Source organism: Sander vitreus, chromosome 23, assembly GCF_031162955.1.
Source record: "Sander vitreus isolate 19-12246 chromosome 23, sanVit1, whole genome shotgun sequence".
NCBI lineage: Eukaryota > Metazoa > Chordata > Actinopteri > Perciformes > Percidae > Sander > Sander vitreus.
In genome coordinates, this window is record NC_135877.1 from 1,794,131 (window position 1) to 1,938,309 (window position 144,179).

Genomic DNA, 144,179 nt, shown 5'->3' on the forward strand with positions numbered 1-144,179 from the left:
CCGAAATACGATAAAAAAAAAATGAACGCATTATGCTCGGCCCTTAATCGCATCGCGATTAACGCGTTAATGCTGACAGCCCTAACATATATATATATATATATATATATATATATATATATATATATATATATATTTATATAGTAGGGATGGTACGGTTCACAAAACCCACGGTTGGGTTCGTATCACGGTTTTCGGTTTCTTATTTTTTCTTTTAATCTTTAACACTCCAGAAATGTACTTCAGCATATGATATATAGCTTAATTATCCACAATGTAGGATACAGTATTAAATAATTATATAGTTATATCATGTAATCATGCACAAACTGAATCTGACTTGACTTTAAGCCCATTATTGGGACCATCTCTGAGGAAAGCTAGCTGAGATGTTGATGATTTCAACATGCTTTTCATTTATTTGGCAAAAAAAGGAGAATGTGTATTGCCATCTACAGGAACGTATGTGTCTTTTTTAGCACATGAAGATTGAAATATTACAGAATATCAATTGAAATAACTTATCAAACTGCCAACTTCAGTGTAGCTCTTACAAAAATGTATCCTTTAAAAGAAAAAGAGAGGAACTCTTAAAGCTCCGTCTTTTGAATAAGTCAGAATACGTTAAACATAAAAACAGTTAACATTGTTAGTTAATGTCCTATCCTGGCCTGGGACACAGTCATACGCTTTGATAAAGTACTTATTGGACTTATCATTGCACTTACAATAACCAGCGTAGCTGTCAGGTCCTCCTGTATACGTCTCATCTCCGTTTTCTCCCCGCACGTCAGTCGCGGGGAGAACTGAGCAGCAGCCCCGTCCGCTGCAGAGACCCGACAGGATCTAAACTGCAGCAGCTTCAGCGACTTTAGAGTGAAAAAACGTTCCAGTACATTGATGTTAAAATGTTTACAGGTTGGCAGGACGGTCTGAAATGTTTTGCACGGTCTTTAGCTGTACGTTTGTTGGTAACTTCTTTGTTGGTCCACACCTCTTCTTTCGCGCGAAAGGGAAACGCACTGTCTGAGGTCACATACGGGCACCTGACGGGCACAAGGCTACATTGCGCATGCGTCGAACCGTGCAGCACACACACGCTCCGAACCGAGACAAGCGGACCGAGCGGTTCGGATGTTTTTTCATGAACCGTACCACCCCTAATATATATATATATACCTTCACTCTCTTCCTGTTTTGTGCCACAAAACCAATGGCACACAGTCATCAGTGATCTTGAGAGTTTAATGTAGTCATAGTCACACTTTGAGAAACAGCTGGCCCAACAAACCCAATACTTAATCATTTACATGTTGTATCTTGTTTGTTCAACACGTTTAGGAACTGTGACTGAGATATTTTTGGTTAAGGTTGGAACAGGAGCTAGTCCCACGTTTGTGTTTCTGACATGCCACCTCTTCATTGTCCTCTTCAGGAAGGAGAGGCAGAAGTAAAGCTGCATGCTATTGCCATTGCGCTACTAAACTGTTTTGGGTGTCCAAAGTGTGGGACTTTGATTCTGGAGATTGCCAACAGTCAATGCTTGTACTTAATCCAAATCGTTACCGCGGAGGTGGCAGGTCAGAGAAAATGTCATATTTTTTCCCCCCGATTTTTGTACTGGTCTTATGCGTTGTTGAAGGCACTGACAAACGGATCGTCTAACGCTCATTTGGGTCGTATTGGAAGGCAATGAGTCGGAGGACTTGTTGAGTTTTTGGTGCACAAACTGCATGCAGCAGCTCAAAGGTTCTGTCCTGTCATGATAGAGCTCTGTTGGAACTCCAGTCTTTATGCTAAGCTAGGCTGAACAGGTCCCAGACCTGGATGCACAGAGATGACACCAACATCAACACATTCGTCTGACTTTGGGTAAGAACAAATAATCAGACAAAAAAAGTTGGACTGTGCTATTACAAGTAAGCATTGGATTTAAAAAAAAAATGAAAGCGCCACACATGCTGAATCCAACAGGTTGCGTTTCAAATCCTCCTTTTTTGAGAGTGTGTGTAGACGTTTACATAGTGATGAGTTGAAATGTGCATCCAGGTGCTGCTGGGAAACAACACAGGTGATTCCAGACTCAGTGCGGAATTAACAGCATTCTGAAGAACAGCATATCGTGGCATGACCACTGTCCTCCATAAGCTTTTCAGTAACGTTGTGTCTAGTAAACATGGCTGGTCAAAGTATATTAGATGAGTATATGAAGAAGATGTATAGTGAAGACATTGTGCAATATGGGTCAGAGGGGTCTGAACTTATTTTAGTGCCTATTATTTTAGAGCTGAATGAACTTGGTGCATTGCGGTGTATCTGTATATGAGTGCATGCAGGTCAGAGGTTGTGCCTTTATGAGCAGTGGAGGAGGACTGCTGAGGCTCAGACTGGCGAGGAGCATAAAGGACCGTACCAGAGTTAAGATTAAGGATTAATAGCTCAGTTTAAAATGTCCTGGATCTATTGTAGAGGTCAGAACTGTATAGCTCCCATTAGAGAAACATGGGTCCATTATTGTACATTTTGCTAACATCCTTTAAAGTGCTCATATTCTGCTCATTTTCAGGTTCATAATTGTATTTAGTGGTTGTACCAGAATAGGTTTACATGGTTTAATTTTCAAAAAAACACCATATTTTTGTTGTACTGCACATTGCTGCAGCGCCTCTTTTCACCCTGTGTGTTGAGCTCTCTGTTTTAGCTACAGAGTGAGACATCTCACTTCTGTTCCATCTTTGTTGGGAGTCGCACATGCTCAGTAGCTAGGTAAGGACTACTAGCCAGTCAGAAGCAGAGTATGAGGGCGTGCCCTGACAGTACCTAGGTAAGGACTACTAGCCAGTCAGAAGCAGAGTATGAGGGCGTGCCCTGACAGTACCTAGGTAAGGACTACTAGCCAGTCAGAAGCAGAGTATGAGGGCGTGCCCTGACAGTACCTAGGTAAGGACTACTAGCCAGTCAGAAGCAGAGTATGAGGGCGTGCCCTGACAGTACCTAGGTAAGGACTACTAGCCAGTCAGAAGCAGAGTATGAGGGCGTGCCCTGACAGTACCTAGGTAAGGACTACTAGCCAGTCAGAAGCAGAGTATGAGGGCGTGCCCTGACAGTACCTAGGTAAGGACTACTAGCCAGTCAGAAGCAGAGTATGAGGGCGTGTCCTGACAGTACCTAGGTAAGGACTACTAGCCAGTCAGAAGCAGAGTATGAGGGCGTGCCCTGACAGTACCTAGGTAAGGACTACTAGCCAGTCAGAAGCAGAGTATGAGGGCGTGCCATGCTAGCAGCTAGGCAAGCATTATAACGTGTGTTCCAAAGTGACCACGTTTGTCTCTGAAGTAAAGGCTGGACTACAATAGAGCTGTTTGGAGCAGTTTGTGAACAGTGTTTTCTGTTGGAGATGGTAAGTCCCTTTGGGGGGGGACTTTGGGCTTTTTCACTTTGTAAACCTATAACATGGCACAAAAAAAATATATAACACGATAAAGGAAAGGGAAAAGCCAAAAAGCATAATATGAGCACTTTAAGGGTCCTGACACAACAAATTGCTAACAAACAATCCAATGTGGGAAAAAAAAGGTTCAGTCAATTCGGCCGGATTGTTGATTCTTAATAATTGATAGGAATGATCATTATTGAGAAAATGAAATAGTTTGACTCTGAATCACATCAACGTAGCTTTTTCCAGAGCTTTCAATCAAATCTCGCAGCCTTCCTCAAGAACTTTGTTCACATTATAACAGGTGGTTGTACTGAACACTTTATGCGGGGGGGGGGTTCATTCACTGTCTTGTCCATGGTCCCCACAGCTGTGACATGTGATGTCATGATGATGTCATACACACAGCAGTTGTTGTTTTTACATGAATGAGAAGGTTCCATCCTCATGTCACATGTATCTGCTGATGGAGACCATGACGTGGTTGAAAGTGAGTAAGTGGTTCTTTAGAGATTATTTTTGTCAAAAAAAATATTCACCAGGGGTCCGTTTCAGGAAGGAGGTTTAACAAACTCTGAGTCTAACCCTGAACTCTGAGTTGATTTACTCTGAGATGGAAACTCAGAGTTTTTGGTTCCAGAACAGCTGATTTGAGTTGGTTCAATCAACTCAGAGTAGGTTCACTCAGAGTTAAGATCGTGAACCACCACTATAAAAAGGCAGCATGAATGGAGCCAGGATACTACGATTCACCATGGCAACAACCACAAACAAACGGGTCGGCGGAAATACTCATGCGCACATACAGCGAGTTTGAACATGTATTTAGTTAAAAAAGAGCAACACAGAGGCTGCTGTAAAACAGAGAGAATTGGTGTGGGAGAAAATTGGTGTGGGAGAAAATTGCTGCTCGAGTCAAGGCGTAAGCTCTAATATAGGCTAGTGTATTATCATATATTTAATCATAAGTAGAATATTACTGGTGAAATGGTATTGAACCTATAATCTATAAACGTCCTAGGCTAGTACTAATCCCATTCTGAGGCTGCAGCACCATCATTAACAGAATTATAATTCATTATCTTTTATTTCAGAGGGTTTACAGAACACCATGCACCTGCAAGACTGTGGAACTCCTTTTTAATGGCTCTTACTGGTTTTTGTCCTGGGAACACTACAAAAACGTTTAAAAAATGTTTCAGAGCGAGTCACACTCTGACGGCTCTGTATACAGCGGCTTTACTAAAATGCTCCGCATCAACAATGTTGTAAAGAAAACTGCCGTTTGCAAAAAAACATAATGCGACAAAAATAATCTGCTGGAATGTAGCATGTCCACGATGGGTGACGTTAGTGATATGAGGATGGATAAGGTGATGTAGGATACATAACTGATAGACTGGGAAGAAAAACATACCGCTCAAATAGGTAGTTCTAGTTATCTGGAGATGAAAATGCGTCTGTAGTCGGGGCCTCAATATCATCTCCCGATGTAAGTTTAACTCCCTGCCAAGTAGTACAGCTTCTTCATCAACGTTGTCGACACAAGTTAATGCCATGTTTTTATAGTCTGCCTAACAGTTAATAAACCAACATGTTATTTTATTCATGCAGATAAACCGGTCCAAAATGAGCCTGATACAGACTGAATGACTGAAATGAAATGAAAGCGCCCTGTGTCAGAGGGAGGAGACAGAAGAAAACCTGCTCCCGACCAGGTTAGGTTCACAGGCTCAGTTACCATAGTAACTGACGCAGAGGTTAAGTTCCCTCTCTTTCTGAAACAGAAAACCCAGAGTTTCTCTCATCTCAGGGTTAACAAACTCCCTGCTTTCTGAAACAGAGCCCTGGTCCAGAAAGAACCTTCACTCTCACAACTCCAACCGAACGTTCTGTGGATTGTTGTTCCACAGGCTCTGTTACGGAGCTGACCTTTGACCTCTCTGTGGACAGATATCATACTACACACACAGTGATGACATGTGGACTGCTTCAGTGGTTCTCTGAGCTTTCTCAGTTTCTCATGTTGCGCTGAGAACAGCTTCTGTTTGTTTATTGCTCATCATAAATTGCCAAAGTATTTCAAATGTTATATTTGATACTATTTTGTATTATTTCCTTGTGTCAGTGGTCTGCTCAACCTTTGCGTATGTATCCTACGCTGTTGGAAAGGCTCTCGGAACAATCTTTATTTGGATTTGCACATGAAGCTTAACCACACAGTTAAATCCAAGGCAGGACCATTCATTCACTTTAAACCGAAGTACAGTTGGCCTTTAAAAGGGTCATTTTGGTATTTTTTAACCTGGACTCTATTTTCTCATGCACAGGTGTCTAGTTGACTAAAAAAAATTCAAACTGGTCCAGTATTAAGTGTGAACGCTGTAACCAGCAGTGGTGAACCAAGCTTTAATGTAACCCTACAAGACAAATGTTCAGCATCAGTCAGCATCCACTAAAAGTTCTGTTTCTGCCGCTGACAGACTCAGATTATTATTCAAAGTGTCTGACAACATTATGAAAGGATCCCTACAGAGATAGACCTTTTAGTTAAAGAGGAAGATCCTTTCAGTTTAACATGAAACAGCCCCGAAACCACCATCACCAAACTACACCAGACTCCATGTAAATAATCAGGACTTTTAGCGTGTATAGAGCCAGCATATTGTCACATGTAAATGGGTGAATTAAGGGTTTATTTCAACCAAACCAGAGTGGTGATTGTTGGAACAGTGGAAAGATGAACCAAGACGGCTTTTGATAGTTTTATTTAGTTTCTGTCCACTTTGAATGAAGTGTGTCTTACGATGATAAAAGTGCTGATTATTTACATGGAGTCTGGTGTAGTTTGGTGATGGTGATTTCGGGGCTGTTTCATGTTAAACTAAAAGGATCTTACTCTTTAACTAAAAGGTCTATCTCTGTAGGGATCCTTTCATAATGTTGTCAGACACTTAGAATAATAATCTGAGTCTGTCAGCGGCAAAAACAGAACTGTTAGTGGACGCTGACTGATGCTGAACATTGGTCCTATACGGTTACATTGTAGCTTGTTTCACCGCTGCCGACTGTAGCCGTCTTGCTTAATACTGGACCAATTTTGAAAAGTGTTGTTCCTAGACACAAAAACATAGGAAAATAGGGTCTAGGTTTTACCAAAGTTGACCTGTGTGAAAAGCACAGTGCATAGCTACACTGGAACTACCAAAGGCTTTCATGGACATGGATGTTTGAAGCAGCCAATCATGCTACACATATTCCAGTTTTTCTTCCTTAGCCTACGTCCAATAAAAACCACAATGTGTGCAATTTGAACCCTCTGCTGTCTTATATTTCTGTATATGGGCTTTCTTGAACGTGTTTACGGTGAAAGAAGATTGCTGTTGTTTACAGAGAGGACTCGACCTGTACTGTAAAGTTGTGTGCTGTATATCTGTACTGACATAATCCTATCTATGTACTGTAGATGTAAGAGTATTATGTGGTTGAAACCTGAAATAAATCTGAGGAAAGTACTGTTCAAAAGTGATTTGTTGATATTTATTATGGATTACTCCATAACAGAGGACAATGATTGGCCCTGAAACAAAGATAAGTGCTGTGAGAGATATTATCTCTATTAATTATCAAAGAAAATGTATCCTCACACAAACACACAATGATACAAATGTTATTTGCAATAAACCTCATTCCCTGGAATGCTTTTACTGTTTGGTGGAGCTTTCTTTTGCTAAATACAGCATCTCTTATTTATGAAAGTGCAAATTACATAGAATAATAACAAAGCAAAATTCTACTTAGGCGAGACCTTCCCCCACAAAAGATAAAAGAAAGTATTCGTGCTATACAGATGAGGTGTCCCTAAAGAAACATGTATCTAACAGTAGAGGTGTTGAAATTAATCAAATAATGGATGCATGGAATCGTGGACATGGACGACGCTGCATCGATAATCGGCCGGGTCATAATCAATTATTTCTGTTTACAATTTAATGTATGCCTGACAACCTTTCTGTTGACATATTCTGGTATGTTTTGCACATTCAGGACGTGCCATGGGCTCAGTGCTGTAGTTTTATGTATCCAATTGATTTAGTATTAGAGCACTGCAGAATGTTTTGTTTTTGAAGCTTGAAAAGCTATGAATTAAATATCCTATATGGCTTTAATAGAAAAATGTATGTGACTCATCGTGATGCATCGAGATATCGAATCGCTGACATGATGATCGTAATGGAATCAGGAGATCAGTGGAGATTAACACCTCTATCTAACAGTAGTTCGGCATTACATTAATGAATTTGAACGCAAGCTTTATTTATTTTTATATTGTGTATTCTCCGTGTAAATTCATGTACCGAACCGAGACGCCCGTACCGTTTCGGTTCAATACGAATACGTGCACCGTTCCACCCCTCCTTTCTAGATTTGATATCATGGAACAATGTTCAACAATCATATCAATCTGGGCTGGCCATCTTCATTTCTGTCCACATGGAGCAACAACTCCCCAGGGCCAGATGAAGCCAGTAGAGGGCCCCGGAGGGAAGCATTAGCTGTGGCTCCCATTCTATGTATTAGTCAGTAGTAGTTGACTTGATGTAAAGTGTGCCATGCAGGGTTCCCCCGACGTTCTTAAACGTTGGAAACTTAGACACAGAGATGGGGACTTGAGTCGCACTTAAGTCGCACAAACAGCTGACTTCAGACTTGACTTGCAACTCGACCCAAAAGACTTCAGACTTGACTCGGACTCCAGCTTCGAGACTCGTCAACAACCTGTTTTCATGCAATTATTGCTTTTTAAATCAAAATGTATTCATGTATTTCTATTTTCTTTTATTGCCGCATATACGTTGGGGAAACGTATGACGAGCTGCATGCCTGGCCTTTGCCATAATGTGCAACGTAACACATGCGCCTATGTGCCCGCACTCACATATCAAAATGCATTGCCGATGGCGACACCACGTCCTCCTGGAGTTGTGCCTTTTCTCAATAGTTTTGCTTTCAATAACTTGGTAAACAGTGGCAGTAAGAGAACAGCTACATGCAAGGTGTGTGGCACCAAGATAAATGATGCCGGATCAACAACGTCGGACTTCATCAGGCATCTCAAAACACACCCAGATAGGTCAGTCACTCACACGCTAATGTGAAAAGAGACGTTACATTTAGCATATATCGTCACAGGTAACAAGCTAACCATCGCAAAGTGTTGTGCTAATGCTGGGAACAGGCACATTCTATCTTTATAGTTAGTAGTTGCTGAGGCTCAGACATCCATGGTGCACAGGAGGCGGGACGCACGGATCCATCTCCCCAGGAACAAACGCTGTGTCGGGTGGGCTAACTCATGTGATGCGTAACTGATCCCGTGGATGATTTGTAGGCTATTAAGTGAACAAGGTGTACCCGGTCCACCAAACACTGGGCCGTCTTCACTGTCTTAATTCTGCACATATTTCTGTTACTGTAGTCCTATTTACTATTTCATTATTTCATCCATGCGTGGCGCAGCGGATCCGTGCGTCACCTGCCGTGGAGACGCTGGCCTCACTAACCTCTCCTCCTCTGAGTTGGGTCTCCCTCGCGCTGGACTCAGTTTCACTGAGCGTACTAACACTTAGAAAATAAATAAATGGCATTACATCAGTGAGTTCATAATGCTTATTGTACGTAATTTGGACTGACACTGAGATGCATGTTGTTCTGTAACTGGTGTGGCGCTGCCACTATTCTCTTGATTTCCACTTCAACATTAGACATTTTTTTGAGTGAAAGAGACAGAGTTACATTTAGCATATATAATCACAGGTAACAAGCTAACCATCGCAAAGAGTTGTGCTAATGCTGGGAACATGCACATTCTATCTTTATAGTTGTATCCATATGATGTGACATACTTAGGTTAATATTTCACCAGGTCCGAGGTCTAGAGGGACGTGTTAGACCCCATAAAGTTATCCTACAACTGATGTTGATACTGGACTGTCTGGATGGAGCTACAGGACATGTTTTCAATTCATAAGATTTAACAATACAGTGTTAGGGACAGATCAGATGACCAGAGACTGGAGACTTGACTTGCCCCTCAAAGACTTGAGACTTGACTTGGACTCGAGCTCAAAGACTTGAGACTTGACTTGGACTTGCAACAAATGACTTGTGAACATCTCTGCTTAGACATAGTCATATTTTGGCTGACTTAATTAATGTAGGGCCCTGTGGAATCAGTCTTATAACTTTTTTAAATTCTCAATTTTGCGGTTCCGTCCATGATTCTGTTGTCACAGAAGCTACTGGGCTCTACATGAATGCTGCCATCGGTCTGGGACTGGCCCCGGCCGGGACACTTGCCACCGGGCTAAACAACCTTTCTGGGGGAAACACTGCCATGTAAGCACAATATAAACTGACATTTACAAAGCCTTAATACTAGACCTCGGCTAAATGTAATTGGGCCTCAGGATTGTGTAGGAAAAACCTTAAAGGCTCAGTAGGTCACTTTTATAAAAATAACTTTTTTGTCATATTTGCTCAAACTGACACTATATCCTGACAGCAGGATACGCTCATATGTCAGAGTATTCGAGATTGTTCTGAAACAGCTCCTCCTGCAGTCTTCTCAGAGCCTCCAGCGGATCCTCTTTGAAAGGGAGTTCATGCTGGGAGGACATTTTGGAGATGTAGCCCTGATCAGAGCCACTGCTTGGGCCCTTTCCACTGGGCTCCAGAACCTCGTTCTCCTCCATCTCCACTGGCTGAGAGGGGGCCATTGTGGATGGAGGGAGATATTCCCTCTGCATGCTGGCGCACGAAGATTCTGGAGGCTTTGAGTCCATGGAGTTGTGCAGGGCCGAGCTTCTCTGGTCCGAATGAGCGGAGGGTTGGCTCAAAGGTAGCAGGGAGTCCTCTTCCTCATCCCCAGTGGGGATTTGGCCGAAGGGTTCTTCCTCGGGGGAGAGCCAGCTCTGTGTCGGTGGCCGCACGTTTCTCAAAACAGGCTCCACTACGTAGACAGACGGGGGCCTGGGGCTGTGAGGATACACGTGATCGCTCAACACTTCATCCAGGCTGGACAGACACCGAGGGTTCACTACTGGTGTAAGCTCTGCCAATGAGGACTGCTCGCGCTCCGCGTTCACTTCAGGTGTGAGGACGTGAACACTGTCACCATTTTCCTTGATTTCAACCTCACGGACATAGACAGGAAGCCCATCTCTGATGAGAGGAAGACACTGGAGGACTGGAGGGATGTGCATCTGCTCAATGAGCAGGTTCGCCTCGGTCAGGACCTCCTCGTTATTGTCCACACACTCCTGCTCAAACCAATCAGGATGTTCCAGCTGGTAGGCCTGGAAGGTTTCAATGGCACTCCTCAGGGCTCTACCTGAGGGACACTGGAAATATTCGTCCCCACCAATGCCCTGGATGTGGTTGACCTGACCCGGCTGATACTTCTCCATGTCCAGGATGCGGAAGTACAGCTCTTCGAAATGCTTCATCAGCTTGTATTTGACTGCAATGTCAAAGACCGACGGCACGTCTTCTTTCCTGCTGATGTCATCGAAGTAAGCCACCATGTACTTACCCAGCATGCCTGCCTGGTGCATGTCAGGTAGGAAGAGGTTGAGAAAGGGAGTGAGCATGTCGTCCGTCGGGGAGAAAAGGTCTTCCCTCAGCGTCACCCGCCCTTGGCCGCACATGGCCCTCCACTTTGCCTGGACGCCCTGCGAGCACAGCACCAGGATTTTATCAGAAGGATTTTGAAGCTGTTGTCGTTGCCACTCAAGCCAGCGAAGGCGGCCCATCATGCCAACCGAGGTGGAGTCTAACAGGTCCACCAGCACCTTGGTGCCACACTTGGCCCGGAGGAAGGCGCAGAGCTTCAGCACCACGTCCCTGTAGAGGTGGTGGTCCTGGGAGTAGATGACCAGCACTTTGGGAGGCTGTTTAAGCTGCTGCTGGCACGCTGTCACACCGCCCACAGGTGGTGCAGTAACACCAGGCTTACCTGAAAGTGCATGAGAGCACACATAAATACCATTAGCAGAGCTGTTTTAAACCCATAACACTGAAGGCACAAATCAACAAAATCAACGTGTTTGGATGAAATGGCATTCCTTTTTTTAGAAATGAAAATGTGTTTTATATGTGACTAACCTGGCTTCCGGCAGAGGACGTACATAATAACTGCCATCACAACACACATGGACGCCACTCCCAGGACAACAAATGTGTTCACAGGGACATCGGGGGCATCTGTTGGATTCACTGGAAATCAGAACACAGTTCACTGGTTAGGTGTTGTTTTGGTCATGCTAGCGGCGGGGCTCTATGGATGGCAGAGTCGGTCAGTCAGTCGGTATGGCTGGTGGACAATCTATATATCTATATACATCTATAGTCCCCAGGGCTGAATCCCAATGACTTTGTTGATCCCCAGACTTTTCCTCCACTAGCAGGTAAAAGTTAGTATCCACTGAGATCCCACCAAGCTTCAAGATCCACGGACGTGCACAGTATGGCTACATTTAGTCTCTGTGCGTTGGTATAAGTTTAGGCCATGACGGAGCACAATTTGCCCAAAATGTAGTCCAATATGTAAATTAGGCCTACATAACGCCAGATTTTATATCTTGATGAAAACTGGTGTCATGTGCACACAATGCCCAAACTACAAAAACACCTGACCTTGAAAATGCACTATATCTGTTAATGATGACATAATAATACAAGCAATTATAACTATGATCATCCCTGTAAAACCCAAACTTGATACATGCTCGTTACTGGGGGCTCATAGAGATCTTATGACTAACATTTATATATGTTATTTTAATATGGTGTAGGCCTATAAATAAAGTTTGAAGCCAACTGAGTTGGTTAACACAATGATGAATCCTACTGACTGAGGTGATCGCCTGACTTGCATCTGGTGCAATCATCAGGTAAAAATTTGAATTTGTCCAGTATTAAAGTCATTTGTGTTTATTTTCAGCGCTGGAGGTCCCACCACTTATCTATTCTGGGATTGGGGGAAAAACACTCTGACTTGTTTGTATTTCTTCAAACCAATCACAATCATCCTGGGTGGCCCTAAACTCCGGGTGCAGCCACAGTGCCCTCGCAAAAAATAGATAGCAGTTAATGGAATTTACATCCTGTGAGCCAGACTATTACACAAATAATGACATTCCCATCAGCCTCAGCTGTACACTGTGCTAACTTGTTTTGTTTGGTTGGTTGATTTGAATTCCCCTTAATCGTTTCCTCATGACTCTCACTTGCATCTTAGCCCCTCACATTCAAAGTAACAAGGAAGAGGTGCAGAGAAGAAGGAATTGAGGAAACATATTTCAGAAAAGTAAAGATGGATCATGTGCCAAGCCAATGGGCTTGAAATTAGAAATTGATCAACAGAATACAGAAAACAAGATCTTCCATCAACAGGTAGCTGCATTTGATGGTATAAGTTGTATAGCAGCTGTACTGGCTGAATTTAAAAACATGGTGTCTTGATGTTAGGGGGAACACTTCCATTTCCTGGCGGTTATTCAATACTTTATTGCCTCTTTTCTCAAAGCCCACTTCCTCTTCATCACTGTGCTGTTCCCACACATGGCCAACTGCCATGCAAAGCAGGTGTGGCTGCCACTTCCTGGTTGGTCCGGAGCTTTGCCAAACAGCAACACTGACAATGTGATGCCATAGTCTTTCTTCATCTGTACCTATTCTCTCCCTGTGTTGCTGAGAAACCAAATACTCCCTTCTGCGATCAGTGAAGGCTTATCTTATCTTATTTAGTTGTGTTTTGTAAGGCTAAGAAGCATTGGACTATAATCACTAGGTAGAGCAGTCCAGTCACATGACATTGACATTCCAAATGTGCCAACATACCACCACAAATATTCAGCGTTTTTCTTCGACGGGTGCAGTCCTGGCCACACTCTGGGAAAAGAGGTTTGATCTGCAGGGAAGAATAAAGTCATGTTAACAAATGTGATCACAGAGAAGGCAGAGTTATTGCCAGCTGAAAACAAGAAGATTGAAAAGATTTACCTCAGCGTCAAACTGACAGCAAGATCTCGGCCATTCATCCAGGCTGAATGTTACATTCAGGGTCGTCTGATTAGCCTGGAGAAGAGAGATACTTCATGCGTATAGTTTTATCATTGAGGCACAGCATATAGTACTGAGTACTGTGAGAGGAAGAAGACGCTTTAAAGGTCCCATGACATGCTGCTTTTTGGATGCTAGGCCTTAGTAGTCCCCTAATACTGTATCTGAAGTCTCTTTTATATAGACCTTAGTAGTCCCCTAATACTGTATCTGAAGTCTCTTTTATATAGACCTTAGTGGTCCCCTAATACTGTATCTGAAGTCTCTTTTATATAGACCTTAGTGGTCCCCTAATACTATTTAGGCTCTACTTACACAGAAATATAAGAATAATAATAAGAAACCTGGAATGAGATAGTTTTAACTGAGGAAGTACATTTCCAGGATAAAGCCTGACATCCAGCACAATGTCGCTCTCCTTCCTCTCTCTCTCTCTCTCTGTGTTGCCGTTCTCAAACTCAGTTCTCTTTAGGAAACAACAAAAACCTTCGAGCTAGCAAGTTACACACTGAAAATGTGTCAAAAAGCGGTCCCCTAATACTGAATCTGAAGTCTCTTTTATATAGGCCTTAGTGGTCCCCTAATACTGTATCTGAAGTCTCTTTTATATAGACCTTAGTGGTCCCCTAATACTGTATCTGAAGTCTCTTTTATATAGGCCTTAGTAGTCCCCTAATACTGTATCTGAAGTCTCTTTTATATAGGCCTTAGTAGTCAATATAACATTGACCAACTGCCACTTTGCTCTTTGAAAGCCATGATGTCTCTCTCTCTCTCATGGGCGGGCCAAATACTCTGGGCGGGCAAAGCAGAGAAAGGGGAGGTAACCTTTCCCCTTATGATGTCATAAGGAGAAGATTCCAGATCAGTCCATCTGAGCTTTCATTTTCTCAAAGGCAGAGCAGGATACCCAGGGCACGGTTTACACCTATCACCATTTCTAGCCACTGGGGGACCATAGGCAGGCTGGGGGAACTCATTAATGTTAAAAAACCTCATAAAGTGACATTTTCATGCCATGGGACCGTTAAGAACACCATTATCAGTTGAATATGTTTCTGTTTAAGAAAGAGTTATGTCAAGGGGCAATCTTTAGAGGCATGTTGCTATAAATCACATGCCCCCCCCCGCCCCCCATGTGCGTCATTGAGGGTATTAGAAACCTCTCAGTATAACGCAATACAAGAGCACCACAAACAGCAGCTGGCTCTATATTTTGAAGACGGGCGTAGCAAGTTTACCCAGTGGGTAATAATATCCCTCATTCTTAGACTTAAATAGCAAATGAATTTACTCTATAGAGTAGAGTCCTAAAAAAAGACAGAGGGAGATGCTGATATCTTATCTAATGTCTCTGAGAGGAGACATTCAAGTGGTTTGCAAATATAATGAGCAGCCATTTTACAATCAGTAGAAAAATACAGCAGGACAGCGTTTCCTAAACTGACATAAAGAAGAAAACTGGGGTAAAAACTAGGCTAAGGTACAAGGACAGGATGTTGTAATGAGCACATACAGTAATGTTCTGGGTCAAATCACTGCAAAAAGGAAAATGCATTCATCTTCTAGAGTATGTGAGACAGCCTACTGCACAGTACTACTCAAACACAGGGGCACCTGAATGTCCAGCATGATGTGACCTTACCCTGTATGCCCAGTGGCTAAGTTGGGTTGTGGAGCAGCAAACAATGACCATGTACCGGTCACACAGTGGGTCAGGAGCGAAGCTGACGGCCAGCGCCGATCTGCCATTGGCTGCAGTGATCTGAGCCAGGCCGATGGAGGGTCGCCACTGACTGCCTACGGCACAGCAACAAGACAGCATCTTAGTGTGGACTTGATATGACTCACTCACCCTTACTGGACTTTGGAATAGCAGGGACTCACCTCTCGCTATGCAATAATGGGTCCTCTGCATTTTGGGATCTTGACAATCTGCAAAAACCAGAGAATTTCATCAGCAAAGTGACAATGACACCGGATGCACAGAATCTCCCCAGTCTGTTAATTTCACCTAAGAAATAGTTGTTTTGAGTTCAGGATATTGCGTAAGAGTGGTATGACTCATCTCACACTGTTCATCTGGCTGCAGATGTCAGATCTGTATGCTGCCTACGCTTCCTAAAGCTGCTATGGTGACCTTTCAGATACTTCTTATTTCAGTAGACATACTGTGCATAACCCTGTATATTTCAGTCAACCATTTTATTTAGGCTCTACTTACACAGAAATATAAGAATAATAATAAGAAACCTGGAATGAGATAGTTTTAACTGAGGAAGTACATTTCCAGGATAAAGCCTGACATCCAGCACAATGTCGCTCTCCTTCCTCTCTCTCTCTCTCTCTGTGTTGCCGTTCTCAAACTCAGTTCTCTTTAGGAAACAACAAAAACCTTCGAGCTAGCAAGTTACACACTGAAAATGTGTCAAAAAGCGGTCCCCTAATACTGAATCTGAAGTCTCTTTTATATAGGCCTTAGTGGTCCCCTAATACTGTATCTGAAGTCTCTTTATATAGACCTTAGTGGTCCCCTAATACTGAATCTGAAGTCTCTTTTATATAGACCTTAGTGGTCCCCTAATACTGTATCTGAAGTCTCTTTTATATAGACCTTAGTGGTCCCCCTAATACTGTATCTGAAGTCTCTTTTATATAGACCTTAGTGGTCTCCCTAATACTGTATCTGAAGTCTCTTTTATATAGACCTTAGTGGTCCCCTAATACTGTATCTGAAGTCTCTTTATATAGACCTTAGTGGTCCCCTAATACTGTATCTGAAGTCTCTTTTATATAGACCTTAGTGGTCCCCTAATACTGTATCTGAAGTCTCTTTTATATAGACCTTAGTGGTCTCCTAATACTGTATCTGAAGTCTCTTTTATATAGACCTTAGTGGTCCCCTAATACTGTATCTGAAGTCTCTTTTATATAGGCCTTAGTGGTCCCCTAATACTGTATCTGAAGTCTCTTTTATATAGGCCTTAGTGGTCCCCTAATACTGTATCTGAAGTCTCTTTTATATAGGCCTTAGTGGTCCCCTAATACTGTATCTGAAGTCTCTTTATATAGGCCTTAGTGGTCCCCTAATACTGTATCTGAAGTCTCTTTTATATAGACCTTAGTGGTCCCCTAATACTGTATCTGAAGTCTCTTTTATATAGACCTTAGTGGTCCCCTAATACTGTATCTGAAGTCTCTTTTATATAGGCCTTAGTGGTCCCCTAATACTGTATCTGAAGTCTCTTTTATATAGGCCTTAGTGGTCCCTAATACTGTATCTGAAGTCTCTTTTATATAGGCCTTAGTGGTCCCCTAATACTGTATCTGAAGTCTCTTTCACGAAATTCAGCCTTGGTGCAGAATTACAGCCACTAGAGCCAGTCCCACAATGAGCTTTACTTAGGATGTGCCATTTCTGTGTCTGTAGCTTTAAATGCTATTGAGGAGGAGAGAGGGGGGGGCAAGGTCTCCACCTTGCCCCCCCTCTCTCATCTGTGGGGGTGTGGCCTTGACCAACTGCCACTTTGCTCTTTGTAAGCCATGATGTCTCTCTCTCTCTCTCATGGGCGGGCCAAATTCTCTGGGCGGGCAAAGCAGAGAAAGGGGAGGTAACCTTTCCCCTTATGATGTCATAAGGAGAAGATTCCAGATCAGTCCATCTGAGCTTTCATTTTCTCAAAGGCAGAGCAGGATACCCAGGGCTCGGTTTACACCTATCACCATTTCTAGCCACTGGGGGACCATAGGCAGGCTGGGGGAACTCATTAATGTTAAAAAACCTCATAAAGTGAAATTTTCATGGGACCTTTAAATAGCTCACGTTAGTGTATTGTTTCAACAGTTAACTTCATTTAATATTGTATGTGGCGTTTTCTTTTTTTCCTTCCCGAGACTATTTAACTGAGCCACCGTCGCTGCGTCCGGAGCTCAGCGCCGCCCAAGACCGTTGAGATTGGTTTAAAGAAATGCAAACAACCCAGAGAGTTGTTTTTCTCCTATCCCAGAATCACTCATACGTTCAACCAAACAGTGACAGGAGCAGCCAGAGCAGAAATAGAAACGCTTCCTGGTACATCTGCTCAAAATCAACAACAACAACAACAACAACCAGCAGCTGGTTTGGACTTCGACTCACCGGGAACGATGACATCAGCGCTGACGTCATAGCTGCTGTGGCCCAGCTCTGGTTTGGGGATGTTGAAGACAGAGACCCGGTACATATGACCCGGCTCCAACACCACCATGTCAGCTGAGAACGACCACTGAAAACAATCGGAAAGATTCACAGTCGATGATTGTTTTGAACACCATTTACAAACCGTTACCACAGACAACTGTGTTGCTGGCCTTTCATAAAGATATGCAACAGTTCTTTTCCTCTCATCTTCATCTGTTGCAATTCATATTGAGTATGTGCTTCAGATCTCATATTTATAGTTTGTGGTATAATACAGATGCACATGTCCTCACTCAATCAAACAGATGGCCCCTGACCTTCACTGCCACATGGGTGGCAGTGAAGGTCAGGGGCATATAATAACATATAATAATACTAACATATATGTACATACAAATATTCTAACGGCCATGATGTGTGATAATGTGACTGTTATCTATTGTGAGCCGCCCACCTGCTCCCCTGATGGACTTCTCATTGGCAGTTTCTCTTTGAAAGTATATCGGACACACAGGTTCTGGTTGGTGGACACTACCAGAACATGGAGCTCGGTGGCGTTCAGGTAACCGATACTGCCTGAGGACAAACACAGCACAGGTCACTTCCTGTCCATTTTCATGGTCTACTTCAGTGGTTCTCAAGCTTTTTTGTGTTGTTGTGTGATGTTCCCCCCTTTGAACAGTGTTTGTAAGCCATGTACCCCCCTAACCAGTGCGAATCATTTTTGGTAGAAAAAAACTTCATCTTTCCTAAGTACCACTGACTCACCCTCATCCTTAATCTTCCAGCGAGCGAGCAGGAACGGCTGCAGGTCGCCTGTCTCGTCCTCCCTGATGTCCACAGACACCTGCAGCCCCTCTGGACTGCTGGGAGTGTACACATGCACATACAGCCAGGACGGGTCCATACAGTTACCTGCACACACACACACACACACACACACACACACAAGTTCGGTTCCAGAATACTAACAAAGACATTACAGTACAGCAGCCATAGGGAAGAGTCAAATTCACTCACTTTTGGTGGCTGTACAACTCAAGTCCTGTGCCAGGGGAAAGAACAAAGAGGAGATTAGAGGAGAGAGCTGTAGAGTTTACAAATATAAACTTTACTGATTTGCTTTACAGAACAGAACCCCTTACAGTGTTTCCCACAGGTTCGAAAGCAATTTGTGGAGGGGGGTGTGTGTGTGGGTGTGGGTGTGTGTGTGTGAGTAAGAGTAAAAAATGAGATAACATTATTTATTATATATATATATATATATATATATATATATATATATATATATATATATATATATATATATACTCTTTACGGAGACAGACGCTGTGTGCACGGTGGGCTCGATGGTGTTTTAAGCCTCCAATGTCGCCTTACAGGCAGCTAACCCTCACCTTAACACTAACATAACTTCCTTGACATAACCATTGCCGCGCTGCCTGGTGTTGGGGGCTACAAACACCAAACACCATACGGTGGGAGGAGCTGTGTCTGTGTGTGTGTGTGTGTGTGTGTGTGTGTGTGTGTGTGTGTAATTTGTGTAATTTATAGGAAGTTATACCTAATTCTTAAAAAACGAGTCAAATTTGACCCGAAGACAACACAAGGGATAATAAATCAGACATCATTCAGTGAATATTGGCCAAAAATAAACACTACATCGCAATTACACTAACATCCCATAACCTGAAAGCTAACAGTAACTATGTGTTGTGTTAGGCAGTCAGGGCCCACAGACATACATAACTTTCTGTATGTATTGAAAGCTATGTATAGCCTGTATAGGCTAATATTGGTAGTATACCCGGGCCCCGGGCCGAGCTAGCTTAACCTTACCTGTCGAGAGCAGTTGAGACGCGGCCGTGACAAAACCCTCACCGCGGACGACAGCGACACACAAATTAACACCGAAACTAGTCGGAGGAGAATCATTGTGAAGGAAGAATTCTGTCAGTCCAGGTCTCTGTCAGTCATTAAAACCCATTTCAGACCGTTTTAACCGCTAAACTAACGCGCAAACACAACGAGAGAGCGGGACGGACGCTGATGTTTTATGAAAAACTTCCTGCTTTCTTTCTATGGAAATCACTTGCTCTGTTTACAGTAAGTTACAATGCTGCCTTCACGGCGCGTGGGAATATAGAGCACTATTCTGTAGATTTTGGCTTTTCCTCCCCCAAAAGCTTTTGAGCGTCAAACACTTAATTGAGTACAGTTTTTTTTTTGGTTGTCTTTCATATCAAATCTACCTCTTCTACTGTAAATATTGGGGGGGACATAGAGTATCCCCGGTAATTTCTAGAACAACATTTTTCCTATAGAGCTTGAATGCAACATTACTAGAGTGACTGACTCAGAGGAATATGTTCATTTCACACCACTTCAAAGTAACCCATTTGTGCTTGTTCTTCTTTCTTCATCTTGATAATAGAAAAGACACGATCATATGTAGAGACATGCATACTCTGTGGACAGCCCTCCAGAAGGAACATCCCAAAGTACCAAGTGAACAGTGGAGGAAGATGTAGGACATGTTGCCTTTCCACATATTCACCACCAGATGGCACACCCAGATTGAACTGCAGCACTTGGATATGTTGTGGACGCTAGGGGCTGTGCATTGGAGTCCCAGAACAGTATGATCTTGTCTGTCATATTTCATGTAGTCCTACATCCATAAGTTGAATTCCTAATACAGAAGAGGTTACAGGTCTACCGCAGTAGCTTTGTTTGTGGGCTCTCTTCCCCAGTCGCTGAATAATAGCATTAGTAATATTCCTCATAAACATAGTATATACTGTATGTACATTGCCAAAAGTAAGCCTACTGAATCGTAATCAAAATATTTCACAGTATTTCACTATTTCATGTTAAGCCCTGTAAGATGCACAGATCTATAATGTCAAATGTATTTTGCACCGTATATAATCCGTATATAATCCTAAACTCACTTAATAGACCGCAATTTACACTAACTGTATATTGTCTCTTCACTACACTTCAGCATTTATCTAGACTGTCTATTCATATACATTGTGTTATAACTGATCTACTTCACTAACTAGACCACTAGACTAACTGTTTACTGACTCTTTACACCATCTCAGCAGTGATATAGACTCTCTGTTCATGTATATTTCATATCCATCGATTTACTTACACCTCACTATGTGCCCACTTAATCTACACTTTATGTAGCATATTGTATTCTGTATTCTTGTACTGTATTGAATGTGAAACTTTTTGTTGTCTTGCACGCCTACGCTTGTCTTGGCCAGGCCGCCGTTGCAAATGAGAACCAGTTCTCAACGGCCTACCTGGTTAAATAAAGGTTAAATAAAAAATAAATAAAAATATAACTGACTCATTGATACCAAACTAAATGAATTACAAAATAAAGCATTGTTGAAAGATCTGTTCACTCAGTGTTTTAAACATTTAAATGGTAGGGTTAGCAAGCCCACCAAAAGAGTAAAGCAAAAGGGAAGGCCATGAAAAGGTCCCAGACAGGAACACCACACCAACAGAATACAGAGGTCAAACGATGGCAGATGCATAGCCCACTGCATTATTTCAAATCTGTAAAAAAAAAAAAGAAGGGTATAATTCAATTTGTAGGAAAAAAATGAAAGTAGGGTGTGCTCCCTTGAGTAGTGTGGGTCCTGGGTCGGCCATAGGCTTCAGGTGTAATGTAGGAATACAGTTTTTTACAATCACTTTGGCACTAATTTCAGAACCTTGACATCATTTTTCAAAACTCTAGACACAAAACTCACAACCAATGATCAAAATACACATTTCTAAAACTCTAACACTTTTTTTCAATTGCTTGGATACAATACACATAAACCAAAGATCATTTGTTCATTTACAGTTTTTTACGATCGCTATGACACCTTTTCTGCAACTTTCCTAAACTCTTAACACAGTTAGGACAACATCCGTCTGTGTAGACTATACAATTAACACATTTCTTGTTGCTTTGACACAAAATGCGTACAGTTAACATCCATTTAAAATGCTTGAACTTCTTTTACACACAAGCTCCACCAAGACCAAAACAATGGATCTTTACTGACCAATTTACAAATGCTTTCACTCTGTATGTCAGAACAGATAACATCATGTTCTTAACCTAACTTATAGGCTAAAGTCAAAGTGATCAGCTGATCATATTGTAAATTGAAACACAAATATATCCCCTGCATTTTATACATGCATTTATTGAGAAACAGCTGATTGAAGTTATGCAAATAGATCGATCACAGCTGATTCCCTTCTAGGAAACACACTCAGGTGTTGAGGTTCTTTCAATCCCATGATCATATGGTAGGACAGTAAAAGAGGTCCTGTTTGAACAATATACTGTAGATGAACACAGAAAATAAGAAAGATGCCTTCACGAGGGAGAGGAAGAGGAGTACCAGGACAATTCTGTCTCTGTCTCCTTTTTTTCATAAAGCTACTCTGAGATGGGTCATTCGTTTTTTGTATTGAATCTCTGCAGCAAAAGAACCAAAACGGTGGCTGGGTTGGCTCAGTGGGTAGAGCAGGCGCACATATACTGGGAGGTTTATGCCTCAATGCTAGAGGTCCAGGGTTCAAATCCAACTGGTGATGATTTCCTGCATGTTTTCCTCTCTCCCCTTTCTCAACTAGGTGTCCTGTCAAATAAAGGTGGAAAAGCCCAAAACATAATCTTTAAACAAAATGTAGAGAGGCTTCAAGAGAAACTGCAGTCCAAAACACAATCTATAATCAATACACTATACTATTGTCTGTTGCATAAGAGCAGACCTGACACATATCAAATAATGTAGTTTCTGTACTTCCATGTGATGTTAGTGTTCTGTATGACATTGTTCTATGATTGACTAAATGTTCCTGTTGGGAGAGAACATGTGTTAGTGTTTTGGAAGAAGTATTTGATTTTGAGACATGATTGCATTGTTTTGGTAAACACAGTGTATTGTGTTAGTGAATTATTGTATTTTGAAAATCAGTGTTGGAGTTTAGTTTACAATGTGTGATTTTGAGCATGAAATGAACTGTTTTGCCAATCGTGTGTTGTAGGTGTGTTAAGAGTTTAGGAAAGTTGTTAAAAGTATTGAAAAAATTGTCATAGCGATCGTAAAAAACTGTAACAAAGATCAGCTGTTCAATATGACACAACTTAACATCAAAGTACTACTTTTTCAAAAAGCAATTCACACATTACATTTCAGATGATTGTCTATTCATTTCATTACAATCATCTAACTATCAATCGATACAGCTACTCAAAATGATAAGTAACTGTTGCATTACTCTTAATGCATAGTTGTATGGAAACAGACAAACAATATTCCATGTTTAGATCATGAACGTTTCAAGATAACCAGATTCATTCTCACCAATTAGTGTGGAGCATGAACCAATTAGACTATATTATCTATGGATGTAATATTTCATCATCATTCTTTACTGTAATGTACTACTGTTTATCAGACACTGTTTCTATGGTCCCATGTACCACCTTTGAGACTATTTACAGTATTTACAGTACTGCACTGTATGCATGCAGGCCCTTGGAATTGCTTGTCCAATTCTGCCAATTACTGATGATTAAGCTATATATAGCTTAATCATCAGTAATTGGCAGAATTGGACAAGCAATTCCAATATATATATATATAAATACATAACATAAAAAACTGTAATAGGAAACACTGCTGCTGTTTGTGTGTGTGTGTGTGTGTGTGTGCGTGTGTGAGTGTGTGTGTGCGTATGTGCGTGTGTGAGGGTGTGCGTGCGTGCGTGTGTGTGTGAGTGTGTGTGTGTGTGTGTGTGTGTACGTCTGTGTGCGCGCGTGTGTGCGTGCATGAGTGTGTGTGTATGTGCGTGTGTGGGTGGGTGTGTGTCTGTGTGCGTGTGTGTGTGTGTGTGTGCATTGCTGTATTTGCTGAAACACAAACAATAATGTTGAAAAATTATGAAAAAATGTTGCAAGAGAGTGTATGCAAATACATTTCTGGCATCGATAATTGATCATACATTTTCCTGAAAATTAACTTACATGCTTTAAATTGTTTTGATCCATGTGATCTTCAAAGTGCACAGATAATGCACAAAATCATTTGCTTCCAAACTGTATTCAGAGTTTGTTCTAAATCGGTGAATGAATGTGATTGTCAGTTTGATACATTCTGCAGCAGCACACCCCTACCAGTCCAGAAACAAGCCAGAGGGCTGTGCTTAGTTCACACGTCTGTAATCACAGTAGGACAGGTGAGTGTCTGGTATCTAAACTGCTAAAGTCAGTTGAACAGGTAACGTGTGTTTTTCATCAGATAATGATGACATATATTGGATCACAGCAGCACGGTGGCTCAGTGGTTAGCACTTCTGCCTCACAGCAAGATGGCACTGCAGAGTTTGATCACCGGTACTAAATGCCATTGAATACTGCATTTTTTTTAAAAACTATTTCAGCTCCCATTCACACTGAAGGAGGCCAGCGTTAAAATCAAACATCATCTGCCTTCATGAAAAACACATTTGCTGTTACCATTTATAATCTGACAGAGAGTTGAGGGAAATAGGGAGGATATTAGATAGAAACAGACTCATTTCTGTGCACTGCCTATGTGCTCCCATTCAGTAAAATGTCACAGAAAACAATATTTCAGAAGCTGCCATAAATGTGACCGACTGCAGGTGATGGAGCCATGGATTTCAGGAAACTTCTTCTAAAAAAAGACCAAGCGCAGTGGAAGTCTTGAGTGGGATGTTGGCCCTACATGGTCTTTGGGAGCAGTGAGCGTATCTCTTACATTGAACAGAACACATTACTTTGACAGAGGATGTGTTTCATATCTGTGTTAGTTATTCATGTCCCCATGCTGATTTACATTCTGTGATAAGATGTGTAATAGTCAGTGTACATGGCAGTGATAATGCACTCCTTCATCCTCCATATGGGTCCCCTCAGACAGAGTCAGTCTCATCTACTTATATTAGAGAAGCAGCTGTGAATGTTACGTCTGCCTTCATTACCACCGTTTCGCCAGTTGCACCTGCATTTTCAAACATCCTGTAGAGAGTGATTTGTGAATGAAGTATTATTGTATATTGTAGGTGGCTGTAAAGACTTGTGCACTGGCTGGCTGGTAGACACGCTCCCTGCCCCGCCCTCCTGGCCAGCCTGCTGCACCGCTGAGAGCCATAGACATAGTCTTTCTCTATCACTCTGACCGCTGGCTTCAGGCAGCCTATCAGCTGTGCTTACTTTGAGCCAGCTGTTTCCCTCCTTAGCTCTTTAAAGCAATGATATGTGAGGGATACTTCTGTAGCTACCGGAGACTAGTCTGATTTATGCCGCGGAACATGAATGAGATCAAGATGGCTGTGCTGGGCAGTGGGGGGGTCGGGAAGTCAGGTAGGTAGAGCTGGGGGGGGCAGGTTTCTACAAAACAAGTTGTCTTCTGACTAACTCACCTGTCTGACTCTGTGTTTCTGACTCTCTGTGTGTGTGTGTGTGTGTGTGTGTGTGTGTGTGTGTGTGTGTCTCTCGGTGTGTGTGTGTGTGTGTGTGTGTGTGTGTGTGTGTGTGTGTGTGTGTGTGTGTGTGTGTATATGTCTCTGTCTGTGTGTGTGTGTGTGTGTGTGTGTGTGTGTGTGTGTGTGTGTGTGTGTGTGTATGTGTGTGTGTGTGTGTGTGTGTGTGTGTGTGTGTGTGTGTGTGTGTGTGTGTGTGCAGCTCTGATCGTCCGGTTCCTCACCAGGCGCTTTATTGGCGAGTACTCTTCCTCTTCAGGTGAGTATCTGTCTCTGTCTCTGTCTCTGTGGTGGACTCACTGATAAAACCTGACTTTATTATACATGACTCAAAAGAATTGAAACATGTAACTACTCCGAATTTCATTATACCTATTAACCTGAAAAAGCATCCATCTGACTCATGGCTTTTCAATGAAGCATGCACTCTGATGTTTACATGAAATATTATACATTTACACTAAATATTCAAACCGAGAACATGTGTAATATTTGGGACCTCCGCTAGAATGTCTAATGAAGTTCTGTGAGTTTCACCAGAGTTTGGCAGCACATGTACACAGTTCATCATATTTGTACTATTCCACACCAATATGTCCTCAACCTTTCCACACATTCTAACTCATTGTCAGGCTCACAAGTCTACCTGCAACTGCAAATGTCCCATATGTACATGTGCATATGTATTGCACTATATTTGACTTTTTAATATTATTAAGTCTGATGGGTATTGAATCTCAACTTGTTTTTTTCTCCCAACCAAAAGGAGTCTGTAGTAAACCTTGGCATTAAATGTCTATCTGCATATGTTTGCCTGTTTCTCCCTGGGCTGTAGAAAACCACAATCATCTGCATTATGTCTGATTTCGTTTGGCAGCTTTCATAGTTTCTATACACTGTTTGTCTAGCAGTACTTTCTATCCAAGGCCCCTTATCTCATCTTCTTGTATACACTCTTCTATGTTATGTACTTTGTAGGTCAAGACAACTGCCAAGCGTTTAACTACAGGTGGTGCAGCCTCTGTCAAATGCATGCAGCCTAATATTCCAGCATGGGCTCAATATTTGATCCATTTAGTGTTCATTTTGAAGATGTTGTTGGTCAGTATGTGGTCTGAAGAGCCATGCTGTGTGATACCATTCTGCAACCTCCATGAAAAGCTAGCAGGCCTGAGAGGAGAATGACTCACGTTGGTCTCTGATAGTGGCTCAATAGGCCATTGTTTCCCCGAGAATAACCTAGTTTCATCTGAGCTTGTTCTCTCCCCGCACTCTGACAGAGTGAAGCAAAGATACTGTGGGAGGTGTGAACGGAACAGGAGCACGCTTATGGAGAGACATTAGTCTCAATATTAGTGGCAAATGTGTCCTTCATGATCTACAAATAACAGCAAGATTTACATATGAGTATAACAATTTGTGATTGTCCTATCCATAAACAATACCAACCAATTTAAACAAATATAAAACCAGTTAACAAAACAATTCACCCCAACTGGAATAAATATCAGTATTTTACTAGGGCTGTCAATCGATTAAAAAATGTAATCTAATTAATGACATACTCTGTGATTAATGAATCGAAATTAATCGCATACATAATTAACGGTGCCTGAACCGATACTTGTTAAGAAAGTAAAAAAAGAAGAAAAAAGAAGGGTACTAAACAACAGTTGGTGGCATTAAGAACGGCTTGTTTATTGCTAAGGCCATATGGTCAAAATGAAATGATTTCATAATAATGTATAACAATAACAATAACTTATTTCACTAGTAAATTGCTGTTGAACGACAACAACAACAACCAGATGGTAAAGGACATTTACAATAACTTCAAATGCACCACGAGGCTGTAGTTTACCAGTTTCATTGAACGCACCGTCTGTGTTGTGTTGCTGCAGATTGTTACATCCCGGTGTTGAATCCTCTACAGTAAAACACAGTCACACTTTACACCGTTTAGCGTTAGCTGTCAGCATTTTAACCGTGTTTAATCCAGCTACTAGCTAGCAGTAGGCTAACGTTAGCTGCTGTTGAGTATTGTGTTAACTAGCTAGCGGTAGGCTAACGTTAGCTGCTGTTGAGTATTGTGTTAACTAGCTAGCGGTAGGCTAACGTTAGCTGCTGTTGAGTATAGTGTTAACTAGCTAGCGGTAAGCTAACGTTAGCTGCTGTTGAGTATTGTGTTAACTAGCGTCATGTGCAGCGGGGTTTGTGTTTCCTGTAACGTCTGTTTCAGAGCATCGGAGAGAAGAGCAGACATATCAGTGGCACCAGATTTTCGTCTGTATGCAAACGTCAATATGGAATGGATTAATCTGCATTAATTTTTTTAACGTGTTATTTTTTCTCATATTAATTAATCAAAATTAACGCGTTATTTTGACAGCCCTATATTTTACATATATGTTTGCAACCATAAGTCCACATTTAACGGTTCAACGTTTGCTTTTGAGAAAGTTGACATATGTCATTGTCCACATTGATGTCCTTAGACAAGACACTGAACCTCAATCTGTTCCCAATAGTCAGACCAGCACCGTGTTACGCTGGCTTTCCACAGGCAGCTGAAATAACGGCAGAGCTAGGAGCCGCTGTTATCGCTGACGGTGGCGAAGGTTCAGAGTCAACTTTTGCAGTGCGGTAGCCAATGAGAGGGCAGACTCGCGAAGGTGCCTCCAATATATTCTCCCATGTCTACACGCATGCTATTTTTAAAATTACGAGCAAATGAAAAGATCGTGATTTTCATTATGATACGTCTCTGTGTGACTACAAGGATGCTAACAGCTAGCTTAGCAGAGGGTTGCCCAGGCAGTTTGTATACCTGCTGAGTTTTTATATATATTTGTTTTAGTAGTATTGTAGCAATGACTACTAGATGGTTGCTAGCAATACATAACGTAACTTGAACTAAACTAAACACAACTTTTCAAAGTGTGTGACTGGAGTAGAAAATGTACCAAATAGTTTGTGATAGGCCAGATTGATAGACATAGATAAAAAACATTTTGGGCTTTATCTTGAACCTGGCGCAGCGCAGCACAAAAAAAGAGATGATGGGTGTCGTCATGACTTATTTGTGGTTTTCCTGCTGCTTTCCTCCCACAGAGTGCATATACAGGAAGCGTCTGTCTGTGGATGGGAAGCAGACCAATCTCCAGCTCTATGAGCCATGCTCTCAGGTGAGTTTACAGATGGATGGAGCAAGAATAACAACATGCTAGGATTATTATTGCATCTTTTAACAGAAAAGAGGTGGCATGGTGGTGTAGGAGCTTGGTGAATAGGGATCTTCAATAGGGGGTCTGGGACCCCTAGGGGGTCCTCAGAGTCAATGCAGGGGGGCCTCCAAATTATTGTGAATTTTTGAAAGTTTACAGGTAACCATCCACAGATACAGTTCATCCTACAGATTCACTGTGCCACATGTATGTTTTAAAATAAAAATGTTTTTATAAAATCATGCCAACAATTATAATGCTATTTTAAAAGCTTAGTATTCTATGCAAAAAAGGTACTGTATGTATAAAGGCTTTAGGCCACCCTACACCTAATTGTAGGCCCAGTTTAATATACAACTTCATTTTATACAGTATCTGTAGTAGGGGGTCCCTGCTCCATCTCTCTTATCAGTTAAGGGGTCCTTGGCTTAAAAAACGTTGAAGACCCCTGGTCTAGAACTATAGCAGCATAAATAAGAGCTGGGTCCAAGGCAAACCTGAGCCAGCCCTAACTATAAGCTTTATCAGAGAGGACAGTTTTAGGTTTACTCAATATGGAGACGGTGTCTACCTCCTGAACCCAACCTAGGAGCTGGTTCCACAGGAGAGCAACTTGCTAAAATATGACTGTTTGAATTGGAAGTTATTCTGACCGCATTTAACATTTATGTGTTTATGTAATGTCATGAACCTGTCTGTGTTCCAGGCCTGTGACGGTAAGTCTACTGTAAAGGAGCAGATCAGCTGGGCTGATGGCTTCATTGTGGTCTATGATATCAGTGACCGCTCCTCCTTCCTCACTGCCAAAGCCATCATGCAGCTGATCAGAGAGCTAAGGTATGGACTAAGATCACTGGAACCAGGGTGTGATTTGTGAAAAAAGCAGAGGGGGGGGGTTTGATCATGCACAACAAAACATGCAATAATTAAATCCCCCTTCCAATAAACAACTGCCGCTGGTAGCTGGCGTCCCGGAGCTCTGTAGAGGCTAAATACAACCAGTAGCTGCTGCTCTGATTTTATTGTTTTATCGCACTATAGGCTGTTCACATTACAGCACTTTACCTAGTTTAAAATACTTCTATTTTAGGTATATAATGGTCTATTGGTGAAGTAGCATTGATCACTTTGAGGGGGGGTACATTTTGTCCTCACCGGGTTAAAAATAATTCCGCACAGTCTGGGATATGTAGACCAGAAAGGGGGAAATCGCACCCTGACTGTAATATAACAATGGTCATTATGTGCATGGAAATAGAAGCAGTGAAGAATCAGCTGATTTCTTTGTGACCTACAGGAACGTAGACTCACTCATATTTCTGGTGGGCAACAAACAGGACCTGTGCCACAGGAGAGCGGTGCAGCGTGAAGAAGCTCAGTGTCTGGCTGCCCAGTGTCAGTGCCAGTTCTACGAGCTGTCGGCAGCCGAGCACCACCAGGAGCTGGCGCTCATATTCTCCAAGATGGTACAAAACGCTAGCCTGGGCAGCAAGGCCAAGGAGCGCAGGAGACGCCCCAGCGGCTCCAGGTCCATGGCCAAACTCATCAACAATGTCTTCGGCAAGAGGAGGAAATCAGTGTGAAGTGTCCCATACCAGGACAGCTGTCGGGACCCAACACACAACCCTCTGGCTTAGCTTTGTATTTCTGAATATGTCTTCGCTGTTGCTGTTGATTAAACTGACGTCTTCATGTATAAAGAGGTGTTAGTGTGATATAACAGTAGCACGTAGCATGTACAGTCTGAGCCTGCTTGCTGCTTACCTCCGCTGATTCATGCTTTTGCTCTTAAAGATCATTGGCTGATCTGCCATTAAAGGTTGGTTTCCAAAGCAACCAACTTCAGGAAATGTCTGGTGACATTCAATCCAAGACAGACAAATGACTTGTAAGCTGTCTCAGCTGACTCAAGAGGGATCAGCTCGGGGGCGTGTCCAGTGGGGGGGCCCGGGGAGGCAACCGCCCCCTCTTAAATATGATTATCCCCACTTGTGCCCCCCCAATCCATTGGGCTAGAGCAGAGATGTATAGTAACGAAGTAGAACTACTTCACTACTGTACTTAAGTACTTAAAAGGCTGTATCTGTACTCTACTGGAGTATTATTTTTTTCTCCTACTTCTCCCACTTTTACTTCAGTACATATTTTCGATGAGTTTAATACTTTTACTACGATCAATTTTTTATGTGCTGCATCGTTACTCGTTACAATTATAAAAATGTTACGAATCATTCCAAACTTCTTACGCAAACAAATCCCTTGAACTATCCAATGAAAGCAGACAGCTTGGTCTCACAGAATTCTGTGAAATGTTCACGAACTGTGGCACAGAATGTGTGAAAATTCCGTGTGGCCACCACAGAAAACAATGCCAAAGTAAAGCCAATGAGAAGATGACGTAGCATTAAGAATGACAACGGTAGCGAGTAGTATTACAGGCCAAAAATCCGTGTAAGGAGGTTGGTTGGGGGGGGTGGATGGGTCAAACAACACAGGACTTTCACCCAGGAGACCGGGGATCGTGTCCCGCGTGTCAGGATTTCTAAACCCAACCGTCCCATTGTTCTTTTCCTAAACGCAAACCGTCCGTACCATACTGCGATACAGCACGTCAGCAGGCTCTCGATGGACGCGCGGTAGAAGGTCAGCAGCAGGTTGGAGTCCAAGTTTTGCTTCCTGAGGATCCTCAGGAAGTGTAGCCGCTGTTGAGCTTTCTTGATGACCGCTGTCCAGGAGATAAGGACGGCGAGAACCAGGAAGGTGTGGACCCTCTCCACACACTCGCCGTTGATGTACAGGGGGGCTAGGTCGGTGCTGTGCTTCCTGAAGTCGACAATGATCTCCTTGGTTTTCTTGGTGTTTATTTTATTTATTTATTTATTTTTTTTAACTTTTTTATTTCAAACATACATACACACAACACATATATATTTTAACTCCTGGTGTGCCCATCTATTATATCCTGCATCCATCGTAGATGGCAAAAAATCAGGGTTTATCGAAATTCGGGTGGCTCTACAAATGGAGTTCGACAGTTTTAATTTCTTACGTATCATTGACCATACTCTCATTGTCCCCCTGATCCAGACATTGCCCACCTTCAGCCTCTTTAGTGTTACGTCACTCAAAAATGGAAGCGACTCTATCGGTACATTTTTGCAAGAATTTTGTTCCATTCCCACCCACGATGGATCTGCATCTTTTGTAATCCACATAATTATAGCCCTAAGTTGAGCAGCCCAGTAGTCATTTTTTAAACTGGGTAAATTCAATCCTCCCTTCTCTTTCGGACAAAGAAGTGTCTTATATTTAATTCTAGCCCTCTTCTTTTCCCAAATAAATTTGGATATAATCTTGTCTAACATTGTAAAGGTAGAATTAGAGACGCTAATAGGCAATGACAACAATCAAACAACAATCTTGGTAATACGTTCATTCTTACAGTTTCTATCTTCCCTATCAAAGTCAAAGGTAAAATCTCCCACAAAATCTTTTTTAATTTCTGTTATCAATTTCCCATAGTTTGCATCAAATAGCTGTGACGTGGCAGCAGTAATGATGATACCCAGATATCTGAACCCTGTATTAGTCCATTTGAACTTGAATTTACCCTCTAAATCTGCAGGACATTGACCTGAGAGCATCATAGCTACTGATTTAGCCTCATTGGTCAGATATCCTGATATCTCCCCATATTTGTTCAGGTTATCTACCAGGGTTATCAACGAGGTGGAAGGTTCACTTATATATGTTAATATATCATCTGCGAATAATGATATTTTGTGTTCTACCCCTCCTTCATCCCTCATTCCTTTTATATCTTCATTCTGTCTTATTGACTCAGCCAGTGGTTCAATACTTGTCTGACTCCTCTTTTAAGTAAGAAAAAGTCTGAGCAACACCCATTGACTCTAATCCGTGATGTGGGGTTTCTATATACCATTTTGACCCATTCTATAAAGGTTGCATGAAACCCGAAATTTGCTAATGTTTGGTAAAGGAAGCTCCATTTTTCCCGGTCAAATGCTTTTTGTGCATCCAAGCTAAGTAACATGACAGGCTGGGCTTTGTTTTTGGCACATGAGATAAGATTTAATGTCCTCCTGATATTGTTAGCACCTTGTCTTCCAGGAATAAAGCCTGTCTGATCTGGTTCGATTAATTTAGTTATATGCCTCTGCACTCTCCGTGCCATTATATTTGTTAATATTTTCAAATCATTGCAGAGCAAGCTGACAGGTCTATATCCCTCGCATGAGGTTGGATCTTTGTCCTCCTTATGTAAGACCGAAATGATGGCTTCTGACCAAGTCTTTGGTGAGTCACATGACACCAGAGCGTAATTGAAGACTCTATATAGTACTGGTGTGATCTCCCCTGTAAGATCCCTTTATAATATTCTGCAAAACCTTCCGCTATCTCTGTTGGCCTTACCACAAGTTGTTTGGAAATGGGATGTTTTACTCTTGAAATAATCCTATTTGTTTGAGCCTTTCGAAGTTGGAATGCTGAAAGACGACTTGCTCTATTCCCCATCTCATAATATCTTTGATTTGTAAAACGTAGAGCTCCTTCTGCCTTGTATGTTAATAATTTGTCTAATCTGTGGCTGTTTTCTTTCAGTTCTTTGAATATGGAGTTATTTGGTGTCCTCTTATGTTCTACTTCTAAATCTCTGATTTTGCTCTCTAGCGCCCTCTGCCTTCTCAGACGATCCTTTCTTAGCCTAGAGGTTATTTCTATGATTTTTCCCCTTAGCACTGCTTTCCCCCCATCCCAAAGAGTCGCTGGTGATACCTCGCCATTATCATTTATTTCCAGATATTCCTTTAGATTGTCTTTTATCTCCTTTACTACCTTCTCATCTGACAGGATTGACACATTTAATCTCCAATATTTAAAACGAGACTCTTTATCCATTGCTACAGTTAGGGTAATGGAAGCATGGTCACTTATAGTTATCGTCTCTATGCCACATTCCACAACTCTGTGTATATGTTGCTGTGATACACAAAAAAAAATCTATCCTAGAATAACTACCGTGTGGATTTGAATAAAATGTAAAATCCTTCTCACTAGGATTATTGTTTCTCCATGGATCAATAAGACCTAACTCTTTAATAACATCCTTTAATACTCTGGATTTTCTTGAAGTCAGTCCTTGTTCTGGTGGTAGCCTGTCTAATTTACCATTCTGTACCGTGTTGAAGCCCCCCCCCCCCATCAGTACCATCCCCTTTGCTTTGCTTGAAATAACATTGGCTATCTTTTTAAAGATTGTTTCATTTTCCTCATTCGGGGCATATATGTTGAGTACTGATATAGTCATATCTCCTATGGAGCCAACAACCATTACATACCTTCCCATATTGTCTTTTATCACTGACTCGACTGAAAATGCTAGGGACTTATGAATTAATATGGCTACGCCCCCTTTCTTGCCATATGAAGCATGAAATACTTGATTTACCCTAGTTTTTTATATTCATCCTCCATCAAATGTGTTTCTTGTAGAGGAGCAATTGAACATTGTAAGTGTTTTAATTGGCTCAATATCTTCCTCCTCTTGATGGGATGATTTAAACCATGGACATTATAGGACACAAGTTTCAGCCTCTCCATATCAGTTTCAGTTCAAGACGATAACCATCAACTCCGCACCTCTCATAAAACAAAACAACTATTATACAATAACAAAAAAAGTGTGACTTCCAACAGTCCCATCACCAGAGAGATATGGCGTATTCTCTCTCTATCTCTGGGAAGATAGCACTAAGTGCACCTGCAACTTCAAAGGTGTTGTGTAAAGTTGCTGCTTGCTCTAACTGAGCATTCATTTCACTCTCCTTAACCAATATTTATGTTGATTAATCTAGGTAATAATACCTTTAACTAGCTCTGTAAATATTCAATGTGCATTATATCCATCCATCCATCCATCTTCGTCTGCTTATCCAGTATCGGGTCGCGGGGGTAGCAGCTCCAGCAGGGGACCCCAAACTTCCCTTTCCCGAGCCACATTAACCAGCTCCGACTGGGGGATCCCGAGGCGTTCCCAGGCCAGGTTGGAGATATAATCCCTCCACCTAGTCCTGGGTCTTCCCCGAGTCCTCCTCCCTGCTGGACGTGCCTGGAACACCTCCCTAGGGAGGCGCCCAGGGGGCATCCTTACCAGATGCCCGAACCACCTCAACTGGCTCCTTTCGACGCGAAGGAGCAGCGGCTCTACTCCGAGCTCCTCACGGATAACTGAGCTTCTCACCCTATCTCTAAGGGAGACGCCAGCTACCCTCCTGAGGAAACCCATTTCGGCCGCTTATATTAAGTCAATATTTAAATATGTTTCAGGACTCGTATCTATTTATGCATTTCTATTTTTATTTGGTCCTTACCACCAGTATCATATTAATGAGTTCACTGGATTATTGCTTGTAAATCCGCCTCTGTGATGTGTGGCTGCCACTTCTTCCTCCTCTGTCCTGTTGCTGTGGTCCAGCTGTCTTTCATAATCATCCTCTGCATTTTGTCCCTCTCATCCTCCTCCACGTGGATCCCCGTGTCCTCCAGCATAGGTGCAGCCTCCATGAGTGTAGCGAACGTCTTAATCCTCTGGAGACTGTGCCTTCACGTTCTTCTCTTTAAGTTTCTTCATGACGTCCCGTACCTGTTTCCTCTTCCTTTGTATCTCCGTCGTGTAGTCTTGATTGAAGTAGATCATTTGTCCCTCATACGTGGTTTTTTGTTTCCATGCTTGCTGTATTACCTGCTCTTTCATCCGTGCGTCCATGAATCGGACAATGATTGCTCGCGGGGGAACATCACTTTCTTTCGGTTTGGCAGTTAACGAGCGGTGCGCTCTTTCAATTCGGATGTCTGTGTCGTCTGGAATCTGCAGTGATGAGTGACTAAAGTCAGTTACGAATCCTATCATGTTGTTTTTCTCAGAGCCCTCCGGAATTCCATGTATCCGTATATTATTGCGTCTCGTTCTTGATTCCAAGTCTTCACACTTTGCGGCCAGCTTTGCAGCCTCGCCGTCTAGTCCTCCGTGTCTCCCAGCCTCTCTTCCACCCGTTCCACCTGTTGCTCTAACGAGGTTGTTCTTTCCACAAGTTCCTTCATGTTAGTCTCTAGCCTAGCCAGGGCTTTTTTGTTGTCATTCGCCGCTTCTGTGTGCTCTTGTCTCAGCCTGCGCAACTCCGCCAATATTACCGAGTCCTGTTCACCTGCGGCCTGCATCTTGCCCGGTGTAGTTCCCGATGTCGTGCCGGTACATCCAGTATTTATTTGTTCTCTTTTGTTAAACCTCCCCTTTTTGTCCATCTCTCCCAATTTACTTTCTTTGTGAAATGTTCTTGCGTTTAGTTGGCGACTAAACGAGCTATTTGTAATTGTTTTTTTTAAGAGCAAATTTTCCTGCTGCCTCCTACCACATGGTGCCACTGGAAGTCTTTCTTGGTGTTCAGAGCCAGGTTGTTCTCTGAGCACCAGGCTGCCAAGTTCAGGACCTCCTCTCTGTAGGCTGCCTCGTCTCCGACCACTGTGGTGTCGTCAGCAAACTTGACGATGAGGTTGTAGTTGTGGGCCCGACTGCAGTCGTGGGTGTAGAGACAGTACAGGAGGGGGCTCAGCACACAGCCCTGTGGGGAGCCGGTGCTCAGCGTGCGAGTGGAGGAGAGGTGGGGGCCCAGTCTGGGCTGTATCAGTAAATATGATCAAGCCATTTAATTCAATTTCAGCTAATTTCAATTGTATTTATAGTATCAAATCACAACAGGAGTTATCTCAGGACACTTTACAGATAGAGTAGGTCTAGACCACACTCTATAATTTACAAAGACCCAACAATTCCCCCCCATGAGCAAGCATTTGGTGCGACAGTGGTGAGGAAAATCTTCCTTTTAGGGAGAAACCTCAGACAGAACCAGGATCTTGGTGGGCGGTCATCTGATGCTGCCGGTCGGACACAGAGACACTGATACAGATATACAGATATAGAGAAATATGATTCATAATAATCATAGCAGTTGGAATGATGAACGGTGGCAACTATAGTAACAATAAAGATAATGGAACTATGACTAGAAATAATAGTTAGGGAGTTCCCATGTACGCTCATCAATGTTTCCATGATGACTATCCACGTTTGCCTTAAGAGCCCATAGAAAATGTGTATTCTATTCTATTTTGTTTCATTTCGCAAAACTCCCCACTTAAAACAATAACTGAGTGTGTAGAGTGTGATGTCACAGCTAAACTATACAGTCATTCCCCGGCTGCGATGACAGCTGCAGAGACTCCGAGAGCACAGGTGCAGGAGACCCAGAAACGTTGACCAATCGTTGTATTTTGTGAGTAAATTTAAATCTGCAACAGAACCAGCAACACTTCTCTGTCAGGTAAATGTAGAAGTAGAATGATTTCCTCTGAAGTAGAAGTACAGTGTATGTCAGTAAGATACAAGTATTCTGTAAGTGATGACAAAGAATCAGTCGGCCCCTGTGATACATGTCCCCTGGACCCTGACTCACATGGAGGGCACGTGTCACTGCCCGTCTGTGCAGACAGAGGGGACATTAGGAAAGTCTTTGGCATTTGTCATTATTCCAATGTTAGTGCGATCAGTGACTCAGGCATACTTAAAGAAATACTGAGATTGGTTTTGAGGCAAATCTGCTACTCCAACAGCTTCTTTAAGCTTGTGTTTATTACAAGAAACCAGAAAAAAACACTTTGCACATCTACGAGGTGAGACGGGTGCGCCGGAGGGGGACAAGCAGGTCAAACGGAGCAAAGAGAGGCTTACCGAGTTATCTGGGTAGCTTTGCTGATGAACACATGCAGGTCAGATCTGTTCGTGTTCCAGATTTTGCAGGTTGCTCTGGGTTTTATTCACTAAAGCCAAGCAGATAAGTCAGTAAACCTGCTTCCTGGAAGCGGCCGCGGGTCATGAAGGGCCCTCAGTGATCATTTAGAACAGATTTAGAAACCTCCAGAACATGTTGTACAGACAGTCAAGACAAATACAGATGAAGGAACTGGAGGCGCACTGCTTTCCATAGTACCGTTCATTCATCGTCGTTCCACTGCTGCTACTAAGCCGCTTCTATAATATATCTAGAATCATTTGTTGGAAAAGACACATGAATGCAAAACATTTTGACATGAGCAGGAGAATTGTAGACAGCTTATGGTAAAGGCTCAGTTCAGCCCAATAACTGTCTGTATTGAGCTCAGCTGTTCATATCTGATAGTGTCTGGCCTTCCTGTCTCTCAGAACTACTCACACATAATTCCACACATCCTACTTTTATCTATATTCTTGTAATCTATTTTATGCCTTTGTTGTTTCATGTAGGCAACCTTTTTTTTATTCAGTGCTTGTGTTCAATTTGTAGATTTTTGGCCCTTAGTAATTGCTCATTAAATGCATAAATAAATAAATAAGTCCTTTATATCTGGTGGCATATGCCCATCCATATAATTTGTTTCATGTGGCCAGGTTTTCAGATATCTCTCCCCCCCCCCCCCCCCCCCCAACACATCACGATGGAGGTGAATGGAATATAGTTTGTAGTTGCCATGGCATTGGAGCATGACATTTCATCTCTTTGCAGACACGGTGTCTCTGTTACTCTTTTCAAAGAGACTACTTTCTATTTAAGAAATAGTCAGTACATATTTCTTTCTGTCTTCCTTTCCTTATTTTCAATGGTACCTCTACCTTAAAGCACGTCTAAAATACATGTTTATTGTGCAGAGACAGGGGAAGGAGAACATGAAAACATTTGTAAATATATTCAACATACAGTAGTTTTGCAGGTTTATCAAAACTTTGAAGCTGCTGAAAACAGCACCTGAACATCAGTCTTCAGTTCACGCTGGAGATAGAAAATAAACGGTTTAACCTTAGTGTCCTGACACATGGTTATGTTCAATGTAGGGGTTGTGGAGTTGTCATGAAATATGACAGCAAGAGGACTGGGAATTCCGCCATGCAGCGTCATGTGGATAACGTTTGTAAGTCACCTGGGCTACAGCAGCCGAGCATCACTGCCTTTGCTAGTAGTACCTCAAGAAAAATCCCTCAGCAGGCCAAACTAAAACTGACCGAAAAATGCGTGGAGTACTGCTGTGGAGACATGCAGGAGGGGGTTTCATTAAGTTGGCCCAGCAGCTTATTAACGTCGGAGCTACATATGGTTCAGCGGCAGCGCAGGAGGTACTGCCTCACCCCACCACTGTGTCAAAACGGAGCCGTGAGCTGGCAACAGAGAAAGATCACCAACAAGATCACCTTTACAATACGGTGATGCGACAAGCCCTGGACCCCACACAACTGGCCCAAGATGCTCCGACTGTTGCAGAGACTCTGTAAGCTACCAAGTCGCTGGTCAAATATGTCAAAAAGACGGGCATGGCAGCTTTGCTGTCAAAAAACGTCATCCAAATGGCAGACGCAAGGTTTAGCACGGTATATCTGACCTTAAATGAAGAAATACGCGAAAAACTGGATGACCATGCAGAGAGCTGGCGGATTGATGCCATATCTCTGGATGTTCTTGACTTTCTTGTCAAGTTCCTGCAACCATTTTATGATGCCCAGCGTGAACTTGAAGGGGACCAGTACCCAACCATAAACCTGGTGTTTCTGTGGTTTGCGCGACTGAAGCGTCACTGCAACAGAAAGACAACTGACAGCCCCTATCGAGCCATCATCCGCGAGCGCCATCTCAGTTGGATTTTGCGTAAAGTGCAGATCCAAGAGCTCCAAAAAAATCGCAACTTTCCTTTGGCCTAAATATAGCCAGCTCCGAATGTTGTCCCATTCAGAGAGAGACAACCTTCACCTGGAGGTTCGGAGACAGCTCAGTGACCTCCCCGAGAAGGCCGCCACTGAAGGAGAAGGACCTGTGCCCAAGAAGGCTGCAGTTGACTTTGAGGAGTGGGAAAATGTACCTGTGGCAGATGCCGCCGCCGCGGATGAAGTCGAGAAGTACTCGACTCGAAATCATGCAATGCAGGACGACAGAGATGTTTTGGGCTGGTGGAGAGATCAGCAACTCATCTACCCCAAGCTTAGTGTCCTTGCCCGTGGCATCCTTGCCATTCCAGCCAGCAGCAGCAGCAGTGAGAGCAACTTCAGCGCTGCTGGCAGGACGATTGAGCAGAGGACAGCCTTGAAGCCATCCACCATTGATGCAATCCTTTTTCTGCATAAGAATATGTTACAGTTTAGTAGCCTATACAGTTTTTGAGGAAAATGGTAAGAGTGATTGTCATTTCAATAAACTGCTTTTGTGTTAACGTTAATTTTACTTCGCTGGGGACTCTCCTGTTGATTTGAATTTCATTAAGAGACCTATAGGTCCACAGAACCTCTTGTGTGAATTTTTGGGATTTTGTTCTGTTAGCTTGGGCCATATTTGGTAGGCCTATGTTCATTTTATTTCAATTATATGATTGGGCCTCTTGTGTGCGCCTGTGTGTTTACGTGCACTTGTTGCCCCGTGTGCATGCTCACTGTGCTCATCTGTTGACATTTCTGAGTGCCTTACAGTTGCTTAATAAAAGCGGGCTTTCCATACTCAATACATACATGTGTCTGTGTCATTAGTATGAGAAAAAAAATGTGATTTTAACTGTGTCGGGCTCGGACACAAATTTCTTGATGCCTGTCGGACGTGGGCCGAAATGAGGGGCCATCTGGGACATTATTCACAGTTACCTCACACACATACAAGTGAAATGCTCTCTGAAAGCGTTTCTGTAGTGTTAAATACATGTGTGTGAGGTTTCAGTATAGTATGTGACAGTATCATTTTTCACTAGTGTCAAAGCATTTCAGTAGAGTGTGTGAGAGCATTTCACTTCTGTGTGTGAGGTAATTGTGAATAACGTCCCAGATGGCCCCTCATATTTATCTGCTACCATCATGTCCATGTACATCCCATGTAGCTATCAAACCAGCAGTGGCTGAGTGGTCTGATCATCTACGCTGCTATCCCTGACCCGTCTCTCTGCTGGCCAGTCGGGTTGAAAAATGTAGACTGTCTTCAGAAGGCCGCGCTGGGCCGCTAGTGGACGACCCATCCTGAGTTGGGATGTAGAGATACAATCCAACATGAAACCCCTTCAGATCTGTGAACCCTGCTCCAAAGCGTGGGCCTCAGCTTTCTTTATTCACGTGTCAAATGCACTTCAGTCTACTCTAAATGTGGAGTTCTTCCTTGTGACTTGAATAAACCAATCCCATGCCTTATTTCTCCAAATGACAGTTGCTCCACCACTGTTCTGTGTCTCCATCTAGTGGAGCTTTGATCAAACCAAGAGCTGACAAATGCACAAACACAGACTTATTTCAGATTTATTAGGAAATTGTAATGATCTCCATCTCCATTCATGATTTGTAGCCAGTGTAATAGCTTTAGATAGCAAAAAGATGTAAAACATAAGATATTAAAAATGATCTGTAACATACACACCATGCTTAAAAATGATATATAGTGGTAATATAATATATAAAGTATTTTGCAGAAGCAAACATTTGTTGATTTTGTAATGATTAAAACACAAGAGTCAGCTTATAGAACTTCTGTTAAGCAGGTTTCCTGGCCTGGATGCAGATAGAACACAGTGCAGCTGACTAAATGCACTCATTCCATTCATCATAATAATAATCATAATCATAATCATAATTCGAGTAGGAGTAACTACTGTAGATCCGGCAAACAAACCGTTCAATCACACATTCCAACTATTGTAAATGTGAACACGGAATACATTCCTAGTCATAATTATGAAACATTACAATAACCACTACTAAATATAACAAAATATAACCCTGTATGAAATAATGAAACCAATTTAGATCTCAACTGGTTATTGTGAAATGTTATCTAGTAGCTGTTTTTATTAAAATAGGATTTCATAAAAGCATTTTTTTCCCTGACACTGATTGGCTCAAAGGTGTCATGGGAAAGAACATTAGAAATGAAATAAAACTAACTACATCCATATTTCTATCATAAACTCAAACTTAACGGGATGACAGAAATAACATTTCCTCATAATCAGCCGAGTTTTAGCCATTGTTTAAATAGTTTTGGTTCAGTCTATTTTACTCTAGTCACGTGATGCTTTATTTCAGCAGTTTTATTCCATTTATTTAATATTGGCCATGTTGTAATTTCATAATGGATTAGCACTTAGATGCTGCAATAATTAGCATTTCCTGGTAGCGAAATTACGATTCCCACTATGGCCACGCCAAGTCCCGCCCTACGAAGCAGCTCGATTGGTTGGGGTTAGGCATTTGACCTTGCGTAAGCATGGACGCCTGGCCAATAAATGCTATTGAAGGGCGGGTCTTGGCGTGGTCATAGTGGGATACATAATATCGCTTCCTGGTAAGTGTGGTGAATTCCTGAATCATGACATCAGTGTCACATGACACAAGGCGTGTTTCCTCCCGTCAGAAAGAAGCTGATTGGACAGAATGCTCCTGTCATGTGACAGGATAGGAGGCTCCCCGTTACACTGCCGTCCTCCTCTGATTTAAGCTCAATATTTCCCAAGGATGTATATCCAGATATGTGTGTGGCCTGTAAACGCAGTGTCACATCACATGACTGAGAAGACTGGGGGAGTGGTGCATTCAGGTACCGACCGGGAAAAGGGTCATGGAGACAAGCAGAAGCGACATGGTGCTCACAGTTAAACTTTCATCAGATATTTGGTCTTTATATATTGTTAGTTTATATTATATTATCTTAAAGCAGCAGCTCCAGATGGTTAGTTTATATTGCACAGGATGAGCAGAGGCTGCAGCAGCTGTTAGTATTCACCCAATCTCCTGACTCGCACGGTAAAACTAACTGTTGCAGCTGCATGTGTGGCACGGGCCTGAAGTGAAACATCTCAGACGGCATCCCATCAGAGGATCACACAGCTGGAGGTGGACGCCTCTGCACTGCTGGACACACAAACACAAGCTCTTAATTCATCAGAATCAAAACAGATGACTGGAAGGCTGCATCTCCAGCTCTATGTTTCGGTTTTTAAGCATAGTTTTGAGCCAAAAGTGATCTCGGTGCACCAAGTGTTTTTTTTTTTTTTTTTATCTCCAGTAGAAGAACTAATCTCTGTTTAAACTAACACGCCCAAACCTCATATCTCATCAACATTCTGGTATACTGGTCACAAACAGGAGGCAGCGGGGAGACTCTGCCCCCTGCTGGTAGTTGCCATGGTAACGTTAGTAGCTTTAGTCTCAGAAAACAAGATGTCGTGACCGATGAGACCCAATCAGGAGGAGAGACGTTGGTGTCAGTGTCGGTGTCTCCAAAGGTCTGAGACTGCAACACAACCCCGCAGATTCCAAACCAAAACTGGTCAGAAGTGTTTCCAAATGTCTCCGGTTTAGGGACTCGGAAACGCCAGAGCAGGGGGAATGAGAGGGGGAAACACCAGAGCAGGGGGAATGAGAGGGGGGAACACCAGAGCAGGGGGAATGAGAGGGGGAAACACCAGAGCAGGGGGAATGAGAGGGGGGGAAACACCAGAGCAGGGGGAATGAGAGGGGGAAACGTAGCAGAAGATATTTCTATTTAAACCAAAACATAGCAATGGTAATGTAGCCTAAGACTCTGAAATAGGTCTGCTGCTGTCAGAAAGTCTCATTTAAAGTCCTCATATTATGCTAATTTTCAGGTTCATAATTGTATTTAGAGGTTATATCAGACTACAATAGAGCTGTTTGGAGCAGTTTGTGAACAGTGTTTTCTGTTGGAGATGGTAAGTCCCTTTGGGGGGGACTTTGGGCTTTTTCACTTTGTAAACCTATAACATGCACAAAAAAGATATATAACACAATAGAGGAAAGGGAAAAAGCCAAAAAGCATAATATGAGCACTTTAAGTCTTAAAAAATCCCCTCCAGACATGTCTTAAGCCCGAGACACACCAAGCCGATAATCGGCCGTCAGACAGTCTGGCGAGGTCGGTGACTTGAGTCTGTTCGGTGTGTTCCGTGCCGTCGTCCGTTGGAGGAGCCGTCGGCCTTCATTTTGGCCGATTTGACATGTATAATCGGAAGGCGGGCACTGCCGGCAGTCGGACTCAAATAACCAATCTGATTGGTAGAGTGCTAACCCAGAAACGAGAAGTGGGATGACCGTGACTAAGCCTCTCAAAATCTGACGAAAATCTTTTAAACTGACCTTGGCCTATTTCTCTCTTTAAATGTTTCCAGAAACACGTTACGGTGAACTATTTTAGTCCACTATGAGATCGTATTCTGAACGAGCTGCAATGACAGTCTGGCTGAGAAACCAGACCCACGTGACGCATTCGTCCAATCAGCCGCCGGTTTTCATTTTTGGGCAACAATACAGATTAGCGCCGCCTGCTGTTATGGAGACGTATTACGTCTCGTTGCTTCGGTGTTCTGAGGAACTTTTTTGACCAACTCGGGGAGACTGATCAGTCACACTGGCTTTACTGCCGACGGTCGGCCGTCTGGTCGGTGTCTCTGGGCCTTTAAAGGGCCAGTTGAGATGTTTTAGTTGTACAAACCCCAATTCCAATGAAGTTGGGACGTTGTGTAAAATGTAAATAAAAACAGAATACAATGATTTGCAAATCCCTTTCAACCTATGTTCAATTGAATACACTACAAGGACAAGACATTTAATCTTCAAACTGATAAACTTTATTGTTTTTTGCAAAAATTCACTCATTTTGAATTTGATGCCTCCAACACGTTGAAAGCTGGGACAGGGACAACAAAAGACTGGGAAGGTTGAGGAATGTTTAAAAAAACACCGTTGGAACATTCCACAGGTGAACACACACACACACACACACTTATTTACCACGTGGGCTCAGGAACACTTCAGATAACTATTGTCAGTTAACACAGTTTGTCACTACCTCTACAAGTGCAAAACTCTAACATGCAAAATGAAAGCCATATCTATCTATAAATTGCAGGAACGTCTGTCTGTCTGTGTGTGTCTGTCTGTGTGTGTGTTATGTGGATATCTCTTGAACCGTTAGTCCGATGGATTTCAAACTTGGCAGGTGTCTTGCTATGGGTACGAGTACATGCAGTGCCAAGTTTGACGTTGTTTGGATTAGAAATGCAAAATATATTGTTAAATATATATCAGTAAAAGAAGCACACGCTGGCTTTTGCCGCGGGCCACTCCCCCTCTCACACTTCACACTGACTGAGCAGAGCGCAGGACCAGAGACAGAGAGGGTCGAAGAAAGCAGCGGAGCTTTGGCTGCTAAAATGTGAAATACACCTCATCGCGACTGTTGTGTGGAATGAGGTTGCCGGAAAAAAGGCGCTTCAGATTATTCCTTCACAGCGCTGTGCAATGCGAGAAAATCTCAGAGCTGAACCGGGCAGACACATCACTTTTCATCAGACTCACCCTGGATTAATTAAGTATACTGCTAACTTACAACACTAATAACATTACCGTTGCCAAAATACCCCCACGAATCAAATCCATACTTCACCGATAACCGTCAAGCCACTAAACCTGCATGGAAATTAATACCTCTGCTGAAATGTGAAATTCGTTAACACCCCTCTCTCTCTCTCTCTCTCTCTCTCTCTCTCTCTCTCACACACACACACACACACCCTCACACACAGAGAGAGTCCGGTTCTGGTGGTTGATTAACGCAGATATGTGCTGATTAGCTATCATAAGGGGCCAGGTAGGTAGCACACTGCCATGAGTCCATGAGCCTAATGTCTGATAACTCCACATTTCCTTTTTTTAAAGATTATTTATTCGACAGGACTGCTAGGTGAGAAAGGGGAGAGAGGAGGGGAAGACATGCAGGAAATCATCACAGGTCGGATTCAAACCCTGGACCACTGCGTCGAGGCATAAAGCTCTAATTATATGTGCGCCTGCTCTACCCACTGAGCCAACTCGGCCATATTCCTCCACATTTTCATTGTGATATTTTGTGATTACATTCTGACTCTGCAACATTCTCTGTCAGGTAAATCCGTAAGTTAGTAGTAGGGTATACAGTGGAGTTACATATTAAGTGCTTTGGGGTCCTTCTGTAATTAATTTTGGGGTACAATTTGGTTTTGATGAATTCTACAAGCAGCAATACACCAGGCCAGGCAATCAGCCCGTTCCAAACAGGCACATTTTCAACGGGCACACACAGGTGTATATATATAGTATAGGTACTAGACTGGCCTGCCTGCAGTCCAGATAGTATATATATAGTATAGGTACTAGACTGGCCTGCCTGCAGTCCAGATAGTATATATATAGTATAGGTACTAGACTGGCCTGCCTGCACTCCAGATAGTATATATATAGTATAGGTACTAGACTGGCCTGCCTGCAGTCCAGATAGTATATATATAGTATAGGTACTAGACTGGCCTGCCTGCAGTCCAGATAGTATATATATAGTATAGGTACTAGACTGGCCTGCCTGCAGTCCAGATAGTATATATATAGTATAGGTACTAGACTGGCCTGCCTGCAGTCCAGATAGTATATATATAGTATAGGTACTAGACTGGCCTGCCTGCAGTCCAGATAGTATATATATAGTATAGGTACTAGACTGGCCTGCCTGCAGTCCAGATAGTATATATATAGTATAGGTACCAGACTGGCCTGCCTGCAGTCCAGATAGTATATATATAGTATAGGTACTAGACTGGCCTGCCTGCAGTCCAGACCTGTCTCCCATTGAAAACGTGTGGCGCATTATGAAGCACAAAATCCGACAACGGAGACCCCGGACTGTTGACCAACTGAAGTCGGACATCAAGCAAGAACGGGAAAGAATTTCACCTTCAAAGCTTCAACAGTTAGTGTCCTCAGTTCCTAAACTCTTAGTGAGTGTTGTTAAAAGGAAAGGTGATGTAACACAGTGGTAAACTTGTCCCTGTCCCAGCTTTTTGGAACGTGTTGCAGGCATCAAATTCAAAATGAGTGAATATTTACAAAACAACTATAAAATGTATTAGTTTGAAGATTAAATATTGTGTCCTTGTAGTGTATTCAATTGAATATACAGTAGGTTGAAAAGGATTTGCAAATCATTGTATTCTGTTTTCATTTAAGTTTTACACAACATGCATGCAAATAATCCTCCCCCCCCCTCAAGGTTAATGACTTAATTGTGTTAAATAATTGTGATTTCAATATTGACCAAAATAATCATGATTATTATTTGTTTCCATAATCGAGCAGCACCACCTGCCCGCTGAAGTCTAAAGAAGTGAAGCTACTAAAATGATCCCCACCTCTGCTCTGGAGCGTCACACTGCTTCATCCTCTTGGGGGCGCTGCCCCCCCACTCAGCTGGAGGCTTCTGAGCATGCTCCCTGGTCTCACCGCTCACCTGAAGAGAGGGGCAGAGGCACTTTCACTCTGATGGCACGTTAGATGCAAACGGGCTTCTTAAAGCCTCTGAAAACTTGGTTTTTAAACTGAAATATTTCTCTGCAGCAAGTTCAATCACAAGCAAAAACACAACCATGACTGACATCCCCTTTAATGTAAATGTTGCTAAATCCTGATTAGTGCACAGTAATACATGACATCACATTTCCCCCCCCCCCCCAACAGAGCCCCACCCACTTCCAACCAGTGAGAAGAGCTCAGACTGAACACAGATACTGTACTCGAGTTAAAGACCCAAACTCAGGTTATTACTTGGTTGCAAATGCATTGTTGGGGCCAATAAACCTCATCATCGCCTTATTATAGTGAAGATTATTTTTTAGGGGCATTTTTAGGCCTTTATTTCTCACAGGACAGTGCCCTGTAGTGAAGTTATTATCAGAGCCGAGGGAACCTGTAGAGCTGAGGCTGACGCTCTGTGGGCTCATCACTACACTCCCATTACGGTCATGTAATCCACTGCTACTGTCCAAACACTGAGGGATTAGAGCAGCTTTATCTGGTGTACAAACAACCTTCAAGGCACATTGTTGTGACAGCAGAAATCAGTTTTAGTTACATTTGATTCATTGGTAACATATGAGTGGTTTGAAGAAACAACAATATTCTAGACTTCATATTTAACTTTGAGATATTACATGAATTAGTACAGTACTTTGTATTTTATTGCGCCATCTACCTGCCCAGGGACTACGGGCGGAAACTAGCAATTTGCTACAACCTGGCACAAGACATCTATTAATGTTTTTTTGTGCACTGTTCAAATAAATAAATTACAATTACAAAAAGGGATTAATAATCAGAGCAGACCCCCATCAAGGCAAGGCAGCTTTATGTGTATAGCAAATGTCAGCAACAGGGCAATTCAAAGTGCTTTACATAAAACACTAAGGAGCAGTTCAAAACAATAAAAATATAAAATATGAGAAAAAAGTGTAGTGCAGTATAAGAAATGAACAATTATTTAAAGAAAGGCAGCATCAAAAAGATAGGTCTTCAGCTTTGATTTAAAAGAGCTGAGAGTTGCTGCGGACCTGCAGTTTTCTGGGAGGTTGTTCCAGATATGTGGAGGATAAAAACTGAACGCTGCTTCCCCCTGTTTAGTTCTGACTCTGGGGACAACAAGCAGACCTGTCCCAGACCACCTGAGAGGTCTGGGGGGTTCATAATGTAGCAGCAGATCAGAAATGTATTTTGGCCCTAAACCGTTCAGTGATTTATAAACCAGCAGAAGTATTTTGAAATCAATTATTTGAGAGACAGGAAGCCAGTGTAAAGAACTGCATGTGATCCACTCTCTTGGTCTTAGACTGGAGTGACTGGAGCAGCAGCGTTCTGAATTAGCTGCAGCTGTCTGAGTGATTTTTTAACAGTGGTCGAGTCTACTCAAGATAAAAGCATGGACAAGTTTTTCCAAGTCCTGCTGAGACCCAAGTCCTTTAACCCTTGATGTATTCTGAAAGTGATAGTAGGCTGACTTTATAATGGTCTCAATGTGGCGGTTGAAATGCAGGTCTGAGTCCATCACTACACCAAGATCACTCAATCACTCGTACATTACAAGGGGGTAAACGAGCATCCGGAAAGCGTACCTCCTATGGGGAGATTCAACAACAACAAGCCATCACCTCCCGTTAGCATCCCATTGACTGCCATTCATTTTGATGTCACTTTGACAGAGAATAGCTTTACATCTGAACCGTTTAAAGACTCTATTTGTCCGTTGTTTATTTCTAAAGAAACACGACAATGTATAAAAGGCTCCATTACCTTGTACCTCACGTTATGGCTCCGTAGCAGACGTTTTTATAAAAATAGGCTAACGATTGGGTCATAACCACAAGACTTTCTGTCTCATAGTAGAGGAGTTACCGTATAGTACAGGAGAAGCTTGCAGGCAATCGGGGGGGAGACGACATGGAGGCATACAGTCAAGGGAGAAGCCCATAGAGAGTCCACGGAAAGCTTCGGAACAAAATATTTCAGCAACGTTATGATGGATTGGAAATACTTTCATCATGGTCGGAAGCCATCTACAACATGTCCTAGCCTACATAACCTAATGTGAAATAAAGAAAAAACGTTCTGTTCAAGTGTTTTGGACCATGATTGGGAATGATTGAGATTTCTCTTGGCACAGCTACCAGAAGACTTCCAACTTTCAGACAGGTTGCTCACGTCACATCTACGTCTTCAAGCTCAGTTGGAGGCTGCTCAGTAACGCTCAGCCATCACCGGGAAAGAGCTTCTAATGTCCTTCACTGGTCTCAGTCGAAGTCTATGGTAATTTCTTTCACTGTCTATGGTACATTATTGTATCATGACCGTGGGTTCAATCATTCCCACCTGTGCTTTAGCCACCTGACAGTTCTAACTGAACTCCGCGTGAGGAACTCACCATGTTCCTCTTCCTGCTGCCGGCTGTGTCGGCGGCGGCGGCTGGTCCGAGCGGTCTGCGGCACAACTCATCTCTTTGATGCACTACGGTCTGCTTAGACTGCAGCTTCCTGTAAAGACAACACACGTTCAGCTAACAATTGATCGACTTCTTTTGTACAATTACACAATTAATAAAGCATACCTACAGCTAAGCCCTTTAAAGATATATGTGTGCATTAAAAAAACGTCTTAAAACTACTACTTACACTATCCCAAATGTTCCAATGACACGTCGAACATGCTCTTAAGTTATTTTTAGTAGGATTGTTTTGATCAGTTTATGTACAGTATATCACAATATGGCAAAATGGCCTTTAAAATAAACTGATATTCAGTGCCATGAAAATGAAAAATGTCCACATGTGACTTGAGGACTTTTCTACAAACAATAACTTTAACCATCAGAATACTTCATAACCTCTTCTGGCTTTAACATGGAGCCCAGCCTTTTGTAAAGCAATGACAGAATTACATTTCCACTGAGAGTAAACATGATAATATAGAAATGATCTCCAGCCATACACACTACATATACTAGAACAGGATCTTATGAGGCCAGCCTGAGAGATCTGCAGACGAAAAGGAAAGGAAGAGTTAAACTGTCCTTAGCCTTCAACTGCATCCCCGGTGGTCAGCCGTTCACTTCTTGTCACCAAGCATTGATCCAGGGCTGCAGCTATCGATTATTTTAGTAATAGAGTATTCTACCGATTATTCCATCGAGTAATCAGATAAGAAATACTTTTGTTTTATTGAAGAGCAATAATAAACAATAGTTTGGTTAAATTTTTGGAAAAAGCAACATTTTTGTTGCCTACATTGCTTACAATATTATCTCTCAAAAAAACTAAACATATGAAGTGCATTTAAGTGGCATATTACATTGTAAAATGTTCAAAGAAAACATTTTCTGAAATGACATCAACCTCACACTAAGGCATACATTTTATTAAACATACATAAACATGACCTTAAGTTGTGCAACTTAACTTTCAGAACTACAAGTTTCATCCTGAGACTGATCTGTATATAGGCCTATATGTAAATATATGTAAATATTAATTATACTCAATCAGACACACACTGTCCAGAGTTCTCGTTTTAACTACGTTTGAAGCAATTCCAGACTTTGGACACTTTCTGTGGTTTTCTCCAGCCTGTCTCTTCTCTTAGCCCCTCACTATTTACGCTCTGGCATGTGTCGCCAGCAGACTGAGCAGCGTCTGGTGTGCGACAGTAATAATGATCCGTGTGGAAACAGCGTCCGTCAGCGATACAATGTTGGTAACACTGATTTAACGAAGCTTCGAGGCAAATCATTTAGCATCGAGGATTTTTTGTAATAGAATTATTCGAGTTATGCGAGGAATCGTTTCAGCCCTACATTGATCTCCACACTAATTAAGTCCCTTGGCTAGGACTTTAGAGTGTGTGTGTATCAATATGATTTTTTAAAAAAAAGGAAAGTTTAAGTCAAGTACAAACTTCGTTAAAGTTACGTCTGCAGTTACCGACAATAGATAGCTAGTAGTTAAGGATGTGTGTGTGTGTGTGTGTGTGTGTGTGTGTGTGTGTGTGTAAAGCGGGAATTCTGCCTGGAAACAATGGCTACCAATCTGTTAGGACTTCACCCCCGAAAACACAAAATACATTTTTATAATCATTGAGAACAACATTGGATAGATTCAGAGATGTCAGTGCAGGCAGTGTGTAGTCTTTGTTAAATCATTAATTTATTTATTATTAATAATTTATTTAGCGCGTATACACACACACACACACACACACACACACACACACACACACTTCCTCTCCTCCCAGTGGTGTGAGTGCTGCTGACCCTTGGTCCTCTTAGCCTGTCCTCTAGCACAGATAATTACACTCCCTGGGAGTTTACCCCCCCTCCCCCTCAATCTGCTGGCTGCTCCCAGCTCTTTGACAGCTTCCTCTCTCCCCGCTCTGACAAAGTAATAAACTAATTAGCCTGGCCGGGCACGCCGGAGTCGGGGCCTTCAGCACAGCGGGGCTGACCCAGACCCTCCTCCGGGGACCCGGGGCCGGGCCCCTTCCTGAGCTCTGGCTGATCAATGAGAGACAGACAGCCGGAAGTACAGGATCAGCCGCTGTCAACCTTGGTCTTTCCCTACTGAGAGTTAGGACAACCAACCACTGTCCACACACCGCACGCTCAGCCCACAGCTATTCTTTTTTATTAATACCACATACAAGTAAAGAACGCCATGCCTTTCAACAGTTAAGCACACGCACACACTTCTCCTAAACTCCTAAGATGTACATTCAAATGTGTGTGTTTGTGTGTCTGTCTGTGTGTGTGTGTGTGTCTGTGTGTTAGGGCTGCAGGATATTTTGATTCATCGTCTCCAGTATCGCGATGTCTGCCTGTGCGATAGTCACATCGCAGGACTTTTTGCTGCTTGACAGAAAAGTAAACTCTCACGTTCTCCTTTTACATGATTGTTACCGGCCGACCCTTCCCCTTTAAGGAAGGAGGTTGTTGGCCAGGATCTCGCGATACACGGCCCCATCCATCCTCCCCTCAATACGGTGCAGTCGTCCTGTCACCTTTGCAGAAAAGCATCCCCAAAGAATGATGTTTCCACCTCCATGCTTCACAGTTGGGATGGTGTTCTTGGGGTTGTATTCATCCTTCTTCTTCCTCCAAACACGGCGAGTGGAGTTTAGACCAAAAAGCTCTATTTTTGTCTCATCAGACCACATGACCTTCTCCCATTCCTCCTCTGGATCATCCAGATGGTCATTGGCAAACTTCAGACGGGCCTGGACATGCGCTGGCTTGAGCAGGGGGACCTTGCGTGCACTGCAGGATTTTAATCCATGGCGGCGTAGTGTGTTACTAATGGTTTTCTTTGAGACTGTGGTCCCAGCTCTCTTCAGGTCATTGATGCCCCACGAGGTGAGATCTTGCATGGAGCCCCAGACCGAGGGAGATTGACCGTCATCTTGAACTTCTTCCATTTTCCAATAATTGCGCCAACAGTTGTTGCCTTCTCACCAAGCTGCTTGCCTATTGTCCTGTAGCCCATCCCAGCCATGTGCAGGTCTAAAATTTTATCCCTGATGTCCTTACACAGCTCTCTGGTCTTGGCCATTGTGGAGAGGTTGGAGTCTGTTTGATAGAGCGTGTGGACTGGTGTCTTTTATACAGGTAACGGTTCAAACAGGTGCAGTTAATACAGGTAATGAGTGGAGAACAGGAGGGCTTCTCAAAGAAAAACTAACAGGTCTGTGAGAGCCGGAATTCTTACTGGTTGGCAGGTGATCAAATACTTATGTCATGCAATAAAATGCAAAGTAATTATTTAAAATTCATACAATGTAATTTTATGGATTTTTATTTTAGATTCCGTCTCTCACAGTTGAAGTGTACCTATGATAAAAAATACAGACCTCTACATGCTTTGTAAGTAGGAAAAGCAGTGTATCAAATACTTGTTCTACCCACTGTATGTGTGTGTCTGTGTGCGTGCGTATATGTGTGTCTGTGTGTGTGCGTATGTGTGTCTGTGTATATATGTGTGTCTGTGTGTGTGCGTATGTGTGTCTGTGTACAGTGGTGTGAAAAAGTGTTTGCCCCCTTCCTCATTTCCTGTTCCTTTGCATGTTTGTCACACTTAAGTGTTTCGGAACATCAAACCAATTTAAACAATAGTCAAGGACAACACAAGTAAACACAAAATGCAATTTGTAAATGAAGGTGTTTATTATTAAAGGAGAAAAAAAATCCAAACCATCATGGCCCTGTGTGAAAAAGTGATTGCCCCCTAAACCTAATAACTGGTTGGGCCACCCTTAGCAGCAACAACTGCAACCAAGCGTTTGCGATAACGTGCAATGAGGCTTTTACAGCGTCCTGGAGGAATTTTGGCCCACTCATCTTTGCAGAATTGTCCTAATTCAGTTACATTAGAGGGGTTTTCGAGCATGAACGGCCTTTTTAAGGTCATACCACAACATCTCAATAGGATTCAGGTCAGGACTTTGGCTAGGCCACTCCAAAGTCTTCATTTTGTTTTTCTTCAGCCATTCGGTGGTGGACTTGCTGGTGTGTTTAGGATCATTGTCCTGCTGCAGAACCCAAGTTCGTTTCAGCTTGAGTACACGAACAGATGGTCGGACATTCTCCTTCAGGATCTCTTGGTAGACAGCAGAATTCATAGTTCCTTTTATCACGGCAAGTCTTCCAGGTCCTGAAGCAGCAAAACAGCCCCAGACCATCACACTACCACCACCATATTTTACAGTTGGTATAATGTTCTTTTTATGAAATGCAGTGTTCCTTCTACGCCAGATATACTTGGACACACACCTTCCAAAGAGTTCCACTTTTGTCTCATCGGTCCACAGAATGTTGTCCCAAAAGTCTTGGGGATCATCAAGATGTGTTCTGGAGAAAGTGAGACGAGCTTTGATGTTCTTTTTGCTCAGCAGTGGTTTTCTCCTTGGAACTCTGCCATGCAGGCCATTTTTGCCCAGTCTTTTCCTGATGGTGGAGGCATGAACGCTGACCTTAACTGAGGCAAGTGAGGCCTGCAGTTCTTTGGACGTTGTTGTGGGGTCTTTTGTGACCTCTTGGATGAGTCGTCGCTGCGCTCTTGGGGGTAATTTTGGGCGGCCGGCCACTCCTGGGAAGGTTCACCACTGTTCCATGTCTTCGCCATTTGTGGATAATGGCTCTCACTGTGGTTCGCTGGATTCCCAAAGCTTTGGAAATGGCTTTATAACCCTTTCCAGACTGATAGATCTCAATTACTTTCTTTCTCAATTGTTCCTGAATTTCTTTGGGTCTCGGCATGATGTGTAGCTTTTAAGGATCTTCTGGTGGACCTTACTGTGTCAAGCAGCTCCTATTTAAGTGATGCCTTGATTGTGAACAGGTGTGGCAATAATCAGGCCTGGGTGTGGCTAGAGAAATTGAACTCAGGTGTGGACAACCACAGTTATAGTATGTTTTAACAAGGGGGGCAATCACTTTTTTCACACAGGGCCATGATGGTTTGGATTTTTTTTCTCCTTTAATAATAAACACCTTCATTTACAAATTGCATTTTGTGTTTACTTGTGTTGTCCTTGACTTTTGTTTAAATTGGTTTGATGTTCCGAAACACTTAAGTGTGACAAACATGCAAAGGAACAGGAAATGAGGAAGGGGCAAACACTTTTTCACACCACTGTATATATGTGTGTCTGTGTGTGTGTATATGTGTCTGTGTATATGTGTGTGTATATATATATATATATATATGTGTGTGTGTGTGTGTGTGTGTATGTATGTGTGCGAGTATGTGTGTCTATGTCTGTGTGTGTGTGTGTGTGCGTGTATGTCTGTGTGTGTGTGTGTGTGTGTGTATATATGTGTATGTATGTATGTATGTATGTGTGCGTGCGTGCGTGTGTGTGTGTGCGCGTGTGTGTGTGTGTGTGTGTGTGTACCCGACAGCGGAGCTCAGGCTCTGGTACCAGTCATTGAGCTCCTCCTGGTTGCAGGACATCAGCAGGAGTTTGGCCTTGGGGAAGGTTAGCTGGAGGGGGAGGAGAGGAGAGGAGTTAGAATGTGTGTTGACAGTACGGGTGCTTTGTAGGACTATTGATCTAATCAGTTTTCTTTATGTTAAAGCCTCTTTAAGTAGGATTAGGCATTGAGAACCGGTTCCAACTTCGAATTGTTTAAAAAAATAAAATAAAAAAAAAATCTTCTTTATTGGAATCGTTTCGAATCTGATCACTGGGTCCAAATTTAAAACGCGCAAGTTTGGGTTTCCGTAGCGACCACCGTACTTCCAGGCGCTTGTTGTGTTGCAGCCATGGAGCGCAGGTAGGGGCGCTCTAGTGTGGCTTTATTTTACTTTGAAAAAGCCCGGTAATACTGTAAATCAACACTGAATAAAAATTAAATGTGTTGTGTGACCCGTTTCAACTCCACCCTTCAAAGAATCAGAATCGAAAATCTATAAGAACCGGAATAGAAAGGAAGGAATTGGAATCAGAGTTGGTCAAATCAAAACAATGCCCCACCCATCTGTAAGTTTATGCTAAGAAGACTGAGAGAAAAGGGACTCAAGACACCCTCAAGACATAGTGTGACTTTATTAGCCAGATAGACTGATTTCAACTGTTTATTTTGAGGATTAATCCAAATTGTGGCAATGTCACTCAGTCTTTGATAGATGGATCAAAACTTTGCTGGGACAAATGATAGTTTTCGGGGACATTTTGTCATTCTTCAGGGCCAGCACCGTGATGTGAAAGATGCATTCCAGGCATGGGAACCATAACAAACTGTAAATCTATCAGCTTTATTTTAGTAGGTGGACTGTCTGTTAGTCTCTCTACAGTACAGCGGGGCTGAAACTGCAGGAACACTGTCAAAACAGTAGAGGGCAGAACAAAGCAAGCAAAAAGCTCTCCTTCCTGCCAGCTCTTCCTGAAGCTAAACCTCCTGCTGCTCTTCACAGGCCTTCAGCGCCATTAAAACCACTGAAATGTGAAGGTAAAGAAAACAGAGCACGCAGGTAAAGTAGGAGGATTTGTCACATGAACAGGGAACACAACGCTGTGTCCTAACAGGCAGCTGTGACAGCCTCCTCTTCCACCAAGTCAACAGTAATTATCAACTCTCCCGTTCACATGGCTAAAGCCAGCCATAATTGTACTGGTCAAACAAAGCAAAAAGGAGTTGGAGGCCAAACAAAAGGGGCTTTTAGAGCAGCGTAATTACACTGGGAACGCTATTCCAGGGGATCAGAATTAGGCCTCCACCATATTAAATGACCTTTCCCATTTACCTGCGGCTGCAGCCACTGTGCAGGCAGCTAGCTCGCTGAGAAGTGACATATCGATTATTTTAATGTGTGTTTCGACAAAACCTCACACTGGTACAGAGGAGTGTAAAGCTCATCGTACATAATGGTGTTTTTACACAAGGGGGGGGGTGGGGAGGGGTGGAGTGTCTCATTATACATTAAATAGATTAAGATTTCAAATGTACCATCATCAAAAGTATTATCTAATTACAGAGTTCAGCGAGTGGGGCCGAAACTGAGTGCCGCGTGATATTAGGCCCTCGCCGCTTGGGGGACGGCGGTTGATTTATGCACAAATAGATTCCACTTCTATTGCAATGCGGTAATTAGGGATTTGTCAGGAAATCTGACCCTCTTAGGTAGAAATTACTTTGTATAATAAGAACGGCGAGGCACAGAGCCTCATCGCTGCACATAATTTAGCTTGATTATTTATACATCAAAGAGAATGTGTCAGGGATGTGGGAAAATATTCAAGCAGCGAGGGGATATTAGCAGGAGGAAGACTGCCGACGGAGAGCGGAGAGAAGGAGCACGGTGGACGGAGGGAGAGGAGAAGACGCAAGATGAAGAGAAAAACCACAAATAAAAGCCAGCTCTCTACAAACGTGAGCAAGAAAGAAAGAAGAAAAAAAAACACACACACACACCGGAAATATTAATAAAAGCTATTCCTTACTTTGCATATAGATTGCCATGGCATTTACAGCTGTCAAATTTAATTTGGCTTTAATTCTTCATGGCCCTGGATGAGGAGGGCCCTGGAGTGCTGACAGCCCTTTTCCTGGAGCTCAGGTAGGGGCCCGGGATCAATAATGTGTCCTTATGAGAAATTACAAGTAATGCTATTGAGTATGCATTTGGGCCTCGGTGGGATAAGAGGCTAACGAAATGCCATTTCTGCCATTAGATAACGGCGCTGCGTGCTGGCGGAGAGCAGCGACAGGCTTGAGGAAGATGTATTTACTGGAGGGCCGGAAGAGATGGATCTGCAGCCTAATCTGATCCAGCAACTCAGAAGATTCTGTTACACACACTCCCACGCGCACACACACGCACCCTCACAGACACGAACACACTCTCACACACACACACACACACACACACACACACACACACACACACACACACATATACACACACACCCCCCCACTCAAACACACACACCCCCACTCACTCACTCAAACACACACACGAGGATTACCTGAATTCACCCTCTGATCTGTTTGTGCTACACTCTCACAACATATATACAGTCAGAATTTTACACTGACTGTTAATAAAATCTCAACAATAACAATAATAATAATAATAATTTAATCACAATACCTTCAAGTAAAGGTACTGTGTACTACTGAATGCTGTCAAGTATCAACACTGGCATTAAACGTCTGCTCAGAGGGTAAACTGGAATTGAACTGTGTTTTCATTTTTAAGGGATCAAGAAAACAAAACTGTTCTTAAACGCCACTGATGGCTGCAACAGTATTCTGTTTTTACGATCCCTTCTATCTACTTATTGTTTGAATCATTCAGTGTCACAACTCACCGTATCCCAACGTGTTTAAAAAAATTAGAGCTGACACAAGCAGTTCAGCAATTATTGGGTTGATAGACAGAAATTGAATTGGCAACAATTTTCATAATTTGTAAAATGATAACAGTTGTCAAGCACATACGGCAAATACTCATCTTCTCAAATGTGATCTCTGTTTTTATAGAAAGTAAAGGGAACGTCTTTAGGTTTCGGACATACCAAGACATCCCTAGATGTCACCTTAGGTCGTTAGAAGGTGGCTTTTCACTTTTTGACATTTGATAAGACTAAATGCTTAAAAAAATAAATAGACTACAGGTTAATAGTCATAAAGTGCAGCCTATTTGAAATGACTCTTAGTTACTCTGACCAACAGCTAAAAGGTAAGACACATCAAACATTTACTGGGTCCCAGGTTCTTCAATGTGGTAGGTTTATTAGTTACTTAATACGTTAACAATCAGTTTGTGGCGTTATTAGATCACTGACTGTGTGCGACTGCTGCTGTGTGAACCCAGCTTTAACATTTGGGAGCAGACGCGGAGTCGCCAGGCTCTGCATAGCTGCTGTGCATCACATTAGCGGCGCAACATAGCTCTATCTGCTGAAATGAATATTGATAGCGTGCAGCGCTGGCATTAAAGACTCGCAGCAGAAAGGCTTTGGGTACTCACTCAATGACGCGTGACTCCTTCCTTTGAATGTTTTATGACAGCACCTACATCATTTAGACACTATTTGTCAGCAAGCAGCTGTGGGGAGCGCTGAGAGACGGATCAGACGGAGAGCAGAAACACATTCAAAGTGCAACTTTTGGGCTACTTCAACAAGGGGTTGGAGTGATTAGGGAGAACACAGGTCTTCCCTGACGAGCACAACTAAATGCCATTTCCATTCAGTGAGGCTGGAAGCCATTCAGGGAACCTCTGCGTGGCGGATTATACAACAGCAGGCATCACGGCCAGAAGAAAGACAAATCAAAAGTGGAAATTAAATAATGCCTCTGCTAAGGACGCACTCATGTGTACATACAAATCAATGAACAGATGTCTCGCCACCTGCTGCCCGACAAACACGCAGAGCATATTCAACTTTTCACAGTTTCTCTACAGTTACACAACAAACAGACAGAGCTCAGTGAGAGCCATCAACCTGGTATGGTCACCTGACTCTGACACACAGGTTTGTGGACCCCACGAATATAGTTAAACAAGCGCCCACACACACACACACACACACACACACACACACACACGGCTGTCAATCGAGTCAAATTTGTAATTGCAATTAATTGTGTGTTGTAACTAAAAGACTTTCTAGTTTATTGTTGTTAGACTGTTTAAGCAAGATTTGTCTTTAAGGGCGCTGACAGAGAGAAGCTCTGTTTAGTGTTTAACCCATGATCTGTGGACTGTGTGCATAGGAATGAACTACAATAGAAATATATTTATAATAATTTGCTGAGAGGGCCTGAAAAGTCGCTAAATCAAGCGAGAAAGTGACCAAGTGGGCAACACTGTCCCCAACGTTACTGCTGCAGCTTCCTGATCTCCCAAACTACGGAGCCAAATCACAGAACGTGCTGGATTTAAAAGGAATCTGCGTTAGCGTTAATTATGACAACCATAGTACATCTTGGGCCCTATTTTAACGATATGAAACGCAAGTAGCTTTGTGGGCGGATCTCGGGTGCTGTTGCTATTATACCGGCGGGATAAATGAGTCTTGCGTCTGACGCAAATCTAAAATGGGTTGGTCTGAAGTAGCTACATTACTCATAGGTGTGGTTTGGGCGTAACGTGCAATAAACCAATCAGAGCGTTATCTCACATTCCCTTTAAAAGCAGGCGCGCTTGTTCCATGGCGGTTTGCTATTATAATGGCGGATTTGCTAGGCGCACGCTCTTCATACATCCATGGGTGCACGCCAGGAGCGGCTTACAGCTGAGGAGACCGACGTTTGCTATGGATTTTTCTTTTTGTCAAAATGTAAATAAAGAAATGTCACAAAAACATACTTTCCGATGTTTTGGGCTCACTCTCACTGAATCACGAGGTTATGAATGCATGGTGATATTTTTCCAATGTAGTCTAACGTTAGACGATGCAGCTCTTCTGTCTCTCCTCTCCCGTGCTGCTGCTGGGGCATTTGGGTTAAGTGGCATCAGCACACGCAGTTCAACATCACATCTCCTTAAGTCCTCTAATATTTCCTCATTTATGTCATCAACACATCCATGATTCATGGAAATGTGTATAACAAGGTCATATTTTTTACTTGTATTTATGTATGGTTTGCAAAAATGGAAACTGCTGGGTCCGTGTAGATGAGAGAAGCAACGTGTATGCGCAGTGTGCACACTCTAAATTACGGCCAATTACGGCTTGCGCTGGGTGCAAGATAGGGCCCATAGTATGCTTTGTATCATGTGCTATCAGTATAATAATCTAAAAAAGGGTTTTGGCCTTGGTACTGTCTGCTTGCCCGTTCTGTGTTCCATGTGTTTGTCATGGAAAATCTATAATAAAACTAATTATAAAAACAAAAAACACCAACATATCCTCAGGCTAGGAGATTTTACTGAGGGTTTTCTGTTTAGGTTGGGTGCATTATTGGAGAGACAAAGACTTATTCCCTGCCCTGATGGGACAAGAGTTCCATTATATCCATTATATTCTAAAGTATACACTGCATAGGTCTACTGTAATACAATACGTACATGGCACATGTACTGAAAGTTATTGGTGACTGGAATAGAAAGAGATGCAGGACAAAACACAGTCCTCATTCTATGTAAAAAAAACAAAAAACAGATTATAGTTTAGATGATGAATGCTAGAATTGTATGTTCCCTGCTGTTTTTGTTCTTAGGAGTCAGTAAGTAGTCTAATATTTTCTCCCCTTCTTTCCACTGCGACTTGAGCTGAACACTATCTAAGCCAATATCCCAGAAGCTCCCTGATCCCTGACCGGAGAAGTACTCACGCTGAGCAGGCCTCCCTGGCTCCGGGTGTGGCCAAACACCTTCTCCACGGTGCAGTCCTGCAGGGGGTAGGCGCGCTGGCCCGAAAACCTGTCTCCGCTGGACAGACGCAGCGGGCCGCAGCGCTTGGCCTGCAGCAGCATGTCAGAGAAGAGGAAGAACATCTTGGGCTGAACGTCTGCACCTTTAGGAGGAACCACCTTCAGCCAGCCCTCCCGGATGTACCACCGCCCTACGCACACACGCACACACACACACACACACACACACACACACAGATGTGTGAGATCAGTCATCTCACACACTTAACACTACAGCTGGAGGTCCATACACAACACTGTACATAACTGGACAGAACAAAGGCATGTTTCACTTCTCTTACACTGTCTCCTGAGCAGTTTGCAGAAATGCTCTTTACATTTCCCACAACATCCCAAATCCAAACTGTTCTGCTGATTAGGGCTGCACAATTAATCGCAATTTCATCAAAATTGCAATATGACCTAGTGCAATATCCAAATCTCAATCTTCTGAATGAAGTATTGTGGTGCTGCAGAGACGTCCTGGCCAACAAATCGTATCCTACAGACTGAAGAAAAAAAATCTTTGTTTGGTACAAATCCTCGCAAAAAAAAAATTGGTTAGGTTGGGCTCTATTGTAGATCTGGATCTGGGTTGGAGTAGTTAACCTCTGGAGTTAACAGCTATATTCATTTGTTTTTCTCTCCCCAGGCTTGTTTTTATTAGCAAAGAGAACTGTGCATGTCATTCTGGTAACATTAGCAGGCTTCTCATTTTGAGTCAGGGCTAACCATTGCACATAACCAGCGACTAATGAACGCTGTAGCTGGTTGACATTAATCCCATAATGGCTGCTGTCTGGTCAACAGCACAAAAGAGTCAGATTCAGACACTTTATCAATCCCAATGGACAATTCATTTGCAGATTCCCAGTCCACACAGTGAAAGGAAAAAAGAACGGCAGCTCCTCTGGAGGAAAAGATCCAGCTTGCTGTGTCGTGTTTGTGCGTTAGTATGTTGGAGTGAATACTCCATGTCCTGATTTGTAAAATGCCATTGTGCTGCTCATCTTATTTCCATGCTTTAGCCACAGGCTGTCAACATTAGAGATCTTTGAGTTTGGGGTATTTTTTTAATTGAAGGTACTTGCCAATGTCGAAGGCTGAACCGGATTGAAATTCGATAAGGGATTCAGAAGGATTCCGATTCAATAAATGGATTAAATACTGAATTTGGATTCAAACAAACACTACTGAATCGCAAACCTACATACCAGGCATTCAGATTGAGCACCAATGCAGCTCAACCAACGTCACAGTGTGTGTAATAAGAGTGTAATAATGCTCAACATCAAATTGCAGAACTGCAGAGAATGAAAACAATGGGAGTAACTCAGCCATGGTGAATTAAAAAGTGAATCTAAGACAGACTCAGGAGGAGGTAGGCCTGTGAGGAAAGCTCTCATCTCTTTCACCGTGATTGACAGCAGCATGATGATAGCTAATAAGCAAGAGGCTGACATTTGGATAGATAAGATGAGAATTCAGCCTGGGTCCAGGCTGCTTTGGTAATTGGCCCAGCCAGTAGCCTGTGATTGCAGCTAGCCTGAGTGGCCGGAGCTGTGCCTCTGGGGCTCAGAGAGGACTTTTCCAGCTACAGACGAGCCCACTGAGATTAAGTGGCGGGGCCAGGCAGGGGTCAAATTGCTTTTAAAATGCCATGGGTCTCAAACGGAACAGTCAAGGAACACGCTGTGACTCTCTCAGGTGTTGTGTGGAGATTGGAGCTGTGGTTGTGATCGTTCCATTAAATATTAAAAATAAAAATGAGACCCCGCTTGAGTCTTCTACGTCCCTGTAAAGACAACAGAGCAAGCAGTCATTTGAATGTGTTGTTACAATAACCACAGTCAGATCTGTCATGTCAACACTTCAGGACAAGTGTAGTGGAAATGTCCTCATGAACCAGATCACCTGCACCCTCAGCTCTCTCTCTTAGTGGGCATTCATACCAAGAAAAGTCACCCGGTGGTTTGCAGCAGGGTGGGGGGGATGTATATGAAACGGACCATTTTCTGTGACGTCCTGTTGTGTTATTTAACGCCCCCCCCCAACAAAGCACACGTGGACTCACAATTACCGGTTTTTCGTCTGATTGTTTATAGATTTTGACATTTCTGAGTGCACTTGAAGGCAGCTTCATTTCACAGGAGAGAGAGAGACTAGAGAGGAGCGAGACACAGCGAGTGCTTTTTTGTTGCAGGAAACAGTCAGCTGTCCCATAAACTCCCGGGCAGTTTAGTGCTTGTGTTTGGTGTTTTAAATCTTTCTTTCTTTCTTTCTTGTGATGTTACCGTTTCCTGTACAAGACTTTCACACGTGACGCTGGGTTGCGTTTCTCCAAAAGTTGAGTCTGTCTCAACTCTTTTTTCGTTCTTCGTTTTTGCCGGACCGTCGAACGCCCAACGCAGGCTGTCTGAACGCGGCTTTATGCTTGTAGTAACAGACATGTTACAGGACAGGCCCATTCTCTGTTACAAATGCGTTTCATGGCCTTATAACTGCAGAGAAAAGACGACTCATTAAGTTGAATGTAATGAGTTTAGGAGGTTTAAGGTATGACAATGGGACGCCTTGACAAGTGACATTTGCAGGTACATTTACATGCTGCAGCTGAGCAGCTAATCAGCTCTCCAGCATGTAACCTGACATTAGCAGTGCACTTTTCCCAGTGAACAAGCTAAGATGCAGGACAAGATGTGTGCTCCTGCTTGTAAGTTAGATAAGGAGGACTCTTTAGGAAACACGTAAAGCTAACGTGGTTGCTGTTTAAAGTCTTCAAGACGAGATATGTACAGTATGCTGCAGCATACACACATTGCAGTTGGCTTTGAATAAATACATACTGTAGCATCATTAATGCATGGGCAGTAATGGGCATGGGCAGTAACACACATACAGTATATTAAATCAGGGGAAAGCGACAAATGCTCCTATTGGAGAAGCTGGAACCAGAGAATGGTTGGTGTTTTTGCTTGATGACTGAAAGGATTTGCTCACGTAACAGAAACTGATGCATTCCAGTCAGTCAGACAGGTGCAGTGATTCTGCAGACATGCTGGGATCTCCCTCAGCTCCGTCACACTTCAAACTCCGTCTGACCAGGAGGTGTGTGCGAAAGGTCTTCACCTGCACAGCCAGTCCTGTACTTTCACTTTAGAGTGGCACTTAATGCAATGGGAACGTGTATTAATGCCAGACAGCTACTATCTGTTGAAACAATAAAGAACAAGAAGGACTACATGTTTTAAGAATGAATTAAACCTAAATCCAGTGCTCCTTTTAGAAGCAAACTAGTTTCCCTAACCTTCAAAGTTGTAGCAGATGCCCCCTGTCAGCCCCCCTGATAGACAAAGGTGAGGAGTCCGAGAGGGTGGTGATGCTCTGTGTAGACCCCCTGCCTACATCGGACCATCCACAGTGCTTTGAGGCAGCAGCAGGTTCAAAGAGCAGGAAGTGCCAAGCACTCCTCTCCGTGTCCAGGCCTTTCAGCTTCCCTTGTCAAAGAGCACCTCTGCTCTACTACAAAGTCTGTTGGGCTGGACCAGGTGGGGCAGCAAATAAAGATACTACAAAGGGCCCTGTTCCCCCTGATGTGTTCGGGGCCAGAGGGATACCAGAGGCAAAGGGCAGCTGCTGTGGCACAATGAGCCTCAGGTTGGAGAGTCAACAGGCTTCTTTCACTTTGTTTACTGGAGGCATTTTACTGGACGTCAGAGTCCAGCGGAACTTAGAATTTTTAAGATATTGATGATAAAAGCTACTAACTTAGTATAGAGAAATGAATCAGACTACAGCTTCAACAACGGATTGATTTTTTTCATCATCAATAAATCCATCTATTGTAGGGCTGAACCGATGATATCCGAGAAACACAACAAGACTCCAAATCCACTCACATCATTTGACATATGTGTGTGTGTGTGTGTGTTTTTTTCTGTACTTTTAAGAAATCCTCTATGAAATGTGGGCCTGACATCTTTACATTGCATTTGCAGTCAGGAAAATAGGATGCAATATCATAAATGATGCAGGTGGCAACCCAAACCTTGTTACTGTTATTTAAGAAAGTGACGTGCATGCATTGTAGTGATGTATCTGTCTGGTTTTTGAATCTAGATGTATGGAATCGACTGACAGGGAGATATACACACACACAAAATATATATATATATATATATATATATATATATATATATATATATACACACACACACACACACACATACAGTATATTAAATCAGGGGAAAGCGACAAATGCTCCTATTGGAGAAGCTGGAACCAGAGAATGGTTGGTGTTTTTGCTTGATGACTGACTGAAAGGATTTTTCATTGGGCAAAATTGCTGTCAGCTAATTTGCTGTGGATTAATTGATAAATTGTCTAAATGTTTCAGCACTAATAAGGAGATGACAAAACAAGCATATTTGATGGATCTGTTTAGGAGCATTTTCAAAGGAGACATTCAATCATTTCTGCTTCTCTTTAAGTTTGTTTTAAACGCTAAGGCTTAATTTAATGAGGTAGTCTGATTGACTTTAAGACACCTGAGGAGAAAACAGACAAATTCGTAACACAATTAGGTGCAAGAGTCAGGAACATAAAGGGAAAGAATTTGGAAAAAGGAAGAGGCAGGCGACCTCCCAGGGAAACAGGCTGCCTGTCTGCTGTATGTATCGATGTCCCATTGATTCAGCCTTTGTGTCTCACAATCGCACCCCCTCATCTCCTACAGAGCTACTTAATATGTTTGAGGGGCTCCGGCGGTTCTCATCTGTAAAAGGCAGAGCGCTTCTCTTTTACCCACATTAGAGGTGGTGTTGGTGGGGAGGAGGGAGAACGGGTCGGCGTGGGGTTGCGGGGCGGGGTGCTGCTGCTGCTGCTCTGAAGTCTGCCTGGTGGGACCGGAGCTTTATTAGCTGGAAAGGAAGCCGGCGGAGTTGCGAGGGCCTGAGAACTTGGATGAGAGGAAGCTTTTGAAACTTCCCACATCGGCATTAGAGAGATGAGCTGCTATTCGGCGCTCGCTCCCAGCCTACACCAACACATCCGGAAACGCACACAGAAAAAAAGCCTGCATATCCAAGCGAAAAACACACACTCGTCGTGCACGCGCGCACACACACACACACACACACACACACACACACACACACACACACACACACACACACACACAGTTTGGCTTCCTTTTTATCTGCTGGTCCACAAGATGAGGCTGGGCTCTAATTGGTCCTGGGGGAGATTGGCAGGGCGAGTGGAGCAACGAGGAGGCCAGACAAACAACAGGAGGGGGAGTGGCAGGAAGAAAAGGGCCACCGCTCCACAAGTATAGAACCACAATGGAAGAGGGGAACAAACGAAGTGAGAAGGAAGGCAGGATGAAGGGGAAACAGTTAGCAATGCCCCATTAATATAGTGTGAGGTTTCCTGCAGAAAGTCCAATGAATTCCACTGATTAAAGCAATCCATGTCTCCATACTTAACTCGTTTCCCTTTTAGTTTATCTATACTTCTCTTGCTCGCCCCCTCCACCCCGACGTGTCTCAAAGGACACGGAGAAATAGATGCAGAAAGAGGTGGAGAGGATCTGGTTCCTGGGGGGGGGGGGAGGAATATGTGATCAGAGGCGCTAACCTGCGGCCGACACCTTCGTCTTTCGCCCTTTCAGCAGTTTCTGCACCCGGCAAAGCTGCAGGTGGTTCTCATGGCACCGGGCGTTGTCCTGGATACGCTGGGAGACGTCGCACACTGCACTCACCGCCCCTTTAAGGAAACACACACACAAACATTTGTTGTACCGTACATGTGAGGACATTCCCAGATGAAATCCTTCCTGAGTACTAAAATAATATCTCTGGGTTAGGGCTGGGTACCGTTTTTTAATTTTTTTTTAATTTTCAATACCAATTAACTAATTAAGTACCTTGAGTTGTCAGGTATTTTATAATAATATATTTTCATAAAAATATTGAATAACTTAAAATTCAATTAGCCAAAAGCAGATACTCCTGTTGGATTACATTACCTCTAGACAATTTAAATAGATTTTCCAGTAAACGTACTAATATCTGAGACATTATTATTACAGAATGCATGGTAATCCTGATTCTTTTGGATATAAAACGTCATCACGTCATCATTTGATCCTTTAGACGTGTGTGAAATATAATAAAGTTATGTGTTTTGTGAAGGCACAGTGACCTTTGACCAGTTCATCCTTGAGTCCAAGTGGGAGATTCCTTTCGGGGGGGGGGGGGTCAATATCGCGTTCACAAGAATGGTACAGGCGGACGGGGAACCTGAAAACCTAAAGCCTCCAACCACGGCTGTAAGCAGCAAAATAAACTGTGTTGACTACCACTGATGGATTCTGGAGTCGAATGCCGATTGATATTTGAGCATTTAATAAGATGTAATTATCATATTTTGGCCAATATTCACTTCTTTTTTTTTTTTTTTAATAATACTAACAAATGTGAGCGAATGTGGTAATACACCAAAGTCAAATGCTACACAGGTACAGAGACGAGGACCACTGAAGCAGTTGGAATCTTTTTTTTAGGGGCACATTTAGCATCGCAGCCTGACATTGCTTGATTTCATCTGCGAGCTCTTGCAGAGAACTTAGCTGTGAAAATTAAAATCTCCAAACAGTCCTGATTGGGCCTGATGGGCTGCTGAGTGACTCAGGCTGGGCTGTGTGCTGGCTTTGAATGTGTGTGTAGGGACGTCTAAGCACCGCCATATTAATTAGAGGGATGCTGGTCTCCACCACAGTGGCCCTTGTAGCCCATAATCCATTGCCTTTTTGCAAATCAGCTGAGCTGTCAGTCTGTAACTGTATGAAAAAAAAACAGCAGCACCCAATAGGCACAGATCATTTGGTTAAATCAACTATTCCCACGACATCACATCATCATCATCATCACCTCAGCTCCTGTACAACACCCTGCTGGATGGATGGATGGATGGGTGGGTGGGTGGATGGATGGATGGATGGATGCATGGATGGATGGATGGATGCATGGGTGGATGGATGCATGGGTGGATGGATGGATGGATGTAAGAATGGATGGATGGATGGGTGGGTGGATGGATGGATGGATGCATGGATGGATGGATGTAAGAATGGATGGATGGATGGATGGGTGGGTGGATGCATGGTTGGATGGATGGATAGGTGGGTGGATGATTGATGGATGCATAGATGGATGGATGGATGGGTGGTGCACACACACACACACACACACACACGTGTACGTTCAGAATACTCAAACCGGGTCTGATCCGATTATATTTACTTAAATGTTGATTCAATATGCATCTGAAACCTTGAAATAACTGCTGTAGCCTTTTTAATCTGACACATCTTGTTTGTATTAAGTTGCTAAGCCTAAATAATTTGTATTTGTATGTATAATATGTTATATTATGGACTGTAGATCTGATCATTTATCAGTGTTTCCCATACATAGGTTATATTTGGGCGCCCCGCCAAGGTAGATTGATACCCGCCCAGGTAGATAAAACACATTTTTTCCCCAATCCTCAATGTAATTTTACAGTACACAGACCAGCGGCCTCCAGCCCCTCCCCCTCGTGAACTCACGTGCCGCGTGCATGTCACAGCGTCAAGCATTCACCTTGGGCTCAGCGCCAGGCTCACGTTAGTAGAACGTTGGTAGTAGCAAAGATCCTCTATTGTAGCACGCTGGTTTTGGCGTTGTGGCTTCCCGTGGGATTACCTGTACTGATAAACTGTAAAAACGCCACGGCCACACCGCTGTGAAAGCTCCCCGTACATCATTTACATAGTCTGGTTGTTACCCCTCTCCGTGGCAGTGTGTCCGCTTGGGCTGATCTATATTTGGAGTTAACTGGAGCTAACTGCTAACCGGAGCTAATCGTTGCTAATTGTTGCTAACCGAGCTGTTCTCTCCGTGCCCGTACCCATTCACTTTATTTATGGACTCAAGCCCAAATAAAACCCAACATTTTATTAAGTTTGCTGTAAAAGTTTGAAACTACAATCCAGTTATTTGAATGACGTTATTAGCATCCCCAAAACACGGATTAAAAAAAACCTAACAATGATCTAACAAACTAAATGAACAAGAATTAACTTTGGATATTTAACAGGAGTAAGGAGGTGCACACAGGGTTGAGATTTATAATAACATGTAACTTGCTGTATGGATCATAGCATGGTTTAAAGGTTGAGTTGTTAAAAGAACATTTTAGCTCTGGGTAACGTTAATCAGGTATTTTATCTGCTGAACCATACAAGTTATTTGACAAACCATCAGATTTAGTTGACAAAGCACAGCTACACTAGTGGTTTGTTTAATATGTAAATAGTTATTTCTTTCTAAATTATCTTGTTATCTAGTCTTTTTTTCTTCCAATAATTAGTTCATAAACCTTTGTTTGACTAGTTTATTACTGAACCCAGCCTGTCACATCCCGCGCCACACACCACCACAAGTAAATCCTCAACCTGTGGAGAATACTGACTATAATAAGGAGCGCGTGACTCATGAAATTGACGTGATGTGATCCGCAAGAGAGGAGGCGTCTCACTCTGAGCCAGATGTACTAACGCTTTTGCGCCCACTTCAGGCGTATTTGTTTCGCAACGTGCGCGTAATAGCATGGCGGGGTATACGATACAACTTTATTGTCAAACAGACAAACAGGCCGTACTGAGGTCGCGGGAACTGAAAATGGCAAATTGTGCTTTACCGTGTCATGGATTTGCATTCACGGGAGGGTCAAGGGGAAAGTGGGAGTTTCCCCTAAAGACATGGGAGGTGAGGCGTAAAGTGCGCCTAATTATGTATTCCACGGTATGTACAAAAAACGCCTGTGACAGTGCGCCTCTATTATGCGGTGAAAATTCTCCGCCTCTTAAAAGCAGGTGTAAACCAGCCGCAAGCGGATTTCCTTACACATGCCTCCTGGTGAAATGGCAGCAGTACTCCGAGCAAGATGGAGACATAGGCCAAGGAGTCGAGCTGAAAAGGATTTTTGCCACAAGGATCACACTTTTTCAGTTGAGTGAACACGGAATCATTAAGGGTTACAGATTAAGCAGCCATGCAATATTACTGGAAGAAATCAAAGATGACATGGAATCGCTGAGTCAGTGTTCACATTCCAGCAGTTGTAGTCAAGTGTATGAATGTATATATGTATAGATGTATGTTTAGAAGTGGATAGAGGTGCAGATGTATGTGTATATGCTTATACATAGATATGCTTCTTTACTTTATTTATGTACATTTTTCTTTAGCTATGAGGGGTGCTTTTGTCATTTTATTATTATTATTATTATTATTATTATTATTATTATTATTATTAGCACTGGGTGGATTGCACAGATATGTTCAAATATATCAACAAGGATATGAAAATTGTACTGCATCGTACAGTAGGGCTGAACGATTTTTTTCAAAAATATTGCAATTCAATATGCGATTATTTTTTAAGCTCTTTGTCTTCTATATTATTCAACAAAGACAAGCAATAAATCATTGTATAGTATGAACAATACAAGACTAGATAGATTAAACTAACTGTTCTTTCCTGGAGGCCAGGCCTGGATGTGATGATGCATGAATTTATATGAATATCATCTTTTGTTTAACTCCTTCAGTCCCAGTAGTATACTGAGCACTGACCGCCTGGTGGAAACATTCATATGAAAGTCAGAAACTAATCACACAAACTAAAGGGCAGATTGCAGAAATATAAAAACAAACGTGGCTTTACCACACTTAGTAGTATTTACATTATTTAGTTGATTGCACATTTTAAATACTGTCTTTGAACTAGACAGTTAAATAAGTAAAAATATAGTATATACAGTATATACAAAGGTGTATTTTTTTTACAGTGCACACAGAGGAGCTGCCTCCAGCCCCCCCCCCCCCTCGTGAAGTTGCGTGCCGTGTGCATGACAGCGTCAACGTTGCACTCCCACTCAGAGACAGAGAGGCTATCGTTACGTTAGCAGTAGCATGCTGCTGCTGGTCTTGGATTAACTGTACTAATTAAACTGTTGAAACATCGCAGCCACGCTGCTGTGAAAGCTCCCCGAACGTCATTTATCAGTCTGGTTGTTACCCCTCTCCTCCACTCCATAGATTTGTAACAGAGCTAGCTAGCTTGAGCTAACCGTTAATCAGAGCTAATGGTTGCTAACCGAGCCTTCAGTTCTGCGTGCCTGTATCCATTAACTGCATGTATGGACTCAAGCCTGAATAAAACCCTTCATTTTATTAAAATGGCTGTAAAAGTTCTAAACTACAACTCAGAGTTGTTTGAATGACAGAAATCTGCTCAAGGTACGGCGTAGCGTTAGCGTGCTAAGTTGATGCTTTCTCTGCGGGTGCAGACTGATTTGCTCTTGCGAGTCACGTGACCAAATCACAGCCTTTGCGATTAGGAAATCGCGTCTTAACATATCGCGATATCATCGCAAATGCAATTAATCGTTCAGCCCTATTGTTCAGTAATGGATTGTAAAGTAAGTGAAGGAATTGCAATAAAAGTATTATATATAAAGGCTGTACCAACTTTAAGTTCAGTTTTTCTTTTCCATATTCAGAACTATGAACACAGTTGAGCCAGTATTCAAAATGTACAACAATGCCCGGCCCTATTCAGTCAATCAACAGAATATCAAAACTAAGCTATTTTCATTGTACGTCAATCAAACTGCCAATGGACTAACTATATATAATGCCACAGCTGCATGTAAAGAACTCTTTCACTAACTTTTTTGTACAAAGCTATAAAATCTTACCAGAACAAATAGGCAAATCAGCAAAATAGACGGAAGCATCCAATTACCGTGTGCAGCCATAATAATTGCTGTAAACATTTAGAACTACATCATTAATGCATCCAAAATAACAACAAACAGATGGATTCTAATTTCAACCTCAACTTTCCTGCGTTTGTTCGGAGCGCTGGAACTCCGCGGATGAACTGGATCCTCAGGGCGACTTGTCTACACTAAAATAATCACAGCCTAATTGGCTCGCTTAACTTCACAACAATTACAATGTAAACCAAACAAGGCATCCGTGTAGACTTTCTTCCCTTTGTTGTGCGTGTTTGGAATATTTTCCGTCGCCTGCTTTAGAAAAACAACACTCCTAATTACGGCATTCTGGAGCCGAGTTCTGGCCGAGGCATTAATAATACATCCAGCCCATTAGACATTCTGAAGACGGCTTCCACTTCGCACAGCTCTTTATTCCATTTATTCACTATTTAGAGCGTGTTTGACCACGGCATGAGGCTCTTTTTTATTGTTCAACCTCTGACAGAGTTCGGGAGTTGCGTCAGGTCAGACGCGGTTACGGTTACTACAGCCGAGTCAGGCATTAGGGGTGTCGTATTACAGCAGGGCTGATGAAAACTCCTGAAGCAACTGCAATTACAACAATTAAATCCAGCCTGAATGCACTGCAAGGGGAGAAGGGGAGCTTGGGGGGAGGGGGGGGGGGGAACAAAGAAGAGGAAGAGCAAACTGACACAGAGCAGCACAACAAGAGAAAACAACAACAACAAAGCCTCTGGTGATTCAATCTGCTAGTTGGCTTAATCAGATACAATGTGATTTGTCTGGAATTTCTTTTTTTAAATAATTCCCTTTACAATACAACCAGGCTGACTATCCGGGAGAGAGAGACACACACACACACACACACACACACACACACACACACACACACCAGCAGCAGCAGCAGCAGCAGCAGTTTAAAAAAGGATCTCTAATGAGAAGAGGAAGAGGCGATGGTGGAGCACATTTAGATATGTACCTTCATCTTAGAGTCAGAGGCTGTTTTAATTTGTAAGCAAAGGCAGCACACTAGCAATGAGATTTTAATTGATACACATAAATAATTCCTTGTGTACACTCGCACTTGAGTCAGTTTCGGTGTTTATTTGACGACTGAAATTGGTCATTATCGGGATTCGTGTTGATGTTGAAGATTTTTTTTTATTTATTAATATAGCTCCCGCTTAACATCCTCTGATCCGCTCCCAATTAGTTATGTCAAAATCCTCATCAAACTAGAACTCACACGCATGTTGAGCTTTGCCTCACTTTCATTTCTCTACTAGCCAAGCACCGCTGTGACAATAACAACAAATGAGTGAATGAAAGGGAAGGGGGCACTTTCTTTTGTTGCTCAAATGAAGATAATGAGGGCTGTCTTTCCCCATGACAAAGTCTGACTGCTGACATGAAAGTCGTCACAGGTTGTGTTATTTTTCTTTCCCTGCTGTTGGAGGACTGGCCTTGCAGTCTATAATTGTACAGCTTTGCTTAACTCTCCTGCTTGTCACTCTGTGACTAGTGATGCAAAGCACATCAGCAACCCCTCATCACTTGTTGTTGGGTTGCCGTCACTGACTAACCACAACAATTCTGACAACAGCGTCGACCTTGGCGTCAGGTGTGCTAATTTGAGCGTGCAGCTCCAGATACATTGTTCCACATTGCTGTGAAAGCACCTAGGGTTAATCTGCAGATATTTTTGCCTCGATAGTAAAGTAGTAAAATGATTTTTAGGCAGCAGCAGCACAATCAGAAAAGACACTTACTTGAAAGCTGCTGAAACTCTGGGTTGTCTGGACTCGTGTTGGCAGTCAGGTCCTGGAGGAAATGCTTATACCTGGGAGAAAACAAAAAAAAAAAAAAAAAAAAAACAGGTCAGTGTGTGATCACCGTCTTGAAATATCACGGGGGAAAAAAAGTGTAAACTTGAACTTTGCCGTTTGTTGGTTAAAGTGAGGGAGACGTGCTTTGCATTTCCATCTGACGTCACTCGTGTAGGCCAGCCACTGTCAGAGCCGCAGCCACTGGTGAACAGTACATCACGTGTCCCGTCTGCAGAAAAACTACAGTGGTGCCTCACAAAATGCCCCTCAGAGGAATCTAACTGTACACACAACTACGCATGGCCTAGTTATATACCGGTTTCAAGGTATACCGCGGCTTGAAAAAGTCACGGTTTCAAAACCAGTGAACTTTTCTGTCATACCGTTCCTAAGGTACGAGCCGTTTTCTATGAGTCTACAAGGACAGAAAGTGCATTTTAATAATCCCTCTCCCTGCCAGTGTGCAGTGGGTTTCAAAATCATATACATTCAGGGCCCTATTTTAACGATCTAAGTGCACGGCGTGAAGCGCCTGGCGCAGGTGTGTTTAGGGACGTGTCCAAATCCACTTTTGCTAGTTTGACAGCGGACAAAAAGGGTCCGTGCGCCGGGCGCATGGTTCTAAAGGGTTGTACTTAGTATCTTCATTAATCAGAGGTGTGTTTTGGGCGTAACATGCAATCAACCAATCAGAGATCATCTCCCATTCCCTTTAAAAGCCAGGCGCGTTTGGACCTTGGAGCATTGCTGTTATGATGGAGGATTTGCACCGTAATATTTGTATTTGTAATCTTCTGCATGTGTGTGTGCTGCTGTGCGTCCCTGTGTGTGTAACAAGCATAGTGTGCACGTGCTGTGCACGAGTCTAGGAGCATTTTACTAATGCTCTGTTAAAATAACAATGAAATGCTGCGTTATTGACTTCAGACCAGGTTTTTGTTGGTCAATGGCGCGATCACTTCCCGCTGCCTCAACGTAGCAATACTCCCAGAATGCACCTGAACACACCTCCCTGTAAGACCAGCATGCCCATGGGAACAAAGATGGGCGCAGGTGCATTTGCTATTTAAACGACGCGGGCGCTGGACGGGAAACTGACAACTGGGTCGGTCTTAAACTAGCAAAGATACTTGCGTCGGGCATTGCGATGCGCTGTGCCGGGTGTAAGATAGGGCCCTTAATGTTGAATGGATTTTTTTGTTTTTGTTTTTTTACCCAGACATTTAAATTGCAATACCGTGAAACTATTTTAGCTGAAGGTCATCATACTGGCCCGTGCCTACACACAGCCTGATCTAAGCTCCTGATTGATGCAGATGGAGAGAACAGGTTTGGCCCTGAAGTAGTGTTGATGGTGACAACCTAGATAAGACAATAAAGCGGTGTGTTTAGATGAACAGTGTTTGGCTTCCCTCCGTGGCGCCTAGGGAAGGAGCAGGAGGGAAAGAGACGCTAACAAGCTCATTGGTAAGACCAGCTCAGTGAGTGAAGGACCAGTTGAGCTGGACTCTCTGGAGGCGGTGGCCAAAAAGAGGATTCTGTCCAAGAATAAAAACAGACCCTGGCTTACCTGCAGCTATACAGGCCTACACAAGGCAGAGTCTTCTGGGCTTTGTGTTGAATATGTCACCAGCTATAGCTGCATTTAGTAGAAGCTGTAAGATGCTGGCTGTTAACTACACACAACTGTTTCTGAAATTCCTTGCAGTTCGATCATTTGTTCTTGTCGTTTGTGTACCTTCAGGGCACGTCAATCAGGTAAGTCCACACACACACACACTTAGTATAGCATACTCGCATTGATCCAGCATGGGGGCCTACAATTGATGCTAGCCACATTAGCTGTGCAACCTGCTAATGCTAACTTCAACAGCCTAACTGGCAAAACACACAGTAAAACAACATAAAAATGGCAAAACTTAAAGATGTCATGTTTAAAGTTGGGTCTCCAACAGTTTTCCAGTTGTTGTGGGGACATTTCAGTAGAAAATGTTAATCAGCAGGGTCTTTAAATCCACAGATGATGGGAGGTCGTGAAGTCTTTTCTGTTGGTTCTTGCAGCCGACAACCGAACAAGTTGTGTGCTTTGCTCCTGCTGAGTGACCAGGTACGCAGGACAGCGAGGAAATCCCAATGGCAGACAGCAAAGTCCATTCAGTAGGTATCAGTGGGTGGTGGTGGTCACCTCGCTGGACGGGGTTCTATCATAGGACGCCCCATTCGGCATCAAATCTGACTCGCTCGTAGTTGCACAAGTTTTCTGATAGATGGAGCAGAAGACCAAGAAAAAGGGTGGTCTTTTCTCACACTTTGGAGGGTCTCTAGACACACCAAGGGTTTGTTTCAAAGAAACATGAAAAAGTTAATTTTGCATAATGGGTCATCTTTACATAAACAATCGAGAAAATGCAACCAATGTATGGTGAAACTAAGTAACTTTTTGTTGTTAAGGGTGTCAGATTCCTCAGAAATCTTTATCCTTTTTACTAGGATGATGTGACCTTGAAGTGCATTGACACTTACCATTGATTTCCACTGTGTGTCTGCCTCTGCAGCCCTCTCTTTGTGTAGTCTGGGCTCTTTTTTTTTTAGAGACATAGTGGTGCCACTGAGAGAGGCCATTAGATACTAGCAGACTGTACACCACTGCTACTGTTCCATGTGGTGGCATTAGTGGAATAAGACATGTGTTAGAGAGTGTGACAGTGTTTGTAAGGACTGTGTGTGTAGAGAATGGAACACAACGGCGATTCTTCAAGCTGCACTTGGAAACTTGCTTCATTAGCTAGTCATTCTGTAACATGACTGATTTACTAGCTGGTTTTGAAATATTTGGGGAAATAATAAGGGTCCCAGAGAAGACTGGAGTAGTGTATAACCTCATCATGACATCACATGGGACAGCTGTGGGGAACACTCCATCACCGAAACAGCAAGAAAAGAGAATGAATGAACGCCAGAGCGAACCCACTCCGTTAGAGGTCGACCGATATGGGTTTTCTCCGGCCGATGCCGATGCCGATCTTTAGAAATCAGGGTCAGCCGATGGCCGATACATGCTGCCGATTTATTTTGGCCGATATGTGCTTGTTTTTAAACCTCTATTTGAAAGATAAAATGTAACACTAATATACACAGAATTTCTCAACAAAAACATTTATTGAACACTTCACCAATCTACACTTGTATACTCCAATTAAAAATGTATAATGTAAAAACATACTGTACTATATTGTATAAATAATGTATGAAAAATATATTAAACGAAACAGGTAAGAAGAAAAACTTTAGTGCACTTAGCAGCATTTATTAAACTTCTGAGAATACAAATCTGCAAGCTTCACAAAAAGTGACGTTATTATTAATCTCAACACTATTTCCTCCTAACTCCTGTTGAATCACATCAGACTAGGGCTCTCTAAAGTCAGTTTTTGTTCACCTTGTTTGTTAGATCATTGTTCATTTGGTGAAGTGTTGTATCTGTGTTTTGGGGACCCTACTGTTACATGTCCTGTAGCACTCATTAGGATCTTATCTGAGCAGATTTCTGTCATTCAAACAACTCTTAGTTGTAATTTAAAACTCGTCCAGCCAATTTAATAACATTAAGGGTTTTAGTCGTGCTCGAGTCCATAGATGCAGTTAATGGATACAGGCACGGAGAACTGAAGGCTCTGTTAGCAACGATTAGCTCCGTTAGCAGTTAGCTCCGTTAGTGGTTAGCTCCGTTAACGGTTAGCTCCAATTAGCTCCGTTATAGGAGTTGATGAGACTGCCACAGACAGGGGTAACAACCAGACTCTGATAAATGACATTTGGGGAGCTTCCACAGCGGTGTGGCCGCGGTGTTTTGTACAGTTTCATTAGAACAGTTAATCCCAAGGCAAGAACCCAGCAACATGCTACTGCTAACGGTAGCGTCTGAGCCTGAAGTGACTGTGCGATATACACGGCGCCAGACTTCACGAGGGGACGGGCTGGAGGCAGCTGGTCTCGGTGCGCTGTAAAAAATGTCACCTATTCATGTTTTTAACACTAGGCTGCCCGCAGATGCGCCTGCCTAATAATCGGCTTGATATACTGGGATATTGGCCGATGCCGATTATGTAAAACAAATGCCAAAAACGGCCGATTAATCAGTCGACCTCTACACTCAGTGTCCGCTGGGAAGAGGCCAAAGGCCAGCGAGCAGGAATCAGTGGACGGCTGTGAAAAGATCAAGGAGGACATTGATATTTGACACCAACGACTGACGTGTCATACTAAGCTCATGTGATTACAACTAACCTATCTCCATGATAACTGAGCAACTCTATCTGCTGAAGAAGGCCATGAGGGGTCATTCAAAGCTTGTTCTGAAACTAACCTGGACGTGTGTGTCTGTGTGTGTGTGCTGCATTAGCATGAAGTACAGAACAGCAGATAGCATGGCGGTGGGTCTGTGGGTGGAGGAGGAGGAGGGCATTGCTCTTGTAGCCGATTACTCATTGGAAATCAAACAGAAGCCAAACGATATCCAATTTACCCTCTTTTAATTATGAGATGCTTAAAAAGAGAAATTGTTTCACATCTTTTTCTTCTCATCTCATCGTGTAATAACAAATACATTACAGGCATTATTAGCTATTATTAGGATACCCTCGTTCTTATTAAGGAGTGGAGACAAAAATCTAATTAAAGCAACTGTGTAATAAAAAGGGAACACTCTAATGAGCATTGTTACGGCACATTTCAAATAATGTAAACAGAACTCTCTCGTTCAGCTGCCCTGTCCCGCTCATTAGCAGCAAAGCAAATAACAGATAATGAGACAATAACGTAATCTGAAGCATATTTATGACAGTTCAGATATTCTAATGGAGAATGCAGCTTCAGAAAGCATGTGCTGGTGGTGGTGGTGGGTGGGGGGAGGGGGAGGGGGGATGTGCCTGCTGCTAATTTCTTTACCATATGCAGATGATATGCAGGCTTTTCTTCTCACTCTCTCCTGGCAGACATGTCAGGTCATTTGGGCATTTGCACACACCAGTCAGTAAAGAAAAGAGACATATTTTGCTTCCCATACATGAATTAAGGATTCAAATTGGTAATTAAGAGACAAGATGCACCGGCAGGCTTCTGCATGGGTTAGTGAACATGGCATGGGCTTGTAGGTATTTACTCAACTTTAATAGCTTGAAAGGAATGCACATCCGTGGTAAATACAGTAGACTAGAGATATTCCACTGTCTAAACTTGAGCAATCAAAATGTATTATGAAGTGAAGAGTGTCTTCTCCTTCTCTGAGAGGGTGACTGATGGGGTTTACTGTACCTCAAAGAGAAAGTAAATGTAGACATTAGGAAACATTTTTCAGTCAAAATCCAGAATGACTGGAGCTTTTATTGCTGGGTGCTGCTGCACGAGTCAACTTAAATCAGTATAAAAATTAGTCAGACAGTTTTTATGTTAATACATCGCAGGGAAGAAATTAGTGCTGCCTCATGAACCTTAATGATTGGAATCATCAGTCGAGAAGCCCCCAATTCAAACCGGCCAGTCAAAACATCTGACGTGTCTTTCCTCCACTCGGTCATTGCTCACAGGACACTTGGACATGTGGAAGGAGCCGCTGGGGATTGAATGGACGACCTGCCTATCCTCTGAGCCACTGCCGCCAACCTCGCCATGCTATCAAAGACACTCGGTGCGTTTACATAAAGTTTATAGCGGGTTAAGGCAATACCGGATCTAACACCTTATACCCCGGTTAACAGAGCTAGAGAACTCCTTCAGTAACCGGGGTATTCCTTCATGTATACACCTTAAACGGGGTATGATCGGCTTAAGGTAGTTACACACCAACCAGACGGCCGACCGTTGGCAGAAAAGCCAGTTGGACTGATCAGTCAGTTGCCTGTTGTTATACTAAATACTCTACATTCAATATTCCTTATCTTAAAACTTTTCTTCCCAACTATCAAGTGTGGTCTCTACATTCAGGCTCAATAAATTCAACTAATGATTGACAACAAAACAGTCTCAGACCTTAATAGAGGCACTTTGTTTCATTGCAAGCCTGACTTCAAACTTGACAATGAACTGTGGGGTCAATTGACAGACAATGTAACACAAATTATTAACAGAAATACAACTTGGTGCATGTAGACCAGGGAGAGGAGCCACTTAAGAAAGGCTCCGTCTTTCAGAGCTCTTTCAAAAGAAATTAATTAATGCTCTGACCTTGTGTTGGAGACCCTTCCTGTGTTTAGCTGTTAGACATGATGAAACTACCTGAGCACATGAAGCCATCAATTTGAAATCCTACCTTGACAATTTAAAGACAAAAACAAGCATGGCCAATACAGCGCCCAGCTACACGCTCCTCAATGCTTAGCAAGTATGACAATGACCCGGAGACCTCTGGAGTTGTATGGCCTTTACACAGAGCATGCTCAGTCTGCAGTGAGCCGACCACTGGGACATTCCCTTGTTATACTAAATGGTGCTCAGCTTAGAGCAAATATATCCCAAGGCCTCCAAGTGCTGCCATCTGTACGAGAGCTGCTTCTCTATTATTGACACAAACACCGACAATCCAGGCCGAGAGGGCTGCTATTCACTGCCACAATCAACTCGAGACCCCATCACTGTCATAATGGAGATCTCAGTGGGGAGGACGGCGAAGACTGCTCCAGCCGGCTCTAGTGAATGCCACTTAATAAAGGCAATGATTTTATTCCTCCCCCAGCAGCAACATAAGTATCCACACTCCGCGCCCTGCTCGCTATCCATCATCCTTGAATGGTGATAAGTGACAACAATTTCCTGCTATTCCCAGCCACGGAGCCGGAGCAAGGTAAGGCGCCAGCCAGAGATGATTATCTAGCCGTGCCACTTAAAATCATCATACAATTAGACACATCCCTCGAGTCTCCTGAGTTTCACTGAGGACGACGGACGAATCGATGATGATGATGGGAAGTGCAGAGAAAGAGGGCTGTGCTGGAGAGACTGTGGCCCACTGATTATGTGTCTGAGTCAGATACAACAGTGGTCAGCATACTCATATGAGGGGGGGGGGTACTACGGCTGCACAATATCGGTTTTTATCATCATCGCGATATCAACTGGCGCAATAAACACATCGTGAAAGACGCTCAGAGATTTGTTGTGTTAGTTGAAAGAAAATATCAGCAGAAAACTTCACTTTAAAATGTAACTGTCATTCTTTTTTGGTGGTGCCTTTTATATTTCATTCAATGTTCAATTTGTTCAATAAAAGAAAGTTGAAAATGATTTCCTCTCATTTGTTTTAAATCCAACAAACAATATGTTACAATACTGGAAGCAGCAGAAAGGCAGAACTGAGTACACTTTAATATCTGTTTATTTATCACAAGTAATATCGTTATCGCGATATTCAACGTTATCGCATATCTTCCTCGTATCGTGCAGAGGGTTCTCTCATTTCCCCTACTGGTTGCATGAAAAGTAAACAGGCCTCTCACTCCTGTACAGAACGTATTTCCAAGACATTTTCCATAACCTAAAGACTACAGCAGGGTTTATGCTTATGCGAAGGCCCTACGCAGAGCGGCTGTGTAGAGGGACGGCTATCGGTCAGGAAAAAAAAATCTAAATTAGCATCAGTCTTAACTACATATATAATACGAGTCTGGACAAACATGGCTGTAAACTACAACTTGACTGGTTGGTGAGGGCATACAACCGAAAGGCGGTTCTAGTTTTTATAATGTCACTTATTTTTAGCAATTTATTAACAATCAAAACCAGACATACACATTTTTTAATATATACTATTAATATAATATACAATATAGTCTTTTCTTATATCATTTCTTCCTTCAGTGCCACTTTTTTTGTATTGTTGTAATATATTATCTAGTCTTTTAAATTCTATTCTAAATATAAATTCTTTAACCTAATCATACATATGTGTGTAGCTACAACGGCATTCCATTGCACAAACTCTGTCAGTGATGGAAGCCACTGGTGTGTTAGCACTTTTGGAGTTATTTTGCCTACTGGGAGATATCGCAACTCTCAGAACTTCCTGATTTTTCCAACTCTAAATTACAATAAGTAGAGTGACAAAAATGGCGTGAACGTGGCATATGACAACACACCGGCAGCAAATCATTGGTATACCATCAGTGCGGACACACTTTGACATGTCAGGATACACTAGTGTGCCATATCCTAGCATTGATGTGCACCAAGGCTCCAGAAAAGCAGCATCTTCATCACATTTGCTTCCTGGATTGGCACATCCCAGCTAGTGTGTGGCGATGACCCAGACAAATACACACATCCAGATATTCTTTGATGGTATGAGCTTTACAGAGCCCAACCCATTTCAATCCTGCCTGTTTGCCTTTGCTTTATTAGCTGGCAAAGATGCCACAAAATAAATACCAGCCAGTAGTTTTAATTAACCTAATGATTATGACAACACGCATGCAAGCGTACCTTACATTAAAATGATTCCTTTGACGTCCGCACAATGCGGTATACAGATTTTGAATATTGATATTGAGTATTGGATTGGTGCTCAGTCTTGGCAACACCCTGTGTTGATGAATCGTATCGTCGGGAAAGAAAAGGTTGGATTGGTGCATTCCTAGTCTTGCTTTACCACACATTCCTCCACAGCGCTGCGGAGGAAGGTCTGGCTAGTCCTCACAGCATTCCTGGATGGGAGAACAACGTGCTCTGGTTTATTGGCATTTCTTTAAACCAATCACAATCGTCTTGGGCGGTGCTAAGCTCCGGACGGAGCCACGGTGCCTCTGCTAAATAGTCTCAAGAAGGAACTTGTTTTGGTGGAACATGTGTACGTTCAAAAGTAGTTTTAGTCGTGCAACAGAAAACTCAGATTGGACAGATAGTCTAGCTAGCTGTCTGGATTTACCCTGCAGAGATCTGAGGAGCAGTTAACCATAGTCCTCACAAATCCACCAGAGGTTAGAACGCCAACACAGAGAAAAAGGAAGGGGACGGGACAGCTGGCCGAAAAGAGAGACACCTGGTGGAATTTCTGGCGGCACCGGAGCAATCCTGGAAGTGGAACGTCGTGGTGCGTCCCGATCAGTATTCAAAGCTTGGAAAGCGCATCTCAGAGTTCCACATAATCCCGAGGCGTGGGACCAGTGAGAAAACAATGGGAAGGTGATTTCTTTGTTGTAGAGGAGAAAGTGAACATAAATGAGATACAGCAAACTGTCTCGGATGTTAAGGTGAAGGGTCAGCTCATCTCACAGACAACTTCTCTCTTCCATGATGGATGGATGGAAGACAGAGTGCTCGCCTGTACATCTGGAGAGATGAGAACGTGAGACGTAAAAGGGCCTAATTAAGATACAAGCGAGCAGCTTGATAAACCTCTGTCAGATATCTGCTGCATAGGAAAGCGCGTTTCTGCCCATTTCGCCTCGTTCCACTAATTAACAAGCAAGATCAGGACCGCATGAAATTGCAGCCAACAAAAACTGGTGCTTAAGGAAAGAGATTTTGACAGTTTCTGGACAGCCCGAGTACTTACGTGGTGCTACGTCAAATAATAATAATTACATCTGTCACGGAGACTATACATTGTGCAGTGCAGCGGGTGACTGGTGAAAGAAAAACAACTAAACAGCAAAAACAGAAGTCAAGCATGAAATGTGTGACCCATCTCCAGCAGTGTTCTCCATAGTGGAACCACCACAAACACTGAAATATTTTATATAACTTTAGCATCAATTACAAAAGAGACAATTGAAGATGTGAAGGAAGTTAAACAGAGTTTCTGCAGGTTCCACCAAGTCAAATTGAAGACTAGTGAAGCCCTTTTTTTAAGACCATTATGAATGAAATGTAATCCTTATATGGTGTTAGGGTCATGTCTGACCCGTTTTCAAGTTCAGACATGTAAAAAGTACTATTTACTTCTTTTGATTGGAACAAGACGTCATAATATCCTCAGAAACAGCTATTGTAACGCAACAAAAGATAGTAAGTAAAAAAAAAAAAAAAAAAAAAAAAAAGAAGTAACATACGTGGTGTTACGGGCCAGATGTGACCCGGCAGAGAATACTGTCTGTTGCAGAAGTTGTGGGGTAGCTCTGTGGATCAAATTTGGCTCAATTTCCCCAACCACACACACACAACCCCACCCCTAAATATCGGGAAAACAGGTTCTCGCAGGATATCGATATATTTAGACTAAAGATGAAATCAAATGTGTCACACACACACACACACGTTAGCTGTAACAAGTATTCATTGACAATAATTTGGAAGTTAAATAAATTCTATTATACTTTAAAGAGCAGTTATTTGTGTATCTGTTGTAGTAACAGCTGGTTGAACAGGTCAGTGCTCAAATGTCACCCTTCCCGTTCACTTTATAAATATGAGATAAATTAATCAACTTAATTAAGATCTGTATTTTCAAAGAGAACACCACCTATGAGAGTTTTCACAGTTCAGTTATTGGTCCCCGATTCCAGGGAGGTGCCCCGTTTTGATTGTTTGTCAAGTTATTAGTACACATATTCATAACTTTATTAATATTGATAAAACATCTTTGATAAATTGCTAATAATTGAATCTGTACCTTCCTAATCCCCAAAACTTACTCTTCTGAAGTGATTTTGGAGAGGGACATTAGGTAGTGAAATACACTGGTTGACTGACATGACACCATTGTATTCATATAATACTATCAATCCAGGCTAAAGTCAATGATATTAATAACGCATGCATATTGCTTCCTCTAAATCTCTGGTTGTGGTCAACTAGCGGGGCCTGCTTTGGTTGTTTAATACATTGATCAACATTGATTGTGATTGGTGGTTGGCTGTGCATGCAGAGCCTGCATGTCACCCACTAGCAACAAACTGTGTACCCAAGAACACTTAAATCAGTGTAAATGACGTTAGACGATGAAACAAAATATCGTGCAGCCAACACAGACACAGTCACACACACACACACATGCACGCGACTAAAAGGTAGTATTCCACAGGCTAGGGAAAAAGAAAAGTACCATCAGGCCTTTTCATTTAGACAGAAGGAGAAATCTTACTGGTCGATCCGCTGAACGGGAAGTTGAAGCAAGTCTTCGATCTTCTGGTTGTTGAACTCTGGTCGGGCTTCCTGTAGTTTCTTAAAACGTCTGAAGGCCTTGTTTTTCTTCAGCTGGACCTAAGACAACGCACAAACCATCGTGAAGTCATTCTGAGAGCCATACAGGCCCATTTAGAAGACACAGACTGGTGCTCTGCAAAGTGATGTTTTCTGAGCTGCACTTGGCCTCAGGAAACAGCCTTGGTTTTGCTTGGGCGGCTCTGTATTTTGGGATTTGATTGGGAACAAAATCTCTCATCAGGACATGCAATATTAAAATCACCCTCCCTATCAACGATAAGTCAAATCTAAACAGGGCTAAACATGCTGTAAAATACTAATAGAAAATGGCCTGTACACACTCTGCTCAGTCTGGACTACACTAAACATACTGCACCGTTTAATGACAGTAGGACTCTCTGACCACCAACTGAGTACATGTGTCTTATGTTCAGTATCTGGGCTCATTGTGAGTGTTTTGGGAACAGCATCTGCATGCAGCTTGTAGACCAGTGATGGACATGTCCCAATCACTGGTGGCACGTGAATCTCATGGCACTTTCTAGCTGCGTACTTTGCCTGACAAGACCCCAAAATCATCTGGTTGTCACTCAATATGCCAGCTGAGGTGTGAGGGGGGGGCTGTAGATGTTATTAAATATACATTTGCACATCATGTCAGCATGAGTATATGTCAACATTTGGATGACAGAAAGCCTTATCTTGTCATTCCCGTAAATCATCAAAATAAACATTGCTGCTGTATTTAAATAGAGGCGAGGAGAGCTTTAAAAACACCAGTGTATGCCACTTGACTTCAGATGCCAGCTGTGGTGTGCGAGTGCGTGTTTAGCTGGTCATTATGCCGGTGGCAGCTAGAGTTGGACATGGTAAGCAGACAGGTGGTGGGTAAGTAGAATGATGGGGACAATGTGAGAGGAATCACTTATCAAGTTGAGGCGGTGTAGGCGTGACAGAGTGAAGTGGGGCTGTAAATCAGACACAGTGTGGAAGGTTGCTAACTCTGAGAAGAAACACAAATGTTACAGCAAGACTAGTCTCGAACTGCCAGACCTATCTCCACAGCGGTGCGGAGGAAGGTCTGGCAATAGGAGCATATACTCCTGGAAAGGAAAAAAGATACAGTCAGGGGTTGGTTGCATTTCTTTAAACCAATCGCAATGGTCTTGGGCGGCGCTAAGTTCCGGACGCAGTGACGGTGGCTCTGCCAAAAAGTCTCGGGGAAGTCTTGTATAATTTGCCATCCTACCATGCCTCCTCCAGCTGTCAGAGGAGTTAGTCTTACAAAATCCTTTTAACGACTATTGTGTGTGTCACAGCCTGATAGATCTTCTTCCTCTGTGCCATAGAGCTCCATTGTTGGTTTAAGTCAAAACACTGTACTTTATTTTAACTCAATTACACACATGCACACTAAACAACGTTCTCCTGTTTGAGTAATGTTTGTTAAACAACTAAAGTGGCCAGCTGTTGTAGGACATTACTTGAGCCTTTTGTAGTTTGTAATATATCAAAACATGCAAATGTATGCAAAGTCACATAACATAATTAAACTGATATCCAATGCAATAAGCTGTGCTTCACTGTTCCACATTCCATGAGACAGATAAGATCAGATCATTCCATTCAAAGTCCATTACCAATAATCCTGAATTATCCCAATATCACCCAGCCCTGATTACACCCATGATATTACATGGTTTTACTAATATTGCTTTTATATTTTCAGAATGCCTCTTCAGTATATTTTGCAGGCATAATGTTTGATATCAAAACAAAAATAATCGGACTGATGTGGGTCATAGGTTACTCTCGTTAAGGCGTTCTGCTGTTTAGAAGAGCGATCACTGGTCACCTGATTAAACTACTGCACGCTTCCCTGTTCACTCACTTAGAATGGATGTGGATCTGCAAGAGGATCAATGCAAACCCGCAGAGCCTGGTCCATTATCAATGCCATTAGTCAATGTTCTGCAGACATACCCTTACTCTTAATTAAGACAATATTATCTTTGCAGTTTTTAGGCATCTCTGCTGGCCGCTCCAAAAATCTAAAATATTGAGTCAGGTTGTGGTAGCATAAAGAATGGAAGCAGGGGGAACAGCTAGCCTGGCTTTCTGCAAAGTTTAGAAACACACCCATTGACACCTCTAAAGCTCACAGATTAGCGAACCATTCAGGAGGCGTTAAGGCGCCGATATACTTGCTTTTAAACAGGCAATGTTCACGTACCTACCCTGCGTCCTTTGCGTGTAGCTGGAGGATTAAACGTGTATCCACTAGGGGGCAGATCAGGGCCGTATCCTCACCGGCCAACACCGGAAGATATTCCTGGGCTGAGTGTGGAACATCTGCTGACCTGCCTCTCAGATGATACACTGCGCCCACGTTCATGTGCTGAATTGCATCTTGTCGACGCAAAGTGATAACTTCTGAAGACGTGCACAGCCTACGCTCCAAAGGAACGCAGGAAACGTGTGGCAGCCATCTTATGTACGCGTAGTTAAAAGCAAGTATATCGGCACCGTTACATGCTGGAAATGTCAGACATCCTGTATCCTGCTATAGTGCTGGTTGCCACACACAGTCAGCATAGGTTTGGCTTTTAGGCCCTATTTACACGAATACGCTCGCGGGTGAAAACGACAACATATTTTATCAGATGTGCCTTTCGTTTTTTTACGGCGACGGCGTTTCTGGGGGTTAAAAACGCAAAAAAGTGAAAGCACCCTAAACAGTGGAAATCTTAGCTTGGCGCTACTAGGGAGAGAAGTAGAAGGAAGGTTCTATGCAGACGTGCAGACTTGATGGTGTTGCGTGGCAGTGCTTCACACTACCACCACCTAGCCGCCTGGCGTGCATACTGCATCGAATTTCACACACTTTTGCGTCACCATGTGCACGCAGATTCCCCCCCCCCCCAAAAAAAAATGCTTGTCTAAACGCATTTTCTCTTCAGATCGATTCCATCTAAACATAGCCTTAGTCTCTGGAGAGGCATCATGGTACCAAACCTGGCAACCTCACTGTGACAAGACCACAGTCACTACACCCAGGCAAGAAATAGTTCCAGCATGGACCTTCTAGTAAAACCACACATTGTTGAACATAGGCAAACGTGGTTCTTATTTGGAGATTATAATAAAACCACATAACCAGTGTATCTGGATTTGCCAAGCTATATATATATATATATATACACACACACACACACACATACACTACATACAGTACATTAAAGTGTTGTCATAGCATCACTGACAGCAGTAGAATTGATTGTGTCGGCAATAACCACTTATGCATTTGTTATTGTGTCTTCAGTGCAATAATAGAGGCATACATTGGCCAATTCTCCCAGAGGGATTATTAATATCTAATCACATCTGATGTAATAAACAGCTTGTGAAATACTCTACGTCTGAAACAGAGCTGTGACAACTACTGTATGTGGGAACGAGTTCTTACCCCGAGCACTTTGCTGGCATTATAGATGTTGTCCACATACGTGTTGTAGTGGTGCAGATGTGGACACATCTGGTCAAAGCCTCGGCCAAAGTAGCCATTCTCCAGATGGACAAGCAGGGATCTGGAAAACAAAAACAGGTTAAACTAGGGCTGAAAGACTTATCATTTTAAATAAACCATTGTGATTTGAAAGAGCTGAGATCTTTATTATAAATGAACATAATTAGCCGTGTTTTAACAAGTAGAAGATTAAAGCTTTAGGCCAGCTATAATGGCAATTATTGGTCAGAATAAATTGCTATTTTTTATTTGTACAACAGGCTGAGCTCACCACTATAATTCATTGAGTCACTGTCCATTTTTAGGGCACACACACACAAGCAGGCACTGAATCCCAACATCCTTAAAGGGTAACTACCTTTTTTTAACCCTATTTTCATGTTTTTGTGTGTAAGTGACTGATAGGAACTACAATCTTTTAAATTGGTCCAGTATTAAGTGTGAACGCTGTAACCGGCAGCCACAGACCGGGATATAATGTAACCCTACGGGGCAAATGTGCAGCATCAGTTAGCGTCCACTAAAGGTTCTATTGTTGCCGCTGACAGATTCAGATTAATATTCTAAGTGTCCGACAACATTATGGAAAGGATCCCTACAGAGATAGACCTTTAAAACCTCTTTAAGACCTTTCTGTTTAACCAGAAACAGCTCTGAAGTCGCTAGCGCTAAACCCACCAGACTCCATTTAAAAAAATAATACTTTTAGCGTGTACAGAGCCAACATATCTTCACATTTAAATCAGTAAACTATGTGTTTATTTCAACCAAAACTAGAGTTGTGATGGTTGGAAAAGTGGAAAGACGACCCAAAACGGCTTTTCATAGTTTTATTTTGTTTCTGTTGACTTTGAATGAAGTGTGTTTTACGATACTAAAATGACTGTTTATTCACATGGAGTCTGGTGGGTTTAGCGAACACAATTTTGCGGATGTTTTTATGTTTAAAAAAAGGATCTTACTCTTTAACAGAAAGGTCGACCTCCTTAGAAATCCTTTCATAATGTTGTCAGACACTTAGAATAATAATCTGAGTCTGTCAACAAGCTGCGTAATGTCCCTCACATTGTAGCTTGTTTCTCCGCTGCCGACTGCAGCGATCTCTCTTAATACTGGACCAATGTCAAAGACTGTTGTTCCCATCAGTCACTTAGACACAAAAACAGGATAATAGGGTCTAGGTTGAAAAAAACAGTACTTACCATTTAACTCCAGCACAGGACATGGCAGAAGCAACTATTTCAATATGAGTGGCATATATGTTTGTGCATCCCAGATCGTTGGCGCATTCATTTTAAAATGCCCCCCAGTGAGCATTTAGCCTCCAGTCAAACCGCACTGGACTTTGAGTTAGTGCACATTACTGCCTGACAATGCACTACTGCTCTGCATCAGTGGGGGAAAAAAGCAGCTCAAATAAGGCGAGATCACATCTGAAGCATCATTTTCAGCAAAGACACAGGCGTTTAGAGAAAGTGCGGAGGTTGAGCAAAGTTCAGAGCATTGCTTCCCCGTTAAAGGGAGGTTAAGCAGGCGCAGCTCTGCGGTGTCATCTGAAGGCCTCTCCCTGTGGGTGACATATTTACTGGGACCAAGAAGCGGGGTCTACCTTCAGGGCACCCAGGGCCACTTTGTAGTGAGAACACGCCAGCTGAACTCAGGAACAAAACAACTGGATCAAGGCAGTCGTTCTGCCTGTCAGCCACATTACAGTAACACACACACACACACAATTGGTTGGGGGGTGTTGACACATGTGAAGGAGCTTGTTATCCAAACTTAGAGAAAGTAGTACCACACACACACACACACACACACACACACACACACACACACACACACAAATGACGTTCCCAGAGACTTCTGTTGATACGTGTTGTAAGAAGGAGCACTTTGTCATTCAAGTTGATTTAAATAGATTTAATGAAGTTGTGTGCCAAGGTAGTCCCTGTTCATAATCAGTAGAATAAGGATCAGCCGAGAGAGTTCTAACGAGGGCAAAGGGCGGGAAAAGCTGAGTTTCTGTTTTGTTTTTTTTCCCCCTCTCACTGCCAGAGGCTATTATGATAAATATGAAATTATGGATTGCATTTTTTATATCTTTTTTCACGGCAATAAATTGTCTGGACCATAAGCAGCAGGATGGAGATAACATTAGCATTCTGTGTGAGTCACATTAACCCACATTCATTCCGAGCAGTGGCGACATCTGGGTCGGACACAAGGCCATGGCGCCTTCGTCTGGCGGGGGGGCTAAACATAAATGACTACTTAATGAAATAAACAAACATAAGCACGAATCACTAATGACAAAACCGAGCAATAAAGCAACGCTTTCCATGAACTGTGTGATGTGATTGATGCTGTGGTGATTCGTGTCCCTCCATGTAGCTCTCAGACTACACCTACTCTCATGTGACCCCCCCCCCCCCATTGCTGCTGACTGTATGCTCCTTACTGGATCCACTGACAGCTCCTTCAAGTTGCTGATTCCTGTTTGTCATGTTTGCAGCTGGGGATAATTGGGTTGCTGCCTGCTCTCTGTTCTCCGTAAACACTCTGAAGCAGAGAGAACGGCATGGCATTATCAATACATTCACATTCCCTTTTCTATTGTGACTCAACAAAGCTTAATGAAGGCAGGCTGTATTACTACTACTCCCACGGCACTCTGGAGTTAGGTAAATAAAGACAGAAACATCAGATGAATATACCGCCGCTCTGCACTGACACACAGTGTTACTATCAGAGCTCCATTAGGCTCTCACAGAAGGGTTTCTGCCAGTCAAGTGGTTTCTCGCTGCTTTGTATGGATCAACAACTCATCTTAGGAAACAGTGCTCAGCTGCAAAAAGCTTATAAATGAAGATATGTCTTAGTGTTTCTCTGATGAAGATGTAGATTCCCTAGCAAGGCAGGGATTCGCCATCCAGCTGGAATTAAAGTCAGCTCCAGCGTATCGTGACCTGCTTGTTTTAAAATTTGCAGTCCGGATCAACGGAAGTACATTGCCAGGATAAGCCTGACAACTTCCCCCCCTTCCCTGCTGCTATCTGTGTGTCAAAATCTCTTCGCTACGGGAAACAACAAGGACAACCTCTGAGCTAGCAGGCTAACGTTGAACGCGTTGAAAATGGCAAGATTTGGCAAAACGTTTGAATCGTACAACGAGGCAGGCCTGGTTCTTTCGGGGAATGATTGTAAAGATTTACAAAGAATACGCTTCAGGATCAATACACTGGATACGCTTTCTTTTGTTGGGTGCAAATGTTCCACCAAAACAAGTTCCTTCCTGCAAACTATTTAGCTGAGCCACCGTCGCTGCGTCCGGAGCTTAGCGCCGCCCAAGACCGTTGGGATTGGTTTAAAGAAATGGCAATAAACCGGAGCAATTTTTTTTCTCCCATCCCAGAATTCATCTGTGGTGTAGCCAGACCTTACTAACACTACTCGTTACTAAAGAAAGCCACCACATTACTGTAACATGTGTTACTACACAACACTGCAATCCATTTACACTAAAGGGAATATGGCCGACCATCAGAAATGCCCCAGACATTTTAGGCCTAGTGTCACGGCACAAGCTTTCCTATTGGCTGTTCTGCCTACTGCCAGGCTGAGGTGGGTGTGGTTTACCTGCGTCACATGGCAAGATCCCCCCCCCCTCCCCCCATCAAGTTATGTTAAGTCCGCGTCTTAAATATCTACAAATGAACTTGTCAACGGAGTGTTAGCGCTGATTAACGCCGGACTGAGCTGGTCAGAAGACGGAGCGAAGCCAACGGGACAGGTAGGCCAGTCCACCTTACCTGTAGCCTGGCAAACCTAGTCTTTAGCTCTGGAGTTTCACATGCACGGGCTCTGCATGCACAAAACTCTGGGAGCCCTAGACACGTAACGGTAATATCACGTTTTTACCCAGAGTTGTGGTTATGCCGTGAAACCTACCTTAGCACAAAGACTAGAAAGAACTTGGCCTGAATTAAAAAAGTCTAAAATTGGCAACATTTTTATTTAAATCAGCAACTATCTGATCAAGCAATTGTGAATCTGACCAGATATTACTGTTTGTGTTTTATGGACACAGCACAAGAATATGTTTGGTAGATTTGATACCCAGCCCTCAATCCGACTGAGAAAGTGCACCTGCTGACAGACACATGCCCCTTGATTATGGTAAGCCTGTTTAAGACTTACAGTATGTACTTCATGTTTCATGTGTGACAGATGGATGAGAAAGTCACCCCACATATCCATCTATGAGAGCTAATCATCATCAGTTATCAATTATTCTTGGCACTGCTACACAGATATCCACTGTATACTAAATGTCAGTGAAAAGTGAAAGAAAACGAAAAGAATATGGTGGGGGGAAATCTATAATCAATCACTAAGCAGTAGTAGATCAGTCTAGCACTATCACACCGTCTCCCCATGGAGCTTTTTTTTTAAATGGAGTGCTTGCCATTATGTTTCAACCATTGATTCAATAAGAGGCTCATAATGAAGACGAATGGGAACTGCAGAACCATTTATCCAATACATCAGACTGCGGAATTCATATTTCAATCTTCATTGTAGCCCTCTCAACAAGAAAGCCTGTCAGTCTGCAGAGGATGAGAGCTCATTATTTAGCGTGGAAATGAAACTCCCAATCACAGGTATCCCAACTGCTCACTCCACAGGGTGTCAAGCTGTGTAGTCTGATACTGAACTGTGTACATTTTGTCTCTTCGATTTTTTCAGTTTTCAGACTGTAGACTGAGTTCCTCAAATTTAGAGGGTTAACTGTCCACGTTGCACGCCGCCCGCAATTGTGCGTTTGCGGAGCTTTGTGGGTGCATGCGGATGTTTGTGAAGCTTGGCACGAGAAGCATGCTACGAGGGGTGTTTATTACCAGTGTTTCCTCTATGTTGATGTTACAGCGGCGGCCTGCCACGGTAACATTTCTGCCGCCACGGTATCAGAAATAGGGCAGACGCACAACAGGGTTTCACCGCCGCTCCTTCAGCGGTTTATGAAAAGTCATCAAGTCAAACTGTCATCCGCTTTCTCTCCCCTTTAGTGTGAGCAACTGGAACAGTGACAGGACGTCATCACTCGCGAAGTCATGGCAACCAAATAAACAACAGGGCGAGTACTACTTGTCACTCAATATTAGGCGAAGTGACAAACAGCGGCGAAAGCCGCGACATGAAATCCGCACTCACGCGGGTCCCGTGAAATATGACAGCTACAGTTTATTGGAAAATAGCACTGTGGACACTGAATTTGATGAATTTACTGTTTATCAGACCCCAGATGAGACAAGAAGCTAGCTAACGTTAGCGAACGCTGCGATGACTGTCGCTGCGGTGACTGTCGCTCTGCCTCTCCGCTACAGGAGACGCTGTATTCCTAAAACACGCTGTATTAACGCAGTGTTTCCTCTATGTTGATAGCATAGTGGCGGTCCGCCACGGTAAAATTTCCAGCGCCACGGTATCAGAAATAGGACAGACGCACAACAGGGTTTCCTCTATGTACACCGCGCACCACCGCTCCTTCAGCTGTTTGAAAAGTCATAAACTCGTAGCGCCGTCTGCTCTACTGAACTCAAGCAAACTTTCATCCGCTCTCTCTCCCCCCCTAGGGTGAGCAGAGCAACTGGAACAGTGACAGGACGTCATCACTCGCAAAGTTATGGCAACCAAATGAACAACAGGGCGAGTACTACTTCACTCAATAAGTGATTAACAGCGATAAAAGCCGCGACGTGAAATCTGCACTCACACCCGTGAAATATGACAGCTACAGTTTACTGGAAAATAGCATTGTGATAAATTTACTGTCCCAGACCCCAATTTAATCAGAGCCCAGATGAGACAAGAAGCTAACGTTAGCCACGCTGCTGTGACGGTCCCTCTGCCTCTGACTCGCCGCTGCAGGAGACTGTGTCTATTCCTCCGACACGCTGTAGTAACGTTACGGATTTAAAACCGGTTTCCAGGTTAGTGGGGGTGCACACCGCTCAAAACCAACATGAAAAATGTAGCTACTAATGTCCACTCAGCGTTATGTTTTGTTGTTAAACTGTGTGTAAAATGAGCGGTGAAGTTAAATCACCCTACGGTACCGTCTATTTTCTGGATGGTTTCAAGGGAACGGTCGGCAGCTTACATTAGCACATTAACACCCCCCCCGCCGAAAAATATTCTAGCGGAAACACTGTAACGTTACTGATTTAAAACCGGTTTCCAGGTTAGTGGGGGAGCATACCGCTCAAAACCAACATGAAAAATGTAGCTACTAATGTTCACTCAGTGTTTTATTTTGTTGTTAAACTGTGTGTAAAATGAGCGGTGACGTTAAATCACCGGTTTCAGGTAACAGTACCATCTATTTGCTGGATGGTTTCAAACGGTCGGTAGCTAACACCAGCAGATAAGCCCGTACTTTTTGACGTTCAACGTTTTGACTGATGTTGCGATTGCAATATGATTCACGATACTGGAGGGAATGATCATTTTTGGATCATTATTCTCATTTTCATTGAAAAACATAAAAAAATAATGATTGAAGTGTGATTTTTTTTGTGAGGATCTGTACCAAACAAAGACTTTTTTCTTCAGTCTGTAGGATAGGATTTGTAGGCTGGGATGTCTCTGCAGCACCACAATACTTTATTTTAGAATGGTTTGACACATATTTTGCCTTTAACAAATATTGCGCCGTACTCTGAATTCCCATTGGCCTTCCTGCTCTGAGATCTCCAACAGCAGGTCAGGTAGATGCCCAGAAGTCTTCAATGTGTGATATCACCCACAGTAATTATACCTGATATGCATTAATGTATCCACCAGGGAAGAGAACACCCTATCACTGACCCCTGCTAATGGTGGCCGATAAGGACTATGCTTTGGTAAACTAAGAGTTTATCTGGACTGCATTCTTAAGCTAAATCCTCGTCCCAATATCCCGTAGATATTCTGTAAATTATTCAGAGGATACTTACTGGTTTACTGAATGAATGGCTTTAATTGAACTGAAGATGCTTTCTCTAATGTCCTGCCTCAGGGTTCCTTTGGCCTTCAAGATCTCCACAAAGTACTGCGAGAAACAAAGAGAGCAGAGCATGATGTTATATCTCCGCATTTGTATTAATAAGCTGGAACCGGGCTGCCTCTGGTTGGATATGCCCTCGATTAAATATGTCTTGATAAGGAGGTGCTTTCACTGCTGACATCTTAGCAAATGTTATTACCAACCAGAGGCTGCACAAAACACGTACTGACTTAGAGCTTGGTGGTTTTCTGCCCTACAGCCCAGACTGAGTGTTAACATGACTGTTTACGTGCACGGCTCAGGGCACACAGTACAGAGGGATGGTGGAACACTCACAAATACAGCGACAGCTGTGCTGGTCTCAAGTCATTTGAAGTGAAAATGGGATTAGCAAATTGAATGTGCATTAGGCCTAAAATGACTCCTAATTGGAGTGAACGGGTGGAGGGTGAGTAATTGTGTAGAAATGAGGCTGCGGTGGGTGAAAAAGTCTGTTCTCTCCACGGGGAGGAGGAGTAACACGCATGCTACCTTGAGTCTGTGAATATGTACTGTTAGAGTGCACTTCACGTTTTTATGAAGCGGTGGAACATACTGTACAGTAGTGCATGTATACGGTATGTTTGACTTTTTGCCTCGGAGAATGTTTGACATGGAGACTTTGTCTTTATTCACCATCTATTTTAATAACGGAAACAATTTTTGGGGTTGGTACCCAAATTATGAATAAAAAGGTCCCTGTAGTGGTGTCTAGCCATGCAGGTGGTTTTGCTTTTGTGTGTCCAGGTTTTGAGATATCCATCACTGAGATGTCGGCCTCCACCCCAGTACAATGGGATTTATTTATTAGTTTGTGGTGCTCACAGCATTGATAAATGTAATCTCTTTCTGAAACAAGTGTCCTGTTAATATAACAACGCACAGACAGACCTCACTGTAATCAATGAGGGAGCGGCCGCCTTGCTGTTTCCACTAGAAGTGCATTTCTTAGCGCCGAGCGATTCTGCTGCTCTGCTGTTTTCTAATCGCACGTAAAGCTAATCTCTGACTGTGTGTGTTCGCCGCTCGTCTCTGCCGCTCTCTGTTTAGACACAACTGACCAATGTGTGGAACCAGGTACGGAATTATAAAAATCAATCACAAGCAGGTTTTGATGTTTCATCCTGTACAGACTGGGGGAATAGAAACTCCAGGAGAGCAGCAGGTAGAGGGGCAAGAAGCAGGGTGGGAATATTTGATCATTTATCACAATCAGATCATTTAGATCTTATATGTCTTCTATATCCTTTATAATAGATTATCAGTGGGTTTTCTTGCATGATTTGCTCGCGGCTCACAGAAACAAATAGACAAGACGGCAGAATGGTGCCATCCGTCTGCAGAGCTCCGGGGGCACGGCGTGTGAACAGCACAAATGGTTAACAGCAGGCATTGCTTTCCGCTGCTTCCCGGCCAATCGCGACGTTCGAGCGGGCCGACCCGGCGTTAGTACGACATCATTACACAGATGACTTTCTCTTAGCAGCCACAACTGTGATGGACATCCAGCATCCCTGGGCCTACGCGTACAGCATGCAGACAGATAAACTGATGTAGCCTAAATGAACCCGATTCTTTAACTTGACAGACAGAGAGGGGACAAAGAGGACAGGAGACCTCTGGGAGGGACAGATGAGGAGAATTTAGAGAGGCGAGGGGAGCGGGACAGATACACTTCCAAAAACAGGCAATCGGCCTGAAATACCCAGGTTCAAGCCTTGGTTGTACTATATGTCACATGATGAGCTACTGTATTATAATAATGATAATAACTTTATTTGTATGGGGCGCTCGGACAGCTCAGTTGGTAGCGCGGGCGCCCATATATAGAGGTTTACTCCTCGATGCAGCGGGCCCGGGGTTCGACTCCGACCTGCGGCCCTTTGCTGCATGTCATTCCCCCCTCTCTCTCCCCTTTCATGTCTTCAGCTGTCCTGTCAAAAAATAATCTTAAAAAAAGAAAAACTTTATTTGTATGGCACCTTTAAAAACAATAGTTTGAAAAGTGCTTTGACAGAGGAAACAAAAGCACATACAAACCAATGCACATCATTGTAACAGTGGAAATAGAACATGTGGTACCTCAAAGGACAGAAAAAAATGACGATTAAATGAACTAAATGAAATTACCAGGTGAAAATATGGCATCACACGGGAGCAAGTCTTTTGCTTCCACGCGGCCGCCCGTGGCACTACGTACCGTGGTGACTAGCTGCAGCTGTTGGACGTAGCGCTGTTCTGTCTGCACCAACTCTCTGGCTGTGCGGCTGCGTTTCCTCTCCCAGCGGCCCCTCTGCTCCTGGATGCTGGTGCCCCCCGGGGGGGCGGGCGGACCAGGGCAGAAGCTCATGGTCACAGTGACAAGGAGGACACTGCAATAAGACCAGGGCAGGATTACAGACAGACATCAAACCAGAAATCAGAACCACACATTATGCCACATTAGGGCTGGGCAATATATCAATATCGTGATATGAGACTAGATATCGTCTTAAGATTTTGGATATCGTAATATAATATGACATTAATGTTGTCTTTTCCTGGTTTTACCAGCTATATTACAGTAAAGTGATGTCATTTTCTGAACTTACCAGACTGTTGTAACTGTTCTGTTATTTGCCTTTACTGCCTTAGTCATTGTATCCACATTGTTGGTGATTATTTATCACAAATCTCTTTGTATAAATATTTTGTGAAAGCACCAATAGTCAACCCTACTATATCGTCGCAATATCGTTATCGAGGTATTTGGTCAAAAATATCGTGATATTTGATTTGCCATATACAAACAAGTGTATAGTTTAGTTTCCAAGCCAGAAGCGTTCCAACAGAGCAACACCACCTGTCATGAGATATTTCCTGTTGTCAAGTTGCCTATATCTTTGTCTTTGTTGCCATTTGATTAAAGAGTTAGTTTATTAAATATAAAGTGTCATGGTGCCTTGGTAGTGAATGGAAAGTAGCTAGCATATTGCTTCACAATAAAAGCCTCCCACTGGTTCGCCAATGGAAAGCTTTTAATTTGAAGCAGCAGTAGGACAAGTTGAATTTGCATTAACAGTGAGTTAACAGGGCTCAAGGGAAGCTAAAAGTCTGTCTGTTATCTAAAAGAACCCAACCACAGAGGTCGCATTTTGCGACCAAAATGTGAGAGTGTGCGACTGAATTTTACATCCAGTCGCACATGTGCGACCAGTAAATGTGCCCCCTTTTTTACACGTTAAACGTCGAAATTTCGGTACCTGAGAGCGCGTAAGCTCAAGCTTATCTGTCCTCTCTGAAAATTGACAGAGAGCGGAGCTCTGACACAAACACACACACACACACACACACGCACAGCTGCGGACGGTGCAAACTACGTCGGCTCTGCATATATATATTTTTATTTTTTTCATGACAATGATGGTGCTGTCGGTTAAACTTCTATGTTGCATCTTCAAAAGTGACACTGAATTTGAAACAGCACATTGTAATTTCTGCATCTATTATCAAAGTATTTATTAGTAACAGTGGAAATTAGTAGAAATGTGAATATTTGGTTAGCATGTTGATTTACGGTGTGTGCCCCTACATTTTCTGGTTGCGCCCCTAAAGTTTTCAGTTGGGGGCCACTGTGCTCCTAGTGAAAGAAGTTAGTCTGGATCCCTGGCCCACCAATGTTACCCTGCTCTACAAAAGCGCTAGCTAAAAAAAATGTTGCACGTTATTTCAATCGTACCTTTCGTTACAATTATATTTACATCGAGAGGACGTTTTATTCTATGACATGATTGGAAGTGAAATAACTAGTCTGTTCAAACTGATGACATTTAATAAATGATTAATCATTTGAGTTATTGATGAAGTATACTAACTACTGGCAGGTTACAGCGTCTCAAATGGGAGGATTTGCCAAATGACTGAATACTTTCCGATGTTTGGGCGATTGGAATTTGATCTGGTAACATTTATGTCCTCCACTTGCCTCCCTCGAGGAAATCACGGGAGGAGAGAGGCAACGAGCGAATGTGTTTTAGAGGGATGAGACGTCCTTTCCTCTGAAGCATCACATGTATTCGTCAGCTGTTTGGTCGGCATTAGCAACTCCTTCAGCTGCACGGCTTGCGAGAAGGCTGCTCTCGTGTATCCTCGCTAGGTCTGTTGGAACGATCTGTCCGAGGAATTGCCGCTAAAAACGGGCAAGAATGACTTTATTTCTGCCTCTCTCCTCATCACGGGGCTTACCAGCTGTCTGCCAGGCGATAACCGACAAACTGACACGGTTCAAATGTAAAGATATGAGACCCATCAACATCACGCAGGGGTCTGGATTTAAATATTTTATTCACGAGCTTGAGCCAAGGTACATTAAAGTCAAATTAAAGTCATTCATTTTGTCCCGCTGTTTTATTGTTAATAAGAAAGCGCTCACCTGTTTTCAAAAGTTAGTTTTGTAATGTTAGTAGTCCCTCTAGTGGACAGAATGTGTAACAACAACCACATGCTGATAGTGGCATTGGCCATCCATAAGCCTGTGTAATATCGTAAATATTAATAACAGGATGAATTTGAGCATTTAATATTCGAATATTAAATAAAATAACAAATGAAATTCGAATAGTATTATAGAGGAAGATTGACAGCCCTAATCCTCGCCTATAGCTCCTCGACGATCCCTCCTCGATGCTCGCTCTTCTGTCCTCAGGGGAGAAATAAGAGCTTTGAGACGGCCTTCACCGAGGGGTGACAGAACAACTTCCGGTTCAGCCGAGGACGGAGGAGTCAAGGAGCTATCAAATAAAGGGGATGAGATGCAGCCACAGAGACGGGTCTGTCCTTTCAGCAGCTGACCTGCAGCCGTGGAGACGCAGCGTCCTCCTTGCTGCATTCCCCCCCCCCTCCCCCTCATTAGCGTCAGCCTCTCCTCCGTACGAGCAAAGCGAGGAGCAGAACTGGGTAGCGTAAAATCAATGTGAGCCTCAAAACTAACAGAATGACTTTTCTCAGATCTAATGATTGTAGTTGGTCCCCAGTGGACTTCTAAGGCAAGTTTTTGTCTTTAAGTGTTTTGAGTGTTATTCATCTTGTTCTATCTGCTCTAGCTTTTGAAACGTTTAAGACACAGATATGGTAATAATAATGGTTCAAAAATACGTGAAATGGCTTCTTTTTTTAATCCAAAAACTTAACATTTTCTTGAGAAAATACCCCCCCCCCCCCAAACACACACACACACCAATTATATGCACCTAAGTCTTTCACAAACCGAGAGAAAACATTGTTGTCTTGTGTCGTATTTCAAATGCTCTGGAACACAAATACGACTCGTGACGTTAACGTTAACTGAGCTACACTTTTAGCTAGGTTACTGACATGTAGCTCAACTATTTCTTTTCTTTTCTAAACTCAGTTAACGTGACCAGGCAGCACCTGTATATTACGTACTATTCCATGTGAAACATTACGTAGATAGAAGGACACAACACTGTTTTCTTTTATGTAACGTCGGTATCACTGTCCGTCCACAGGTCAGTATGGCTCATTTGGTATCGCTTGAGACTGTGAGGAAGCTATGGAGCCTTTCCAACAACAAACTCACGCTGTTTGTTACAATGACGCTGCTTCGAGTGAGAAACTAACTGACGTATATATATATATATATATATATAAGGTATTCACGTAGCGTATGTGCCGTATGTTAAAGTTATAGGAGGCTTACCTTCAGGCTTCAGGTATAACGTTCCCACTTTTAATCAAGGCGCTCTTTTCGGTTTGAGCTTCCTTCTTCCGGGCTGCGATGGTTGACGCGCACGCTGATTGGCTGCTCCACATCGCTCACCCAGAGCCCGAGACCAAACCGGAAGTACCGCCCGCTCTGTGCTAACAGCTGACTGATGCTGTACCAGCCACACCCTGAACTCCATATAACATGCTTACATACAGAGAGAGATTGATATTTGGAATAAACCATCTTACATGTCCTATGTTGTTCTTTTTTTCCCCCTGTAGAATTTAAAGACGTAGTATCAACAGCATTGGACTTAGTGTGTGTAATGTGTGTACACAACAGTAGAATACAAAAACTCATCTTCATGTCATTAAAACATACAACAACATAAATAAATAATAGAAGAATCATTTAGGATTGTACATCAAAGTGACCCTGTTAAGCTAAACTTCACACAAGGAAACAGGTTTATTTTGTGTTTTATTATACACCCACTAAGGTTCATATTTAATGTGATGTTGTGTCTTGTGGTTATCGGGGGTGAAAGTGAATAGAAAGTACTTTTTTCTATCTACAAATGAAAATGGGTTGGTTCCAAACCTTTCAGTGTTTCGACTCAAATAGCATGGCACCTTAATTACACGTGAAGAACAAAAAAAGTACTTTTAGTATTTTAAATTTGATTCGATTTGAACTTTAAAATTAGCTTCAATGAATAGCCTTGAATTGAGAACTACTAACTACCAACTATTTTTTATTTTTTTATTTAACCTTTATCTATCCAGGTAAATCAATTTACATTACATTCACACAGTTACACATTCATACCTGGAAGCTGCCCAGTACCACCACAGTCTGATCTGATCACATTCATACCTGGAAGCTGCCCAGTACTACCACAGTCTGATCTGATCGCATTCATACTGGAAGCTGCCCAGTACTACCACAGTCTGATCTGATCACATTCATACTGGAAGCTGCCCAGTACTACCACAGTCTGATCTGATCGCATTCATACCTGGAAGCTGCCCAGTACTACCACAGTCTGATCTGATCACATTCATACCTGGAAGCTGCCCAGTACCACCACAGTCTGATCTGATCACATTCATACCTGGAAGCTGCCCAGTACTACCACAGTCTGATCTGACCACATTCATACTGGAAGCTGCCCAGTACAACCACAGTCTGATCTGACCACATTCATACCTGGAAGCTGCCCAGTACCACCACAGTCTGATCTGATCACATTCATACCTGGAAGCTGCCCAGTACTACCACAGTCTGATCTGATCACATTCATACCTGGAAGCTGCCCAGTACTACCACAGTCTGATCTGACCGCATTCATACTGGAAGCTGCCCAGTACTACCACAGTCTGATCTGATCACATTCATACCTGGAAGCTGCCCAGTACTACCACAGTCTGATCTGATCACATTCATACCTGGAAGCTGCCCAGTACTACCACAGTCTGATCTGATCACATTCATACCTGGAAGCTGCCCAGTACTACCACAGTCTGATCTGATCACATTCATACTGGAAGCTGCCCAGTACTACCACAGTCTGATCTGCTGGCCACTGTGCAGCTCCACTGGAGCGGTTGGAGGTTAAGAGCCTTGCTCAAGGGCACGTGAGTGGTTGGTGATGAGGGAGGGACAAGCTCTGCTCTTTCACTTTCCTCACCCAGATTTTATCCTGCCGGTCTGGGGATTGAACCGACAACCTCCTGGTCCCAAGCTCGCTTCTTTAAACTTTAGGACACCACTCAGGATTCTTCCTCTTCTTTCCTACAAACTTATTTTATACGATTATTTTACGATTGAAAAAAGCGATTGGAAAAATTTGCGGGAAAAAAAAAACGTTGAAAGAAGCATCAAAAACCTCGGAAAAACACTCGAAAAAAGCGGCAAACACGTCAAAAGGCAACACATGTTGGAAAAGCAATCAAAACTTCTTTTTTAAACTCAAAAAGGCGACAAAAACTTCGAAAAAATGGTCCAAAAGAACCTCAAAAAAGGCGACAAAAACATTGAAAAAAAATTGTCCAAAGTGTCCAAAAAAGCGACAAAAACTTCAGAAAAAGCCTAGTTTTGATTACTCTAATTTACACCGATGCCTAAAGACACACCTAAACTGGCAACAAGTGTTGAGAGAGGCGTTGATATGAGAGTGGCTCAGATAAAGTGTAGCTCAGCACTTTGGTGCTCATTATGATGATATAAAGATTAAAGTGATGCCCTCAGTAATCAGGCCATGACGCAGGTGGCTGTAGCACGGAGGACTTAAAGTGAAGAAACAGGATGCATTTCACCTGGAGCAGATCCCAGGCTGTGGTTCATTTGGCCCACAGCTCCACAGAGCAGCGTGAACACTGACATCTAGTGCTGGTAGAGGCCTGGACTCAAACATCTGTACACATGGAGCCATACTGGATATATGTGCTGTCTCAGTGCTTCACTTCCCTTAAACCCAACCTCTGAATAGATGGTTCCCATTTCGTGCTGGCCACCACGAAAAAAACGAGATAAACGTGTTGTTGTACATGAATCAATAGATTAAAAATAACGTGACAATTACACGAACTGCGGTGAGACCGTGTTGTTTCTGTTGATGGTAATTGTTAGTCCTCTGTCACTAACAGACAAGTTCACAAACTCTCACTTAAGCTCTAAAATTGTTTAAAAAAAACATTTTTAGGGGGGCTGAGATGAAATGAATCGCCCATGCGCTACGCCCTTGATGGCGTCCCAGCAGCGCCGTGCACGCCATGTTCGGCAGTCCAAAGAGAGGGAGGCAAAACTCTGCAAATTGCTGAACAGATAAAAATGCATTTTTAATGAGAGCATTATTAAAATGCGTATTGGTAGGCCCACTCTTTATTGTTTTTCCAGTACATTTGGTATTATCATAATTGGCCCCAAAACAGACCGGTGCAAATTAGGCCTCTTTTGCCTCGAGGCTATGGAGGCATGAACAGTACAGGAGACCACAGACAAAGGGTCCGCTTTCTTACCTGAGGATAGGAAGAAAAAAAAAAACAGTCAAAGCGTCAATAATCTCCACGAGTATACAGGAGGAAGTCTCCCCAGGTTCTGGTGCCCTTCGGTGTATTATTCATAGCCGCTGTACTGCCACAGGACTCATCATTGACCTCTGCACTTTGTGGAGAAAAAAAAAACTTCATGAGATGAAAGAATGTGATGTTTTGTAAATTCAACTTTTGAGTCCCCCTCTCCCCAATCCAATCGTATTGAACTGTAACTCATGAATGATTTAACGCGTAGGAGGCAAGGCTACCTCTGCTGGAAGATGTTATATGAAACACGGTTGCAAGACCAAGAGATATCAAATGAGTTGGCTCTGAAAGGAAAAGAAAAAAAAACTCCCCAACAACAAATAAAATCACATCAAAATAAATAGGAGCACTGTTGGACTGAATACAGAGGAAATATTATATTTTTTATATATTTCTTCCGCAGGATGCTGGCACTTGATGGCAACAAAAATCTCTTAAGTGTTTATTGATGTGGAATCCCATTATCTACCTCTGCTGAAGGGGGCAAAAGGCTTCGTTTATGTTTTAATGCTTCGGCGCCGGCTCTTCACTTAACTTCTGAGTTGTAATTAACTATGTTTTTGTCAAATGGTAATCACGGCGTCAAGTGTTGACACTTGAGTCATGCTTCTGGGCGGGTGACAAGTACATAATTGTGTCAGTTTGATTTGAGTAATGGACATTGGGGTGTGTTTGGAGCCTTTTTACAATTGTTAGAAAACTCTTTAGAGTAAAGGCTGTGTCTCAAACCGCCTACTTGCACACTTCAAACACTTAGTTTTAAGTATATAGTGGAGATATGACGCAAAAAGTCAGTGCACTGAAAGTACCCGGATGACCCCCCCAAAAAACGTTCAGTGTGGAACGATGGACCCTAATCGCACTAAATGGGCGCCATCTTGACTACAAAGCGGAAAGGGGAGGCTGATTGGACGAACGCGTCACGTGGGTCTGGCTGCTCCCGAATTTCAAAACCGTCTATAAACGGCGGCTCGTTCGGAATAGGATTTTACGAAAATAGTTCAGCGAAACATGTTTCGGAAAACATTTTAAGCGAGAAATAGGCCGTGCAGTTGCTGAATCTGTCTTCATTTCAGATCGACAAAGGTCAGTTTGAAAGATTTTCGTCAGATTTTGAGAGGAGGCGAGCCGAGCCTACCGCTACTCATTTGCGTACAGGAAAGCCTGTATTTTTGGCGGGCTGGAAAAATCGCGTTCACATGTGTTGCATTCGTCGCGTTCATCCCGCTCATCCCGCTCGTCATTTCCGGTAAGTGTTTTAACGTAAGTGTTCCTTTCGGGACAATACTGACCATCGAAAGTGGGCACTACGGCAGTAAGTGGTCAGTGCACGCTAGCAGTGTAGGCTGTCTTACACAAACCCCTTCCGACTTGGTCGAGATTGACTTCAATGATTTGTAAATCTGGGGTTGAGGAAGTGTAGATGAGATTCCAATATTTTCTATTTAAAAAAAAAATCCTAAAGTATGTAAAGAGAACACATATAAAGGAAGCGTGTGTTTTAGAGTTGTTCAAAAGCAATTAGCAGTAATGGCCTCCCTTTGGTATCCTTGGTTAAAGCTCTCAATCAGCCTTTGGAGCCATGCACTGCACACCCACTGCTGCTCTGTGTTTGGTAAAAACGGTCAGCTCATCAAAAGTGAAATGACCATTTGGCCTTGAGAGAGAAAACAAATAATCACATGGAAACAAACAGCTGTACAGAATTGAGTGACACTCGAGCGGTGGAAGGGCCATCGAAAAATGCATCTGCAGAACCCAGCGCTTTTTTTTATGGATAATGATAAACTGTCACGGCAATTACTGAAAGCACTGGATGGTCGCGTTTTTGTGCATGTCAGTGAGGTCTGCTCCTAATTGACGGTCAGGGACACTAACTCGCTCAAAAGCTGCCGCTCAAGCGTCAAACTGCTCAACGGGCCTGTATCGACGTGTCGGACAGACGGAGAAAACCTCCAGGATGTTATAGCACACTAAGACCCCCCCCCCCCCCCCCCCACTCGGCCCTGTCACACTCTGCATCGCATCAGCACAACAGGGCGCTGATACTTGGTCAACATCATCAATAGATACTGACACGCAAGGGCCTAACTTTGGGTTCACCATTGGGGGGGGGGAGGTTGACATCTCCAACTATCCAGGGAGGTTCCGGGTCATGTATGCATGTATTTTAAAAAATAAAATACCCCCCATCCCCCCTATGCTGACACACCTAATGTTACATATAGCTACAACTAGGGCTGGGCAATAATTCAATATGATAATTTATTGTCTTTCAACGGAATCATATCGTGATGAAATCATATATCGAGACATCTTAATATACAGTTACGTTGTCTAAATTGATAATAAGAAGCACATACTGACTCCATTTTCTCATAACATCTGTTGAGAAACATTTTGAGGGAATATCATTAAGAATTGAAGATTAGTTTTAACATTACACACACGTATTTTTGTGCATGCATGTAAACCTAGTCAGCATATAGCTGGAAAAAACATTATTTATTTGTTCTGTATAATTTCACTTGAAATGATTATTTATCTAAAATCTCACTGTAAAGAATATTTTGTGAAAGAACCAATTGTCAACCCTACAATATCGTGGCGATATTGACATATCAATGTATTTGGTCAAGAATATGGTGATATCTGATTTTCTCCATATCGCCCGGCTCTACTACCTCCAACTCTCATCTAAATGCATTGCACTGAAATATGACAAAGAAGCTCAATACATAACACTGTATCATATACTATCAGGTTATAAAACCAAGTCTTGTCCGGGAAAATATATTCCCAGTCTCAGAAATGTTGCTCTCATGCTCCCCTTGTAACTTGAATAATTCACTTACTTTGGTTAACTGAACTTTGACTAGCCTATGGGCAGCTAGCTCTGCAGCAGTGGTGGAATGTAACTGAAGTACATTTACTCAATAGCTGTACTCAAGTACAACTTTGAGGTACTTGTACTTAATGTGCAGTTCCATTTTCTGCTACTTTATACTTGTACTCTGCTACATTTCCGAGGGAAACGTTGTACTTTTTATTTCACTTCATTTATCTGACAGATTAAAGCTGCTGTAGGTCGGATTGTGAAGATCCAGGACTTAGCCAAAACATTTGAACATCAACAACTTCTCAGTCCCTCCCCCCCTTTTTGCTAAAGCTCAAACGGTCACCTAAGCCCCTCCCCCCACAAGGGAGAATGAATGCGTTTTGCATGAGGAGTGATTGCCAGTTAGACATGGAGGTAGCAAAAGAAAAGAAATTAAGAAGCGTGAGTGGAGAAGCAGCAGTCGCCCTTTTCGTCTATATTAATCAGTCAATCAAATGACCACAGACTAATCACCTGGGGTTACCTGTAACCATGGTAACGGTACACGTCAAGGATGTAGCGACAGCTGTAGACTCAGAATGCACATGTGACAGTCAATGTGGACCGAAACTAAAATTCCAAAACTCAATCCATCTTATCTTATTATAATAGCTTTATTCTCCAGAGGTTCAGTAGGTTTCATTTATTTTATATTTATTTCATTAAGAGAGCCTGAGTTCATTATTCCCCCCATACTCATTAGTAGCGTATCTATTGTAGTCCCAGGATTCAGCTGTGATGCAATGGATCCAACAGTGGACGGTGACATGATTGTTGGACATTCAGGTACTTTGTATACCAAGGCACACACGCGTGCACGCACACGCGCACGCACGCGCACACGCACGCACGCGCACACGCACGCAGGCAGAAACACACGCAGAAACGCACACACGCACACGCACACATGCTGGGTAAAGGGGGGGCTGGTGGCCCCCGTGTTGTCGGTACCGGCCTGGGTCCAGCTCGCTGCCCCTGCCTGTCTCACTGCGCATCGTCCTGCATACCCAAGCGTGTCTCTGCAGTTCTGGACCTCAGAACACTTATCAGCAGCTGTCAGTCTCACGTCTCTGGTGTGTTGGAGAGTGTCCTCAGTCTCTGTGCCAGGCAAGCAGAGGGAACACCACCAAAACTCAGGACTGCTTTCAGTCAACATCACATCTAGCTGCCTGGCTACACTCTGTGACATGAGCAGGAAGCTGGATTACTGCAGGCAGTGTTAAGACAGATAACACCACGACATCAGAAATGTGATTATAAATCATCAATACAATTTCTATTACCATCAAACAAGGATCATCCTTGACAGCTTAAATGGCACCTTACAGAGCCACATATGGGCAGCCAGAGGAGGAGAGCCCAGTCTCTGCAGCAGAGATCTCCATGGAGTGGCTCCACATATTCAAGGCCTCCAATGACCTGCCTCTCTCACGCGCGCAAACACACACACACACACACACACACACACACACACACACACACACACCCATAGTGCGTTTCACTATCTTTGTGGGGACCCGTCATTGACATAATGCATTCCCTAGCCCCTTACCCTAACCTTAACCATCCCAACTAAATGCCTAACCTTAACCCTTACCCTCACCCTAACCAAAACCTAATTCTAACCCTAATCCTAAAACCAAGTCTTAACCCTCAAACAGCCCTTTAAACTTTTGGGGTCCAGCATTTTGGCCACACAAAGCTGTCCGGACCCCACAAGTATACTGTATTCCCGGTTCCCACAAATATAGTTAAACAAGAAGACACACACACACACACACACACACACACACACACACACACACACACACACACACACACACACACACACACACACACACAGCTCTTCGTTCTCTACTGACACACACCAAACCAAACCAAACCTGCACAGCTTGGCTCCTTGCCCTCATGCCCAATCCTTGTGTTTTTGTGAGAGTCCCTGTAATCTAGTAGCCTTGACATCACCATCTGCCAGAGGAAATCAAACATGAGTGTGCAGATTTGTCTCGTTCCAGGGCTGGTAATCTAGTGTTTGTTTCACAGAAAGTAGTCTTGCATGTCCAGACCTTCCTCCGCAGCACTGTGATGATCGCGTGATCAACAGGATGTAGTTTCTAAACAGAACCATCCATCCATCCATTATGACGTTTTCAAGGTGTAGTGCAGGGAAATATGATCCGCCGTGAGCACAGTGTATTTTATTTTGAAAATTAAAATAGAAGCTCTGCGTATCTGCTCCGGAGGGCTGCGGATCGCCGGAGCTGGGACTCGGAACGCAGCCGTTCTGCAGTCAGTGGAAATACACACATTGACTTTAATGGAAACCTAATGACTCCGCCGACGTTCTGGAGCCGTTCCGCAGCCGTTCCGCAGTTGATGGAAATTGGGGGTTAATCCTGCAACAGAAAACTTGGACAGACTCAGTTCACCCAAGGGCTTGTTCTATGATTTTGTCTCCTACAGGAACTCCTTACACAACCCATAGAAGGCACTGACGCTCCCAATGCCTCCTTTGAAAGAATACAAAGATCACAATCGCAATCGTCTTGGGCGGAACTAAGGGCATGGAGCCACGGTGCCTCTGCCAAATAGCCTCTGGAAGGAACTTGTTTTGGTGGAACATGTGTACGTTCAAAAGTAGTTTTAGTCGTGCAACAGAAAACTCAGATTGGACAGATAGTCTAGCTAGCTGTCTGGATTTACCCTGCAGAGATCTGAGGAGCAGTTAACCATAGTCGTCACAAATCCACCAGAGGTTAGAACGCCAACACAGAGAAAGAGGAAGGGGACGGACATCCGGTGAAAAAAAGGGCATACGGCGGAATTTCCAGCGGCACTGGAGCAATCTGGAAGTGGAACGTCATACATAAATACATGGAAAGTAATAATCCATGTATTTAATATCAAATAATATCAAGATCCATGAACTTTGGGAGAATTCCATGGTGATATTTATGGCCCATGGTCTTGGTTCCTGTACAGTCACTGAAAAGCTAGCTTGCCTTCACATCAAATGAAAAGAAACCCCAAAGTGCGAGTCGTCAGGGAACCTTGACAGGTCACCGCTGACTGCCTGTTTGCATCATGGAGCGCACGCCCCCCCCCCTTGCCTAATGATTACGCTCAGCCTCAGAGTATCTCCCCAAAGCTGAATCCCCAAACGGCCACATTGCCTTTAAACTCAGCAGAAAACCTATTTACCCGCAGATTACAGCAGCACACTGGTGTGGCGCAGGAATCTGCACTCGCTGAAAAACAGGGCAATTACTTGGAAGGAGTGAGCCGGGGGAATAGGCCTCATCCAGAGAGTAGGTGTGGCGTGTACTCAAAGTTTGTCTTTAAATACAAGTGGGGTGGAGGGTGGGGGTGGAGGGTGGGGGTGGGTGGGGAGACATGTTATGGGGAGAGATGTGGGGCACACTCTAAAAACTTCCTCTCTGAAAGTAAATCAAAAGTGCAGCTGAAAATAAAGTGAGGAGAGAAAAAGAGAAAAGCCTTGCAGCATCATTACATCATGGAAAATGGAAGTGTGTGTGTGTGTGTGTGCGTGCATGCATGCATGCGTGTGTGTCTGTGTGTGTGTGTGTGTGTGTGTGTGTGTGTGTGTGAAGAAGCAGGAGATGGCCGCTCTCCAGTGGGGATTGCTTTGTTGTCTTTGTTTAGGTTGTAGATCGTTTCATTGGGTGTCTGTGGCTGTGTGTGTGTGTGTGTGTGTGTGTGTGTGTGTGTGTGTATGTGTGTGTGTGTAAGTTAGAGGAAGTGCTCACTAGGAAGTTTTTTATTACAGACGTACAGAACCCCCACCACACCTATCCTCCATTCGTCGTCGTACCTTTTTAAGGAAGCTTCCAAGAAACAGGATGCACAGAAGTGCTTTGGATGCGTCTCCCTTTGGAAGGGTTTGCCCATGGGGAAGCCTCCAACATGGAGGCGTCATCAGGGATACCAGTCCCTGAGGGAACGTCAGAACCTGCTGTACCGGCTGGTTGAAAGAAGAAGCTGCGTTTGATAATGTTACTTTGGGTGTGTGCATGCATCTCATTTGGACTTCCTCCATAGCTTGAGGGTGTTAGCCACTGAGGAAGTCAGAGTGGAGCCTGGTTTTGACTAGCTGCAGCTACTGGATGTGTAACTACAGGTATACCTACTGCTAAATCTCTAAATCTAAAAAAGCTGATCTGACTTCCAGCCTGGGCCCTCGCTCATCACACCACTCTTTCGTCTTTTCATCTTTATCCCATCTTTATAAGACACCTGACAGGACAAAGATACGGTACTTTCTCTTAAAGACTAAGTATTTTACAAGAAAACAATTTATTCCAACAACCACACATCAATCATTTTTAGAAGAGTGATGATAAATTCTAAAGATGATGCGGGATATATCCTGCAGGACACACTTGATTCGCCTAACTAAGACGGCTGAAGTCTGATGGTGTGTGTCTACTGTCAGCGTCATTTCCCCCGCTTCCTATTCATTGAGTCGCCTGCTCCTCATTTGCATAAAGTTAAATCCAGCCAACTTCATGCTTTATGCCGGCTCGGCTTGCAGTCTCTCAAAATCTGACGAAAATCTTTTAAACTGACCTTTGTCGATCTGAAATGAAGACAGATTCAGCAACATGGCCTATTTCTCGCTTAAAATGTTTTCAGAAACACGTTTCGGTGAACTATTTTTGTAAAATACGAGATCGTATTCCAAATGGGCCGCCATTATGGCCAGTTTTGAAATCCGGGAGCAGCCAGCCCAACGTGACACGTTCGTCCAATCAGCTGCAGCCATCGCGGTTGTAGGAGGGTGGAGCCTGTCTTCTTTGCTCGTCAGTGGTCAGTGAAGAGAAACTGGGGGCGAGCCCACTAGTGTGCGATCCCATCCGTGAAAACAACGCCTATATGGACACCCACCATTAGAAGTTGAATCATTGCCAAATTGAAATTTTTTTATTTGAACATGGACAATTCCATGACAACTTGGAAAACTCTATCTGCTGATGAAGAGCAGGTGATATGATCATAGAGCTTTATTGACCTTGTAGTGAGATTGTTCCATTATTAAATACCAAAACACACATTTTGACATGGCTGCACCTGCAGTCACAGCAATATTTCCCCTGTCTGAACTATGTGTCCTCCACATGAATACATGGAAGTCCACTTACGTTTCTCCAGGAGACATCTATAGCTGGAGAATTCAGGTTTCAGTGTACACACATACAAGGAATTAGACTCTCTTTGTGGCTCTCAATGTAGATACACAGGACTAGACATCGGCTAAAAACAGGGCAAGCCAGGTAGAAGGCTGGCTGTGGATTTACTGATAGACACAAGCACAACTTGCACTCACAGTGCAGTGCTGAAAGCCTCCAGAGAACCTTTGTGTTCCTGTATCTAACTTATCTCCCTGTTCTCTCACTGTTGTATCCACTAACATTAAGAAGGGGGAAGTGCTAGACGCAGTCAATGCTTCACTCATTGCATCACTGGCCTTTCCTTCCCAATCACTGCTTTTGCATTGACTGAAATTACATATCTGCTGACCTAACTGCCCCCCATTCAGACGCCCTTTTGACTGTAATAAATTGCCTGGTGAATCGCAGCTTCATAAATGGCTCCTAAATGGAGATCAGGTGTTAGCCTGATGATGTTTTAATTGTAACTTGCGGAATGTATTAGCTGTGACCTACAGGCTTTTTGTGGCAGCTTCCATTCAATATGTATGTGCATTCAGACACCTTAGGTTTAGAAAGGTTAATTAACCTCTGGTGGTAGACCTTTCCTTTGCACTTCACTTGGTCTATGTCCTGATAGTGCCATTAACCTGCGCCCTAGCCTCTTCACCTCCTCTATCATTACCCACGTAAAACCCATTAAAACTTCCTATTGATATTTTTTTTCTCCACATACGACTCCTACATTTTCTGTAGAGCTTTGTAACATTTTTCATATTGCCCATACATAGCATCAACATTCTATGACATGTAGCAGTGTGGTTGGCACAAGGGTTTAGTGAAGCAAAGTCAATTACATTAGTTAGGGAATTATTACATTTAAAGTACTAAACAAGATATGAATAAAACACATTAAATGGGGTTAAGGTTATTAAACTGAGGTGTGTGTTTGGACGGCTGTGGCTCAGGTGGCAGAGCTGTCGCTTACCAATCAGAAGGTTGGTGGTTTGATCCCTTGGCCCTGCAGTTCCATGTCAAAGTGTATTTGGGCAAGATGCTGAACCCTGAATTGCTCCCGATTCTGCGCCGTCAGAGTGTAAATGTTTATCTGACGAGCAGGTGGCACCTTGTACGGCAGCCTCGGCCACAGTATGTGAATGCTGAATGGTTCCTGTACTATGTTAACGCTTTGAGTAGTCGTTAAAGGTCCAGTGTGTAACGTGTTTAGTTGTTCATGATCAAAATCTGTGTTGCCCGTTCACAAACGTGTCCTTTTTCATGAATATTTACCACCACCATCAATTCCAAGTATTACTATTGGCTTGACATTTTACATTTGCATTGGCATGAACTGGGGTAGATGCTCCATATTCATGCTCCATCTTGAAATACATTAGCTGGTAAGGGACATACAGGACATACTGCTCCTCCTTTTGCGTTTTCTCTGTCGCATGATAAACTCACAGGTGCTGCTAATGCTGCTAATGGGTATCGTAGCTTCCCGGCCCGGCAAGTTTGAAGAAGGAAACATGGAGGACCACACATCCAAATTTCCGGCCGTGTTGGCTCGGTGGTTGGAGCAGGCGCACATGTACTGGGGGGTTTGTGCCTCCACGCAGAGGTCCAGGGTTCGGGTCCGACCTGTGACGATTTCCTGCATGTCTTCACCCTCTCTCTCCCCTTTCTCACCTAGCTGTCCTGCCAACATTAGGGGTGGAAAAGCCCCAAAAAAATAAATAATCCAAATGTCAGGAACAGGAGTCTTCTTCTTCTCCGAGAAAAAGGAGATTGAAAAGAGCAAGAGACTGGCTTTTTGAAGCGTGAAAGCTACCGTAGCTGTGATACGTACTTTGAACTGCGTGGTGCGCGAGAGTTGATTGCGATATATGATCTCAACGCTAGATGGGACCAACACATTGGACCTTTAACACTAGAAAAGCGCTGTATAAATACAGTCTACATGTGAAAAATAACACTGGAGTACATGTGAACGCTGGTTGCAAATAGGTGCTGTCAGTGTACTCTGGTTCCACACCTCCCATATCTCAGCAATGCCAATTATATATATTAAATAGGATTGCTGATGTTTTGAAATGGCTATCAGGTTCTTGGGATATAATTTAAGATATAGCAGTTGCAAAACAAGGGAGAAAAGGAGTCACATGTTCTACCAATTCTTTTGCACATGCAAAATTCCGCACTGTAAAACTGTGTGTTTGAACAAACGTGTTTTAAAGCATTTCTATGCAGGAGCACCAAATATGGGGGGGAGGCAATGCAAATGTCTACTAAAAGCTGCAGAAACTGGTTCATCACTGCTGATTGCCCGCTGTGACACAGGCCAGTGTGTCTGTGATTGAAGGTCTGGAAGAAGTACAAGTGTAGAAGCTGCAGCGTGGCAACTTTTATCATCCAGGTGGTGGTGGACGCTTGCTGTTTCCTCCTCCCATACAGCCCTCCTGCAGTAAGAAGAGTGCGTGCTTATTGTTATGAATTATGTCGACTGCTTTCATCAACCAATATTTCCCACTTACAATTTCTTTTGATGCTCCATTGCTTTTCCAGATGTGCGAAAGACACACGTCTGAAACAGCCCAGCATGAGGTCTTCATTAGCAGTATACACTCAACTCGTAACTTTGCAACAGTAAAGAAAACCTGCGCTGTTGCCAGAGACACGTTTTGGTTCGGATGGGTAAACTGTTGTTTGTCATGAAGTAGCAATTGTTATGTATGTACTGTATGAATGACACAATCGTGATGTTAATGTGGAAATGATCTTGGCCATTCTAAACTCCACAGCAGGTAGGTAGCACAGCCATCCACTTCCAAACTGTGTTCTCTTTCTCTCTCGCTGTTTGCATGTGTCACAAACAACGGAGTACAATAAGCAGGGACTCTGCTTTGCTGTTTGCTCGGTTGCCACAGCAACAGCGTTGATTAACACTTCACACATTCACCAGATTAACAAAGTAAAAGCTCCCATAAACAGCTACTTAGAGCAGCAGTGCATCACTTGTGATGTGCAGGTGTTAAAGCAGGAATGTTTTCCTGCAATCAGCCTCTGGAGGGGATGGAGGGGCGGGGGGGGCATGGAAGCATGGTTCCCCTGTCAAGTAGATATACTTTTGTCTCTCTGTCAGTGAACATTTTAGCCTTAGAGCTGCACTAATCAATATTTGTATATATGAAAGGAGTCTCTTGTAGTGACAGACTCACAGACAACTCTCCTATACGGAGCTTTTCAGCCTCTTATCTACCAGGCTTCCAGCAGCAGTATATTTAGTATGTATTCATAATAAACCTATTTGAGTCGTGACTTACTCAGATCTTTCACCCGTGTCTTTAATTTGACCCATGAGTCGCGAGTCTCTAGTATCATTAACTCAGATCAGTTGAGTCCTACTACAATTCAATCTAAAATGATGACAGCGCCACATACAAACCTCATGCAACATTAGCTACTACTAGTCCTAGCCATCTTAGCTGCCAAAAGCTTGATAAGTTACAATTTCGTAGGCAACAACAACTCCACAAGTCAACTCAAGCGACTGAGTGAGCAGAGAGACAGTCCGAGATTAGGAACTTCCCGCAGAGCCGGAAGCATTGCAAGCTCGCAGACCATGGGACTCATGAGTCATGAGCTCATGAGTCCTCGAGTCAGTCACTCAGTCACTCGCGAGAATCCGACTGTTGTCATGAGTGAAGTCTCTCATCGAGTCAGGGTGAAAAGCAAATCCACAACAAAAGTCATTCTTTCACTCCTGAAATAACATACAATGTTCTGCACGTAGCCTAGGCCTACTGTAGGTTTTGGTGTATAAATGTAGTATACTAAAATGCAATTAGGTCGAGCAGACAGTCTGAAACATTGCAAGCTTGGTAGACCATGGGACTCATGAGCTCTTGAGTCCTCGAGTCAGTCGGATCAGCCGGCTACATTGTCATGAGTGGATCTGTAGCAGAGGAGCGAGTATAGTCTCTCCTCGAGTCAGGCAAATGAAAAGCAAATCCACAACAAAAGCCATTCTTTCAATTCTGAAATAACATGCTTATATGTTATAGGTTTGGTGTATAGATGTAGCAAATCAAAAGAAATTAGGTATTCACTGCCGGCATTTTTCCATTCATGTTTCTATGTCTACATTGAAAGCCTATATATCAGATCTGAAATGGTGAGTCTGCACCGAGTGAATCCACAGAACTTCCTACTACGTTAATGGTTAGAGACAATGGGCTAGGACTGAGTTTCCTTGGCGATTTAGCAATACTGACTCAAGTGACTCAAGTGACTCACACAACCCGGATCAGTTTAGTGAGTGACTCAGAATAACCCAAATCCTTAAAAGGAATCGAGTTTGCCAGGCCTATTTCATAATGCAGCATTAAAGATTCTTCTTTATTATGATAATGTATTGAAGCAGCCCATGACACAGGTCCAAGTGGACGTTAACCAGGCCGGGAGCCGAGTAGGAACATTTCATTTCCTTCAGGCCTGTTTACGGATTTACATCCACAATGTTTTTAGGTTAGCTTGGACCCATTATGACATAATCCACCCGGTTTACCTTCTAGTCAATATACGTATAACCATGAGAATTACAGGGCTTCTGATTCATGAATGCATTCCCTTTTTCTCACAGTGCATATACAAATACACATGCATTCACGAGATCGCTCTCTCGTCTGCTCACACCGCATTGCCCGTCACTTCCTGCCTCTCTTCGGCAGCATCTCCCGTGACTTCCTGTCTTTTTCCCGTCACTTCCTGTCTCTCTCCAGCAGCATCTCCCGCCACTTCCTCTCTCTCTCCATCAGCGTCTCCCGTCACTTCCTCTCTTTCTTCAGCAGCATCTCCCGTCACTTCCTCTCTCTCTCTTCTGTCACTTCCTGTCTCTCTTCAGCAGCATCTCCCGTCACTTCCTCTCTCTCTCTCTCTCTCCTGTCACTTCCTGTCTCTCTTCAGCAGCATCCACAGAAGAAGCTCAATGGTCATGGAAGATGAGCTGGTGTGAATATTTAAAAACTTTTATTAAAAACTGACACAAATTCATGTGGAACTTTGAAATGAATAAAGAGCACAATTGGCTGAATCACTGTGATGACGCGCTAACGAAAAGACAGCTGAATTGTGGCGATATGTGAAATCAGCTAACTTTTTTCTCTCTTGTTCTCATTTTTAGCCGTAACTGTAACGTTTAAAGATATATAGTTAACACAGAGGTCCCACCTATCTGTGGTCTCTGCTGTCTTATTATCTGTCCTGTGTTTCTTTGCTAGCGTCTCAGATAAACCAAAACTAAAAAGATAGTTTATAAAGACAGTAGGCCTACCGTTGAGGTATACGTGCATCTTGGGAAACGCTCGACCGGTCGACTCGGTACCCATGTGTTATTAACCCCTAGGTTAACAATTTGGTTACTCAAGTAAACCGGGGTTACAATTCCGAAGCAAACAAGAGGCCACGTTTGGGATTTTCTGTTCTGTATTCTCAATTAAAATCCTGGAGGAGGGGAGGAACATATCAAAAGAAAAGCTGTCCCAGAGATGGGTGTGGGGTTGGGGAGGGGGGGGGTATTAAGTCATCAGATTTACTTTTATCTTGATTGCATTGTGGAAGTCGTGCATAATTAATGCATGGAGATTATTAGCAAAAGATGATTAGGCAAATTACACAGGTGTCTGATGCATTTTTCATGATGAATTTTGCCAGGACAATCCTAGATTTCCATCTGTTCTGCTCCTATCAGAATGTCACTTGAGGGGAAATGAATACGACACAATAAAACGCAAATTGCGGGCTGGCAAAAAGAGACATTAAAAGTATAAACAAGACTAAAGGGTTAGTGCTGAAATAAACGTAAATAGGGAATAGTTGTTTTTAAAGACATTCTCATCATCAGCAAGCTTTTAGCAATTGGCACGTAATAAGCTGGTTCATTTTAATGGACACTGAGAATTTCATTTTTATGATTACACTGTGCAAGAAAAATGACTTTGTCCTTCACCATTATGTGTGGTCCCAGCTCATTCAGTCTTCACTATATGTAGGCCATTACTGCAGGTATAATTAAGACTCACCTTTCATTGGGACTTTAATAGCAGAAGGTTGACAAAGCCCAGTATTATTCCCCTGCACTGTTTATCACTCCCTAAGCACAGCCTTCTCTGCTCTCTGCTTTTCATTGGAAGCATTTCTATTAAACACCGATACTCACGCTTAGACCTTTACTTTAACCGAGCGGCCTTACAATTACCTTTCTTAAAAGCAACCATACATTGAATGGCTCTGACCTAGGTTTTGACTTGTAATTACACTTTGACACATTCTGAATAGTTTTCCACATTTGAATAAACACAATTTCAATGCAACGAGGCAAATTAGATACTTAGCAAAGCACTTCCACTTTGTACAAGTTTAATCACTGCAATCATTCTGCTAATCAAACTATATGTGGTGATCATGGCAACCAAAGAAAAGTGAAAACTTTCCGACTTATAACACAGAGTGCGTCTTCCTTTCCAATGATCAAACCTCATCAGCTCCTGCATTATTGAAAGGAAAAACTCTTCTTGGCTCGGTGTGACCACGTCTTTTCTTCCCGCTCGCCTTCATTGGGGCTCCCCGAGGACTACTTCAAGGCCCCCTCAGATCATTAGGCTCTCAGGCGCTTGGGCTTTCACCTCTCACACCTGTGAACCTGCTTCATAAATTCCATCTTCCCACAAGCAAATCAGCAATGCTGTTTGTGCTGCTTTCATCTCAGTCGTTTCTCTGGCTGGTGGTTGTTGAGCTGCTCAGTCGTCTGACGACTGAACGTTGTTTTTATAGTTACAATGGCTCATTGGACAGCTTAAGCATTTAGAACATATCACGTATAATATTTCTAGTTGTAAACAAGCAGAAGAAAACAAAGGGTGCAACAAGTTCTCTAAACTAAATGTGAAATCCATTGTTAGTCAGGGCCGTCCTAGTCTCCCACAGCGCTGCGGAGGAAGGTCTGGCTAGTCCACACAGCATTCCTGGAATGTTAGAAAAATGTACTCTGGTTTATTGGCATTTCTTTAACCCAATCACAATCGTTTTGGGCGGAGCTAAGCTCCGGACGGAGCCACGGTGCCTCTGCTAAATAGTCTCGGGAAGGAACTTGTTTTGGTGGAACATGTGTACGTTCAAAAGTAGTTTTAGTCGTGCAACAGAAAACTCCGATTGGACAGATAGTCTAGCTAGCTGTCTGGATTTACCCTGCAGAGATCTGAGGAGCAGTTAACCATAGTCCTCACAAATCCACCAGAGGTTAGAACGCCAACACAAAGAAAGAGGAAGGTGACATGGTGGACATACGGCAGAATCTCCAGGAACAATCCCGGAAATGAAATGTTGTGGATATAGACTAGGGCCTTACAAAACCACTACAAATTACTATAAAAAATGATTCATATGACTTTTTTCTGATCTGCCAGCACCAGGTTAAGGGTCAATTAGGATCAAACTTGACTCAGTTAAGGTGTGGGAGAGAAAATACTTCCATCTTTGCTCCATAATTCAGACTTCCACCAGAGGCCCTTTAAAAGAAGAAGCATGTGTTGTATTGATGCATTTGAATAAAGGACTGGAGCTCTGCAGGACAGTCTCAACAGATAGATTGTTTGTGCAGTGTCAAGCTGTCACAAATTCTGGATCCTAAAAGTTGAATTGATGAAAATGTTCTTTCTTGTATGGGCAAACATAAGCTCCTGGTTTACAACAGCATTCCACTGTAACCAAACACTTTATGATTGGCATTGCCTTCCACTCACGGCATCCTTTGCTGCTTGTAAGACTTTGTCCTGCACTCACTGTATAAGGATATAACAATTCATATTTTTCTGAATGGCAGGATCAATCCCACTCCTCTCAAATTAGCGGGACATTGGAAGGCCTAGTGATTTGACAGGACAACGTTCCATCAGATTGAACTCATGCAAAGTGAACCAAGTGGGAGAAATTCACCACAACACCACAACACAATGCAGGTGAATGGGATTAAGTGTAGTGTTAAATAGTGTTCCATGCTACAAAGCTAACATATTTCAGGGTAACATGCTAATTACTAACACTTTAGTTGAATTATAGTTGAATACTATCATGTCATTTCATAAAACATAGCGGGCTCCATTGAAACTCTTATTTTTTTATGGAAGGCTCGCTGCTCACACTTGACTATAAACTTTTATTGTAGGCTCCAAACACTTTAGTATAAGTGCAATAGGATTTTGATGACTGTACTCATCACTTACAGTCTCATCTCCCTGCACTCTACACTTGAGGTCATTCAGTGAATTAGAATGTGAGGCTCTCAGGGGGAATGTGGAGTTGGGATTAATCATGCATCTGGAAGGAAAGGGAACAAACTGTCAGGACTCTTTGGCCTGCCAGGTGGCTTCCTGGCCGTCCCGGACTCCCTCCCAGTCACATTGGATAATGTTGCAATGAGGATGATGATGATGAGGAGGAGGGTGACAGATCAAGAGAAGTTTGAAGGATGGCTGAGTGGACAGACGTGTGACCTGAGAGGAGAAATTGGATTTGGCTCCTGTCTCTTGGCGCTGGCAGAGGGTGGCGACAAGCTCGGTAAACTACCCCCCTCACACACACACACACACACACACACACACACACACACACACACACACAGAGTCATGCACCTCCCCTCCACGCCATTTCCATTTCATTTTCCGCAAAGCATGAAATTAAAGCTATTTATAACCTGGCTGATAATTACATTATACTTATTCCATCATGATTAGGTTTCTGGTTTTTATGATACAATGTCACAGTTTTAATTAAAGCATCTCTGGCAGCCTGCTGGGCCAGCCACCGTGTTTATCCCCTCCTCACACATCCTGCTGACAGCCTTTACTACGGCCTGCTGACGGACAGCGGCCTGCGATTCCACCACTAATCTCAACTATTTGAATTGGACACATGCCCATTTGATTGTGAGCCTTGAGGGTGGATGTGATGTCTCAGTGTCTTTTTAATGGCTAATTACATATATGTATTATACATACATACATCAAAGCAAAACCCAGACTGGTGGAAGTCCGCCGTCACCTTGGAGGAATTAATGATTGAATTATGAATCAAAAATCCCCCGAGGGAAGTCAAAGAAAGTTGAGATCTAATGTTAACAGTGATACTTTGGAGAAGAAGAAAAAAAATGAATGTGAAAAATGTACCCTGTAGGTATTGTGCACCGAGACCTAACCTACGGGTAGGAAAGAAGGAGTTGGTGAATTATTTAACAGTGATATATACTCAATAATAAATAGCCGATAAATAAAATATACAAGCTTGTCTTGATTAAGGTGTGTGTATTCCCCTCCCCAGATGCCAACAGGCCTTTGATTCATGTTTCTGTGTGTGCAGTCCTCCTTCCTCCTCATATTCAACATTTCCACTTTGTGTAACATACTTGAAAAGGCATTGGTTCTTGGCTGGAGGGATGTTGTATTGAAAGGAGCCAGAGGAACGCCTTGCCTATGGCATTGGCTCAGGGCACAGTTAGAAGCCGGGACCACCCTGGATGCTCATTCATGTTTCATTGTGAAGGGAGAGACTATGAGTGTAAATGTGTCCCACTTGAGTGAATTGTGGTTATGGCAACAGAAAATTGTGGAGACCACTAATTAACACCTTGTGGATATTTCTCATTTTTTTCCCTCTGTTGATCGATTAAATCATGCAAAACACTCCTAATTATAAGACTCCCCACAGGATGATTTGTGTCTCAGAGCTGACTGCAAATGTCATGGAAGAGTGTTTGTGGCACCAGCATTGACTCTTAACTCTGCTGGAGACAGATGGGATTGAACTTTGTATTCCGCTCCTCTTCCAAACGAGCCGCCAGCCAGACCATCTAAACTAGTGTTGGAGCCATTTATCACTGTGCTGATATTGGCCTTTCAATAAAAGTCGTGTTGTGTGGCCGCTCAGTGTAGCCCACTGGAACTGATATGATAGTGGAGAGGACATGACTTCACCTAACAGCTTCAGAGGTGTCAGTCTGTAAAAGCTGTAATGAAACATGCTTCACTATTCATTAAAGATCTGACATCAACAGTGAGCTGGGAGGATCGTTAGAAAACATCTCCTAACAATGTTTGTACCAATTTCTGCGCTTTGAAAGAAACAATGCAACCCAGAGAGAATACATGTTTTATGAACATAATAAGACATAATGAGCACATCTGCAAGTGACAAAATGTTCATACTGAACAGATCTGTTACAATATCTGCTTAATATATAGCAATTGTGCTTCTTAAAAACGGTATAATATATATATATATATATTATGGCATGCTGTTTAGGACATTATTTTTTATATATATATATATATATATATATATATATATATATATATATGTAAAGTTTGAACATATTAAATGAAAGTCTGAATATATTGAATGAAACTTGAATATATTGAATGAAAGTCTGAATATATTGAATGAAACTTGAATATATTGAATCAAAGTCTGAATATATAGAATTAACCTTGGGTATATTTAAAGAAAGTCTGAATATATTGAATGAAAGCCTGAATATATTGAATGAACCTTGAATACATTGAATTAACCTTGAATATATTGAATGAAAGTCTGAATATATTGAATTAACCTTGGGTATATTTAAAGAAAGTCTGAATATATTGAATGAAAGTCTGAATATATTGAATGAACCTTGAATATATTGAATGAAAGTCTGAATATATTGAATGAAAGTCTGAATATATTTAAGGAACGTCAGAATATATTGAATGAATGTCAGAATATATTGAATGAATGTCTGAATATATTGAATGAAAGTTGAAATGGAATCTGACGTCATTGTCTGCCGCCATCTTGTGTTTTCATTGTGATTAATACTAACCAAAGTGTGATACTATGAGCGAATCAGCAAGAAATCTAGTGTCAGCAAGTTTGAGCAATGAAGAGATTCTTAACACACTGGCGAATGCATGTACGGGCCGAAACACTGGTTATGGGAACTGTATCCAGTACCGTTCTCCCAATGAAGAAGTTTATTCACTTTTTCATTGAGGAAGACCGAATGAAAGGAACCTCTTTGGTCAGGCAGGTCCCTTTCATCAGGCTCATTCAACACGCCTTTCATTCAATATATTCAGACTTTCATTCAATATATTCAAACTTTACAGCTGTGGATTTTTGCAAATCACACTACAGGCTGTAGGTGGTGCCAGAGGAGCCAGATTTTTTTTTAAATGACCTGATTCATGTAGTTCTACTGGAACATAGGGTCAGTTTCAGCAAATATGACAGAAAGTTAGTTTTATAAGGCTTACCTACTGCACCTTTAAAGTTCTACAACTTGAACAATAAAACCGATCATTTGTCAGTGTCTTTAAAAGTGACAGTTAAAATAAAAGATTCCTATGAGCATTTTCTGCTCTGCCTTCTCTGTGTTAAAGGTTTGGTTAGATCAAACTACTTGGTTCATTTTTAAGGACAGCTTGTCTTCATGGTTGACGGTTTGAGACACGATCCAAGAGTTATGCTCCATTTCCACTGCATGGTACACCACGGCTCTAGTCAACTCCACTCATTCTGTTTTGGCAGACTCGGTCTGTTACATGGGAGTTGGCTGACTGCCATCTACCACGTACATTATGCGCCTGTGTGAAAGAAAATGTATTCGCCATTCAAAAAGGAAACCAGATATCTGATCCCTCTGCTTTATTACCCCAAGGATGACAGCGGACACTTAGAGATGGTTGACCAGACTGTCGCTCTCCCAGGCTGTCATCCGTTCTCTCGGCAAATAAGTCTCCCTGCGGTGGGAGTGAAGGTAACAAACAGCCCGGTGCGGCTTGCTGGCTAGTTAGCTAGCTTGCTAATTCCACCCAACATGCTTTAGGACATTTTGTAATGTGTATGATGATCTTTTAAAAGTTTGTTGAAATAGATCTCATTGTATGTTTGCTTACTGTGCACAACAAGATATTCCAATAGTTCCAACCTTTTTAGAAGGAACATTTGGAACACAGGACTTTTAAGTGGGGGAGAGGAGTTCATGTCCCAGAAGAAGTTAAGGGATAAACACTTCCACCCAGGAAACGGGTGTTCGTTTCCCGGGAGTACTACTTAAGGGGACCGCCGTTTTAACCCCAACCACAATCTTTTTTTCTAATCTTAACTACTCATTTTGGCATCTAAATCTAACTGTCACGTCACCACGTGACAGTCACCTTTTTGTGGCTAAACTTTCTAAAACTGTCACAACCGCTGTCACGGCCATCCCCTAACGGTAACCGCTCCCCGGCTCACAGTCACCGTTTGTCGGCTAAACTTAACTGAAACAACCGCTTCACTTAACTGACACGTGTCCAGTCAGCTAAACTTAACTGTCTCATGACCGGTGCTATCAAGTAATTTGGTTCGATATCATACTAACCCGTTGATGAGAATGCGTTGGTATGGTAGGTGTGTGTCTTCTGCACTTAAATGGTAAATTTAAAGAACACCGTAGCTACACATACACAATTGCAATTACTGTCCTGTTGATTTGCTATTTAAACATTTAAACAACTTAAGTTTTCAACAAAGCATATTCAGTCAAATTGAGACAGTAATCCTGTGGGAGTCAATCTCAGACTTTGACATTGGAGACTACTGTTTGCTTCCTGTTAATGTTGGTTTCTTTAAACATGACCACGGCCATTCCTTACCTGTCTAGTACTTATTTTAACCCAATCCATGATACAGCCCTCCCCCTCCCCCTCCCTATGAACAAGTTTGTGCCTAAACCCAACCAAACTTGACCATACCTGTGTAAGATCCAAAACGGTTTTGTGTTGCAATGGGGTCAGCCCTATGTTCCCACAGCCCAATGGTCCCACAGCCCTATGTTCCCACAGCCCAATGTTCCCACAGCCCTATGTTCCCACAGCTCAATGATCCCACAGCCCTATGTTCCCACAGCCCAATGGTCCCACAACCCTATGTTCCCACATTTCTAAGATTTTTCTTAAAAGTAGGCCCTATGTTAGGGTTAGGGTTAGGGTTACATTCCATCTGTAGTCCATTGCTACTGGATAATAGGTTGGGTGTAATTGGCTACCAAATTGTGAGAAAGGGGGATAAAATGTGATACAAATGTATGAAAAAGGAAATGTGGGAACATAGGGCCTAATTTTGGAGATTTTTTTTTTAGAAATGTGGGAACATATGGCTGTGGGAACCTAGGCACACTCCCTTTTCAACAGTGATTCTGAACGGCCCTGCTACTGTAGCATCACATGTGTCGTTCTGGAGGGCAGTTACAAAGTTTGTATTTTGTAATTTAATTTGGAGGCTTTTACTTTGTGAAGTGTTTTGTGACTGCTACAGTCTAAGATGTGGTTGTAGATGGTTGAACTTGTACTGTATCTTTATATTTTTTTGTGAAAGGACAAAAGAATGTTGAACTTTGTAACAATAATCATTGTGAACATTAAATGAAATCACCATCCAGTTGCAATCAAATGACATTTGACCTTAACATATCGAGGTGATGATTCTAAATCATAGAGAGGAACATAATGAGTTTAATAAACCAAGTTGTGAATGTTTAGTTGAGATTGTGGTCTTGGTAGAAAGTCCAATGCTCAACAAGCTTTAATTTACATCCTGGACTCGGACTCGAGTCCAACTCAAGTCGCTATTCTCTGGACTCGTGACTTGACTCAAACTGAGGAAATGGTGACTTGACTTGACTTCGACTATTCTTTGGTGACTAAGACTTGGACTCGAACACTGGGGACTCCAGACTTGACTTAGACTCAACAGCTGGTGACTCGACTACAACACCCCCATAACAGGACTGAGCCTCCTCTATGCTTCACTATGGGGATGGTGTTCCATGGGTCATAACAGTCACACTTTAGACTCATCACTCCATTAAATTGTCTCTAAGAACTCCAAAGGCCAAGCTGGCCAAGCCTTTTTCATTTGTATTACAAAATTGTATGTGTCATTTAAGTGATAAAGATGTGATTTTACATTAGCCTACATGTCTTTAGAAAACCTTACATTTGGAAACCCTTACAGTCTCAGGGGGGTTGAATAATTGTGGTTGCAGCAGTATACTTTGAAACATTTGTTGGTGACATTCAGTTCATTCCAGGACTTGTTTTTTAATTTTTGTATTTGTACTATCCTCAGTTTTGCTTATATGCATACTTCTTTTTTAATTAAAGATTTCCTACGTTTCCCAGAATGCCTTTAAACCAAAAACAACTCTGAAAATGGGACGATCAGAGAGGTGTTATCCAAAAGCAGGGATCATGCTGCATCAGTGAGACCAAATGTTGCCTCCTGCACTGTACAGAACTACAATCAACTTTAGGGGAATATTTAGAGTAAGTGATGGACCTAAAGTCCTTTGTTTTTGAACTTCAGGATGCTTTCATGCCCTCAGCTGTCCTCCATAGACTCTGTGTCTGCTCATAACTATGCCGGTCACACCTCCAGCTGAGGAGAAAGCAAACTAAAGGGTAAATGTAAGTGTAAATAGTACACATGGCCTTTAAAACAATGTTAAGGTGAGAGTGGTGGTGCTTCTCAAGACCAGGACACTAAAGGTTGCACACCTCTCTGTTGGCAGAGCGCTCATAGTTCTGACAGTCCCTCAACACACCACTCTCCTAGTGGCAAAGCAAAACACCACCAACGGTTTGGGAAGTGCTCCGTCTGACCTTTTCTCATCTGCTCTGATGTGTGTGTGTGTGTGTGTGTGTGTGTGTGTTGGTGATGTTGATTGTTGGCTGTGGGTCACAAGTACAGGTTTAACGGTGCATGGCCCTCTGAGGTGAGGCTTTGTTGGCAATGTTTTCTTGTGTCGACACGGGGGGGTTAATTACCAACAATAGCACGCCTAACCTTCTCACAAGTCTGCGTGTGAAATGCGGGAGATCTCTGCAAAGAACGCGGCAGGACTGTAGTGGTAGATCCATGTCTCATCACCTGCTCCCCCCCTTTGCAGTAATAGGTGGTCTGACTGAAAACAGCACTGCCTTTAAAAAAAGTAGTATCTACGTTAGTGTGGAAATAGTCTGGCAGGATTCTGTAACTTTAGAAAATGATCATATTATAATCATGACAACATATACAGACAAATACTTCAGGGAGGGAGAGGGGGCATATGCTGGAATCAAACATGTGATGCTGCGGGTATGTGCCTTTACCACAAGGCCCACAGGTAACTAACAGTCACATCAGCGCTCAAATATATACATTTTCAGAGCAAAATCAGGTAATTCCAAGTGGACAGCTGCAGTCAGTGAATGTGTTCTCTGAGACAGTCAATTTTGGTGTAGCCTTTTAATCACTGCCACAACTTAAAGAAAGAAATTTAAATTAGTTCAGTAAGTAGTTAAAAAGCTGGTTCATGAGAAAAATCAGGAGTTTTGTAGGCAGGATAAGGAATGGGCACATCATCTCCCTGTGCCAGAGCCATACGAATAACTACCTCCATAAAGAATTGTGGCAGAAAAATGCCAACAAGCATGGATGAGATGGACGGAGCTGTAAGGTAAGTTGACTTACAGAAATAATAAGATTAAGAGTCTACAACCATGCTCGTTGCTCTGTGAGGATGCACCATTTATAGTTTTCACAAGGGTGCGAGGGTCTGTGTGCTCATACATCTGCCCATGTTCATGACAACATGGCCCTTCCACCTGCAGCCCAAAATGTTGAATTAGTATGTTGGTTGTACGGGCTGCCTATACAGACACTCAATGTTGTTTAAACAGAACCACGTGCATTTGTCTGTTTTGGGACTATATCTCGTCTTTAGGCACAGTGGTAGCTAAGTCAGCATGCAAACACCCTTGCTATGGCATTGCTACCATTCTGATATATTAAGAACAATTTGAATTTGACATGCTGGTGCTTGACGAAAAGTAATGGGATCACTGAAGTGAGATACTGAGATATATTTTACAGAATGAGTTAGGATTCTGACCTTCTGGTGGTACTAGAGGGAACATCAGGGGATCACCAACGTCAGTAAGATTCGTCCTCTGGGCAACATGAAAATACGTTCGGAATTTCATGCCAATCTATCCTATAGTTGTTAAGATATTTTAGTCTGAGCCAAAGTGGCTACCATTGCCACATAGAGCCCTGCAGCTTTGTCATATTTGTTTTACCTGCTGGTAAATAAAGTAGCACATCTAATCATTTGGCTCTACAGCTCAATCTGAGAGCTGCCAGACCTCCTATTTTTAAAGGCTGTACCTACACTTTCATTAGTGCATATACAGCCACCCCTTGCCACTGTGGCCCTCTCTTTTGTACTGTATGCCATTCACCTTTCATTTGGAGCCCACGCTCCATAAGAGACAATAGAGCAATTCTGCAGCAGGAGCAGGTAATCTTTATAGAAGGCCTGGAAACAATGGGAACCGGGGGGAGTTCACATGGTAATAAGTGGACAAACCCAGGAGCAATTAACTCTGTTGTAATCCCATTGAGTTCAATCAAAGCGAGCAAGTAGTACTTTCAGAATAAAGGAAGAAATAAGGAGCCAAAGGAAATGAATGACTTTGAAACCTGTAGAAATGGATGCAGGGCACAGCTTCAACAAATGAACCATTTCAGGCACTCAGAAGGCATTTGAACCTGGGTGAAATGCTCACAGAGAAGAGGGAATTTAATCAGCCTGGCTCACTTTAGGTCTCTAGTCATGGAACAGTTTGACTCAAGTTTAATACAAGATTTTGCATCGAGAAAATGAAACCAGACTTGAAAGCAGAAATGTCAAAGTTTTGTGGAACCACTTCTTTATAAATCCCTTTTGGTTTCACAGTGATCTATGAAAGCATCTACTCTAAATGACAGCCAATGAAGGTTTTACTTGCTGTCCAAATCCAAAAGCTGCAGAAATGTTTAATCAATGAGAAAGCTTTCATATTTCCAGAAAATTGGTCAGCACTGCTGTCATACAATAAGAACATTTACCAAGTCTGCCCAGAACAAGCCTACTACTACAGCATTAAAGTGTCATATGAGATAGTCATATTGTGAGCTTCTCTGTTTTCCCAGAGCTGAAGAAATCCAAATCCAGTTATGGATTTAGTTTTTATTGAAAGATATGCTTACAGGATATTTGAATGTGACCAGACCATCTGTCATATAAAGCATTCCCATAAGGGGAGGGGTCAATAGCTAATCATTGTGGGGGAAATACATTGTAACATGTGATATTGACTGGATGGTCTGCTGGTGGAACTATGGAGACATGCATTTAATGAAACACCAAAGTGTTCAACAGCATTTGTTCTCTTTGACAAGGAGGGCAGAATGATCCCAAAATCAATACAAATCCAAAGGACTGATTAGAGGGTCTTCGTTGGTCTTGACGTAAAATGTTTTGACCATGCTGGCCTAATCATATACATTTTGTTCTTACATTGTTGACATGCTTTTGATTAATGGATCAATTTGGTTTTGATCACAAACTAGTCAGGTACGTTAAATAATTCTGGAAGTTCATTATTGACCTTGGCCCTTTTATTCTGAGCACATTAATGTACTAAAACTGCAGAATCATTATTCATCAGAACTAATAACACAACATGTTTAATGGTTAGTCAATCATTTCCAGCTGAATGGCAGCTTTTGGAGAACAATGGGTTAATACATTGCATAGGTCACTATGGTTTTTCCTGCTTATTTAAAGTTATAAAATTTAATATTTCTATATACAAATTTCTAAAAACGACTACACATGTTCTATGTATATTTTTTTGTTGTGTACTTACATTATTCCAAATGTTTCCAGCAATGTTCAAACCCAGAGAAGCCTGCCATTTGAATCAATGACACAGAGCGTGTTGTTTGGTCGCCTGACAGTGGCGTCATATAACCTTTGACCCCTCTAGTTACTCTAACGTACGGCAAAACAGGGGATACACCACATATGTCACAGAGTAATTGTAAATCATTCAATGTCAAAAAATTATACTCAGTAGCAGTAATACTGCATTTATCGTGCCACACAGCATTTCATTAGTTACATGCTACTTTTCCAACACATTCTCACTCCTATCACGTTAAATATGGACGCTTGGTCAGGTGCCTTTGGCGTTGTTATTGACGCTAAAAGTCTCCTTTAACGCCAGATCTAAACGCGCTTTATCTAAACGCGCTGGGTTGGGACTATTGGCCTCACTTTGGACGCAGTTAGGTTAAGGAAAAGGTGGTGGGCGGGCTTATAAAAGGTAAGTTTTCATGACACACAGGACAAGAACGGGACAGTTGGGTTTAGGAAAAGAAGACCGGGACAGTTGGGTTTAGGTAAAGAAGAACGGGACAGTTGGGTTTAGGAAAAGAAGAACGGGACAGTTGGGTTTAGGTAAAGAAGAACGGGACAGTTGGGTTTAAGTAAAGAAGAACGGGACAGTTGGGTATAAGTAAAGAAGAATGGGACAGTTGGGTTTAGGTAAAGAAGAATGGGACAGTTGGGTTTAGTAAAAGAAGAATGGGACAGTTGGGTTTAGGAAAAGAAGAACGGGACAGTTGGGTTTATGAAAAGAAGAACGGGACAGTTGGGTTTAGTAAAAGAAGAACGGGACAGTTGGGTTTAAGTAAAGAAGAATGGGACAGTTGGGTTTAAGTAAAGAAGAATGGGACAGTTGGGTTTAGGAAAAGAAGAACGGGACAGTTGGGTTTAGGTAAAGAAGAACGAGACGGGACAGTTGAGTTTAGGGAAAGAAGAATGGGACAGTTGGGTTTAGTTAAAGAAGAATGAGACAGTTGGGTTTAAGTAAAGAAGAATGGGACAGTTGGGTTTAGGTAAAGAAGAATGGGACAGTTGGGTTTAGGAAAAGAAGAACGGGACAGTTGGGTTTAGGTAAAGAAGAACGAGACGGGACAGTTGAGTTTAGGGAAAGAAGAATGGGACAGTTGGGTTTTAGGTAAAGAAGAACGGGACAGTTGGGTTTAGGTAAAGAAGAATGAGACAGTTGGGTTTAGTAAAAGAAGAATGGTAAAAGAAGAACGGGACAGTTGGGTATAGGTAAAGAAGAACGGGACAGTTGGGTTTAGGAAAAGAAGAATGGGACAGTTGGGTTTAGGTAAAGAAGAATGGGACAATTGGGTTTAGGTAAAGAAGAATGGGACAGTTGGGTTTAGTAAAAGAAGAATGGGAAACGAAGAACGGGACAGTTGGGTTTAGGTAAAGAAGAACGGGACAGTTGGGTTTAGGAAAAGTGACATGGCTGTGTTGTTTGACCCATCCACCCCCCCAACCAACCAATGATGTCATTCATTGAAATGCTATGTTGACAAGTGGATGACGTTGAACACACTCATAAAGTTATTTTTAGCATGATTGTTTTGACCACGGTTAACAGTGCTGGGCTAACCTACGATTAAATTCACCTCGTAACGTTGGCTGTATGGGTACAGATGTCAAGGTCTATCTGCTCATTTCCCGCCACTAAGAGACTTCAGTCGGTATGAGAGCGGACAACAGCCACAGTTAGCCCCCAGCTAGCTAGCAAAGTAACAAACTACTTTTCCCCCCAGTGATGACAAAATCCAAGAGGAGACACTGACATGTGAAATATATTGTGATATAGTAGTTTTAAAGTGCTCATATTATGCTTTTTCATTTTTTTCCTTTCCTTTATTGTGTTATATATCTTATTTGTGCACGTTATAGGTTTACAAAGTGAAAAAGCCCAATCTCCCCCAAAAGGGACTTACCATCTCCAACAGAAAACACTGTTCACAAACTGCTCCAAACAGCTCTATTGTAGTCCAGCCTTTACTTCAGAGACAAACGTGGTCACTTTGGAACACACGTTATAATGCTCGCCTAGCTGCTAGCATGGCACGCCCTCATACTCTGCTTCTGACTGGCTAGTAGTCCTTACCTAGGTACTGTCAGGGCACGCCCTCATACTCTGCTTCTGACTGGCTAGTAGTCCTTACCTAGGTACTGTCAGGACACGCCCTCATACTCTGCTTCTGACTGGCTAGTAGTCCTTACCTAGGTACTGTCAGGGCACGCCCTCATACTCTGCTTCTGACTGGCTAGTAGTCCTTACCTAGCTACTGTCAGGGCACGCCCTCATACTCTGCTTCTGACTGGCTAGTAGTCCTTACCTAGCTACTGTCAGGGCACGCCCTCATACTCTGCTTCTGACTGGCTAGTAGTCCTTACCTAGCTACTGTCAGGACACGCCCTCATACTCTGCTTCTGACTGGCTAGTAGTCCTTACCTAGCTACTGCGCATGTGCGACTCCCAACAAAGAAGTGAGATGTCTCACTCTGTAGCTAAAACAGAGAGCTCAACACACAGGGTGAAAAGAGGAGCTGCAGCAATGTGCAGTATAACAAAAATATGGTGTTTTTTGAAAATTAAACCATGTAAACCTATTCTGGTACAACCACTAAATACAATTATGAACCTGAAAATGAGCATAATATGAGCACTTTAAGCTGCTGGCTAATGTTAGCTTGCTAACTGGTCAGCTACCACCACAAATAGAATCTGAGTAATTATGCTGGAAACAGTGGCTGTTTCATTAGAATCACATGACATGAATAAACGTTATATAACGTAAATACAACTTTACTACATTAAGTCATCTGGGAACAGATACATTTTCATTGGCGATGGTATTAACAATGAAGGCAACAACTCCCATAATCCCAGGCAACGCCGTCAAAAGTGCAGGTGTGGAAGGAGACTCCCCTAGCAGCATTAATTACATATTGCACGTTTAAAGGCAGCTTTCTAGCAATATTAATATAAGTATTGGTTATGTATATATTGTGAGGCAATATATTTTTTTTAAAGGAAACTAGCTATAGCCTGGTAACAGAAGAAATGGTAATCTTCCAGCTATGAGCATTCATTTAAAACAGTAATGGAGATGCAATACTGCAATGTGTGATTATTATCTCCAAGCTAATCAAAGTGGGATATTCTCTGTGGCCAACGTACAGTATAATAGAAGTTATCTTTGTTTATGATGAGATGATATTGTGATTTGTAGCAGAGTGTCACTAGTGTTTCCAGTAAAGTAGAGGAGCAGTGGAGAAGGACAGAGACAGTTGAACAAGGTTACAAGGCCATGGGCGACAGGATCGCAGCAGGGCCACAGCGCAGATAGTATTGATAATATGGGAAATGTGATCGCCTTTAGTCTGCACTTTTTCATTTGGGGAAGAGAGGGAAGGGAGATAGAGAAATCAGAGGTAAGACCGGGAGTGTGTAAGAGATCCTGCCGGTCTCTTAGCGTATCGCTGTATCCTCCTGCAGTCTGCTGTTGTAATCAGTGAAGCAGCGACAGCCATCCTGTCTTACTGCTGCTTGGCTGGCACTCCGCAGCCTATTGATGGGAGTTTGGGGCGGCCCAGACCAGCACTTTCTCCTCTGCCACTGGAGTCAGGCCGTCTGTCCGGTTCACATCCAAACAAAAGAACACTCTGACTTGAATCTGAGAAGGGGACCGGGGGAGAGGCCTTCATATCAACTAATTGATAAAACTCTCTTACTTTAAGTGAAGAATTGGAAAGTGGAACCAGGTTTAAAACCAGACAAATCAATGATGCTTAAATTTTGAGCTCAGTGGTATTGGGGCAAATGGATGATTCCACTTGTCTGTTTGCAATTAGAGGGCAACATTGGTATTTGCACAAACTGAATTTGATCCCATTTACTAAAAATTACAATTGCATTACTAATGACTTTTAAGAATGCAATTTGTTTATTGCATTGAATGAATTAGTCTGCACTGACATAAAAAATGTATTCTCGAGCTCTGTCCCTTTCAGTTTTTTTCCGCACATTACATTCAGTTACTACAATACTAGACTCTACAATACTAGCCGGGATTCAGACTGAAAACTACCCTGCCTTAAAACAATGCAGAGGGCTGCATTGGGGTGTGTGTGTGTGTGTGTGTGTGTGTGCGTGTGCGTGTGCGTGTGCGTGTGTGGGTAGGGTTTCTTTAAGGTACCGGTGAGACAATGAATACTATGTGTTTGAAGGTGCTTATAGACGCCAAAACACAGCACAACAATAACACAGACCCGGATTTTACAACTCTAAAACAAGTTCTTCACGACAGCCGTGAGTTAAAAAGTAATCCACTAGGAACGTGTGCTTGCATGTATGTGACGGACCTCCACAAATGATGTTACGCTGTGTTGTGCCCTTTGACTTCATGTCAGTCCATCCAATAGTTGTTGAGATATTTCAGTCTGGACCAAAGTGGCGTGACCGGCCGGCAGACATTACCATCCCTCTAGCCATAATGCTAGTATGGCTAAAAACAATAGAGATCATTTTTAATGATCTGGAGTCACATTAACACGACTAAAGGTAGCTCTTCACTGGCTGAGTTAGGAAAAACTCCTAAACATAAGGGCTGTGTCAGTCATAACTTTAAGTCTGTTCACTAAGCATTTTAGCGTCTGCTCATGGTAATAGAGGAACATGTCATACAGTACATCAATGTGGCTCATTGATGTATGTTTCATCATTTTTGGACAATGTTAAATGTAAAGGACAAAATAAGTGTCTGACTTTGGGGAGCATTTGACCTCTTATTCAGCAATGTTTCTTATATCTAACCATAAACACTCTTCCCCAAACCTTAACCAAGTCGTTTTAGTTCCCTAAACTAAACCAAATATTAGTTATAGAGGTGGCAGATCAAATGAATGAATCAATTTGTTTCCTATTTGTAACCGTGGAAGATACTGAAAAATGACCTGTGTCATTTAAGTATTAGGACCAATGTCCATGCTCAGTGATATGAATAGAAACCAGCGGAAATGGAAATGAATGGAAATCATTGGTTGCCTTGCAGATACAGTAGATAAACCTTATAAAAATGTTACATGGTAAAGTATAATTTGGAATATGTTGGGCAGTAATGGAATATTTAAAATAAAAGGGCAGATAAAACACTCTTTCCACAGCTACCCTGGAAACTGGACTATTGCACAGCCCTTGGTCCAAACACACAGTTAGCTTCACTTTCAACATGGCTGCACTAAAGCTTAAGTAATGAGGCCCAATTTGACTCAATTAGGTGGTGTTTGTGTTGATGGTTATTGAGTATGTGTGTGTTGTTGGGCTCGCTGGCCATTCCTCTGGGACTCCCTGAGGCCACAGTGTGGATAATTAGAGTTCATGTGAGAGGGTTAACCCACCTCAGTGGACAGCTCGCTGCTGCACCTCGCGTTTGATGTCTGGCCAACTCTCTCTCCCCACTATCTACCTGAATGTCAACCAATTGGGACAGTGCAAGGGCTTGACATTATGTCTGCGGGTTATCATTATATGTATTTTTTTTCACCTGATCGATTGGCTGTGGTCTGCAGTGTTGCTTCTGGGGGTAACTGTCACTGCTAGTTAGGGATTGACCAGTGGGTATCATTAAGAGCAAGAGCGCCTGCTTGGGGGAGGCTTTGTTGTGGGGAGGAGGTGGGAAGAAGCCAAGCCTTTCTCTTTTAGCCTCCTGGACTTAGTTGACCTTTCACTTAGGGAGCAGCTGGAGCTGAGAGATATTTAATTGAATGGAGTCTTCAGATGTATTTTGAAGGGAGCAGAGGAGATACAGCCTTCTCAAGACCAAGCCAGAGTGGGGAGACAGGGAAGGAGAGCGCGGGGGAGAGAGAGTTTGCTTGACCTTCAAAGCCTAATTGATAGGCTTTTCATAGACCTTGTTTGAGATGTGCGTGGTCCCTGTTGTTCAGCAGACCCTTACAACTCCTGCAGAAGTACAAAGTCAAACGCAGGTAGGGAGCCCCCAGTGGCCCATCGCAATCAATAGCCGCCGGCTCGGCTAACGAGAGCTGCAGTCACTCTCCAGCTTTCACAGGCTCCATTAACAGGCAGCGGCCAGCCTAATTCCAGAGCCTGCACTCATTAATGTAGAGAAACACGGGGCAACAGCAACATTACGAAACTGCCTGGAGAATATCTGATGCTTGCATTCGGCAAGATAAGTCCAAATAGAACAGCACACTGATGCATTTGGTGCTTGATTGATTAGGAGAAGGTTGAGTTAACAAAAGGGGATACATCAAAACAAAAGCAGCCTTGCAGTGATTCCTGCTCCACTATCCACCCTATATTTCTCCCTGTTCATTGTAGCTCACTGAATTTTGATGAAACACAGAAGGCTAAAACAGATTAATGACAATTCAATTTTCTTCATGCAGCAGAGCTGCAAGGTAACAGGCTGAAGCCTGGTGTCTGATGGCGACAGGGGAAGTTTAGCACGAAGATAAAGCTCGGGCCTTATTGTTTTTGAAAAGTGATTTGACTAGGACCCCCAAGCCCCCCCCACCCCCCTCCACACACACACACACACACACACACACACACACACACACACACACACACTTTCTCCCCCCCTCACCCCGTCTATGTGGAGCCAGAAAAGACACCAGGCTCTGGCGGAGGCAGCAGTCTTGGACGCGCAGAAAAAGATTTCTGAGGGATCATGTACGGAGATCAACTGATAAGCAGCTAATTTTGTGTACTTATGGGAGCAAACGATCGCATAGCCCCCACCCCCCTTCCACCTCCCCTCCCGGAATTCCTCCAGCCGAGAGGATGAAAGCAGGGAGCCGAGCCCAGATCTGAGGCTGTTTCGTCCATTAATGCTGATCTCCAAAATTAAAGATTTATACCACTTGATAGAGCTCAGTAGCAGCAGCACACACACACCGGATAAAGAAGGATGGGGGGGTGGGGGTGGGAAGGGAGCTTTCTCCTTTAAGGCTTTCTTTAAAGTATTTGAATGGGAAAGGGGGGTGGGTGGCGGAACACATTCATGAAGAACCACTTTTCAGCTAATTGGAATCTCCTGAATAAGTTACCAGTGAAAGATGTTTAATTTGGGAAATGAGTGATCTTCCCGACATTTTGATGGGAAATTGAAGAAGATAGGACTCATAAACACGGCCAGGATCGTTTCTTCCTCTACATGCTGATTGATTCCACATATCTCAAGGCCTGACGCAGGCAGATGACCCACTAAATAATGTTTATTTAAATAATGCTTATGAACTGAGATCTCCACATGAAGAAATGTTTAAAGGTCTGATGATATACTACATTTTTCATAGTCAACAATTCCCATGAAGAGACCAGAACAAACATTGAGTTTATCAACTAACAAGAGTATAGTTTAAAATTCCACAGGTTTGGTAACGATCCTAAAATAATGAACCATCCCCATGCAGAGTGCAGAATGTATTGTCCACCAGCCAAATGGCTAGTTAACGTTCAAATTTGACCAGCCACTCAATAGATTACAATGGTGCTAATGTTGTACCCTGTCCCTATGACAACTGGGCAAACGTCTTCTGCTGATGAAGGCCATAATATTTTACTGTAAGCTCTGGAAATGTTCCAATAAGTGGACCTTGTGCTCAGACTTTTTTTTAAACAAACACAAACACGTTTTTCTACAAAATCTTTTGTCATTTAAAGAAACTGCAATAATCAATATCATTCTGCATCAATCAATCAAATAACTGTGTAATGTGAAATATGTTGCCTGTGACAAACACACAGAGAAATATCACCAACTCCGCAGTACGGGTGTAATTCCCAGTACACACCAAGCAATGGTGAAGTGCGCAGTGGTGAAAGCTTCCATGCATTGTCAATGGAAAGCCGATCTGAGCAGTTTGATTCTGCGGCAAAGTGCAGCCGAACTACAAGTTGGGCATAGATTAACTTTATAATACAAGTAATAGATTAGATTTAAAGTACCTGAAGCCAGTCCTGTGACTCCTGTGACATGTTGACCTATGTTTACCAAGAATTTCTTCTGTCTTGAAACACATGCACATGCCTCCCTGCCGCAAAAAAAAGTAATTATTGTGGCGATTGGCACTTCGCCGCTGCTTATACATATGAACATATTTTTGCAAAAAAAAATTTAAATCTGTTCAGAGTGCATTATTTGTGCATATCTGACCAAATGTATTTGTATTCGCTTCATCATCTTCCAGCTCATTGTTTGGGTTTTATGGTATGTAACCTCTGCTCTCATTCCTTTTGTTTCCAGCAGCAGGAAGTGATTGAACTGACTGACTGAGCTCTCATAAACCCACTTACACTGCTCTGCTCAGCACCAATAGTTTGCTTAACTGTTTGCTTATGCATTCACCATATCAACTTTAGAAGATGATATGTCTGATGTTTGTTTCAACCTTGTTCTGCTGCCCCCAACTGGCCAACAAAATAAATTTGTGCAGCTTTAAATGTTGCCTTAAAACAAACAGCTTTACTTGATTTAAATAGTCTTACATTGATTTAATCAGAAACACTGACTAGTCTGACCAGCTGTTCAATGCTATGGACACATTCCTGTTGGAACTAAAAACATATTTAAGTATTATCTTTATATTTACGTCTTCAGTAGAAACCAGTGGGCTTGGGGCTGAGAACCAGACAGGAGAGGGCAGTCAGAAACTATTTGGAGACTAACACATTGTTGGTTATAGTTGTTTCATGAAATGTAAAGGAAACATATAGAATGAAATACTAATTCTTAATGTCAGGGTCTTACCCCTATTTGCGTTCGCGGGACGAGCAATCGCGGCCATTCAAGTCAATGCTTGAAATTCCAACAGAATTTCAGAAGGGTTCGTGAAGCCGCTCTCTGCTTCGCTGGACTAAAGATATGCGCCAGGTCTATTTTCATGCAAGCCGTGCAGGAAGTGAAACAGCTGGAGCATCCAGTCAGTTTACCAAAGAGACTCTCCCAATATCGTATATGTCTCCTCTACAACACCATGGACCACGACAGATTCAGCGATTGTTCTTTCAAGTACTAAAATCTGCGAGTCGGGCCCAGTGTGGTATGGTGAGGATGGAATAAAACCGTGACGCAGCACAGATGCGTCCACTGAAAAATCCAGGTTAGAATGAAATCCACTGTGTTTCCATGCTGTGTCCCTCCATCCTGGACCTTCGTTTTAAACATAGCTCTTCAGATCGCTCTGCTGTGTCTCTGACACATTTTTGCAACCTAACTTATATTCTTTTCATTTATGTTTTTTCAAGTCTGTCACTCTTTTCTTTCTCTAGGGTTAGCCAATCATTGTGACATGATTATGCATATCAAACAAATGGAACATGGAAGAAATATTTAAATTACCCATGAAGCAATACTTTGTGCCTACCACTCATTGTTTTATTCATATCTTTTCATATCGTCGTTTTCTTCAAAATATGAGCACACACTATCATGGGACATGATCACATCATCTGTGCAGACCCAGTGGATCCATGACAAACATGAATCAACAGCATGTTATTAAGGACGACCTTGATACTCCATATTTAGTTTAGCCTGCCAATCAAAAGCTAGTCCCACCCATGTTTGCTCATTAGGCTGAAGAAAGAGTGAAACTTCCACATACACATCTTCACTGTTGGCACCAGGAAACCATCAAAGGCTGGTCCAGCCAATAAGGTGTGGTTAACCCCGGCTAGAGGGCGCGGCTGCAGTGCCGGCTGGACAATGGGGGGGGAATCATGGGGGTCTATGGAAACAGAGCATAGAGACGACAGTGTTCTTTGTGAGAGTCGATCCTGTTTAATCAAAGCTCCGATCTGGCACATTGTTAGTTTTCACTGCACTCGCCTCTCTCTTTCTTTCTTTACACTTACGTCCTTCACAAAGATCAAAACGGCAGGATATGATATGTTGCCAAGTTTAATAATGAGCGTCTAAATGACTTTGGCCCATTAAATGTACCTCTGGATAATGAATAAACCATTCACCTAACAACCCCAATGTGATTTCTAATTAGGTTATGAGAGGGGAAAATTCCACTGCTACTAAGCACTGTTCACACAAGCATCTCACAGTTAACACTGTGTCTCTGTGAATAGGAAACTACACTGAATGTTCATCATGAGAAACAAAACAAAATAGAAATACATACCGGTTACATTTATAGGATAATTTAGCTTTATGGCAACTTGGGTCTTATTTTGTAGTTTTGACCATCATTTATCAGTGGAAACCTGAGCAGTCAAAGGGTCAAACAGGTTGGGAACAAACCAATAGTTTATCCAGATTATCTCATCCACTTTATTTGGAGGTCAAACTGAAAGTGTGCACACCTGAAATGTCTAATAATCCCTCATTGCACATAGAACTGCAGACCACTACGTAAGAGCAGTTGAAGCAGCAAGTGGTTCTATAAATTGTTATGGCTGTTTACAGTACTGAAATGATTTTACTATCTTCTAAACCAAAAGTGTGACCAAACTGTTTGTTCTCACCCTTTCTGTCTGATCATGTTTCTTGACCCATCGGACTTCTTTTTAATGATGTCACCATGTTTCCACCTCAAGACAAATCAAACTAAGTATACAACATTTTTTAGAACACAAAGTTGTCTAGGGCTAAAGAAGAAAGATACTGTGGCAACCTGACCACAATGACTGATGTTTAGCAAAGAAATATTACCAGCCTGGGAATAGAAATGGGCAGGTACAGGAAAATGTGGCTCGAAAATTCAAACCTGTATTTCCCAAATTCGTAAGCATCCCTTGCTAGTTGGAGACTGCCCTCCCTTAAAAAACTCCCCAACAAGTTGTTGGTTCACTTATGCAATAACCCTAACACCATTGCAGCAATTACAACCTATATTTAGGTTTCTAGTGGCGCCGCCCTCTAAGTGCTGTAGTAGTTATGACGTCACCCAGGAGACCAGGGTTCATGTCATGGAAAATAAAAGGAACCAGAGAGTTTGTTTTTAAATTTTGGTGTGGCAGTAGCTCAGTCCGTAGGGAGTTGGGTTGGAGTAGGAGGAAGTACGGAGCGTGGACTGGTAGCTGGAGAGGTGCCAGTTCACCTCCTGGTCAAACCCCAACTGTTCAGGGCGCCCATTTAAGGGAGCAGCCCCCTCAGACATCTATTCATTTGTGCTGTATAGGTCCCATACATGTGTGTGTATTTCAGGCCTGTGTGTAATGTGTGTAATAACTGTACCAAACAGAGTGAAACATATGAATTTCCTCTTGCAGGAAAAATAAAGGCATGTCTTCTTCTTTTAAAGGTCCCATGACATGCTGTTTTTTGGATGCTTTAATATAGGCCTTAGTGGTCCCCTAACACTGTATCTGAAGTCTCTTTTATATAGACCTTAGTGGTCCCCTAATACTGTATCTGAAGTCTCTTTTATATAGACCTTAGTGGTCCCCTAATACTGTATCTGAAGTCTCTTTTATATAGGCCTTAGTGGTCCCCTAATACTGTATCTGAAGTCTCTTTTATATAGGCCTTAGTGGTCCCCTAATACTGTATCTGAAGTCTCTTTTATATAGACCTTAGTGGTCCTCTAATACTGTATCTGAAGTCTCTTTTATATAGACCTTAGTGGTCCCCTAATACTGTATCTGAAGTCTCTTTTATATAGGCCTTAGTGGTCCCCTAATACTGTATCTGAAGTCTCTTTTATATAGACCTTAGTGGTCCTCTAATACTGTATCTGAAGTCTCTTTTATATAGGCCTTAGTGGTCCCCTAATACTGTATCTGAGTATGGGGTGTGGCCTTGACCAACTGCCATGCTTCGCTAGTTTGCAAGCCATGATGTCTCTCTCTCTCTCATGGGTGGGCCAAATTCTCTGGGCGGGCAAAGCAAAGAAAGGGGAGGTAACCTTTCCCCTTATGACGTCATAAAGGGAAGATTCCAGATTGGCCCATCTGAGCTTTCATTTTCTCAAAGGCAGAGCAGGATACCCAGGGCTCGGTTTACACCTATCACCATTTCTAGCCACTGGGGGGACCATAGGCAGGCTGGGGGAACACATATTAAAGTTAAAAAACCTCATAAAGTGAAATTTTCATGCCATGGGACCTTTAAACATCCCATTCGTAACGTGAGTAAGTAACGTTTTGTGTCTAACGTAACCAAACTGCGACCGTTTCACAACTTTAACAGTGTGGTTTAGATATGAGGATGGAAAATGCTCCTGTGGGTGGTATTTCCTGCCACCCCTAGAGGCGCTGATTTGTGGCACTCCTATGGTTCTTATTGGAGGGTAGTAATGAACGACTGATTGAACTCATTGTATGGTTTGGAAGACTGGTATGTTTGTTCAGACAATGAGAAAGTACTGTGCTTGTACTGATGAAATCAAAGGAAGTTGTAGCAGGACAGTTTATCTCTCTAAGTGCCGCCACCACAGGTCATAAATGTGACAAATGTATCTCTTCCCCATCAATTGTTAACAACTTCTGTTCTCAATATATTCTAAGTTTATGTCAGTATTCATACAGGGTGAGGGTGTATCTGAATGTGTTCATGCCAATAAGCCCCTTTGAATTTAAACAATGAATTTGAGAGAAATGCAAACAGACTCATGTATGTTTGTGTGTGTGTGTGTGTGTGTGTGGGGGTGGTAGCATACTGATGTGAGCGAACTATTACAGGTAAACTGAGTGAATTGTTATGGCTGTACTAATCGCTGGGCTGGTCTGAGAGATGTGTAATTTATTTCAATTGCTTTTTGACATTTGGAGAACGGCTTGCAGTAACGGTGCCTGAGCTCTCAGGCCAGTAATTATTCAATTACACAAGCTAATTGACACCCTGTGTTGTCTTTTATAGGTTGATTTATTGGGTAATTGTGCTGCCTCTATAAAAGCCACTTCACCCTTGCTATTGAAAGCCCATTCTCATTCTGTTCTCTGTGTACTTGACAGGCCCTAAACAATACGGAGAACAAAGTTTCATCATGTTTTTGATTGCAGCTGTTGATTGTTGTAAGTGTTTTTTACATGTACAATGGGTGCTTTGGTATACTCCCCCAGCTCTGTTTGGTCATTCCTGAATCTGTGAAGCACCATTGAAAACACAATGTCACTAGGAGACTGCAACACATAGGTATCTCATAAAAGCTTTCATAATGGGCTCAAACTCTGAAATGCTGAAAGTGAGAAACTTCTGGTTTATATAGCATTGACACATCATAACTTCAGAGAGTTAGCACCAAAGATAGGCTAACATTAACAGTTTGGTTACAGTTAGGTCAGTTTGACTAAGTCACAGTTAAGTGAGAAAACTATCTTTTAAAATGAAACATTCCTGCCAGTTGAAAACATGAGCATGAATTGGAAACTGAACCCACATCATCAGTAGAAGAATGCAGGTTCCTTCAGGTCCACAGTACTAACTCTAAATGTTAACTTTCAACAGCATCAGCACATGGAAGTGGTCTCAATGTGGTTGTTCAACACATTCTCACTCCCATTACGTCAGAAAGTGACCCTTGGTCAGGTGACTTTGGCGTTTGTTATTGACGCAAAAAGTCTCCTTTAGCGTCATATTTAGACAAGCTTGGTCTGGACTCTTGGCGTCACTTTTTGACGCTCTGGGTCGGGACGTACGTTTAACTGACATGCAGCACAAGACCGGGACAGTTAGGGTTAGGAAAAGATGGTGGGAGGGGTTACAAAATGTTCGTTTCAGTGACACGTGGGACAAGAACGGGACATGAACTTGTCTCCTGGGGAAAAGTCCTGTGTTGCTTGAGGCATCCACCACCCCAACCAACCTTTTTGGTCCTTCATACTACTCTCTACCATTGTCTCTTTTAATACTACGTCATCTTACAGCACCGCGGTCAAGCTGCTGCTCTGCCCGGTGCGTTCCATACAGGCACTAAGGGTGATTTTTGCGTTGGTATCTGATGCTGAGAGACAATGACCAAGAGTCAGTATTTTACGAGTTGAGAATGAGAACGGGTTGGGTTGTTTGGTCTGCACCATGTTCCGAATGAGAGCTTTAACACCAACCTAAATGAACTTACCTAAACACAGCAGAGTTTGAACCACATCAAACAGGTTAGGTGTGAGCGCACCTTAATGTGTAATGGTTTTCTTCTTTCATTGATTTTGACCTCTATTTAAGGTCTGTATTCACTGTGTTTATGTTGTCCCAGACAAACGTTGACAACGTGGTGAAATCTTTGGTTGTCAGCAGTGATCCTAGATCTTACTGTGAGACACGTCCTAC

At 42.7% G+C, this 144,179-nt stretch overlaps 3 protein-coding genes across 4 annotated transcripts; 1 reads left to right on the forward strand and 2 right to left on the reverse strand.

The window, feature by feature from the left end:
• Positions 1–6,954: 6,954 nt before the first annotated feature.
• On the reverse strand, positions 6,955–19,805 carry il17ra1a (interleukin 17 receptor A1a). The gene is made up of 11 exons (XM_078281323.1): positions 19,581–19,805; positions 18,762–18,786; positions 18,510–18,656; positions 18,196–18,317; positions 17,700–17,826; positions 15,449–15,496; positions 15,207–15,361; positions 13,502–13,576; positions 13,340–13,409; positions 11,603–11,713; positions 6,955–11,453 (listed from the first exon to the last, which is right to left on the reverse strand). Exons 1-11 carry the CDS (start codon positions 19,674–19,676, stop codon positions 10,012–10,014), a joined length of 2,418 nt encoding a protein of 805 aa, XP_078137449.1. The 5' UTR covers positions 19,677–19,805; the 3' UTR covers positions 6,955–10,011.
• A 5,173-nt stretch (positions 19,806–24,978) lies between these two features.
• Positions 24,979–30,771, forward strand: rergla (RERG/RAS-like a). Its single transcript, XM_078242707.1, has 5 exons — positions 24,979–25,161; positions 25,483–25,539; positions 28,392–28,465; positions 29,211–29,341; positions 29,802–30,771. Exons 1-5 carry the CDS (start codon positions 25,098–25,100, stop codon positions 30,085–30,087), a joined length of 612 nt encoding a protein of 203 aa, XP_078098833.1. The 5' UTR covers positions 24,979–25,097; the 3' UTR covers positions 30,088–30,771.
• An 11,054-nt stretch (positions 30,772–41,825) lies between these two features.
• On the reverse strand, positions 41,826–101,059 carry arhgef39 (Rho guanine nucleotide exchange factor (GEF) 39). 2 transcript variants are annotated; one of them, XM_078242682.1, is made up of 12 exons: positions 100,972–101,059; positions 97,474–97,645; positions 95,185–95,279; positions 88,130–88,250; positions 84,602–84,720; positions 73,474–73,544; positions 66,487–66,615; positions 60,772–61,001; positions 54,879–54,967; positions 49,366–49,474; positions 46,808–46,905; positions 41,826–42,476 (listed from the first exon to the last, which is right to left on the reverse strand). In XM_078242682.1, exons 2-12 carry the CDS (start codon positions 97,621–97,623, stop codon positions 42,440–42,442), a joined length of 1,248 nt encoding a protein of 415 aa, XP_078098808.1. In that variant the 5' UTR covers positions 97,624–97,645; positions 100,972–101,059; the 3' UTR covers positions 41,826–42,439. The 2 variants fall into 2 exon arrangements, with proteins under 2 accessions (XP_078098808.1, XP_078098807.1); XM_078242681.1 differs by having other exon boundaries at positions 41,826–42,479.
• Positions 101,060–144,179: the final 43,120 nt, after the last annotated feature.

What these genes read in the sequence shown, in the direction of transcription:
- il17ra1a (XM_078281323.1), bottom strand. Translation starts at nt 19,676, where the DNA reads ATGATTCTCCTCCGACTAGTTTCGGTGTTAATTTGTGTGTCGCTGTCG. An exon ending in GAAGTCCATCAGGGGAGCAG is followed by an intron (nt 17,827 to 18,195) that starts GTGGGCGGCTCA and finishes GATTGTTTTCAG; the next exon opens with TGGTCGTTCTCAGCTGACAT. An exon ending in CCATTATTGCATAGCGAGAG is followed by an intron (nt 15,362 to 15,448) that starts GTGAGTCCCTGC and finishes GCTGTGCCGTAG; the next exon opens with GCAGTCAGTGGCGACCCTCC.
- rergla (XM_078242707.1), top strand. Translation starts at nt 25,098, where the DNA reads ATGCCGCGGAACATGAATGAGATCAAGATGGCTGTGCTGGGCAGTGGG. An exon ending in CGAGTACTCTTCCTCTTCAG is followed by an intron (nt 25,540 to 28,391) that starts GTGAGTATCTGT and finishes TTCCTCCCACAG; the next exon opens with AGTGCATATACAGGAAGCGT. An exon ending in TCTATGAGCCATGCTCTCAG is followed by an intron (nt 28,466 to 29,210) that starts GTGAGTTTACAG and finishes TCTGTGTTCCAG; the next exon opens with GCCTGTGACGGTAAGTCTAC.
- arhgef39 (XM_078242681.1), bottom strand. Translation starts at nt 97,623, where the DNA reads ATGAGCTTCTGCCCTGGTCCGCCCGCCCCCCCGGGGGGCACCAGCATC. An exon ending in CCCGTTCAGCGGATCGACCA is followed by an intron (nt 73,545 to 84,601) that starts GTAAGATTTCTC and finishes GTTTTCTCCCAG; the next exon opens with GTATAAGCATTTCCTCCAGG. An exon ending in TGTGACGCTCCAGAGCAGAG is followed by an intron (nt 42,480 to 46,807) that starts GTGGGGATCATT and finishes TTGTGTGTCCAG; the next exon opens with CAGTGCAGAGGCGTCCACCT.